Here is a 141,552-nt window from a genome sequence, read left to right on the forward strand (position 1 = left end):
ATCGTTTATTAGGGTTTATCATTTCAGAGGGTGAGGCTATGACCATCATGGCAGGGAGCATGGCGGCAGGCGGGCATGCGCTGGAGCAATAGTTGAGATCTTATATCTTGATCCAAAAGTTGGAGGTAGAAAGAGCTGCCTGGGAATAGCTTGGACTTTTGAAACTACAAAGCCCACCCCCATTGACACACTACCTCCAACAAGGCCACACCTCCTAATCCTTCCCAAACAGTTCCACCAACCAGGAACCAAGTATTCAAACAGACAAGCCAATGGGGGCCATTCTCATCTCAACTACCTCAGAGGTAGCGCTGGAGGTCAGCAGAGCCAAAGCAGAGAGGGTCCAGCAGGCAGAGAGCCATGAGAGAGCATCATGGAAAGAGAGCTCCATAGATCTGTAAGCGATCGGCCGGAGTCCTTGGCTACCTGTAAAGGATTCCTGAAGCTGAAAGACCAACTTGAGAAGACAGCTCAGCCCTCTGTGCCTCGACTCCCTCACCTCCACAGCCAGTAAGATGGGGGTAGTTGTGTCTGTATCATGAGAATCCCATGAAGATTACACGAGGCAGCATGTATGAAGCAACTTCAAATTAGAAGGTATCAGGGGAGCTGGCATGGGACCAGAAAAAGCTCATACACATTATCCACAACTAGAATGTGTGGGCATTCAGAGGAGACAAGGAGGAACACAGAAAGGCTGCTGCCTGGGCTCTGGCTATAAGATTGGTAAACCCAAAGGATACTAAATCCATAATGTATTCTGGCATAGAGCTGAGGGGATTTGCTAAAGGGGCAGGAGGAGCAATTAAGAAGTTAATGAGAGAAAAATGCGCGCCATGGTAGAGTTGGGTATTTTGTCCTAGAGGACTGGGTGAGTTGGGAACACCGGGGAACACCTCAGAACGAGGTAAGACCATGAGCTTGGTTTTGGACAACTGTCATAGCCACAGCAACCAACTTGTCACTTTCTGACATGAACCACTACTTTCCCAGCTCTGCCTCATACAGCTGACAGCCCCTCCTGACCAGGAGCAAGAGGTGTAAGTTCAGCCACTGCCTCATCTCCACTTGCCTCCCTCTGGCTGGCGTGGTCTCAACGGGACCTTAGCTTTAGGTTCTTGCTGGACACTTGTAGAGTTGTCCCCTGGCTCCAAAATTCCTTTGATTTTTATAGTCAACTCTTTGCAGTTTTTGAAGTGCTTCTTACAGGTTGCCCTGTTCATCATCTCACAGGCTTCTTACAAAATAACTCCTCCCTCTTGGCAGGCAAGGAAGCTGAGGCACAGAGAGCTGAGCTGGCTTATCCGGGACATCTCACTGGTGGTTGCCTGTGTTGCTCAGTTCTTGCTGCAGTAATAAAAATATTTGAGCCCATCAGCTTAAGGGAAGAAGGATTTCCTTTGGCTCAGGGTGCTGGGAGACTTCAGGCCATGACTGGCTGGTTCTCTTCCTCTTAGGCCCATGGCAAGGTAGAAACATCACCGTAGAAGGGCATGATAGGAAAGCTGCATACATCATGGCAGCCAGGAAGGGGGAGAACAGTCAAAGATGAGGTATGGCCTTCAAGGACACAGCCTCACTGGCCTGCCTTCTCTGGGCCTCACCTCCTGGTTTCCACCCCCTTCCAATAATTCCATTAAACCACGAATCTATAAAGGTACTAAAACCCACCGATTGGGTCAGAGCCCTCATGATCCAGTTCCTTCACAACTGCCGCCTCCAACATTGCACTTGATATATGTTTATGGTGACATTTTCTATCTAAACTGTAATAATTGTGACAGTTAATTTCTTTGCGTGGGGTGAAGCTTGAACATGGGCTTTGCACATACCAGACAGGTACTCTCATGATGGTTAATCCTGTGTGCATGCAGCATGCAGGTAAATACATGTGTGTGCAGATGCACATGTGTTTGTGGACGCAAGGACACATGTGGAGGCCAGAGGACAAACCTGTGTAGTTCCTCGGGTGCCATCCACCTGTTTTTTTTCTACACAGGGTCTCTCACTAGCCTAGAGCTCGCCAAGTAGACCACTTTGACTCAATAGTGAGCCCAGGGGTCTACTTGTCTCTAAATCTCGGGTGCTATGATTGTAAGAGCACACCGCTGCGCCTGGCGTCTTTTGTTGATGAGTGTTCCGGGACTCTAAGTGGGCTTCTTATGCTTGCAGGACCAACAAGTTAGCAACATCCCTTCTTCAGGATCTCCACTCCCGGTTTTGCTTTGTAGTCAGGTAAAAATCTCCTTCAGATGGATGCTATCTCGTGGCTCCAGAGTTGTTTCTAAGGGCATCAGCTCACACAGTCTAGCATTCATTCCTGTGTGAAAGGACCCGCTTTTCAAAAGGACCAGAATTAAAACAACACAAATGTCTCAGATGTGTCAGAAACCCTGAGGCGTTTGACATGTGCAATCTCACCTGAGCCAGTGACATTTTCAACACAAGTGGACAAAAGGTCAGAGAAGGTAAACTTGTCAGTGTGGGAAATGAAGCTGGAGCTCAACTCCCAAGCAACCCAAAGTAAAAAGCTCAAGTCCCAATTTATTAAAAAATAATTTTTATTTCATCCAAAGCGAAGCTAAATTCAATCCTACAGTGCAAAATGTGTTGTAGAGACAAGACAACGTAATCGCATTCAGTCTGTGCTTAAACACAAGTCAGTGGTGGGCGTGTGCACATCGGGGCCTCCCAGAGGCCCCGTGGACCTGAGGCTCCCACGGCCCATCACTCTCCTGTTTGATCTATAAAGGTATATAGGAAAACTGACTATGGGTACAGCCATCCAAGCCAGAGGAGTAAACCATGCATAAGATAGTCAAAGCACTGCATATCCGGTGGGAGGAGGGACAACAGGGACTCCAATCCAGAACAAAATAAAGTGCAGCAAGCTAGAGTATTTCCCCACAAATCCTTCTTCTTGGCATCCCTGCCCCAGCCCCTAAGTGGCCGTTGTCTGTCCATGGAGTCACCCAGTGGAATCGAGGAGTGTGGCTGTTCGTTTCCGTCCCTTACCCTTCCTCGGTCTCCAGCTCAGGCGGCTGAATAGTCAGAGCCCCCCCCCCCCCATCTCGCATTGCTCTTTGTGTGCACAGTGCACCCTCTTCAGGCACACCCTGCCACACTCACTTCACACCAGAGCACCTTGGAGTCCTGACTCTACAAAAGCTGGTCAGCCAGAGGTGTGACATTCTGCCCCCTTGTCCGTCCGTTCTGCTCTCGGGCCCTCCGGCACTGCAGGTTGGTTCCAGTTGCCTTCTGCTCAGTTTCTTCATAGAGGGATCTGGGCCTCCCAGGCAGATGTCTACTCAGATGACCTCGTCTACTCAGAGGTCAAGGATGAGGGACTTGTGCTTCATCTTTGGTCTCACTGACATCACTGTCAGCACAACTGCATGGGCCCAGGTTTCCAGAAGTCAACCGTATAAGAGGTTCTGTAGCCCAGTGGTGCGGGGAGCACCCTTAGCAACCCTGAGATCACTATTGAAAACTCGCCTGCAGGAGGGTCTGGCTGGGGCAAATGGCTTTGCGAGTATACATTGTAATGCAATCCGTGGCAATGTCTGCACAGGCATGAAGCTAGCACTAGGACCGGACATTCTCTGTTAAGAGGACTAAGTTTTGTGCTCTTAATCCCTATCCATTAAACGCCAATAGTATCATAGGCATTGGGATAACAACAATAAAAAACTACCCCCATAGTCCCAATCATCTTCATTTAAAAAAAAATGCCATGGACAAGATACTTTAAGCATCAGTCAGAGTTACGGTTCCTATGGTTACAAAGGGAAGAGGAAGAGTGTGAGGCGTATGTGGGTTACAGGGATGAGGATAGGACAGCCGTGGAACACTCTCTCCAGTTAAAAGCCTTGTTTCCCAATGCCTTTCCAAACCAAGCAAGAACAAAACAAAACCAATCGCCAAGCCTCACAACAGTCCTGTGAGGTAGGTACGACTTCACCCTCTGGGTAGACGGGAGAAGCGGCGAGGGTTGCCTGTAAGCCGACAGTGGCGGGAAGAGGAGTAGGGTGACACGCCTCAGCTTCCTCTCAAGAAAGCAAGAATTGCCCACAGCACTTGGCCTCTTCCTGTGTTGGGGAAGAAAGCAGTTTTACGAGAAGGCAGCTGGAAGTTTCCTGAATGGCTGGCTGCAGGCTCGGGGGCCATGTTTGCTCTCAGAGCCAGGTTGCTCTGAGCAGGGTGTGGAGTCATGCCCATCATCCCAGCACTGGGGTGGTGGAGGCAGAAGGTCGGGAGTTCAAGGCCAGCCTTGGCTATGTAGGAAGTTGGAGGCCTGCCTGGGCTACCTGAGACTCTGTCTCAAATGAAATAAAAAGCGGGAGAAGGGCAGCTTTTACCCCAGCCCACAATGGGTTCCATGTAAAGGACAGGAAGAGAGGAGGTAAGGACCTGTGAGCTCCTGGGCTTGGGCAAGAGACGGGAGCCATTGCCTCAGGCCCCCTACAGGCCCTATTGCTCCTTAGACCCCCACTTCCACTTTGGGGTAAGCCTTCAGCTACTCCTGGGCAGAGCCTGCAGCAGGCCTTATACTCCCTAGAAAGAGGAACGGTCTCCATCTTCTGAGGACCCAAGAGTATCATAAACCTGATGAGGGAGTTGGAGGTACCCCTGTTATCACACCTCATATCCCATAGCGACCATCTTCACGTCAAGGACAAGGACAAGACACCCCACAGGTGTCTTCCAGACTGCCACCAGCCAAAGGGCCATTGTTAACACAGCTCCAGCTGCATGGCCTTCCCCATGACCTTGGGGAGGGGAGCTGGGGAAGCCCACCATTGTCAAACCAAACTGTGGAATTAAGTCAGGGAGCGTGAGCCAAAGGAAAATGGGGTAAGAACCGGGACTCAGGGAGCTAAGGCACAATCTAGCCCCACACTCGAGGGGTGTGCAAACCGGCTCTGCAGGAAGGAGAGAGGGGGCATAAGAACCCGCTCTCTGCTCTTCCTCAACCTCAGGCTGGGAGAGGAGCTGACCCAGCTGGGCAGAAAGCAGCTGGAAGAGCCAAGGGCCTTCTCTGGAAACAAGGGTCCCTGAGGCAAAGGCAGACCCAGGGCTGGGGAAGGATGGATCTGGGGGCAGGGGAAGGCCAGACATGCTGGAGGAACATAGGAGGAACAAAGGGATAGGACAGAAGGTCCTAGGAAACCATTCCTCAAGTAAGGTGGCAACATCAGCTGTTTCAAGAGAAGAGCAGAAGTGGGGAAAACTGAGCTCCGGGAGTGCCAGGGTGGCATGGTCCCGCCATGCCAAGGATAAGGGTTGTCAGTCCTGTAGGGCTGGGATAGACATTCCAAAGGCTGGGAGGGTGGAGACGCTGTTCCCCCACCTCTGAAACCCGAAAAGCAAAGCGAGAAAAGATGCATATAGCATCCCAGTGCTCCAGGGAGGATGGAGGGAGGGCCTCCCCACAAGCCTCCTCAGCTGCTGTAGACTGGGACATTTGAAGTTCAGGGCATCCAGGCTGACCTGGGGGTGGGGGTCCTACAGATTCAGAGCAGAAGGCTGGACATGGAGCCAGGACAGTGTGTGCAGGTGTTTTGGGGTGGGGGAAGAGAAGTCTCCTCTGAAGGAATTTCTGGAAGCCTGACATCCTTCAAAGCCCAGCCAGCATCTCTGAACTGCCCCCCCCCCCAGCAGACTCCACCCTAGAGTTCTAGCACATTCCCAGCATCTCAAGTGCTCATCTTTCACCCATTTCTGAACTCCAGCTTTGGGAGCAGCCTTCTGGTCACCCCTATTTCCTGGTGAAGGATAAGTGGGAAAAGTGAGGGGAAAGTGAGGGTTCAGACAGGTGGGAAGTCTAAAGAGGACCCCATTTTCCCAGGTGCCAGGGACCAACCCTTCCACACAACTCCAGCCCTGCCTTTCCCTTTCTTCGACCTCCTATAGGCTTCCTCCCCTAGACAGCCCTTGCCCTGGGAAGCTCTGGCTAGGGGAAGAATGGTAGTGCAGGCTGGACAGGACAGGATCAGGTCCTTCTGCTCAGAGAGACTACAGTTTGGGCCAAGCAGCACACATCTCAGTGGGTGTCTACAGACAGAACCCAGGCATCCATGTCACCATTAGAAAGTGAGGCTCCCTGCACTGCTTGGCCCGAGCAGGGCCTCACACTTTTGTGGGTGGCTTCTCTTCTGCCTTGGAGCCAGGAAGCCCGTTCTCTGTGTTGTCATTCCCAGAGGAACTCACAAGACACTCCTTCCTGGAGAGAAGAGGGAGAGAGGGGACACTGGTGAGAGGCAGGCGGGATTAGGGGTGGGAGGGTGGCTCCCTGCACCCTGCTCCCCGCACCCAGCCCTGTGCCTTCCCCCTGGCCTTTTCTTTTTATTCTGTCCTAGCCCACCTCATCACCCATCTTCCCTAGAACAGCTTTCTAATGCCTTTTCCTTGCTCTGGTTTGCAAGATTCCTCACCTGCTGCTTTAAAGCTAACCTGACACTGTTTGAGAAAATTCTGGGCCTGGGCTCACAGCCTCTATACCTCCCCATCTTCCTCCTCCTTTCAGAAAAAAATATATTGAACCCAAGACCTCACACATATAGCAAGCACAACACTACTTAGCTACATCCCTGACCCTAATGTCTATGTTTATAACTGAAGTTACTCCAGGACTTCCTGGGAGGCCGTGTCACCATTTCAGATTTTAGCGGAGTTTAGTTTAATTTAGCTTTGGCTTTTGAAACAGGGCCTCACAGTATAGACTAGGCTGACCTTGAACTCAAAAGGCTCCTTCTAAGCCTGACTCTCAACTACTGGATTGCAGGCATGAGCTACTGTGTTCATGTGTCAGACCTTGTTCCTGCCTCTCCCATTTGAATTCTCCGAATTTTTCATCTCCCTAAAAAAGTCTTTCCATTCTAGGGTTTCTATACATGAATTCACATTCTCTCTGATAAAAGAGAGCCAAAATGAGAAGTATAACTCGGAAAAGAAGTAGACTTCCTAAATCTTATGGTGAGCTTTGGGGTAGGCAGTTCAAATGAGAAGAGAAAGACTGAAGGGATGCGGGGAGAGAGAAAGGCTAACGGGATGGAGGAGGGAGAGGGCTGAGAGGGAAGAGCAGGTGGAGAGAGGTTGAGAGAGAGTTGAGGCAAGGGCTGTAGGGACAGCAAAGGACAGCAGTGGCATCAGAAGCAGTGGAGCAGGGGTGGATGGAGGTGGAGGGCAAGGGCCACGGGAGAGGGCACCAGGCTGAGGGGGCACTGGAGTGATGGGGAGTCGGCTCACTTCTTTTCTCGGGTCTTCTTGAGGATGAAGGTGATGAGCTTTTTCAGCAGCAGAATGCAAACCAGGAGTCCAATGACCCCGCCCACCACAGCCAGGATGATGAGCGTCACTGTATTGTCCACCTCTTCCACTAGAAGAGGAAAGAGTGGGCGGAGGATCGTGTAAAGTCACCACACACAATCCAAAACCGGCAGCCCCACCTCCAGTCCTGGCCCTCTCTGGTCAACCAAGACAGGAGAGGCCTGAGCACACACACGGGAGGGCCTCTTCCCACACACCGACACACGAGTTAGGGGTTAAGTCAGACCCACAGATCCCAGTTACAAGTCACAAACTTACTTCTCAGCCATCTCTGCTTCCTCTCCCGCTGTCTTCAGACATCCCCGCTCTGTCACCTTTCCCAGAAGAGCCTCCCTAGCCACCCTGTGAACCCCTGTGGCTTCCCCTGTGGCTTTATCTTATCTACACAACACCCGCTCTTGGTTTGATTGCATTACTCCCTCAGGTAGGGGTCAGGGGAGCAAAGCTTCCATCCCTCGGCACTCTGAATCACCTCCACCATTTGAAAGGATGGCTGAAAAACTCTATACAGAGACAAGAGCCATAGAGCTAAAACTAAAACTCTAACTCAGAGCCTGGCACCCAGAAACACTCTATCAGTGCCGGGCCCCTTCCCTTCTCCTCCTGCAAAGGCCAAGCACAGAGCAGAGTGACAGGAACCAAAACCTATAGAAGAGGTGACATTATTTGCAGATATAACCCCAGACTCAGGAAAGACTGCCTCGATGACCTCAGGCTCTGCCCTTGGAAGAACCCAAGTTCAACTTCTGCTGTCCCATCTCCAGGGTTTCTTGATTTGGCCATGGCGGGAGGGCGTGCAGAAGGCATTGTCTTCCAGCATCCTCAGCTGCAAGGTGCCCAACCTAACTTCTCACCTATTTGTACCCTTTTGCTTCTCTGACCACCTCCATGAAGTAGAGGCATGTGGCTACCTAGCTCTTGTCTTCAATACCTTCACTGCTTAATATGCCTACCTGTACCCAGTTCCGTAGGGGAAGGACCACACCTCATTCTATCTCTTTGGGAAGCATCTGTACCACTGCTGTCTGCTTGGGGCTGTTGATCTGCTTGTCTTACTCTGAACTACACACTCCACAAAGAATTCTGTGTATCAGTCGCAGCATCTTTTACAACAACACCATCCAACACTTGCTATACACAAAGGAGCAAAGACCACCCACATGCAGAGAGCCTAATGCCACCAAACACTCCCAGCTAGCTCCCCTGGCCTTCACAGTCACCCTGACAGAAGGCAGCCATGTGTCCATTCTATGGACTAGGAAATCAAGGCTCAAAGGTACTCAGTGCTATTCCCAAGCCACTCTATGAGCTGACTTCTTCTACCTTCCATATGTAACTCCAGTAACTCTTGCAAGTGTAAAGAGAAAGAAATCGCCAGGATGGCCTACTTTGCTATTTCAATGCTATCCTGAGATGGGCACCCCAAGTCCTTCCTACCCTACTACCCCCACCCACCCCCACTACATACACTTATCAACCACTTGGAGGAAGATGGTGGCAGAGTTGTTCAGGTCCTTCTCTTTGGGGTTCCTCACAAAGCAGGTATATTTGCCGGTGTCACTGAACTCCAGGTCATTCAGCAGGATGGAGATGTTGTTCATCTTCTCCTTGGTGGAGCCCTCCAGGGTAATACGGTCATCGTCCTTCGTCCTCACCTTAGGGTCAGACTTCTCATTCTTCACAATGCCGTCTATGAGCTGGCGCAGGAAAAGAACAGAGTTGTCAAAAGTCACAGCGGCCTCCCTTGAGCGCCAACCCTGTCCGTGCCCAGAAAGACCCTTCATTTTCCTCCGCTCGCTCTGCCAGTGACTATAGCTCCGCCTGACCTGAATTCTGCCTGTTTCAAACTAAACCCGTGTCCTCAAGGACTCCCTGGAAAACAGCGCACCGGCTGCTGTTTTCATAAAAGTCCTTCCCCCCCCCACAGTGCCTCTGCAAACAGCTCACATGCGAGTGCGTGTGCACACACACACACTCATACACACACCCTCACATGCACACACACGCACACACACTCACACACACATACACACACTCTCACATGCACGCACACTCACACACACACATACACACCCTCACATGCACACACATGCATGCACACACACACCCTCACACGCACACACACGCACGCACACACACTCACACACATATACTCACACACACTCTCACACACGCAAACACACACATACATGCACACACACGCATATGCATGCACACGTGCACACACATACACATGCATGCACACGCACACACTCACACACATACACACACATATACTCACACACATTCACACATACGCATATGCACGGACACGCGCACACACATGCACATGCATGCACACGCACACACACTCACACACATACACACACATTCACACACACTCACTCACACACACACACATATACTCACATACACACTCTCACACATGCACACACACATGCATGCACACACACGCACACGCACACACACTCACTTCTCTCTGCACGTCTCACCCAGCCTTGACTTACACTGTACCCTCTACCTCACTGAATCTTCTCTTTCAATCAGGACCTGGATTGTTGCCACAGCTCTCTCCATCAGCACCCTCTAGGGCTGCACTCTTGGGGCTTCCCCATTTACTCTGGGAGAAGAACCCCTGCCAGGCTGTGAAGAACTCCATCCACATCTGTGATTGGCTCACCCTCTCTGGCTCCCTTTCCTGTCCTTCCAAACACTGCCCTCAGCCAACAGTTTCTTTCTCCTGATTGCTAAACTTTTAATTTCTCTGCAAATATACAAGTGGCAGGATTTCCTCAGGACAGAACAACAAAGTCTAGCCAAAATTACCAACAGATCCCAAATTCTTGCATCACCATGGGAACAGTTCTCCTGCATGGACTCTGAGAGAAAGGGCAACAAATGGTGGGTTCTTGGGATCGTCATGGTAGAGTTTATCCCAGAAGGGACTGGACCCTGGTCTTGAAGGCTTCCACCCGTGAGAAACAGGCAGGGGAGGACATGAGCACCCCACTTACGATCTTGTACGTATCGGTGCTATTGTAGGACCACCTGAAGTAGAGATTCTCAAAGCCAAAACAGCTGGAGAAGGTGCAAGGCAGCAGGATCGCTGAGCCATTGATAGCGTAGATGGTGGTGGCCTTTCCCACAGACACCTCCAACGACCAGGACATAGGGAGCAGGAAGAGACCTGTACAAGGGACACAGCCACCCTTAATACAAACTCACGGGAAGCTCTTTAAGGGCACTCTCAGGCAGGGTGGAATGGCTTTGCCAGGCAAAGAGGTCTTTGGCCTCCTCAGAAGGGAAGGTGGTTCTCTATAGAATATCTATACGGCCTGGGCCATGCATTTCAGTATCATCTTGGCCTGATTAGCACTGAATTCTGAATCTCTTTCTTGGTGGCCCTGTGGTACTCAAAATGACCACGAGGGGTCTCCCCAACCCAAGAAAAGGAGGGTCTGGTGGACTTGTTTTTCCTTCCCCTGTCCTGGAACCTGGGACTCCACCCCTTCACATGGGTCGGGAGGCAAGTAAGCACAGCTCTGGAACTCCCTTCGCCTGCAAGGTGTGGGCTGGAGGTTGGGTGGGGGCGATGGGAAGCCTTCTCTAGATCGGAGCGTACCCCTGGTGGCATTTGGGAGTTGCGGGTGAGGATCAGAACGTGGTCAGGTGGAAAGGCGTGACCGCCACAGTCCCCGCACTGGAACTAGGAGCCGAGAGACACTTTAGGGAAGGAGATTGCTTGGCTAGTGAGTCCAGCGCCTCCGACCACGCAAGGGGATCCCGAAGAGAGAAGGGCGATGAGCGGCCCGTTATGACGGAAATGTGGACGCCGGGTGGACACAGACTGCTAGCGCCCGGACGCAGGATGGAGCAGGCAGAGCGCAACTCTGCGGAGGTCATTCGAACCTATTGAGGGCATGCAGCAGGGGCACAGACCCCTCCTGATCCCGTGAAGCGCGGGTCCTCCCCATCACCCGGCAGCCGCTCTCCGCACCCTCACCCTAAGAACCACAATGACAACCCCGCGGCGTCCCAACACCCTCCACAGGACATTCCCCTAACTCTCACACACCCTCCACACTCTGCCACCCCCCAACACAGACACACGCACGCACGCACACACGCGTACATACACACGTTCCACAGGACATCCCTCTGTCCCCCACACCTCCTCCGCACTACAACGCTCTGCCCCTCCCACACCTCCACCGCAGGACATCCCTCTGCCCCACCCACACACCCCCAACGCAGGACACTCCTCTGCCCCACACCCCCACCGCAGAACACCCATCTGCCCCACCCCCTACCACCGCAGGACACCCCTCTGCCCCACCCCCTACCACCGCAGGACATCCCTCTGCCCCACACCCCCACCGTTGAACACCCCTCTACCCCACACACCCCACCTCAGGACATCCCTCTGCCCCCCACAGCCCCACCGCAGGACACCCCTCTGCCCCCCCACACCCCCACCGCAGGACACCCCTCTGCCCTCACACCCCCACCGCAGGACGTCCTTCTGCCCCAGAAGACATTGCCCTCCTTGGAGGGCTCTTAAAGAATCTTATCCTTCTTTCCACACTTTCCTCCAGGAAGCACTACTCCTTCAAGGTCGGTTCAGGGTAGAAGATCCACGACTGAACCTTCACCTTTCCTTGCCCCTAGGGGAAATGAGCGGTCACTCCTATCTTAATTCTCAGGAAAGCCCTGTTTTCTAACTTAATTCCCTCCTGCTGCATCCGAAGTCAGTTTCCTCTTGCTTTGCCCACAATAATGACCATGCTCCTAAATAACAGAGAAGCTCAGAGGAGTGCTGGTGACCCTGCTCCAGCTCTCAAGGGTCCCTTCCCCTTCCTTGTGTCCCCTTTGCTTCTGGCTGTGCCCCCCCACCCCGCCACACACACTCACCAAGTCAGAAATTGCACCCTATGGCCCAGTAACCAATCCTGACTCCTGCCATGGCCAGTGATGACAACAGAGCAGATATTCATGAAGCATTTACGGTGTGCCTGGCGCCTTTCAGCCTTCTGCTACCCCATCATGTCTAGGATTATAGATAGATCACACTGGAGAGGAAGCTAAGCCTAGAGAAGTCGGCGATTCCATTAAGGTCAGGGAGGAAAATGGTTCCAGCATCTCATGCTCCCAAAGCCAGGAAACCCCTCCACACATCCTAAAATAGGTGCATTTGCCCACTGCAGCTCCAACTCTTGCTAGATTACTTGGATCAGCAACTGTGTGTGTCTGTCTGTCTCTGTCTGTCTGCCTGTCTGTGTGTGTGCGCGCACACGTACACATACAATGCATCGAGAACTGAGAGGCATTAGAATCATCTGGGGACAGGCATAGGCTGCTGTGGGTTGGCCCCTGGAGCTGCTGACTATCTGAGTCTTCAGAGCTGGCCTCTCTCTGGAGCTCCCAGGAAACAGTGTAGGTGCGGACCACAAAGTGAAAATGACTGTGCTAGAGGGCTCCCACACAGTCACCCCCACTTCTAATAGGATACTAAATGGCAGGTACACTTGTTCTCATTGTACAAATGATGAAACTGAGGCTCAGCGAGGTGAAGTGATTTTCCCAGCGACCACACAGTGAAGGTCCTCTTTGGCGCTGGGGACCTACTGTGTGACAGGATGGGTGGACATTTCATCCTTGTCCTACGAAGTTGTCAGACCTCTTATTCCCAATAAACGCCTCAAAGAAATAAACCTATAAAAAGCCACATAACCAGAAAGTAAGTAGGCAGCTCAGAAACAGATCTGCTTTCCCCCATCTGAAAGAGCCATTCTGAAGGGGCTCAGTGCTCCCGAGGGAGGCTGGTTCTTGTTTTATCTCTGCTGTCCGCTACCCCAACTCTACCCCAAGATCTAGGGACAGGACAGTCATAGTTGTTCATTGTCCAGCCTAGAACCAGCACAAAAGGATGGGAGCCTGGAGCTCTGCTTTCAGGGCCTCCCAGAGCCCTCCAAACCCAGAACCAGGATGTAGAGCAGAAGACAAGGAAGCACTGAAGAAAGGCAGCTTCTGGGCTGGGGAGATGGCTCAGTAACAGTGATTGCCACGTAAGCATGAGGACCTGAGTTCAAATCCCCAGAACCCAAGTGAAAGCCGGTGTGTAGAATAAAGCATCAGTAATTCCAGTGTTAGCACAGGGAGATGGGTGACAGGAACAGGAGGAGTTCTGGAAGGTTGTGAGCCCGCTAGCCTGGTGTACACAGCCAGAAAACAACAGAGAGATCCTGTCTCAAATGAGGTGGAAGGCAAGGATCAGCGGTGTCCTCTGACCTCCATGTACGCACCGCTGCATGCCCTCAGTCACACATGAAAACATAAACACGTCCTCACAGTTGTAAAGAAAAAAGAAGCTTCCTAAACTGGATGTGATGGCTGGCACCGGGATTCCCAGCACTCACCAGAGGCAGGAGGGTCACTGGGGTTCCGAGAGCAGCTTCTGCTGCAGCTGAAGACTCTGTCTCAAAAAAAAATTAAAAGGAATGGAGAGTGGGAAGGAATTGTGGAAAAGAAAGGGAGGGAGGGAAGGAGGGAGGAGGCAAGCTCGCTGGAAATTCCTAGACTCTGGTTCTAAGCTAACACCTGAACCCAGGAATCAGGTCCTGATGATGACAAGGGACTCATCTCAAGGACCAGATTCCTCCCTCTAACTCCAGTTCAAATGAAAACTTGCAGAGCATAGGAACACATCAAAGGGACATGATCATCTGTTTGCTCTAGAGAAAGTGTCTTAAATAGGCCAGACTACCACTTGCTCTGCAACCAAGAATGACCTTGAACTTGTCATCCACCTCCACCTCCTGAGGTGCTGGGATTGCAAGCAAGTGCCCCCATGCTGGTTTAAGAAAATGCTTTAACTAGACAGAAGCAGAACAGAACAAACGAGAAGTTCAGAAGGAAGAACACTATTTCTTTAAGTTCTGGCTCACTGCATAGCACGCATTTCTGCCTGATGCGGATGACTTAACTCTATCTAATACACTCAGGACTCTGAGTGAAGCACTGTCATAGCCTCGCCAGTCTAGAGCAGATAAAAGAAACCGGGTAGACATGGTTTCCACAGAGGCATCCCTGCCAGGGTGGAAACCTGGGAAACACTGGGCAAACCTGGCTACTTCTGCAATACGCTGCCCACCCAGCCAGACGCCAGGAAGTCCTGCCAGCTGTGTCTAGGAGGTGGGTGCACGAACTCCCATGATGCTGAGCTTGGGGAGGAGCACGGGTCAGGATCCACCAACAGGCCCCTGGAGGGCTACTTAAGCAGGTTGGCCAAAGCTAGAATGGACTGGTCAGCAGTCCCGAGGCAGGCCCCAGTCTGCCTGCTGACCTTGACAAAGTCAGAGATGCCACACATCCTGCGTCCTGCAGGCGCAACCCCAGAGCAGTGCAGAGAGGGCTGTAAACCTGTCTACCTCCCAAGCTTGGTGGGAAGCCAAAATATGGGGCTGTAAAACACAAGGACCTCAGGAAGAGAGCATACCAGGTAGAAGACATTGCTTAAAAGGGGCAAGGGGGACAGGGCTGTCTCAGTACCAGCACTGGATATAACCAGGACGCCACTAGTTTGTTTTTTAAGACCACTATCATCAACCAAGACTGTCTCCAGGCTACTCATACATTGATTTATTTCTTTACCCTCTCCCACATCTTGGATAATTTCTATGTGGCTATTTCCCTAAATAAAGGACTTTCTTGCTTTGCCCAAAAGTTCCTTCTTTGGAATACCAGCACGGGTGTGTGGTTATGTCCGCCAGTTGGGCCTCTTTCTGGCCCTTCTGGCACTGTGGGACCAATGGCGTCTCCTCTGTCAGAGGCCTGTGGATTCTCACAGCCTGGTTTTTCCTAAGTCATTTAGCCCCTCTCAGGAGCCATCTTCAGAGGACCCTAGCTCCTGCCACCCCAACGGGACTTCTTCCAGGGAGACAAACAGACTCAGAATTCACAAGTTGTACCAAAGTTTTTGACAAATATCTAGGGCTGTGGGCATGACTCAGTAAGGAAAGTGCTTACTAGCAAACATGAGTTCAATTACCTGAAACCTTGTCAAAGAAAAAAAAAAAGGGTATGGTTTGTAATTCCAGAACCGAGAGGGCAGAGCCGGGAGTATGTCTTGGGCTCACTGGCCAGCCAGCTTTGCTATTCATCCAGAAGCTCCAGGTCAAATGATAGAACCTGTGTCACCTGATCGATCACACACACACACACACTCACACACACACACACATCCCTGCACACACATGTACATACACACGGCTATCCTATTGAATATTCACACCAGCAGGAACCTGACGGCTATTGCCACCCACTGTAAGGTCGAAGCCGGGCTGGAAATGTTCCATAAGCTTTGCCCATACCCAGAGATCAGTCACACCCAGGTAGGGTAGGGGGCAGAAGGAGAGCAGGATAGTGCCTGCTCTAAGTTTAGCTCCAAGGACTTGCGGGGCAGACAGCAAGCAGAAGCTCAGCGGAGACTCTCTGGCCCCAGGGAAGGAGAATGGCTCAGAGTCACAGCTTAAAGGAAGAAAGTGGGTCGGTGGAGGGCAGCGAGACAAGGACCCCTCCTGGGAGAGAGGCCTCCGGGGCCTGGGGAAGCAGGGCTGGGCCCCTGCAAGGCTCCTGGGCCCTATGGCAGAGGAAAGATTTCTGCTCCCTCACCCTAGGCAACCTACCTGCCTGCTTCCTGCCCACCCCCAGGAGCTTTGCCAGGATAGCAGCATGCCCCTGAGACAACGCTGGATCAGGGAAATCAGCTTCACAAACAAGTCCGTCCAAACAGTAGGTCTTTTCTTTTCCTTAGAGGCCATTGGGCAGTGAGGTCAGTCCACCAAATCCAGGGCTTATGGAGATGTACCTACCTCCCCTCAAGGAGCAGCCATAGGGCAAAGGCTTCCTCCAGGAGGTAGCCAGTCATAGGGTTTAGGGACCCAGCATTGCCTGCTCCCCAAAGCCTGCCTTCTGTTGATTCCAAGGGTTAATCATGTTTCCCAGATGCAGACCACCCCTGCCCCTCTTCTCCTCTTCTCCAGGATCGCCCAATTTAGCCTTGCTGGTTTCTCCCTCTGAATGGGACTAAACACCCTCTCTTTAATTGTGCGCTCATTAAACAAGCCTTAATAAATACATACCAGGGGAGAGAGGGTTGTGCAACACAGCGCCCTCACAAGTGATAATTAAACACAGATCATGGCAATTAAGCAAATCACGGAGCGAGGAAGGGGTGGGCAGAACAACACACTACCAGCTACATAGGAAAAGACCGGAACCCATATAAACCCAGTTGCAGCGATGAGGCCTTGGGAGCTACTTCTTGGGTTCAGAAAAGGCTAGCTTGTGTGTTATCAAAAACCACTGGGGGCTCAGTCCATGACACTGAGTTACCACGGAGAGACAGGGAGGACTCCTGGAACAGTCTCCCCAGCTGTGTCAACAAAGGTCTCAGCACTCCTCAAGCCCATAGCTTCCATGCCAGGACCCAGGGCTTCACTCATCCCCAAGCCCTACACAAGCCCCACTGACCTTCCCCCTCACCAGATGGCCTGGACTCTGTCCCACTTGACCATCAACTGGCCGTGTACCTTAGGCACGATACCATCCCTCTCTGGACCACACCTCCCTCACTTTTTGGAAAGCTCCATGCTGTGGTTTTCAAAGTCCCTGTCTGCTCATACCAGAGCTCTGCCCTGTTCTCCGCTCCTCACCCCACCCCCAGTTCCTAGAGCCCTCTTGGTTGTCTACAAAAGTCTGGTTCTAAGAATATTCTAGTAGCAGTGCAAGGCCTGGTACTCCATTGGCCAACCAGCCACAGGATAAGGAGATCTGTAACATACAGTGACTGGGTTAATGGCTGGAGTTTTGGTGCCACAGCAGGCCCTCACCCCTGCCATGGCCACAGGGGAGTCCTAGGATGATCCAAGTGGGAACTCCCACGGAATGACTCTATACCTATCCCACGAAGAGGAGCCCTAAACTTTAAGGAGTCACCGTGAAACCCTTATAACTTCTGTGCTGATGCTTACGGGACAAAGCACCAGTGTCTTACATCTGGCCTCAGGGAGGTGAGTAAACCAGAGCTGAAGAACAAAAGAATGCTGCCCCCCCACCCCTAACACCTGAGATGTACCCATAGGACAGGTCTGCATATGGCTGACAGGTGCAAGAGTGGCTTCTCTTAGAGGCCTCTGTCCCCTGCTTCCACCACAAATACCTCCACCATGCACCTGACCCAATGCGGGGCGCGGGGGGGGGGGGGGGGGGCTAGCTGTCCAAACCCAAATCTGACATATATAAACAAGAAGAGGCCCAGGTCCCAGAGATGGAGCCGGCTCACGTTGGAAGCCAGGCTGTGATTTACATTTTGAACTAATAAATACCATTGCCTAATCTCTTGGAGTTTGACACTCAGAACCATCATGTGAATATTAATAGATGGTCATAATAGTCTATACCCTCTGCGTCCTCTGGACCTGACTCCTCTCTCCACACAGGCTTCCCCCAAACAAAGAGCCAGAGGCAGGCCAAAGAGGTCTTCCTCATAGAATCCCTTTACAGGAAGAGGGACAAGGCCCTTCTGAAAAGGTGGCTTTTGAATGGTCCTCTAGTTCCTTCCAAGCCCTTCCAGCATTTAACACAGAGTTACAGTGACACCAGAGAAGACAGAAGATGGAAGACCCTTGTCCCCCAGGGGTGCATCCCTGCTGCCAGGAAAGCAAGCCAATAGCTCCAGGCGAGAGTGGCAAACCCCCTGGAACTCCCACAGTCCAGGCAGTAGACCCCTCGCCAGCATGCCTGAACTCTGGGACTTAGAAGGATTCCCCTGCTGCAACCCCAAGACCGGCTCCAAAAGGCACCGGAGGGAGCAGAAAACTCTGCTAGCATGACTGTGGGGGAGGGGGGTGCACAGGGTTCCCAGGGAACGTAGTATCAAAGCTAAGCGCCCAGCAGGAAGACGGCCATCCACTCATTTGGTGCCACCTTGTCTAAGGTACCCCTCTACTTCAGTGTCCTCTCCTTCGGGGTGGGGTGGGGGTAAGAAAGAGGCGAGAGAAAAGACAAAGCTGGAGCTGTCTTACCCAAAAGCCCAGTGCCCAGCCATCTCGCCAGGGTTTTTCCTCGGTCCCCAGCCCAGAACATGGTCCTGTTCTCTCCGGAGCGCTCCGAGGGCTTGGGATGAGATAGTGGGCACCCCCGCACTCTACACCCGAGGTCGGCTCTGGGCCCGGCAGCAGGCGGGGGTGCTCCGCGCAGCGGGTCGGGGCTCGGGAAAGTTAGCCGCGAGAGAGCGAGACGAGGGGGAGGACGAAGAGGGGGAGGCGCGCCCGACCGCCTCTTGGAGCCCGCTGCGGGCGCCGGGGCTGGAGGGGAGGAGGAGGAGCCGGAGCTGGAGGGAGGACGCCGGGGCGAGCGGCACTGCGATGCGCCTCTGCTCTGGAAGCGCTCCAGCCGCAGGAGGGGCGGCGTCCCCGCCGGTTTCTCACGGTGACGGATCAGGATCGTGGGGTCCAGCCCGGGCAGCCCTCTCCCTCTCCAGTCGGATAAGAATGTTGCGGTTTGGCACTGCAGGGCCGGCCCGCAGCCGCCCGCATCATCCCATGCGCCGAGCTGCCAATTAGGAGAAGAGTTCACGGGGGAGTAGAGGTGGAGCTTTTAGGTTTGTTGGAAGACTGTTTTGTTCCGCGCAAAGAACACGAGTAAGGGCAGCGGCTGCCTCTCCCGGGACCGCGGGGAGGACGTCCGCAGTGGGCGCTGCCGCAGCCGGTGGGCGTGTGCCGGCTTGCCCGCTGCGGACTACCGGGTGCAGACCTGGACCCGCACGCGTCGCCTCCCGCCACGCAGCTCATTCGCTCTGTGGGTGGCTTTTAGGCCGTGGGAAACCGAGTTTCACCTGTAAATTGCCCCTGCACACCTCCCACTAACCCATTTCTGCAGACTCTATGCATGTTAGAGGGCTAGTAACAGACATTTGGAGAGAGCGTACTTTCCCCCTAGTGCTGAGCAGGAGGAGGAGGGATGCCCCTGAAGACCCCCCCACCCCCCCGTCAGCTATCCAAACCTTCAGGACAAATCTTCTCTATTTGGAGATCAGTTAAACCTTGGAAACACATCCTCCTTCCCTTCTGCAAGCATAGCACCACACCCGCCACCCATCTTCAAAACGGGAGTCGCTGGTAGGCTTCAGTGCCATAAGAGACCCTTGAGGTTGTATGCAGAATGTTAAATGTCTGCGGGGAGAACCCTGCTGTTTTCTTCTTTAGCCTCGTCGTTGTCGTTGTCAAGGTAGTTAGTTGAACAACTCTGATGCCTGCATTTGCTGCTGGAGAACTCGGAACAAGGCCCACAACTTTCTGGAGAAGTCTCTGCTCCTCTGCCGGATGGTGACCTCATGATATTTATCTCCTGAGGTCATGAAAAACAGCATCATCCTCAACCCAGGATAACAGGGAGGACAGTCTCCTAGTTTTAGAGGACCTCATGCTGGTCCATGACTCCAGGGGACCGTAACAGGGAATGCACCTCCTCTCAGTTCTCAACAGTTTGGGGGCTGAATTGGGCTCCTCTCCAGTCTGTCCTCTGAAATGAGGAGTATATCCATAGACCCTCAGGCCAGCTTGATTGAGCAGGTTCCTGTGTATGCACTAGAGTTCCTGTTGATGAAGGACCAGCCACCAGAGCAAGACAACTAGGGGAAAGTCTGAAAATTCCCGTTTTGGACCAGACCTTCTAGATCATCCAGGAAAAGCAGTCAAAGGCAGAGGGCAGGAGATAAACTTACTGTCCTTATTTGCTGTTGTTGTTGTTTCTGTTGTTTTGTTTCTTGTTTGGGGTTTGATTTTTTTGTTTTTGTTTATTTTATTTGTTTGTTTATTTTGAGACAGGATTTCTCTGTGTAGCCCTATAGACCAGCAACATAGACTAGGCTGGGCTCCCAACTCAGAGAACCACCTGTCTCTGCCTCCTGAGTGCGGGGATTATAGGTGTGAGTCACCACGCCTAGCTGATTATCCTGATTTATAACCTACATTTAGCCCCATGTGCCTTTTGCTCTTGTATCTTGCCACAGGCCTTGCCAACATTAGAAGTGGGACTGGATGTGAAGTCCTGGAGAGATAAACACATGCTAACATGCTTAGCAGAGATCTAGGCACACAGGGTGAACACACAACACATCAAGTTCACAGAACACAACAAGTTCACAGAAGCCTGGGGCCTCAGGGGCAAAGCCACGTCCAGGAGAGGCTTGACCTTTTCTTACCCCAGGAGGTCCTTCCACCCTGCAGACAAGGCCAGGTTCCACAGTGCCCATGTTATTTTTACAGCAGAGTCATGTTTCTCAGAGCAGTAGGCTGAGGTGAGAGGAGGTAAAGCCAAAAGGAAAGAAAGTGACCCCTGCCTGGAAAATGGTGGCAGGGGGGGGGAGGGGGGCAGGAACTCCAGAGATATCTTTAGACCCTGGTGGCAAAGGAAGGTGACTAGTTCCCCTGAGTGCCCTCCCCCCACATCTCTTGCCGTTCCCTAGATTCTTTAGCTGAGAGGGCCCTTACCATGCCATTGCCCACTGCCACGCATAAAGATGTGGGCCAGAGAAGGAGTATGTGTGGGCCAAGGCCGCCTACAAAATCACAGGTTTCTTTCTACTCTTTGGTTTCTACACCCCACACACCTGACAGTTCTCTGAACACTAGCAGGGCCCCCGGCGGGACAGAACAAGGGCTTGGGAAACTCTAAGCTGTGGTGGCCTGTGAGGGTTTCACGTTTATAGAGCACCTCCCTCCAGACACTGCAGAAAAACATTGCAACAGAGCTAAGAGGTTCCTGAGGAGGCCAAGGGACACGGTGTGGAAGGCCCATTCCTTCTCCCCACCCTTGGGAAACTCTTAAGGAGGCCAACCCTAGCCACTCCTTTTTCTATCAGAAGCCCCCAGTCACGGGAGAGCAAATGAAATGTCAGCTCCTTCCAGGAAGCTGGGTGTCTGGTGCCACAGCCCCACTGGTGCCCCTGGCCATCCTGATTCTTGGGAATGGGTGACACACCCAGGTCTGGGTGGCTTGGCTCAGAAACCCCTTGAAGTTTGCAGGGACGGTGAGATGGGTTGGGTCAGAGACAAACAGCTGTCACGGAATCGTCCATTTCTCAAGCTGGCAGAGATGGCCCAGGCTGACGTGGAAGGAGAGGCTTTCTTGGGAATTCAGGTAGGTGAGCACCCCCAATCAGACCAGACAACTGACTCAGCAGAAAACCCATTTTCCTAAGCCTCTTGAGGGGCTAGAATAGAGTTAGGGATGGGGGTGCTATTTCTGGAACAGGGGAGCATCTAGAGTATTCACTGAAGAGGGAGGCAGGACCACAGAAATGGAGACCTCAGAGTGGTTCTGATACCAGGAGATGCTCACTTGTTCAACAGGATCACCTTCTACAGGTGACCCTGGCCAGTGGATAGAAGACATCCTCTGTCAGTTCCCAGCAAGTGGGCCAGGACTCTGTGCCAGAGGGAAGGAAATCAGGCACAGAATGAGGGCTCCAGAGCTGTTTCAAGAGGCATTCTTCCTAAACTGCAGAAGCCTGGCAGGGCACTTCTTCCCCCTTGGGCTCCCCATTGCCCCTTTCCACTGCCTACTGCCTCTCCTGCCTCCTCCCCCAGAGGCCTTTGCACGCTCTTCTCAGGACACTGCAGGTAACTGCAGGCACTGTGAGCACAGTACCACTGACTGAGGGTTCTGCAGAAGCTCGTCCTACACCCTCACCTTCTGGCTCCCTTCAGGCGCTGGATCCCTACCAAGAGCTGCCTCTGCGTCTTGCTTACCCTCAGTTCCTCTCAACTTGTAAACAGGGCCCCCATCTCAGCGCGACTACAACATCAGACTCTGCATTAAAGTTAAAAGCCCCGCAAGTTCTTCTGCCTCTTGGATGGGTGGGGGCTTTGCCTGATGCTGTCTGGACCAATGCTCTGGAACTTCTTTCTAGAGTATCTGAGTCTATCGTTCAGCCCCTCCCCACTCACCCCCTCCCTTGGCTCAGTGGCTGCCTCATTCAGCCACTCCCTCGGCATGCACGGAAGTTTGGCAGGTGCTGAGAGAGTTAACCAGACAGCATGCACCAAACCAGCCCGCAGGCACGTGGCTGATCGGTCCAGCAAAGGATGCTGCACGGCCACCTCAGTTCAGGGCTCCCGGGGCATCAGTGAGTTGGTAGAAAGCTAAACTCTCACAGTCTCCCCTCTTGAGGGGAGTTCTCTCTTTCTTTTCACTGCCTCCACTTCCTAGGGGCTCAGGGCATAGGCAGGTAAGCAGACACTCCCTCCATCCCTTCTTTTCTCACTTTCTGCCAGGTTCTGTCCAAACACCCTCTCGGGCAAAGGGGGATGGGGAGCCCCAGACGGATGAGCTCATTGGAAGGAGGAGGGCAAAGGGAGGAGGGAGGCGAACCATCCCGAGCTTGTCTCTCCTGGCCGGACAGTCCCAAGCTGGAGAGGGGTGTGTGCCCACTTCTAGGAGCAGCTCAGAGACGGGTGAGTCCTGGGCATCTCTTTCTTGGGAACTACACTGGGGTGGGAACTGAAGCCCCTGGGCAGAATCTTAGCCACCCTAACCAACACCCCAGAGCTATGTTTAACTCTGCTCCCTGGGTCACCAAGTACCCTGCTCTCTTATCCGTGGAGGACTAGGGCTCAAGAGGCATGCGATCCAGAGGTTTGGGGAAGGTTTGTTATCCATTACAGCTGCTGTCTGTCAGGAAACTGGCCTATTAGCTAAGTGGCTACACGTGCTTCTGATACAGGACCCGGTCCTGCCCCTCAAATGGGCACCAAATACCAAACTGTGTAGCGTGCCAGGCTGGACTCCCTAAATATTCCAATCCTGACATGTAAGGGGGGCGGGCAGCAAGGAGAGGAGGTATGCCAGGGAGGAAGAGAGGACAGTGTGGAGAGGAGGGAACGGGGAGAAGAGAAGTGAAAAGGACACATGGGAGGGTGGAAGGCAGCTTCAGGAAGTTAGTGTGACCGGCTGAGGAGAAGCCATAGGACTGAGAGAGCTCAGGCAGGGAGGGTAGGGAGGCTCACAGCTTGCAGTAGTGACAGGAGGAGCTAGTGGCCAAGGGGAGAAGGTGGGGAGAAGGTGGCCAGCAGAGGCCGCCACTGTACACAGAGAGCCAGGGAGTCAGAGCGCCAGCCCCAAATGGGACATCAGAGGGCTTTAGGAAAGCTTTGCCCCTGCTCCATTTGACCCCTACATCACCTGTGACCATTTTGGAGTCGGCTCCACTCACCCTTCCTCCACCTGCCCCTAAGTCTTTGGACTGCGGAAAGCCACTCCCCTCTCCTCATAGACGTAAAGTGATGGCGTTGGCTTCGCGTGGCCCTGGTTTTTCCTAGCCGTAGTTTGTACATATGCCTACTGCAGCAGAACTTTTCCTCACCTGCATGCAAGAGGAATGAGCATTTGGGATGCGCCTTTATGCTTAGCTAGACTGACACAAAACGCCTCGCTCAGTGCCAGACACGACAGCTACTTAATAAATAGTGGCTGCCCCTAAGGTCTAGCCCACTGTCATTCAAGCCCAGTCAGGTAGGACATGAACGCTATCCCTTGTCCTACCAACAGGGCCAGCTGCAGTGGAGAGGGACAGCAGGAGGGAAGTGGCAGACTGGCAGAGCCGGAGAGGTAAGAAGTAAAGAAAGGCCCCCAGGGGAGGGGCGAGGACTTTCATCTTTTATGAATGCTCTTATCTGTAAAGACAGGGGAATCCACAGCCCTGGCTGGCAGGCCAAAGGAAGCAAGTTAAACTTGGCTTGTCTTTGGAAAGACACTCTACAGGGCGCCGGGTCTCACATTTCTCCCCGTCTTCCAGCCTCTTTTCTCAGTCTACGTGGGCTGTGCCAACACTCCCACCCCCAGCACTTCGTGTGAAGAAGATGTGAGCAGGGAATATAGGTAGGGCGGGTGAGACGGCTCCGGGGGTGCCTGTGGCCAAGCCTGACAATCTGAGTTCAGTCCCCAGGACCCACATGGTGGAGGGAGAGAACCGACTCCTGCAGGTTACCCTCTGACCTCCACATGCACACACACACGTGCAAATGAACAAAAAATAAGTCAGTGTAAAAAGTGGGGTACAAAGGAGGCCCAGGGAAGACCATGACTAAATAGAATGACGAAGGGATCGACATCAGTCTTATTTATCTCCCAGCAAGCAAGGGTTAATCCTGCTTCTCTCCTGTGAGTCCTAAAATAAGGACTGGGAGGATTGTTGTCAGTAGTCCTAAAGGTTACCTAATGGTACTACCCAACACTTGAACCTTCTTGACAACACCTCCAAGCTGTGCTTGACTATCTTCCGGAGTGGAGATCTCATTACCTCGGGAAATTCGTCGCCTGCACAGCTGACCTCCACTGGATCGATAGCCGCCTCTGCCAGCCAGGCCTAGTGTTTTGCCTTGGGCGGAAGGAGAGCAGTCTGACCCATGTGACCACAACCTGCCCCGCTGGGTCTGCCAACAGCTGGGATGCACACTTCCCTTCCTGGCTAAGTGTCCCCTCTTCCCTCTGCCTTTGTGCCTTTGTGCCCATGTGGGGGGACCACCCAGCCTGTTGGGATAAATGGCTTATAGACACAATTAAGAAACAGAGGCAGCTGGAGTCAGGATAAAGGTGGCTTTGCCCCCTTCCATAGAATCCCAAGCAGCCAAACTCAGCGTCCAGGGTCTATTCAGTCCCTTTCAGTAGCACCCCTTGGACTTTTAAGGTCATCCTTGCCAGAGAAGGAGAAACTGCGTCAACACCCCATCTACTCCCTGCTTCCTGTTTATCTGCTCTCAGGCCCTCAGTTCTCCCTTCTCCACCCCCAGCCTTTCTCCCCCATCTTAGTCTGGGGTCTTTTCTGTCCTGTAGGAGAATAGGGTCCTTGGCTGATTCCTCTGTATGTCACGTTAGAATTCAAGATGTGGGTCCCAGGCTGGGCGCCCTGCTCCTGGGTCCCTGGAACTCTCACCCGCTGGCTGGAGCCTCCCTTGAGAAGTAGCTGACACCTTGGGTATGAGAAATGGCTAGAACCTGGCGTGATTCCAAATGAGACTCGGTGAGAAGAAGGAAAGCCACCAGGGCCCCTCCTGTAGAGGTCCCAACAGCGGGAATGTTCTGAGTCCCAGAGGTGTCAGTGATGAAGGTGTGAAGGTCAGGAGACCTCATTGGAGCTGGTCCAGCTGTCATACATCTAGATGTCCAGTGTGCACCCCACCAAGCTGTGTCCTACTCTCTTCTCAGCTAACTGTGTGTGTGGATGCCACCCTTCCCCTGTAAGATGGGTGGGAGACCCGTAACCTAAAAAGAACAGGCATGCAAACCAATGTAAAGCAAGCCAGGCAATGAGTGTGAAATGGGACTCAGAAGGAGAACCAAAGGAAAGTGGTCTTCTTGTCCATGGGTATCAGGTCAGCTTGGGGAGAAAGGCCTGGGCTCTAGTTCTGCCTCTGATGTCGGCCAACCATGTGACTTCTCATCTATGAACTTCATCATTGAAAACTGAGCCTTTAAGGAAGCATGTCGCTAGAAAGGGACAGAGCAGGAGCTGGGCTGTCATGGACTGCTGTGCTGAGCTAGGCCCCGCACTAGATGGGGGTTGTAGGAACGGAAGAGTGGTAATTTTTGAACCCACTACAAGTCCTCTCTGTTCTTGATTCAACATGCAGCCTTAAGCAAATTCTGGTCCTCAGTTTCCCCTTTAGGACACTGAGAAGACTTGGCTGTGAATTCTGTGGAGGCCCTCCCATCCCGGAGGATTGGAAATATCTATTTACTTGCTCCCTTCCTGTAGTTCCTATCCCACAAGTGGCTTCCCCTCAGGATAGTGAAGGAATAGCTTGGCTTGATCCTCTCAGCTGGCAGAGGAACTCAGGAAGCCAGTGGCCTGACCAATCAGAGCAGGAGGTAGGATGAGGGGAAGTCTTCTCCCCCAAGGCAAGGAGCTGCAGTCAAAACTATCCCATCTGAGATCAAGCAGGTCAAAGACATCACACTAAGGCCCTGAATCCCCACCTCCTAGAAGTCAGGCCCAGTCTGAACCTTCCAAATGTTATGAGAGAGAGAGAGAGAGAGAGAGAGAGAGAGAGAGAGAGAGAGAGAGAGAGAATGATTGATGGTGACATGGCCAAGCATCCGGTGCCTATGTCCACCCTGAGGGAACCAGATAGACTCCCTAGTGTCTCTTCTACTTAGTCTCTTGCCTCAGTTTCTCTTTCTGTTGAGTATGAAGACATCCTCTCTGACATACTGCTTTCAGGACTCAAGGGCTCCAGGGAATAGGTACCTTCCTAAACCAAGATCCTCTGGTTCTCCTAATGCTAGCCACACCAGCCACCGTTGCTTAACACTGCTGCTTCCTTCCTGATGTCTTACTCAGGTCACATCTGCGGCCATTACAAGTATTAGGGCTACTAGTCCTGAGATCTTCCTAGAGTATTCCTGATCACTAACCACTAAGGAGGGTCTCCAGGTAGCCAGAGAACAGGCAGAAATGTTAGAGAAAAATGACCAGTTACTTACACACTTTCCTTGACATTCAGAAAGTTTAAGTCCCTAGACAGAAGGATGATCTTTGTCTTGAACACTGTTTACACTTTCAGTGTGTGTGTGTGTGTGTGTGTGTGTGTGTGTGTGTGTGTGTGTTTATATGCAGGAGTTGGTTCTCTCCTTCTGTCATGTAAGTCCCAGGCATGGAAGATGTTGGACTTTGTAACAAAGTACCTTTAGCCTCTGAGCCTTCTCTCTGGTCCTTGAATGTCTGAAGGCTGAGTCAGCACTATGTGAATAGGATACCATGATACAAATGCAGATGAGACAGAGGCTGCCAGACGGAGGCTTCCCAGCAGCCACCCTCTCCACTGAAGCTGCACTGGGGCTCTCTGACCAGCTGCCATCCTCTCTTTCTGGATTCCAGAGCAAGCCCGAGAGCTGACTACCTAGTCAGACACTGCTAAGAAGCCAGGAGCAGGAAGGATGCTCCATCTGTCTATGGGAAGAGCAGGCGGCATCGGCAGAGCAGCCAGCCTTGGGTGCGTAAGGGTCATCTTCATCCCAGAAGTAACCATAAGCTCAGTCTCCTGTCTCAAAGTAAGCACTGTGGAGGACGGAGTCCTCTGGGGTCCAGGAGAGCAAGCAGATTGAAAAAAACAAGAGTGGGCAGGTAGACTTCTTTTTTTTTTTTTTTTTTGCAATGTGGGTGATTTTGAGGCCCTCAGATTCAGCAGGATGCATGGTGTCTGGGCAGTGAAAGGGCATCAGGGCTTCCCATCAGACTCCTAGAAAAACCTTCCCCTCCCCCAGTCTCCTCCTACCCCTACCCTGGAAAACAAACAAACAAACAAAACAAAACACGCCACACTAGAGAGATATTCAGGGGAGACAGTGTGTTTATTGCAGCCAACAGATCCAAGCAACCAGACAAACCGCTAAAGAAACTCAGCCTGCTCCCAGCAGTCAGGTCTCAGAAGACCATTTGTTTAAGCTTCTCTCCCCTCCCAACCACTCCTTCCAACCGCCAAACAGCATGTAGAACCTAGACATGCATAAGCGCTTGCTATGCAGCTGGGCTCTCCCCCAAAAGCATGAAGAACATTCCATAAGGAACCTTTGGTGAATCTACTAGGAAACACTGAGACGTGGTTATGCCCTGGCCCCAACAGTGTAACTTTTGGGGTGGGCATAGTGAGATGTTTTATATATGCATATATAATATATCTATACCTATATAGAAAGGCTATGTACAGTCGCATCAGCAAGCGTCAATAAAGGAAGACATCAGCAAGAGGCACAGCAAGGCCGTCTATCCTTAAGACATATGTAGGAAGAAAGTGTTCTTGGTTTATCACCCGTTCCAACTGCACCAAGCCATTCCTATGACCTGGGACTAACTTCTTTGGACCTGGCCGGTATTTCCACCTGTCTGCCTCCTTTACCTGATCTTGTAAATATTTAGCAGCCCAACTTTCCCAAGGAGACTCGCAGGCAAACGTGGACCCAATCAGCTTTTCCTTTTTTATAAACTGGGAATAACTGATGAGTTCATCGCTGGAGGGGCAGAGAGCTATTTCCAAAGCCAGTTCCAAGGCACCTCAAGGCATTTTCAGTCCTGAAAAATTGTGCTTTGTTCTCATAAGCTAAATCCCATGGGTTAGCCAGCCCATCTTTCTTTGCAGTGGCCCTTAATTAGGAGGAAGAGGCAGATGGGATGTGTGGCGGGGGTTCTGGGAGGGCAGGAAAGGCAGGAGTGATTGAGAACACAGTGGTGGGAGCATGCAGCCAGCAGTGGAGCCCAGAGCCCACGCAGCAGCGAGAGAGCAGTTTGCAGGCGTAAGCTGGGAAGCAAGGTTGAGTAAGGCTCCGGTGGAAACATCTCACGGTTTCCCACCTCACCTCACAGAAGCCTGGCTTTGTTCCCAACCTCACAGCCCAGAGGCCCTAGAGGAGGGTCTAAAGCCGCTCCAGAAGAAAATGAACAAGAGGGCAAGCACCTGGGGCAGAAACAGCTCCTGGCCCAGCCTGTGGGGTCCAGAGACAGCATTGTTCTCCCTTGCTCTCCCTGGACCCCACTCCATCAGGGCAGAAAAGAAAAAGACCCAAAGAGACTCCAGCTTCTTAAAGAGACAGAGCTTCTTTAAAACAACCCTCAGGGGATCTCACAAGTAGCCCACCTAGTGTGAGCAAAGTCAGTGCATCCTGAGAGAAGAGGGCATGTGCAAGGTGATGAGAACTCACTATTCCAAGCGGCCGAAGTATATACCACCACCTCTGGTTCCAGCTGCTTTGAAGTGCCCACCACTCATCTCTCCACCCTTAGCTGGCTGGCTTGAAGGATAAGCAGTGCCTACCTGCTCCAGGCATCCTGGTGGCTTAGCCTATTCCCTTTGGTGATATGTTGCCTGACAGTTAGGTACTGAGCCAAAGAGTGTAGAACTTTCAGAAGGGCTAGATTCATCTTACTGGGAGTTCTCTGGTTGGTTAACCATCCCCTACTCCATGCTCAACCTCCCTGGCCCCTCCCAGTGGTACCTTCCCTCTTCCCTTACCCTCTTACTTTCCCAAGCTCCGCATTTGAAAGCCTTCTTCCTTCTCCCCTGACTCTCTTGTGGAAGCAGTGGCTACGGAGGCGAAAGTAGATGCACCAAAATATTAATCTTGGTCCTACCGTGCAGATCTGGAAGTCCCTAACCCTGTTATGGCTTTGTAATTCTCCTGGCACCCAGCACAGTGCCTGGCATAGAGCAGACGCTCAAGAAATGGTTGTTGAATGGAAGTGAATTAAAGGGAACCTCCCATCTGCTCTCATTGTCTCTTCTAGTTGGCTATCTGATAAGCAGAGGCAAGGATTGGTCCCTGAGACTGTCATGGTCCTGTATCCACCACACTCACTCCTTACCCTGGACAGCTAACTCCCTGAGCTTATAGGGGCTGAATTCCTGGGAGGGGAGCAGGGCTAGATGAACCCCACCACCACCACACACAAACATCTTCTAGACTTGAGGTCCTCCCACCAGGAAGCTCTGTTTGTTCTAAGTGGGGACCAGGGAGCCAGAATTGGGCAAGACCTTCCTTCAGCTTCTGTTGGCCACTTCAGTCTCCTGATCTGTAGGAGGCTCTGGGCATCTCCCAACACCATGCTCTCCAGTGAGCGGTTTCTACCCCGCCTTTCTCCCCGGCTCTAGACTTAGACAAGTTCCTTATGATGATAGTAAAACGGCAGTGAAAGTTGGCTTCGCACAGAGCAGCTCTCTCCCCTGCAAAGGGAGTTCTGGGGCAGTGAGTGCTCAGAGGCTCTATCAAGTCCTCTCACATTGCCCTCCAGCCTTCTCTTTCTTCTTGCCAAAAACCAGATGGAAACCCTGCCAAAGGCAACTAGAAACCCCCAACTGAAGCCCTGAAGGAAGTTGCTCTCTATACACACACTACACACACACACACACACACACACACACACACACACACACACACACACGAGTTCTGAGCCTTGGCTGTTAGTGGCTGAGACCTAGGTGATCATCTTGTTTGAGAAGGCAGCTAAATGTGTTTGTAATGAAGCCAGCACCCCTTGGTCCCCTAGCAGATTCCAACAAAGGTCTCCTGCTGAGGGTCCCTAGGGTGGGGCGTGATTCTGCTGGGGGATCAGTAGGGGGGGTATGATCCTGATGGGGGGTCCCTAAGGTAGGGCATGATCCTGCTGGGGGGTCCCTAGGGTGGGGCATGATTCTTCTGTGGGGTCCCTAAGGTGGGGCATGATCCTGCTAAGGGGTCCCTAGGATGGGACATGATCCTGCTGGGGGGTCCTTAGGGTAGGGCATGATCCGGCTGGGGGTCCCTAGGGGTGGGGCATGATCCTGCTGGGGTCCGTAGGGTAAGGTATGATCCTGCTAGGGGGTCCCTATGGTGGAGCATGATCTTGCTGGGGGTCCCTAGGGTGGGGCATGATCCTGCTGGGGGTCCCTAGGGTGGAGCATGATCCTGCTGGGGGTCCCTAGGGTGGGGCATGATCCTGCCTGATGCTGCTTTTTCAGCAATGCTTCTGCAGCATCCCCAAGAGAGCGGTAGTCAACAGAGAACCAGAGTCTCCCTGGGAACAGCTAGTGATGGAAATGAGGCCAGAGCCAAGTTCTCTGGGCCAAGGCTCGTGTCCAGGAATGCCCCAGCCCCTGCTTTCCTGGAGCGCCCTCGAAATGCATTTGACTTTAAATACATTTTTTAAAATGCGCCCCACAAATGGCAGGACCCCACCTTCATCCTCAGCCTGATGGTTGTTCTGTGCTGGGAGTAGCCAGAGGAACACAGCAAAGCCACCATGAATCATTCCCATGGTGCCTCTGGTCAGCACAGGACACCCTCCCCGCATACATACACACTGCTACCCCCACAGTTTAAACCACCATCAGACCAAACCATAGACAAGATGGGCAACCAGCCTCTTCTCCCACTGCCCTCCCGCCCCTTCCCATCTTTGGGACCACACACATGGTCTTTCTTCCGCAAAGACTGACAGGCTAGAACCCTTCTCTGCTTCCCCAGGGCTCGCATATCTCAGACACCAAGGCAGTTTTCGGATGAAAGGGAGGGAGGTCACCCTTGGTATGGGTGGTGGGGGGATGGGAAGTGAGGCCCCAGGTCGATCTGGGGTCCTGTTTGAGAGAAGCACACCAAGAGAGAGCAGGCAGGGTCACACTGTACAGGACAGAGAGTGAGAGGACACAGGACACAGGGAGGGGCGTCGGGGCGGGCTGCGGTTACTTGGCACCGTCTTCCATGTTGCCCTCACCGTCCGTCTTGCCCTCCTCCTCAGTCTTCAGGTCATCCGTGCTCAGCTTCTGCTCCTTTTTCCTCCTCACGCACTTGACCACCATCAGCACCAAGATGACCACAGCCAAGAAGCCCCCCACTGAGGCACCCACAATGACCGCCACCGTGGAGTCCCGCTCTGGGGGCACTGAGGAAAAGAAGCAGAGCCGTAGAGCTGGGGAGAAGATGTCCTGTCTCCCCTGCTCCCCAAAATATGAGGGACTCTGATTTGACCCATCTTCACGGACAGGGCATTAATCAAAATCAAAGCAACCTAGACCACTGACGGCTAAACATCCCTACCACCAATCTTCCTCAATGAGCACCTCCAGCCCCAGAGTGGAGTATTCAGGATTGTGGACTTTGAGATCAGACCCAAATTTGATTGTAGGAGTTAGGGATTGTATGATATGCTCGAACCCCAGTTTCCTCGTCCATACAATGGGCTCCTGTCTCCATGGGTTTTGTGGAGGAAAAGAGGCCAAGCCTACGAAAGCTGTTGTTATTGCTAAGGGCTATGATTGTGGTTGGCTTGTTCCCTCAAGGCCAGAGAGAAGGCTTGGAGGCCTTCCACCAGCACAAGCACCTGGAGATGAGACGGGCTGCCAGTCTCTCCCTGAAGTGCCGAAGCTGGGGAGAAGGGTCAGTGTCTTTCAGCAGCCCAGCCCCCCTTACCTTCCAGAAGGACCTGCAGGTAGATCTTGCCATGGCCACGGTGGCGGTCCGGTGGGTTGGTGATATAGCAGTTGTAGATGCCTTCGTCTTCCAGCTGCACGTTTTTCAGGGTCACCGACACGTCATACTTACTTGGGTTCCCGGAGAACTCTACACGGTCTCCAAACCGCTCCAGCTTCAGGTTAATGATCTTCATTCGGAACTGGAGGAACTGGGGTGTCGGGGGGTGGGGTGGGGGGAATAGCAGGGGCAGATGATTGAGCAAGGGACTGTGAGGATCATAGGGACACATCCGACTCCCGTGAAGAAAGGGGGTTTAGCCTCAAAAGGGCCATTCAGTTGTGGTGACATCATGCCCTCTGTGTCAGACATCCTACCCAGAGTCCTCTGAGGCCCTGGTCTAGGGCAAATGTAGGGATGGGAGTGTTGGGCTTTATGCTTTCGGGGCTCTTGCTTCCCCCACACACACACACACACTTCCTCCTCCACTGGGACTTACCATCTCCTCTGAGCAATTGCTACATTCCTGGTAAGTCCAGTTTAGAGAGAACTGCTTGTGGTTCACGGTGTAGCAGGAGTTGAAGGTACAGGGCAGGCGGGTGTCGGACCCATTGAGGACACTGAGAGTGGTGGGGACTGTGACTTCCATACTCCGTCCTGGGGGTACTGCAGACAAAACCATAATCTCGTGAGGATGCTGGGAGACTGGGCTGGAGGGTTGCAGCCCCTCTATAATCCGTGGGGGGTAGATGGAGGGGGGCAGAACAGTGACATTAGGGGGCACTGGCTGGGCAGACAGCTGCTGTTGGGAAGGCAAAGCCCATGAGGGGCACCAGATGTGGTCATCAGGAGGAGGGGGGCAGAACACGGGCAGAGGAAAGCCATCGAATACTCTACCAGGTCATGGACAGCCAAATGGCCTCAACCTTTTCTAAGGCACTGTGAGCAGACTCCCTACTTGCCTCTACCTTCCCTAATGCCATTTCCCTGCCAAATAAGAGGCTTCACTGGGCTTGCCTTGGTTTCCCCTTGTTCTCCAGATACTTCTGGTCATCTTGACTGTGCTAGAGCCCCTCTGCCAGGGGAAGCATCATTGTCCCTGTGGGGCAGGCAGCTAAAGCGTGGTGAAGGCTGGGAAAGCCTCCCTCTCGCCTAGCCCAGCACAGGTGTCTGATCATCCCCAGGCTCTCTCAGACAAGGAAGAGGGCACACAGGAGGGACAAGGAGTCCCAGGAGAAGAGGTGTCACTCTAAGGACCTGCTGATTGGCCTAGGAGATGAGCTCGCCTTTGTAAAACGTCGGCCTGGACCCATGACAGCAAAAAGCCAGTTCAAGTTGGCAGGTGTCAGGGTAAAAACAGAAATTTCTTTGAGGTCCTGTCTGAGGCACCAGACTCAGGTCAGGGCCTGGGTGCTGCTAGTCAGAAATGTGCCACTAGGTAGGGTACTCTAAGCAGAGCAGAGCTTAAGGAAGACAGGTGAGCTGCCTAGGGCCCAGCAGTCACAGAGACTTGTATTTTCGCGGGCTGAAAATACCTCCTCAGGTGGACCCAGGCTGCCTCAGATTAGCCCTGACCTTAATTCCAAGATCCGTATCCAAGACTGTTAAAACTTCACTCTGAAAAGTTAATTTAGTATTAACAGGGCTGGGAGTTGCTCAGAGGCAGACCCAGCAGTGTCTGTCACCATCGCTCCCTCAGTCATGTTCATTTCTGATTTCGTCATTTTTTTGTTTTTGTGTTGGTTTTTTTGTTCTGGATTTGTTGTTATTGTTGTGCTGCTTTGCTTTTTTTGTTGTTGTTGGTTTTTTTTTGTTTTTGTGGGGTTTTTTGTGGTTTTTGTTTTGTTTTGTTTTGTTTTGTTTTGTTTTGTTTTGTTTTGCAGGGTTGGGGGGTGTGTGGCTCCTATTATAGTCCAGGCTGTCTTGGAACTAGCTCTGTAGCTAAGGATGGCATTGAACTTCTGACTTGCCTACCTCAGTTCCTGAGTGCTTGCATTCCAGGGGTGTGCCATCCCACCCAGTTTATTTCCTGCTGGAGATCAAATACAAGACTTCATGTGTGGTCGGCAGGCACTTTCCCGACTGAGCCACATTCCCAGCCTTCATTCGTGCTAGCAAATCTACTGTATGCCGGGTGTATAGTCTCAGGCCCTGGCAGTTGCTACTAGGAAACAGAGTCACTACACTGTGGGACTTGTATTCTGGTGAGGGGGCATATAACAACAACAAAAATAGGAATGTGATTGTCTGGAGCATTACATGACGTGGACTGCAAGGACTAACGTATGGCAGAGGGCAGTTGTTTTATTCAGGGAGGTCAGGGAACAAGGCCCGGAGAAAGTGACATTCAGGAAGCCTCTAATGCAAGAGAAGGAACGAGCCCTTTGGGACTATCAAGGGCCACATCCTCGTGGCGGGGATGGACCTTCTTCACACATCTGAGACAAAACAAGTCAGGGCATGGTAAAATCTGACATCAGAGTTGGGCGAGAACCCAGTCAGGGGGCCAGAACACAGGAGTTGGGATGATTCTGGGGAGTTTAAGGGTGGAGTATGGCCAGCTGAAATGCCAGCTGAGTGAAAATTACAGCTACAGATTCGGGCAGAAGCATGCCCCCCCCCCACACACACACCTTGGTCCCACTTGGATTCTATTCCAGCTCTAGCCTCAATCAACTGTAAGAAATGTAGGCAGACTCCTTCACCTCCCCATGCCTCAGCCCCCTCCTCCAGAAAACCTAACTCTGGACACTGTTGCCTGGTGGCTCAGCAAATGGCAGCTGCTATTAACCTCATTCTCCTTAAGTTCCGTTTGAGGGACAGAAAGAGAGCAGGGCATGGCGTGTGGGTGAGAGATCTCTAGACCTGAGTAACTTGGAGACAGATCCCCTTGGATTTCCTTCAGATCTTGCTAAGGAACCAGGCCTCATTCCCAGACACTAGTACCGCAGCCCTCAGGCTGTGAAGCTAAGCCTGCCCAGAGCATTCTTCTGCTTGCTCAGGCCAACCCCGCAAAGCTCAGAACTTAAGGACAGGAGGTTCTGGACTGCTGGCTAGGATGGTTCCTCCAAAGCCCGGATGAGGGTAGACCTATGGAACTCACCTGCAGGGCCAATGACTCTAGCTGAGCATGGAAGTGCTCACAAGGGGAACGGAAGCTGGGGAGGCTAATAGGGTCCCTCCCAGGAGGGACGGAGCCCAGCTCCCGAGGCTCTTGCACTTTCATATCCAGCCTAAAAGTATCTGGCTCGGTGCCAGGCAAGGAGGAGGTGTGCAGAAAATATTAACACCGCCCCGACTCTGCAGAGGCTGGGAAATCTGAGGGGAAGAACTGATAGAGGTTTGTCCTGAGTTTACCTCCAATGCTGGACATCCCAACCTCTCCGGTCCCTTCCTCGAAAAGGGCTTCCCGTCCCCCTCAAAGGCGCTGAAACGAACTAGCTCGGCAAAGTCCGCCCTCTCCAACCTGTCCCGCCCTAGCAGTTGAATTTAAATGTCTGATTGACATATCCCTTCATCGTCTCATCTAGAAGAAGCCACCATGCCACGATGGCAGTCGGCAAAGTTATAGGGAGTCAGAGGCGTTTTCCAGGCTGGTGCCAGGAGACAGAGAAAGGTGCAATGCGGATTCCCCCAGCATGTGCCCTGCAAGAGGCACGAGATGGAATTCGTGTGCCCTCTAGTGGCCGGAGAAGTCAATTATCGAGTCCCACCAGTAGAGAAGAAACCCCGGAGCCGGCCCCAAACTAAAGAAAGTCAGAACTAGGGGAACCTCCAAGGTTGTAGATCAACTGCAGTCCTTTTACTGTGAGGACAGGGGACAATGAGACACTCTGAGAACAGGGACAAGCTGAAGCTAGGAAGATGACTCTCACCTTCTGATCCAAGATTCAGCCCAAGACCTCATGAGACTCTCAGGGGTTCCAATCTCCCATCAGTTTAGGCTCTCACTATGTTCAGGAAAGCTTTGGGCAAGGTCAGAGCTCAGTAGAGCCCGGTGCTTCTGGAAAGTAGACGGATCCAGGCCCACTGAAAGGCCCTTCCATCATAAACGCCTTCAGCACTGCCGCCGGCTCGGCTTTCCGTAGCTACCTGGCCGAGTACGCCATAACTAGCAAGCGTTTATCTATCCCCGGTCGCTTTCAGATGAAGAAGTGGGGCACAGAGAAATCAAGCGGCTAGCCCTAGTTCACTGCCAGGAGGTTATGAAACTAGAACCTGAATCCACGCTACCTGGTTCCAGAAAGGGCTGAGGTGCGGAGTCGAGCTGGCTGGGGATGTTATTGTCATTCCAAGTCGTCCTAATGTGTAGCAGACGATGTTCGATTAAGGAACTCACTCCACAGTGGAAATCCAAGACTTTCCTAATTCCTATTTGGGACCAGGTCTAAGGTCTAGGTCTTGTGATTACCAACTCACAAAAATAAGGTGATGGGAAAAGGGACGTGGGACTTATAACGGTGTCTGACCCAGCTGGGTCCTTCAGGCCCTGACCATCAACTGTCCTCCCTGGCCCATCCTGCAGAGACCCTAAAACTGGGCTCTTCTGCCAAACACCGTCACTTCTGAAATCTGGAAGTAAATTCCCGTTACTCCTCCTAGCCCTAAAGCAGTCTATAAGTTTTATTCTTGAGGAGAAAAAAAGGAAAAGGGAAGGAAGGAGAATAGGAGAGGAGGGAGCAAAGAAGAAAGGAGAAGGAGGAGGAGGAGGAGGAGGAGGAGGAGGAGGAGGAGGAGGAGGAGGAGGAGGAGGAGGAATTGTTCTGTGGGGCAGCCCCTGCCTCCCAGACAAATGTGACATGAACCCCACGTCCTCTCCTGCCTTTGTGCTCACTCTCCTGCCCAGGTCCCCGGGCAGCCAGCATCAGCTGTACTCATGTTCCCTACCTCCTGCTGCTTTTAGGGCTGAGTTCTGGCATTGGGTGCAGCTTCCAGATGGCCCCAGCTGCACACTGCAGCTACCTCTCCTGCCAGATCCCCTCCCTCCACGTGACCCAGTGACCCCAACACTCTGATTTTCCTCTTCCTTCCCCTCCACAAGGCCCCTGTCCACATTTTTGCTTTAGGTTGGGAAGTTCGTCCATCCTCCTCCCTGAAGTTCTTCCACATAAACCCCAAGCCCCATTCATAAGGCCCAGCTTGGGTGACATCCTCCCCGGTGTCTGGTTCTCTCCCCAGCCATGTTCCTATTTCTTCCACTGCCTTAGAGGCCGAGCGGGAGAGTGATCCAGACTGGGACTCTAAAGATCTTGATATGAGCTTAGGCAAGACCATCAACCTTCCAGTGCTGCAATGTCCTCGTCTGTAATACAGGGGATACCAACACTACTGAAGCTACGGTGACAGTTCTGACGTGCTCTATGAGCAAAGCTCGGCACAGCGCCCGGTACACAGCCGTTAGCGAGAGGTGACTCCTGGCACTATCATTAGACCTGACACTCTTCCAACACATGCAATGCTGAGTTGCTGTTATTTGTGTGGCTGTGTCTCTCAAGAGGCCCTGGGCAACCCCTTACTCCTGTTGGCATCCCTGCACCGAGAAAGGCATATAGCACACAATGAGTGCTCAGTTAAATGTTGTTGCTGGGGCTGGGGGTAGGAAAGAGGAATTCGCCTCCACAACTAGGTCCCACCTTTAGCTGCAAATATGTGTGGTCAGACTGAGTAAGGACCACACTCCCCTCTCTATAATATAACCCAGACTTTTTGATGGCCAGGCCAGCGACTGATGAGAAACACTGTGAACTTCTGTCATGAGAAAGCTGCTTGCCACCTTTACAGTCATCCCCGCCTGTCCCTCCTCTGATGCACCGCCTTTCCTAACATCCGTGACATCCCTCCATCCTGGTAATCCGGTAATCTGTGCTACCACAGCCACCCAAGTTCCATTGCCCAGAGTACGATCTGGCAGAGGTAAGCCTCCCCGCAGCTTCAAGATCAAGGTCTCTACTCTCATAGGCCTGTTGAAATACCCACTCTTCCCACTGCCCCTTACAGCCCTGGTGCACAGACCCCTTCATCCATGCATTTCCCTCAAGCCCAGGTCAGCTGGTCCTGTTGCCAGGGCCCCTGGCCTCGTTGGCTTAGGTACGGCTATGGTAGACAGACTCCATCTAGCTGGAGGCGAACTCCTGAGAGGAGACCTTGGCCTCCAGCTGTGGCTGTGTGTGTGTGTGTGTGTGTGTGTGTGTGTGTGTGTGTGTGTACACTGCTCACTTCCCCACCTCTTTTAGCCTGCACTTGAGATTCTTCTACCAATTAATGCTAACAGAGCAGCATCGTTTCCTGAAGGTTGGGGGCAGTAGAACTCAGTGTTAAAGAGAATGTGCTAGGTCAGTCATGTGGGCGTTCAAATCTCAGCTCCCTTATGCCAGTCACATGACCTGATTGGATGAGTTACTTAACTTCCCCGTGCCTCTGTTTCCGCCTTGGAACATGACTAGAATCACAGCATCTACCTCAGATAACTGCTTGAGAGCTAAAGACGACACGTCATGCCATGGCTCAGGGGAAGCATCCAGAAAGATCCGTCACTGTGGGACCCTGCTATGTGTCAGGTCACAAGCTCACCAAGCATGAAACAGTCTTCGCAGGACAGTGATGTTCAGGGTGGGTAACATCTTGCCCATGGTTGTGAAGCAAAGAACAAAGATAACTTTAAACTTAGGTCCAGCTTCACAGGAAGGAAGATGTTAGATCTTTATCTTGCAGGCTACCAGAGAGACATTTGTGCTAGGGAAGATGTCCACTTACAATCTTTGGACTGGATCCTCAGGCACTGCTGAGGAAAATTTATAGGTGTTTTTTCTTTTTAATTTATTTATTATGTATACAGTGTTCTGTCTGAATGCCAGAAGAGGGAACCTAGTCGAATTACAGGTGGTTGTATGTAACCACCATGTGGTTGCTGGGAATTGAACTCCGAACCTCTGAAAGAGCAGTCAGTGCTCTTAACCTCTGAGCCACCTCTCCAGCCCCTTCTCATGGAATTTTAAGAATAAGAATAAAACTGTCTATAAGGCAGGTTTAAGTCAGGTGGTAGTGGTGCACACCTTTAATCCCAGCACTCAGGAGGCAGAGGCAGGCGGAACTTTGTAAGTACAAGGCCAGCCTGGTCTACCGAGCAAGTTTCAGAACGGCCAGGGCTGTACAGAGAAACCCTGCCTTAAAAAACAAAAAATAAAACGAAACAAAAACCTAAAAAAAAAAAAAGCAGGTTTAGAGCCCAGCATGGTGGCATTTGTCTATACTCCCAGCACCCAGGAGGAGACAGAAGCAGGAGAATCACCGAAAGATCAAGAGGAGGACAACCAGGGCTACATAATAAGAACTTTTCTCATGGGGGGGGGGTGGTTTACAAATAGCTTAGCCCACCTGCCTGCCTAGTATGAAGTCTCTGGGTGTTCAAATATGAAACTGACTTTAAGGCCATATGACAAGGGGTCTCTGTTCTGAGACTGGTGTTGAAGTACCAAACCTTGTTCATCCATAGGCTCCATTTCTATTAGTCTCCTTTTTCCTGGATCCTGGACACCTGACCTCTCCTCCGTTCCATCCCGTTCATGCCCGGGGTGCCTGCCCCAACAGCAGCTTTTCTGGCGTCTCTCCCCCCTCCTGAAGCCCATCCTCACGCCTCACCCTCAATTCCTCCCACACACATCCCAACAAACTGGTGGGACATACCCAACTTTCTGCCCCCAACTCTCCAGAAGACACTCTCCTAACCCCTTAAATCCACCGGACTCCAGGGAACAAGGCTCACAAAAGAGACGTTTTAAATAAACCGGCAACTCCTAAGAGCTCTCATCAGAAGTAGCTGAAAATGAAAATTATGCTAATAATGAATAATAATAACAAAACGAAGAGGAAAATCCCCAAATAGAATGCAGAACAGCCTAACTCTGCCCCACCCCCACACAGGTCCACTTAGGGGGAAATCCAAAGAGAAAAACACCTCCTGATTATTTTGACCATTTCCATCCCCAAGCAACAATCATCCGCTAGTCAACATTTCTGTGACCGAGTAGCCCAGCATCCTGAATCCCAGCTAAGTCCCAGGTCCCCAGCACGCCTGGTCCCAAGGACACAGAGGGAAACGCTCACACTCCTCCTTCCCTCCTGCCCCCTGCCCCCTCCTCTTTCAGCTGCAGCTGCTGCGCTTCTGACCCTTAGGAGCATGCAGATGTGGTTCTAACTTACCCAAAGTGAAAAACAGACTGAGCCCCGTGAGACTGAAGGCAGGGCGAGGTAGCCAGGCATCCCTGTGCATTTTCAGAGACTGTGATGTTAGGCGGGTGGGCTATGGGGGAGGGTGATTGAGGGACCAAGGACCACAAGGGAGGAATGGTTAGAAGCTAAGAAAGAAAATGCACGGATGTACTTCAAAGACATATACAACATTAAGGAAGCTTTATTTCCATCTCTCTAATATGGCCGACTTGTGTGTGGCTGCTAAAAAGAGAGGGGGGTGGTGTGTAAGGGAAAGGGAGAAAAAAGGGGACTGGAGTAAATATTGTGGTTGGTGGATTTCAAAACGCAGGTGGGAGGGCATAAAAAAGATATTCCTGGAAGAAATTCAGTCGCCAGAAATTTTTACCCTCCAAACTAAGAACTAAATCAGACCTTGCCTTTCTACAGCACTTGAAATGATTTTTAGGTTTTGAAATTTGTGAGAGAAATCTAGGCGAGATGGTACATGCCTGTAATCTTAGCAGCAGGGAAGCAGAGACAGGGTTGCCCTGAGTTCGAAGCTAGCCTAGGCTTCAGAGCAAGACTCTTTCAAGAGAAGGAGAGAAGGGAGGAAGGGAGGAAGGAAGAGAGGGAGGGAGGGAGGGAGGGAGGGAAGGAGGGAGGGAAGAGAATAAAATGAAAGGAAGGAAGACTGTTGGAACCATCCACCTATTTCAAAGGGCTGTAAGGAAGTCCTTTTTATCACTTAGAAACACCCCAAGGCCAGGGAGATGATTCAGAGGCTGAAGGTGCTTGCAGCCAGGCCAAGCCTGATGACCCAAACAGGCTCCTCTGGAATGCACCTGGTAGAAGGAGAGAGCTGCAAGTGCCCTCTGACCTCAATACACCTGCAGTGGCACCTGTGTGCTCACAAGCTCTCTCTCTCTCTCTCTCTCTCTCTCTCTCTCTCTCTCTCTCTCTCTCTCTCTGCCTCTCTCTCTCTCTCTCTCTCCCTCTCTGTCTCTCTCTCTCACACACACACGTACACACACACACACACACACACACACACACGTACACCCTCTAGGAAAGAACTGTTTTGTGTTATTTGGGCAGGGTTCAGGGAAGCGAGCAGGAGGCTCTCAAGAAGTAGAACTTTCTCGTTGCTCTAGCATTTCAGCAGCAAACAGAGCATATCAAAGAAGGCTCATGCACAGACACCTAAGAGATTGACAAGGGAACAGGACGTGAACCCTTGAGTGACCTTGACTCAAACTAATCGATGGGAAAGGGATATTTTTGAGACAACAAGGGCAGTAAATATAAATTGCACATTGATTGTATCAACAAATAATTTCTTTTTTAAAAAAATTTGTTATCTATCTTCATGCACACCTTTATAACAGAAGAGGGCATCAGATCTTACTATAGATGGTTTTCAGCCACTATGAGGTTGCATGAGAATTGAACTCAGGACCTCTGGAAGAGCAGCCAGTGCTCTTAACCACTGAGCCATCTCTCCAGCCCAACAAATGACTTCTAATGCTGTCAGGTGTCATAAAAATCACAGTATCGTGGTTTTGCCGGGCAGTGATGGCGCATGTCTTTAATCCCAGCACTCATGAGGCAGAGGCAGGTGGATCTCTGAGTTTGAGGCCAGCCTGTTCTGTAGAGTAAGTTCTAGGACAGTCTAGGCTACACAGATAAACCTTTCCTTGAACCTCCGCTCCCCTTTCAAAACAAAAGAAGATCATGGTTTCGTTTGTAACGTGCTTATCTGTTAGAGACACAGTTACAGGTGAAATGAGATAGTAGCTGGAATAGACTCTTAAATAGTCCATGAAGAGCACAGATGAGAGAACAGGTCTGGGCATCACCAGAGGCTGAAACATGTTTGGTGATGTCGGAGGGACATTATTTTGGCTTTGCTGTATGTTTGAAACTTGTTGTTTCAGAGGAGGGGAAAACTACAGGCTTTTCACAAGTAGGAGAACTTGGGGTAGAAGTGGCCCTAAGCAAAGAAGTGAACAGAGTCAAGCGTACTGCAGGTCCTGACCCAGCAATTGCATACATATATCTATACACAAGGAGGGATCACAAATCGATTGTCTGGTTTACGTGAGATTGTTCAGGGTGCTGATCCACCCCAATATTCCACATGGGTTTATCGTTGGGCAAAGGGACACCGAGCCCTCCTGAAGGTGATGCAGTCAAGGAGTAGGTAGGCTATGCTGGAGTAAGATGAGCTCTGAGCACAGCACCTGGCTGAAGTCTGATATTCACTAACCAGGAGATGACTGACCACCCAGGGACGGGACTGGAGGAATGAATGTATTTATAGAAGAACCAGAGAAAAGGGAGTGAAGCCCAGCCAGGTCTCTGAAGCTGTCCTAGGGTCATATGACCCAAAGCCAAATGTTGCTTCAAGCAGGGCTGTGAGATGGCAGAGGAATGGCAGGTGCTGATGGTGCACAGACCCTCTGTCCCCAGTTCTCCTCCAGTGCCCACCCTATCACCCTAGGGCCTCGAGGCCTCTCCATGGTGCACAGCTCACAGGTGTGTGCCCAGAGGGCTAGACTGGCACCACTCAGGTCTCCTGCTCTGCTCAGACCCATCCAGCCAAGTCCCGGTCTGCAGTACCAACCAGGGTGCTGCAGACACTTTTCAGCCTAGATCCTCTTGCCAGAAATTTTTAGTTTGACGTAACCGGCCTCCTCCTTTTTTCTTAATGCAGCCTATGGTGCCTTGTGAGGCCCAGAAACGGAAGGAAATTGCTTTCCTATCTCACTTGACCTCATGCTATGTCTGGAAGCTTCTATTTAATAGTCAACTGAAGCAAGAAATAATTCTAAATTTCTCTGCTTCTCCCTAGAATTTGGCTAAAAGTCACCAAGTATTCAGACTTCAAAGAGCTTTGGTCCAGCTCAGACCTCCAGGATCAAGGGCCAATAGCAGCCAAATCAGGGGCTGAGGAGAAGGAGATAGGGGCTAAGTGAGCCTCCCATAGCCCAGTGGGGCCCCAGGAAGCATCTGTTGCAAGGGGGACAAACCTCCCCTAGAAGCCAATGGGAGGCCAGGAAGCAGAAACTCAGAGGTGTTTTGCAGCCTGATGACACGGGTAATCAAAGGTGGACTTTTTTGGAAGTGAAGCCCTGTGGTTTTGGCATTCCTGCCAGGTGCCGTTTATCACTGAAGATTTGACTGGACAGCATTCAATTACCTGCCCTGCTGGGAGAAGTCGGGTTAGAAATAATCCGAACGAAGGCAATTTCCTTCTGCCTTTAAACTGCGTAGTCCAGGCTACAGGCTTTCACGTGAGAGGCTAATTTCTTAGCGTGTGGTCCCCCCCCCCCCGCTGGCCTCTCTGGCGCCACTTGGGAACTAGTTAGGAGAGAAGAGCCATAGCCTCATGCCACGCTCAGGAAGTTGAGAGCTGCATGCTCTTCAAGACCCTCAGGAGATTCTTAAAGGTATTAAGTTTTCACTTTGGCGGGTCTGCAAGCAGCAATGAGAAGCCAGATTTGGGGATTTAGCCAAAAGAGAAAGATGCACAAGAAGTGTCGGATCAATGCCATCTTTAGTCGACCTGCAGAACCCGTGGCAGCTTGTGCGGTCCAAGGCGGAGATTCATTTTACTCAATCTCCCCTTCACCCTATCCCTTCATAAGCCAGTCCATGTCAGACGGGGTTTTTGTTGTTGTTTTATTGTTTTTTACCCTGCACAGAGCTTCCATCTCTGCCTCCGTAGTTTAGAAATTCCCTTCCTCCCCCCAATACTCAGCAAGTCCAAAGACTCCAAAATCCGCTCCAAAGCTGGAGGTGAGGTTCAGTGACAGAGAACAGGCTTACATGCTCCATTCCCTGAGCTCAATCCACAGTGCGTGTGTATATTTATCTTCAAACACACTCACAAACACACACATACACACACACACACACACACACACACACACACACACACGCTCCTGCTCCAAAACCATCTACTCCCTGTTCTCCTCATTGCCTCTTCATTCTGTGTGTGCTCTTGTGACCCTGGACACATTCCCTCATTCCACACACTCAGGAATTATAATCCCTCATTGTCCACAGAAGATACAGCCTAAGACACACACGCACACCCCATCCCAGTGGATGCCTGACACAGTGGACAGTACCAAACCACTTCGGTACCCAGACAGAGAGTGCGACAACAGAGCTAGCAAGCGAGTCATGAAGGGATGTCTTACATAATGTGGATACATTGGACAAAGGAAAAGGGTACCTGTCCAGCCTGGGAAGACTCAGGAAGGCACAAGATTTCATCATGCAACTCAGCTTAAAATTTACTAAACGGAAAATTCCAGAAGTAACCAATTCAGATCTTCAGCTCACAGTTGACCACCGCTACCTGAAACCACAGACAACAAAGCACGGATGTTGTGGGGGCTGCTGCATGTATTTATTGGCCCCACGTGCTAGTTGCCAGGTGTGAAACCGGAGACCCAGAAATATATAAGATACGCATGCCTTTGCGAGCGCCCCTTCTAGAGAGGGAGATAAAGTTGCAAAGTCCCAGTTGAACATGATGCATGCAGCCCCGTCTGCTTGGGGGTACAGTAGCAAAAGCACCCCTAATATTGTTGCCGTCTCTGGGCTAACAGGAATATGGCCAGTGTATACCCACGCTGCCCTCCCAGCTAGACTGCAGCACTTTAGGGTGTGTGCGTTGTCTCTCTGAGTGCACCATGGGCCTCTGCTGACCCCTGGGCAGATGAGAAGTGGTAGATACCTATGGATATATTTTGGGAAATTATAGAAATTCCACCAGCCTGACTATCCAACCAGGTTCCCTGTGCAGTCTCCTCTACTTTCTGGGCATTCTCGTCAGCAAGGACTTGATCCATATAGAGTTAGAGGCATAACGCCATGGCAAAAGGCCTAAAGTAGGTGTCTAAGAGCTTCAGATCTCTGAGAGAAGAGAAAGCTTCACATGAAAGAGAGGACAAAAAAAGAATTCGATCAAGTATAAAACCATCTTAGAAGATTCGAGAACTAAATTGCTCAGGTGAGAGTCAAGCAGAGCTTGGAAGGAATGCGGATTTGAGCAGGAGGGACAGCAAGGAGCATCCCAGGCAAGGCTGTAAAGGGAGCCAGCTCAGAAGGCTCAGAAGCCAAGGGGGCAAAGATGAATGGAGCAGGAGCACATGTCTGCTTGTCGGGTTTTAAAGAGAGTGGCACGGTGGTACAGCACAGACAAGAACACGGGATAGAGGCAGAACACAGAAGATCACACATAGGCAACAGTGGTCTTCTGTTCCTATTCTGAAACAGGTACATCACCGTTATTCTTGACATCATGAGATACTGGCTTTGTGGGAAAATACTATCATTTCGTTTGCATTTTTTTTTCTCGAAGAAGAAAGGTTCTGTGACTCTGGTTTTACAGAAGTAGTCACAGATGGCCTGACCTCCCTTGAAGAAACTCTGACCACATCTGCAAATCAACTGGCCAGGTCAGCAGTCCTGAGAAACATCCTCTATGCTCAGGAAGAAGACTACCGGGCTGGGTTAGAATACAGTATGCTTAAACTCTCTTTGGTTCTAAGAAACTAGGGTGTCAGTGTCAGCATAAGACCCCAAATGCACATGCAAACAAACACACGCACGCACTCATGCATGCATGCATGCACGCACCTAGCATTTTGGGAAAGATAGTTGCACATATAAACACATATTCATACTAGCCTAGGCAAGGTCAGGGTAGCCAAGGAAGAACAAAAGAAAGGGGTGCTGAGCTTTTTTGCTTGTTTGTCTGTCTGTTTTTCTTGGCTATCCTGGAACTCACTCTGTAGACCAGGCTGGCCTCAAACTCCTGCCTCTGGCTCCCAAGTGCTGGGATTAAAGTTGTGTGCCACCACTGCCCAGCTAGGGCTGGATCCTTTCAAGGAGGCCCAGCAATTGCCTCCAATGCCAAGAGTGGCTTCTAGAATCGCTGGAGTTCCCACCCCCTCAACCCTTGGAACTGCTTTCTCTTGGCAAGGGCCTGCATGCTTCTGGAAGCCTTCGAGCATGGTAGCACCTGGTATTCTAGGGACCAAAACTACTGAAAATTCAAGTAGAAAAACTGCTGCTTGAAGGATAAGGAGGCCCGGCTCAGTTGGTCTCCAGCAGCCTCATGCCCTCCAAGATGGGCTCGTCTCAGTTCCCCTTGCCTGCCTACCCATGGCTCCCTTACATGCTCTTTCTTTGGTTGGGAAGAATTGAGGAGTCTGGTTAGATGGCTGTGCTCACAGAAATAAAAATTAACAAGAGATTGGGACCAGAAAACACTGTCATCTACACCAGTCAATTTTGCTACTCAGACTGAATGTTAGAGCCCTGGAGAGATGGCTTAGAAGATAAAAGTCCTAGCTGCTCTTCCAAAGGACATGAGTTCAATTCCCAGCACCCACGTGGCCACTCGCACTGTCTGTAACTCTAGTTCCGGGGGATCCAATGCCCTCTTCTGGCCTCCCTAGGTACAACACATATGTGGTAGTCAGGCAAAACATTAAAAAAAACATCACATAAAAAAACAAAAGAACCAGTGACTGAATGGCAGAAAGTGGAGAGAGGAATTGAACTGGGTAAACAAACTTGACCTGGCTAGCCGGCTCAGCCCAGGCGCAATTGCCTAAGTACTTCATTTGGTCATGGCGGGGGAATTCCTGGGCTGGAACCATGACTCCCTGGTCAAGGCACTTGTTACTCAGCCTGACAGCCTGAGACTCCTAGTTACATTTTACCAGCTGGACCCACTGGCGTTACTGGAGTAGAGAACACCTCAGCTGAGCAACCACTTCCATCAGACTGCCCACAGGCAGTCTGTAGGACATTTTCTTGATTAATGGTTGATATTGGAAAGTCCAGCCCACTGTGGGTAGTGCTACCCCTGGTCAGGTCATCCTGAGTTGTACACAAAAGCAAGCCGAGCAAACCAGCAAGCAGCTCTCCTCCATGGCCTCTGTTTCAGTTCCTGCTTCCAGGTTCCTGCATTGGCTTCCCTGGATGACCGACTGTGAGGTGGAAATCCAAGCCAAATAACCCCTTTCCTTCCCCAAGCTGCGTTTGGTCATGGTGCTTACCACAGTGACAGAAGGCTAAATAGGACACCAAAGGACCCGCACAGTAGTCAAAAACCAACTGCTACAAAAAGTCCTCTGACCTGTAGGAGCAACACAAATTCAACCCCGTGAGTCTCCACTGTTATGTAAGAAAGTTTTGATTTAGCATGGTTTGCCATATGATTTTTTTCCTGTTTGGTGCTGATGTGAAAGCCGCGTGCATTCACCAAGCTGTCCTGTGAGGTCGGAGATGTGTTATCAGCAGGCTGGTGACAGGTGATGCTATCTTCTCGCTCAGTCTGAGCAATGACACGTCACCTCTCCCAGGCAACCACATGATCAGAGCAACGAGGGACACCCAAACCTGTATAGCGAGCGCAGTGTTGGGATGTTGTGATGCTGTACAGGTTAGCTGTGTTAGGTGAAGTATAAACTCAGGATGTTTGTACTTCATGATGACCGCAATCCTTTCTAAGTTAAGAGGATTTACGTGGGAAAATAAATAAAATAAATGTTTTGGTGTAAAAAGGAAGAGGCAGGGGCAGGACTCGAACACAGCCACTTAACCCCAATCCATCTCCCTACGCTGTCTACCTGCATGCTGCTGGATTAACAGTCAACCCTCTGTAGAAGAAGGCTACAGGCGAGCAAACAGGCAGGTTTTCTGTGGTCTCCTAAAGTGCTGGTTTGGTTTTAGGCAATGTTGGTGTTTGCGAGCTGTGGATCTACCTGAATTTTGAAACTCTGTGTCTGTATATAAAGGAAGGTTTGTGGGGAGCTGGGGCTGGGATAGAGATGTGGGCTTGCCCTTCCTCCTCGGCTCCAGTTGCTGAGCCCAGAATGGAAGCCAAATGGAAGGGGTCAAGTTCAAGGCTGGATGTATCTATGCTTCTGCAGCGTGCTCTCCAAGGGTTAAGTGTACCACCCATTCTCAAGCTTCTTCTCCAGTTAGTCTCAGACCCAGAACAATAGATGTAAAATCACCTCACCATCCATCCATCTGATTCTGTGTCCTGAAGGCTGTTCTCCACTACACACACTGCTTAAGGAAGTAAAAGGGCACTCCTTAGCCCAAGAAAGAATTTAACTTAATAAGCCACAAACGAAACCCCTTTCTCTATGACTAATTCAGCTACGGAAAGTCCCAAATGCTGCTATGTCCCAGATAGGATGCTGCCTTCGACGTATGTTGACATAATCCTGTGTCATTAGCAGATTCTTTCTGTGGCCCCTGAGGAACAAGGAGAGAAATTTGGTGACTCTTCTCTATGGTTAACCAGAGTAGATGGTAAAACGGAATAAACTTATAGCAAGTATGTGGTGTTTTGAGAGTCTGGGGGATCATTTAAAAATGCAGCTGTACTTGAAAAAGAATCAGGAATCAGAGATTCAGGCTAGTAGAGTGGACTTATCCCAGCCCTCCAGGGGCTGAGGCAGAAGGACTCTCCATGGGTTTCAGGTTACCCTGGGCTACAGAGCCAAACCCTTCTCTTCATGTCCATTATATTTTATTTTATGTATACGTGTGCTTTGTTTCCGTGTATGTCTGTGCACCATGTGCAGGCCTGATGCTCACAGACGCCAGAAGGACCCCAGGAACTGCAGTGACAGACGTGTGAGCCACGTGTAGGTGCTGGGGATTGAACCCAGATCTTTTGGAAGAACAGCAAATGCTCTTAATCACTGAACTCTCTCTCCAGCCTGATTCTTTTTCTTTTTAAATTTTTTAATAGCTCACTGAGTCCAGCTACTGCTGTTCGTATGCACATATACACATGGGTGTGCAGTCATCTTATGGAGACATGGATGAAGAAAACTGACTCTCCGAACAGCCATCAACTCCCGCTAGTTCCTCAGACCAGGGTGGGACTTGATGAGTTTCTCCCCATGGTGCTGGGATGCTGGCTGACTAGATCTCCTGCAGGGAACCACGGCTGCTGTCAGGTCCAGAGGACACCCTACAGCACTCTTTCCCTTCCTCCAGCTCTTGGCAATGTTCTCTGAGCTTTGGTGGCCTTGGGACAGATGCTCCATTTAGAGCTCAGCACTCAGCAATCACTGATTTGAATCTCTGCATTAGCTGTTACCCACTTCTAAAAGGAGGTTCTCTGTACCAAAAAAAAATAGTAATAGGTCTCCCCCCCCCAGAACCTAGGACCTCCCGGCTATGGACTTTTGGCCAGGTTTACAGTATCAGGCATGAATTCCCTCCTGTGGAACAGACCTCAAATCTAATCAGAAAGTGGTTGGCTACCCCCACAGCAATCACGTAACTACTGTACCCATGAGTTCAATGTATCTCAGTGCATGGCCCAGCCCTGGGTAGGATCATTGCTGTCTCCCCGCTCCATGGTCTACACAGCACCTGCTGGCATAATGAAAGCTAGCCAACAAATTCACACTTCAAATTCCTGCGCTTAACCTTTATCCAGGACATAAAAAAAAGGATGGTTCCCACCAACCACATTTATTTGGGGATAATTCATCAAAATAATTGTTTTTGTTGGCTTGTATCTCTGGGAGTCTATTAGTAGCTCATTCACAAAAAACACTTTACAATCAAAGATCCGGTCCAAGGGAGGGCTTGAGACCTCGGGCAGACCAGCCAGCTCCCCAGCCCCAGCGGCCAGCACATAGCTTCTGGGAGAAGCCCGCTGTCCCCCTCTCCTCATCAGTGCCTGTTTGTCTGGAGCAGTTCTGTCTTCCTGCCAGATTCCTCCATCTTCAGGCCTCTGGTGGAGGCCGAGACCGGCTGGACACAGTGGCTCGGGGACCACCAAAAGCAGAGTCTTTGTCGCTGCCAAGATGAAGTGCCCTTTCTCTTCACCTCAGAAAGTTTGCGGTTCGGGGAATTTCCCAAGCTGACTTTTTTTTTCCCAACTGGATTATGTGGATCTGACTGAAGAGAGGGCCAAATTGGGTGCTTTGGAGGGAGAGGGCCAAACTGGGTGCTGTGAGGGAAGAGAAGAAACAAACACATCTGTAAGTAGTTAGGGGCTGAGGGCGTGACTCAGCAGGGGAGTGTTTGGTCAGTGTGTGCAAAGTCCTGGGCTCAAGCCCCATCAATGAAACAAAAGGAAGTCACTCACTGAAACTTTCCTCATAGGTTTGATACACTAATAAATTCTATATGCATTGCCTCCATTGGTCCTCAACCCCAGTGAGGCAGATATTTCTTCTCTCCTTTTTAAAAACAGGTTCTCACATGATCCAGGCTGGCTTCAAATTTTCTCTATAGCAGAGAATAATCCTAAACTCGAAGACAGGAAAACAAGCTCATAGAGGCTGTTTTTCTGCCTCTAAGTATCGTCTGTGAAGTTATGGAAGCAAGGTATGGACCCAACTATCTAACACCCAAGTCTGAGATCTGAACCAGCACGCGCAGAACCTGAAAATAGTGTTGTCGGTGGGAGACCGGGTCCAGAAATCCTACAGATATCAAAATCCATGCTCCAACATGTCTCCACTCCAAGCCTTTCCACCGTGTTCGTAGGGGACACTCCCACCAGCAGCATCACACGGCAACCATGGAAGAAGGTTGTAGAGGAAAATGACTCTATTCATCCACAGCTTCAGAAAGGCCAATGTTTCCCTTGGTGGAATGGGGCCAGATCTCTGATCTCACATTGCCTAAGCAGAACTTTCTCTACTGCCATCAGCTGGGAGTCATGTGTCTTCTGTCCAGTGTGACAGGAGCAAACAGCCCATCATTCCACATGCTCTGGAGACGGGCCTTCCCCAGCTCAACAGAATACAGCCCCATCCCAGGCTGGGGGCATTAATCAGTCGACAAAATAACATGGTGGCACTGTCAGCCAGTTCCTTTGTTCCTATCCCCACACGATGCATAGCAAGGAGCCCTTTCAGGGTGCTGTTCTCCCCTGAGTTGCCTCACTAGGACTCCAACTTATCTGCTGAAATGCAGCCTTCAGCCTGCATGTTGGTTAGATTGCGAGAAGGTGATAACCAGGTTATGAACAAAGCCAATGGCCAAAGGGACCCTACTTTTACCTTTTCAAAAACTCTGTGTGTTTATGATATGTGGGCACATATGTATGTGTGTATGTGCATTTATGTACATGAGGCAGGTACACGCATACCGTGGTGTGCACCTGGGGATCAGAAGCCTTCCTCCTCGTTTGAGACAGGGTCTCCTTGTTTGCTGTCACCTACACCAGGCTGTATTTTCACATCTCATCTTGCCATACGGACTGGGATTACAGATGGACATGCTAACAGCCCCCCCCCCGATTTATTTATTTATTATTTACACAGTGTTCTGCCTGCATGTATGTCTGCATGCCAGAAGAGGGCACCCAATCTCATTACAGACGGTTGTGAGCCACCATGTGGTTTGCTGGGAATTGAACTCAGGACCTCTAGGAGAGCAGCCAATGCTCTTAACCTCTGAGCCGTCTCTCCAGCCCATTAGCAGCTTTTTTATGGGTTCTGGAGACTCAAGCTCAGCCCCTCATGCTTGTGTAGCAAGCATTTTACCAAGCCATTTCCCCAGCGCCATAACTTGTCTGGAGACAGGGTCTCACATCAGCCAGCTTGACCCTAAACTTGAGTATGCAGCTGAGAATAATCCTGAACATTTTTTTTCAAGCTAGGGTTTCTTTGAGTAGCCCTGGCTGTCCTGGAACTCACTTTTGTAGACCAGCCTGGCCTCGAACTCAGAGATCTGCCTGCTTCTGCCTCCTGAGTGCTGGGATTAAAGGCATGAACCACCACTATCCAGTGACCCTGGACTTCTTATCTCCCTATATCTACCCCTTCAGTGCTGGGGATACAGACTTATACTACCACAGCCAGCGGACATCTTGCTGGGACTCAAGCCCAGGGCTTCACGCATGGGAGACCATGAGCCCACACACTGGACTGCAGCCCTAGCCTCTGCTTTCCCTCTTCTGCAGGCCTTGTCTGATGATCTAACATGCTTTATTACATCTAGTTAATCAGCGCTGGGCTAATGAGGGAAGGCCTCTCCCTACTTTCTCTGTTTGTACTCTCTATCAGTGACTTTAATCCTAAACAAAGTTTATCCTTCCTGCTTCCTACTGCTTGGGAAAACAAAACAAAAGAAAAACTCAAATCTGTCCTCTGCAAACAACCTCTCCAGGTGGCCTGCCCATTCCTGACTCCCAGAGCCTGAGCTCCCCTCCCCGACACCTGCTCCCTCTCCAGAAACCTGATCAGCTAGGGCCCCCGAACAGTCCTCACCATGGTCATGTAGGTGGCCTCTGGTTGTCCACGTGGTCCTTCCTCCGTCGTCTCCCACGTGCTTACTGAGGAGTAGATATGTTTCTGGGGTGGGTGGGAAAACAAAATTCTTAAGGGTCATCCGGGAAAGGGACCATCTACTCCTGTTCACAGGGTGACAGCTACCAAAGCCACCAAGTTCAGGGGGTCACGGAGAGCCAGAGAATTGTTATCAATGATGATAATTCTGACTTCAGTCTTCCTGAATTAACTCACAGGGAAGGACGCCAGCCTCAAAACCAAACACCTTTGCATCTCTAAGCATTGACTTGGTAGTGGGGAACCTCATCCTGCAGAATAGCCCTTCTGATTAGTCAGGGCGAGACGGCAGTCACTGTCAGCTATCGCTACTGTTATCGTAGCTCTGAGGTCTGAGGACCGTGATTCACCACTGAGTTACCCATAGGAAAGTGGCGTTTTTTTTTTCTGAGACAGGGTTTCTCTGTAGCTTTTGGTTCCTGTCCTGGAACTAGCTCTTGTAGACCAGTCTGGCCTCGAACTCACAGAGATCCGCCTGCCTCTGCCTCCCAAGTGCTGGGATTAAAGGCGTGTGCCACCACTGCCCGGCTTAGAAAAGTGGCTTTTAAGGACTGAAACGGGTTAAACAAAAATCCCTCTCTTGGGAGAAAAGCAACCCAAAACTCAGAAAGCTGATCACAGAGATGTGTCTAAAAGTTAAAAAGTGGAAGGGATTAGAAGAGAAAGGGGGAAGAGGGGTGAGAATATAGGAGCTCAGGAGAATCACTCTCTCAGTTCCTGTTTATAATTCCACTTCAAAGCACTATGGAGGGGAAGTCATTCTTGATCCCCTCTAAAGGCTCCTAAACACACTTCCTCTTCATCATTAACTCCTTAGCTCATGAAGGTAGCAGAGCTTTCTGATTCCAGGTTCAGGGTTTTTTCTGCTGCCCAGGGCTGATCTGGCCCAGGCGACTGCCCCAGCCCGTTCCTCCGCAGCAGTGATAAAGGCTTCCTGAGCCACTACTGTGCACAGAGCTGTAGTCTGGGAGCTGAGACTAATGAGCAAGACACCGTTCCCCAGTGATGGATGGCCTCCACGCTCCTTCCCAGTGTTTCCTGCTGGAGTGTGCGTACATTCGTGTCCTGTCCTCTCACCTCTAGGTTCGCCTTCTCTTGGCTCTCCAGGCTCTTCAAAGAGGCCATTGAACTCACTGAACTGTAAGAGATGAAAAGTACATAGAATTAACACTCTGAACCTCATGAGGTACACTGATTCAAGTATACCTAGAAAGGCCCCACACTAAATGGATCTTTTGCATCCGGTGGGACACCATGTCATCACAAAGGGCCTTTGCATCACTTTATGGAAAGACTCTTGGGAGGAACTAAATACACACAGAGCATCTCTTCTGGTAGGAACTGGGAAGCTGCTCTGGGCATAGCTAAGGCTGAAACGTGACGTCACCTCTGTTTTCATTCTCACCTCCATCCCAGAGTGGGAGGTAGAGGATAGCTGGGCGCAGTGGCATCTTGAAGCCCCAGCTACTCCTGAAGCATGGAACCAGGAGTTCAAGTCCAGCCTGGGCAGCATGTGAAGACCCCATTATAATTCATGATTACTATCATGAGTATCATCATCATCGCTAGTGTTTGTGTGGGAGTGAGTGTGAGCACGCTCAAGTTGCTACAGCATGTGTTATGGAGGTCAGAGGACAACTTTTAAAGCTCTATTCTCTCTTTCCACCTTGTTGAGACAGCCTCTCTTGCTGTTTCTACTCCCTTTGCCTATGCCAGGCAAACTGACCAGCTAGCTTCCAGATGCCTCTCCTGTCTCCACATCTCATCCCACCATGAGAGAGCTGGGATTACAAATGCAAGTCATGTATCTGACTTTTCATATGGATTCTGGGAGCTGATCTCAGGACATCTCACTGGCCCAAGAGACCTCATTTTAAAAAGAAGAGAGGGGAGAAGAAGAGTGGAGGGTAAGGGAGGGGAGGGGAGATGATGGGAGGGGAGGGGAGGAAGTGTGGACAAAGAAGGTAATATCATTTTAAATCACTGAATAGAGAGAGCCCACACATTTGACTTCACTATCTTGTTCTCAGTGCTGAGAACTGGAAGCCCCAGTGAGCAACACCCATCCAGGAAGACCACATTTCCCAGGTCTGTGGCCTCCCCAGTGACAACCAAGCTAACCCGCCCCAGCGCTCCCCAGGCTGTGTGTTATGACCCTTGCCTGATCAGGCCCTTTGACTTTGATCTCTAGGCCAGCTGTCTCACGTGCTTGTCACGAAATGTACCTTCTTATTTTTCTTGTTTTGATCTAAGGCAGCTATTTTTGAAGAAGGCTATAAACATAAAAATAAACCACGTTTGTCTCAAGTGGAGATGCTTTTATCATATGATTGTAAAGTTACATAGTCTCACTGTTAAATAAATCAAATGCTACAAAATCATACAGCTGGAAGTTGGGGTTCCAAGTGGTCCCCTTAGCAGACAGGATCATTATCGTCAATGTCTGATAATGCCTCAGACCTATCCTTCAGAACCCCTGTCAATAACAGGCTAAGGAGACTCCCAGACAAAACATATCCAGTGTTTAGGTTCCTGGCATGAGCACCGTATTGCTCCCTTTCTTTACAATCGAGATCACAGTGTGCATTTTTTTCCTTACAGCCTTCTTGGCTACCATCCCATGCCATTACACGCTGGCATGTGTGTGATGGTCTATTCAATGGAAGGCAATTCATTCATCCAATCCATGCTTTCCTGAAAGATACGATACTCACAATGACTCCAGATTTTTATGAGCAGCAAAGTTGTAGTGACAGTATTGAGGCGGGAATCTCAGGATAGCGGTAGTTCTTTGGAATGACTTTCCATGACACTGAGGCCCAGAGTATGGACAGAAACTGGGGGAGGAACTTACACTGTCTGGCTCTCAGTCTTACGCTCAAATGCATGCTTGATGCAACCTTAGAGGTGCCAAGCAAGTTCAATGCCAAATCAGACAGCTCTGAGAGCAGTGGTGCACCTGAGCAGACTCAGTTGCTCGCGTTAGAATCTACACATCCCTGAGAAAAGTCACTCTGACAACAGCGTTGTGAGGCCAGAGGCAGTGTGACTTGGTGGTAGAAAGTTTGTCTAGAACATACAATCCCCAGCACAGTAAGAGAGAAAAAAAGCCAACATTCCTTGGTCTTTATGGCTCTTTCCATGGCTGTGATTTCAGCTGGAGCGTTAGCCTAAACTGCCTACATGTTTCTTTAATATTCTGTAAACAGAGTAGCATGGAGCTGTCAGCAGTCAGAGAATCTTAGCATCCTGGAATTCGGGCATTTCTAAGAGTCTGGGAGAGCTAGCGATGAAATCCAGGCATAGTGGTACATGCCTGCAGTGCCTGCAAGTGAGAGGCTGAGAGAAGAGGACCATGAGTTCAAAGCCAACCTGGGCTACATAGGGACTTCCTGTCTCCCTCTCCTCCCCAGTTCATAACTTCTCTTAAGCAGTCCATAAGTACGATTACAGCTCTTGCATGAGGTCTACATCTGAATTGTGTTCCACTCAAAGCCCCATTTGTCAGAGTTGGTACTCTATATAACAGCAAGGAGAATGAGCATGGTATAGTGATGTCTAAGCCTTTCTGAAGTGTGCTGAGCAAAGGGGGCAGGGCCACCTACAATGACATCAAATATAACAATCAGTGTACGTCACAGGGCACTGGCACTCTCTTGCACTTTGGATTAGACAAGACCAGGCTCAAATTAGGGCCGTATGGCTACTCTTCCCCTTTTATTTAGAGGCAGACTACACACTTGGCCTTCCGACTGAAGGGGTGGGGGTGGTCATATACCTCTTACTCCACTGGGTTTTCTTCACAATGAGAATCAAAACGGGGAGCAGCAAAAGGGTGGCGCAGACGATCCCCACAATTATCACCAGCTGATTCCCATTCAGGGTCACCGGCTGATGGGTCTCAGGTCGAGGAGTTGTTGAAATTGATCCTTGGAAATGAAGAAAATATCAAGAGGGTCTCAGTATTCTAGAAGAGTGGAGAGCCCTAATAGCCCTATGCCAAATAGCGGCACCCAGGTCAGGAAGCAGAAAGAGAAGGCCAGGCTGCATCCCATATCAGGATACAGGGACATCATCCCTATTAGACTAAGAGCCAGTCCAACCCCCTTGTTTAGCCCTGAAGTGTGGGTTAAACTTGGCGGGAGAAGCAGCTGCCTTCACCTATGCTAGATCATCCTTTTAACATCAGTAATTCTCTGTTAAAACTTGGTTTAAACAGATGACTAGAAATAGCAGGCATTTTCAAAGCCACTGACGTTTTCATGGGCAAGTGATTGTTTCAGAAAGAGTATATGCTATAATACCCAGACGTATAGTCACAATGCTAACTAGGGCCTCCAGGGCGTTTCCACTGGTATGGTGCCCTTCACTCAGCTTGTCTATTCACTCTGAAGACATATATCAGTGTTTCTTTGGCATCAGAGATCTCTAGACATTGAGGTCGCCTACAAAGACAACTGATGGCCAGTTCCTGCCTCCAAGGAGGGAGACACACGCGACAACAGATAGATGTCTGTAGGTAGGGGTAAAGAGAAGGGCACGGAGAAAGGGGTGCGCAACTCTGTGAAGAGCATGGGAAGAGACCTTGGCCAGCAAGTGTTAAACTTTAATGTGAGTTTGAAAAGAAGCATTCAGTTTGTTGGGCTGCTGATAATATGGAGGGAGGCCAATAAGAGGTCTTCACAGAGTCTGGGGGCCCAACAGCTCAATGAGTGCAGTTCAAAGACTGAAGCCGAGGGTGTGTTAGGAACTGAGACTGGAGAAACAATAGCGACCAAGTCAGGAAAGAGCTTTATCGCCTCGGCAAAGTGGCTGGCTCTTTTTACTACAGGCCCCAGAGAGGTCAATGCTAGGTGTATCTATATGTGGAGGGATGGAATGCTCTAACCTGTGGCTTAGAAAAAGGCCCTAGCTAAGGATGAGAGCAGAGATTGGCTAGAGATCAAAGGTCTCAAACAGAGGAGAAGGCAGCCAGAGCTAAGGCTGGTGAAGGCCTGGAAGGAAGGCTGCCTCAAAATCAGTCATAGAAATGACATGACTTACTCATCTGCTAGATTAGGAAAGGGAAGAACCAAAGCCACTCCCTGGCATCAGTTACATAACCATAACCATATCACCAATGTCGGGAAGATGGGATGAGGGAGAGCCATGTATCTTTGAAGGATCTGTAGAAATCTGGTGTGGAGTTGAAATATATTCATGCATATAATAACCTCTGCTCTCCCCACACAAACACACACAATGTGTCCGCATGCTTGAAGTCAACCAACTGAAGAACTGTGTTGAATATGTGAAGACCTTTTCTCTTGCCACTCCCTAAGCAATATGGGGCAACAATTACTTATTATTAGGTAGTATCAGTAATCTAGAGGTGATTTTGAGTATACAGGAGGCTATGTGTCTTTAATAAACAAATACCATTTTTCAATATGGCATTTTTATAGGAGTTTAAGCACCCACAGATTTTGGTGTTTTCAAGGGAGGAGAAAGTCCTGGAACCAAACTTCCTCAGCTGTCAAGGGACACATACGGCTGTTTACAAACATTTGTGCCGATCTAATTGTGCCCAATCTAGAATGTAGAAAGGCAGCGTCTACTATCACTGTGCTGGGGAAGGCTGGGGATGGGGGACTTGCATGCCACTGGTGATGGAAGCTAGAGCAGACCTGGTTGCATGAGACTGCAGAGAAACAGAATCTTTGGTGGACAGTTGAAGTGGGGCACCGGCAGGAGAAGGAACAGAGCTGGACATGAGTGGGGAGAACGGCAGAAAGTATACGCTCAAAGACCCACGCCTAGAGACTCCCCAGCAGAGAGGCGGGTGATGCACAGGAAGGAGCCTGTCTGCCTCAGGATGGTGTGTGAGATAAGATGGGGGCAGGTGCAGACGTGTCTGTGGGTGGCGTGGTCTCAGAAGGAGGTGAGCCCTCACTCCCCACGTCGGTGCGTTTTTTTCTGTGGAGTGGAAGGAAAGCTCGTGAGAATGGAGCACACACAGGGGTGAAGAAACTTCTTGAAGAGCCTCTGGCCTGAGACACTGAGGTACTTCCCTTTCTAGTCATCTCCCCTCACCCTTAGCCAACCACAGCCAGCTGCTTCAGGCCCCAGTGAGAGGCAAAGTCCACAGGCCACATCCTGGCTGCTAACTGAGTTATGATTTAACCTTCACCTCGCACAATCTGCCTCACGATGAAATCTTTATTCTTGTCAGGGCACACTGCTTGCCTTTCATCAGAAACCCCTCCATTTCTCATTCTGGAACCTTCCTGTTTCTCCTCCGTTGCTTGCTGTCTCTCACAGCTTAGGACCCTTTCCCGTCACAAGTATGTGTGATTCCCTCAGAGTCAAGAAAACATGACTTGGGATCTCCACTCCACTCTGCTCCACCTCCGAGCTCCCATGCCTTTACAGCAGTGGACCATGCCGGCCACAAGTGAGGTTTGGCAGAGATTTGGTGTTCACCATGTTAGTGCCCTTTTTCATGCCTAATACCCGGCAGAACTAGGGCATGGTGAGCCCAGGCATCTGCTGAGCCGGGTTGGTGGAGGCATCACCTTCAGGGCTGTACAAGTCCAAGGCCGGCCCCTGGGAGCAACGCCTCCTTCCACTGGGCATGCCCAGGGCCTCCCTGACTCACTCCAGACATGATCCTGCTTTCACGCATCACCCTTCAGCCCCCTTTACCCAAATGTTGGCTCCTTCGAGGCTCTTTCTGGATCACACGCAACACGATGGTTTTCCTGGACTCCAGCTTCCCCAGATAGATGCGACAGGTGTAGGCCCCTTGGTCAGACAGCTTCACTGTTTGAAACATGATAGAGCCATCGTTGTTGGAGATGTCGCCCATCAGATTTACACGGTTTTGGAAGCGGCCTTGGCTCTGGGAATGCCCACGAGGCACATTGAAGTCATAGCGCAAGACAACTTCCTCCTAAAGGAAAGGTCAAAAACATGAGGTTGGAAGGCGGCAGGGTGTGTGGTGGGGGAGACCTCAGAGCTGACAAGGCCCTGCCATGTGAGGGCAGGAAAAGTGAGTGTTAGATAACACAAAGTCTTGTTCACATGCACGTGTGCGAACACATGTGCACTGGGGAGAGCGCCACCAAACCACAAACAACTGTTCCATCGGAAGAAGTGGCTTCGAAGGGGTTGGTGACTCTGGCCTGTAACCCTAGCTACTTAGGAGGCTGAGGCCAGAGGATAAACAGGTTCACGTGGGTAGTTTAGCAGGCTCTTGTCTCCAAATAGATAGTAAAAAGATGGAAAAGGTTATAATCCTGCAGCAAAATGCTTGCCTAGTATATGTGAAATCCTGAGTTCAACCCCCAGCATCAGAGATAAAGCTGAGAAAGAAGGAGATATAGAAACAGAAATAAACGGAGACAGACAGAGAGAGACAGAGACAGGGTGACGTATAAAGAGAGACAGAGACACAAAGAGAGGCACAGAGATAGAGAGAAACAGATACAGAGAGAGAGGGAGACAGAGAGAGATGGAGACAGAGACACAGAGAGAAACAGACAGAAATGGAGCAGAGAGAGAGAAACAGAGACACAGAGAGAAACAGATGAAGATAGAGACAGAGACAGAGAGATGGGGACAGAGAATAAGAATATAAAGTAAAATTATTTCACTCATCTCTTTTCCAGAAAAGAGAGAAAGAGAGATGGAGACAGAGAAGCAGAGACAGAGAGATACAAAGATATGGAGATATCAAACTTGTCAGAAAGTCCTGTGCTCTCTGCCTTCAAATCACACCCCAGCCCAGCCCTCTCAGCTCCCCTGCTGCTATCATGTCAGGCCCAAGCAAACTTCATCTCTTCTGCAAGGGGTTTCGCCCCTATCTGTCTCTCTACTCACACTTCCCTACAGTCTACCCTCAGTGGATGAGAACCAGCATGTCATTCCTCTGCTCTAAACCTCCCCGGGCCCCTTATTTCTCCTCCAGGCCCTATACGATCTGCCCCCATCTCTTTTCCCTCTCTCACACCTATTTTCAGTTCGTCTTCACTAGATCTAATCACACAGACACCCAGCTACTTCCTGAATACTGGTCTCAGAGCTATTGCTCTTGCTAGTCCTGTAACTGGAACCCTCCGCTTCTCTCCCCTCACTTTCTTCAGACCACTACCTAAATGCCACCTTGTTGCGGCTTCCCTTACTGTCTACATAGAATAACAACCACAGAGCTCTGCCTACTGCTTCTTCGGCTCTTTCTTGTTTTAGATAGTCTCTCACCATTGTCTCACGGTGAGTCCCCCTCCATCTTTACTGTTACTGTCCCATCGGGACAGGGTCTTTGTTTTGGTTTGGGTTTTTTTCAAGACAGGGTTTCTCTGTGTAGCCCTGTCTGTCCTGGAAGTCGCTCTGTAGACAGGATGGCCTTGAACTCACAGAGATCCACCTGCCTCTGCCTCCGGAAATGCTGGGATTAAAGGTGTGCACCACCACCAGGCCAGGAAAGGGTCTTTAAATTAATGAATGTTGAGATGTTTTACAGAGGTGTGTGGATATTTAGTGACGGGAAATCATGGTAAGGACTGAAACCATGGCCGTGTGCATACAAGGCAAGTCTTCTTTCTACCAATGCAAGTGTTCTCTCTAGCCCTAGATATTATTCTCCTAAAAGAAAGAGAAGGTAATGAGTTATGGACAGAAACACAAACAGAGAGACTTGCCCCCAGCTCTTCTTTCTGCTGTGTCTCATTTGCTGGATGATGTAGAAATGCAGGACAATGGGGCTGGAGAGATGGATTCAGTGCTGAGGGCTAAGCTGATCGAAGGCTTTCCCTGATGTACAGAGGAGGAACAGAGCTTCTCTACAACCAGGAACAAGCTTGGCAGAGCCCAGAATGGCCTGGGGCCAGGGCCTTGATGCTGTGGCTTCAGATCCTGAAAGCCCAACTCCTCCCACTTTAAAAGGCTATGTTCCCAGCCCCAGGGCTGATGTGTGCTCAGTCTATAATGTCCCCTTGGGCAACACTGCCTGATTAGCTTCCTGCTGACTTCAGCCCATTGCATTACAGTTTCTGAAGACTCTGTCCCGGTTCTCTCCGAAAAGGACGGTATATGGTGCTGCACTTCTTAGTAAACTTGCTGTGGGAGCCATGAGTTTGTGCGAGACATCCTAAGGCCAAACTTTCCTACCTTTCTTTGCCTTCCTCTCGAGGCCATCTCCCACTTAGGAACTTGCCAATAAGAACTATCTGCTGGTCCAGTCAGCTCAGTAGTTAACAGCACTGTTTCTTACAGAGGACCCAGGTTCAGTTCCCAGCACCCACACAATGACTCACAACCATCTGTTCTCCAGTTCCAGGGAGCGAGACGCCTTCTTCCCTTGCTCCATGGACACCAGGCGCGCACGTGGTACATATGCACCCGTGAAAGGAGAGTACTCATGCACAGAAAATAAAGCAGATAAATAAATAAAAACTTAAAAGCATGACAAGCCCTTAGGAGTGAACTTAGGACTACTTATCATCCCCACCATCCTCCACGACACCACCCTTTCATTTGTTTGTTTGCTTTTGTTTTTCAAGACAGGGTTTCTCTGTAGCTTCGGAACCTGTCCTGGAACTAGCTCTTGTAGACCAGGCTGGCCTCGAACTCACAGAGATCAGCCTGCTTCTGCCTCCCAAGTGCTGGGATTAAAGACGTGCGCCACCACTACCCGGCTTGATGCCGCCCTTTTTGATGCCCTCAGATAGCATCCAAGAATCAGGTAACTGTAAATAACTTCGTTACTGAGATTACCTGGAATACACTTTAATTTACAAAACTGAAATCATCTATAAAACTTTGCACTTTAATGTCTATCAATAAGTCAACTAAGGAGTCACTAATGATATGTTTTCATTACATTTATCTATTGAGGGGCAGCTGCATGGTGTGAATGTAAAAAGTCAGAGAACTGCCTGGAAAACTCTGTTCCCTCCTTATCTTATGGTACCCAGGGACTGAACTCAGGGCATATAGCTGGGTAGCCATCTTGCTAGCCCTCATTACACATTTTGATTCCTAAATACACCACCGTGTCATCGCAGAGATCGGTTAGTCCAGTGACTAACTTGCTATTTATGCTTTACAGTTCCTATGAATTATCTTGCACTCTGACTCCCAAGGGTCTACCAATACGAAGCCCTGGAAAGTTTATAAAGATGAAAAAAACCCTCTCCATCACACAAAGTGAGTGATGGAGCAGCAGGCAAAGCTTACAGAAATAGCACACAGTAGGACAAGAATGTAGCTGTGCTTTTATGCCTAGCCCATTGCTCTCGGGGTGAGGCCACGAAAAGCACCTCTCTTTGCTCTGACAAGGGTTGTACACAGAAGAGGAGGTGAAGGGAGTCTCAGATGCAGCAGCCACACCCTGTACAAAGTGCGTCCCTGTCCCATTGCACAGCAGTGTCTTAGAAACCTGAACATTTAGGCAATCACCTCTTCCTCCGCCTCCTCCTTCCCCTTTCCCTCCCACGCTTCCTCCTCCTCCTCTCTTCACCTTCCTCCTCTTTCTTACCTCCCGCCTCCTTCCCTCCCCACTCTTTTCCTCCTCCTGCCCCCTCCTCTTCCATCTTCTCCTCCCTCCTTCCTTCTCCCTCTCTTCAACAGAATCCTATTTCCCACCAAGAAGCCAAACTTGCCCAGACAAGTGCCTAGCTAAAGCAGGAGGCCAGATCTAAAAGACTACCATGCCCGGCCCTTTGCAATGTCACCCACCACATGCCCATAACATGGTACCTGATTCCTCTCTCCCTACCTCCACTGCCTCCAGCAAGGGCTCTCTACAGTGAGGCTTCCTCCCCCTTACCGTGGCATGTTCTGCGGAAGAGAACATCCATTCCACCTTGGTCACATGCTCCTTTTTTGTGCTCTGGAAAAAACATCCCATCTCAGTTGAATCGCCTACATGGACTGTGAGCTCTGGGAATAAAAGGGTAAACTGAGTCAGACTTATAATCAAATAGAGTTTCTAGACGATAAAGTTTGGGAGCTGGGAGATGACTCAGTGGGTAAGAATGCTTATTCTGCAAGCCAAAGAACCTGAGTGCAAATACCCATAACCCTTGTAAAAAGCCAGACATATAATCTTGGAATCCCAGCACTAGGGAGCAGAGACAGGTCTAGATGCTTTGCCTTGGAACACTAGTGTTTGGGAGCAGAGGTGGGTGCAGACACATCACCTTGGAACCCTAGCATTTGGAAGTAGAGACAGGTAAGCCTGAGTGCTCTCTGACCAGTCATCCTACCCCAAATGGAGCTTCCAGTTTAGTGAGAAACCCTGTCTCAAGACAAAATGGCAGAGATGGAGGAGGGCAACTATAACGGCACCCTTGTGTATATGAAGAATACACACACACAACACCCCACAAACAAAAAATAAATAGAAAATAAATAAAGTATAGCTAAAGATTCTTAACAGCAAAATGTCATTGTCACAATCAAATGTGGACAAAATATCCAAGAGCCTCTTCTCTCAAAGCCTCATGGTGTCCTAGCATAAGAGAGTGCACTATCCCCGCCCCCAGACACCAAGTCTTAGGTTCCCGTTTTGTTTTGACATGGCAGTAAACTCTTTCTGCTTGCCTTTAACTCCTTTATCTTTCCCCTTTTCCAGAATTTCTCTCATATTTGAAGTCCAGATGAAGTCCAGAAAGTCTCAAAACTCTGCTTTCTGTTTATGGATACAGAGACCCGCATCAGCACAGAACAAATGGGGGATAGTCAGAAAACCCACTCTCATATTTAACTTGCTGGTTCTTCGAACTGAGGGTGGGGGGGTAAAGTGAATCATGGGTAACTTTCTTCAAATTCTTCTACTCATTTTACGAGCTATTTTAGGATTTGTTTGGGGTGTAGTTCTGGCTTCAACACAGGTCATGGGACTCCTTGCAAATCAGGCTGAGGAAGCTGCTCTCCCCTTGACTATTCCCTCTCTGTTTCAATCCTGCCCTCTCCAGAAGCCTCCCTGCTTTCCCAACTGACACGCCTCCCATCCCCACTTCCAGTTCTCCAGGCCTTCCACCTCATAGGAGCTTCATTCTGCTGGCTTGTGCCACACTCTCTCTAAATAAGTCATTCTAAGAGGTCCCCGAAAAGAAAGGGAGTACAACCAGATTGCTAACTTTTCCACACCGCCCTCCACAAAGCAACCACAAAGTCAATTAAGAAAGCAAAGGCAGGATGGCGCAGAGGGAGGCACAAGCCTAAGTCTTAAGTAGAAGGAGTTCTCTGGAAAGAATGCTAAGCAAAGGTCCCGAGCAAACAAGCGGAACATAAGCAGAGCTTTCATCCAAGTGGCCTCCCTGGGAGAGCACGAACTTCCTGCCAAGTAAGAGAGCTGCACAGTGGGAAGAAAGCAAAAGAAAATAATATGAACTTAGACTCAGTGGAGAATGTTCCTGCAGACTGTGAAAAACCACTCCAAAGGACATCAGTAGAGGAAAGTCTCTTGCAATTACATCAGCCTGTTAAGAACTGAATGCTAGCTTTTAAGTCAATAATGACAACTGAACACTCTGAGTCTCTTTAAAGCACTGAGCATGTGCCAGGCACCTTATGTGCAGCACAGCAATTAGTCATGACAACATGTGTGTTCAGTCCCTACAGTATGAGCCCATCCAGTGCCTCACATATGTTCCTCGCCGAAGCCATTATAATGCTCTTAGGTTCTTACTGGACTGCTCTCTATTTTACTCAAAGAAAGGTACTCAAAGACACATGGTCAGTAAAGAGAAAAATCAGAATTCACACCTAAGTCTGAGTGAGAACAAACCTAGCCCAGGCTTTCTGGTGTAGTGTACCACATCACACCACGTGAGAAGAAAGAGGTCTGGTTCCAGACCGAAAGGATAATAAACAACTAGTGTTATTTTTACCTAAAATATTTAAGAACTATGGGCAGGGTCGCTGAAGTAGCAGAATTGTAGGATTATAACCTGGAGGGTAGACTTTGCAACAAAAAGTCACAGGCGACCATCAACATGGAGGTCCCACATGAGCAAGACAACGTCTACCAACAAGTGGAGCATGGACCACCCAGCAAGGAGGCAAAATGTTGGGGCTTAGATCCATTCCTGCTTTGGCTGGAGGGGGAAGGAGATATGCCTCTGACCACCCCTAATATGGTTCTAGTTGGTTTCCCTGGCTTCTCCCCCTTGTCATTGGCTCCTTCTTTGTATCTACAAAATGGGAAGGGGCAGCCATTTCGTGGGCTGAGTTTTGAGGAAGGTTTAGGTAAGACAGCAGAGAATGAAGGTCGGAAAGGGACTCACGTGGAGAGTCTAAGGAGAAAGCAAACATCGGACTTCCTCCCTTTACCTGGAGGACCACAGCTTTGGAATTAAGAAAAAAAAGATGGAGGGGAAATGAGGAGAGGTGCCAGGCCACTCCCGAATGTAATGAGTCCATGCTCACAAATTGGACTCACACAAGGGACACTAGTTTGAGAATCCCGTCCATTACACTAATGTGTATTGATTGCCTGCACTCCACCAAGTACTATGCCAAAGGTTGTCAGAGGCAAAGAGCCTAAGCCCAGACAAGAGGGGCAGACACACTGCATGGGAATGACTAGCGTCATGAGAGGGAAAGGCAAGGTGCTGGGGGAGTTTGTGTAGTCGCTAAGGACTGAAGCTAACGGGAAAATAGAGGCCCTAGATTATAGTCCTTGGCTAGCCGGCAAGCAGCCCTGAGGCCATTCACTCTTCCTTCATGCCATGCTCATTAAAGATTCATCTTTATTATCTTTTAATTATGAGTACATAGAGTAGGGGTGGTATGTGCACGTGAGTGCAGGTGCCAAAGAAGCCAGAGGAGCTGGATCCCCCCTAGAGCTAGAGTTGCAGCCATTGTAAGCTGGAAACCAGACTCCAGTCCTCTGCAAGAACAGTGTGTGCTCTCAACCACTGAACCATCTCTAAAGCCCCTGGCCCACACTCCTGTTTTTTAAATTGAAGAACATTTTTCTTAGGCAATACATTTTGATCCTGTTTTCCCTCTCCCCCAGTTTCTCTCAGATCTTTCCCACCTTTCAACATACCCTTATGTTCTTCCTTCCTCTCCCTCTCTTAAAACAAAATAAAACAGACAACAAAAACAAGAAACACCGCACACAAAACAACAAACTTCAGCCAGGCTGTGGTGGCACACGCCTGTAATCCCAGCACTCAAGAGGCAGTGGCAGGCAGATCTCTGTGTTTGGGGCCAACCTGGTTCACAAAGCAAGTTCCGGAACAGGGATGTTACACAGTGAAACCCTGTCTCGAAAAAAATAAACAAAAAACAACAACCAAAAAATTAAAATAGAAACAAACAAGCAGAAGATTGATAAGGAGAGAGAGAGAGAGAGAGAGAGAGAGAGAGAGAGAGAGAGAGAGCGCTCCAACAAAGAAAACCGAGACAAAAAGTCTACACAAATACCACGGAATTGGTTTTGTGTTGGTCAGCAGAGCAAGTGTGCTGTTCTGAGGTGTGGCTGGATATACCCAGTAAGACTCCATTGGAGAAAGCTGACTTTTCCTTGGTATCAATTGAAATAGCTTCTTGGCTAGGGGTGAAAGCCCATGGCCACCCTCGCCTCTGAGTGTGGGACCCTGTCTGGCTTGTGCTTGGGTGCTTCCACAGTCTTTGTGGGTTGGTGTGTGCATCGGCCCTGTTGGTCTGGAAGATACCGTTTCGTTGCTGTTATTCATCCCTCTGGCTGTTAGAATCTGTCTGCCTCCTCTTCCACAGGGCTCCCTGAGCCTTGAGACAAGGGCTGTGATGATGACTTCCCTTTTAGGACTGTGTGGTCCCCAGTCTCTCTCTCTGTGCTCTGTGCAGTTGTGGGTCTCTGTGTTAGCTCCCACTATCCCCACTCTTAAAGAATGCATGTATGCATGTTTATTATTTTCTTTGGGTTTTTTGTTTTGTTTTTCTTTTCTTTTTTTCTTTTTCCTTTTTTCTTTTTTATGAGACAGGCTAGTCTCAAACTTTCTATGCAGCTGTGAATAAACTTCAACCTTTCCAGTGCTGGGATTACAGGCATGTACCATAACACTTAGCTAGGAAGGAGAGAGTTATGTGATTTTCTAGTAGTTTTTATTTACCTATTTGTTTGGGAATATTTATATGGATATGATGGACAAATTTTAGGTGCTCTGGATGGGATTAGTTTGGATATCATCAATTTATTAGAAAAGAGATGTGGAAATTATTAATACAACAAAAGATTTCAGAATACCCTTGGAGTTGGCGGCTTCATGTGTGACTATTGAATGTCACCGTCTCTAAGGAAGGAGCAGTCTTTGCCATTTAAAATGACTTTAGTGCCCTCCATCTCTGGAGGGACTTCCCTTCCATCAGGTGGTTGGTCCTCCAACCCTCTGCCTTCGAGACCAATCCACCAGGTCCCGCCGCTGCATGTGAGGCTTGGTCTTGAGAGTTCTCTGGAGTGTAATGACTCTTTGGGTTACAGTCTTCGCTGCTAGCTTTTCAGTTTGGCCAGAGAGAAGAAAGAACTTCCTAATGTCTGTCCTGCCACAACTCCAAGCACCTCAATTCGAACTGTCGCTTGCAGACTGCTTGAAAGCAGCAGAATCTCGCCTTAAACAAAGCCTGGCTTGGCACCGCCATGAATAGATCAGCAACAAGGAAGACAACTTTGGTTGTAGGTAGAAAGCGGGTGGGGGGGTCCTCTGTGTGTGTGGGGGGTCTTCCGCTAGACCCTGCCCTGTCCTCACCTTCTGTCTAAGATTCCCCAGAAGTTCAGGTTTCCACCAAAGGGAAATCTTAAAACCACTAAGCAGGGCTGGGACTATCGCTCAGTGAGAGCACGTTTGCCTCACGTGACTGACACCCCAAGGTTCAATCCACAGGACTAAAGCTACCAGCCTGCTGATGTCACTCCCTCCACTTACAGACAGGAAAATGAGACGCAAAGAAGTAAGAGAAAGCTGCTCACCTCCTTCAGCCCCAGAACTCCTGACATAGGAGCCTATGAGACATGGACGAGGGCCCAATGCGCCTAACTGGCACATTGAAATGGCAGTCACAGCAAAGAAAACGCAGAGAAAGAAAAGGCTCAGGGCTCAAGGTTCAGTTCTGTGGGTCACAAACCGGTGTCCTTAGGCACACGGCTCAGCCTCATCAAGCCGAGGTGACCTCCTCCAAGACGGAAAGGACAAGACTAGCTTCCCAGGGGCTCTGCGAAGGGGGCATGCGCTCAAACTAATAGTTACTGCTTATTCAAGGGGAAGTATGTAGCGTAGCCTAAAGGCTGGCATTTGATCAGTTCCCCTCCCTCCCCCACAGGCCACCTGTCGCCCGCTGGCCCCTCTTTGAGTAGCTGACCCCATACCTTTAGGCTCCTCTGGCAGCACGAACAGTTCCACGGATTTTTTAAACACCCTGCTCTCACTCTCGAAGCGGATTTCGCAGGTGTAGGTGCCCTGATCAGCCTCTTGCACATTTTGGAGCAGGAGGGAGCCGTCATTTCGTAAGACATCCCCCACCAAAACGGAACGGTTCTGGAAGCGCCCCGTAGGCACGCTAAGGTTGGAGTAATAGTATAGCACGTATTCACTCTGAGAGGAATAAACATTGGAGAAAATCAAGAGAGGAGCCAGACCTGGCAGTCTAGATCGAAAAGACCATTATGTGGAGACAGTGACATCATCACCATAATAATGACCAAAAAGTACTCAGCTAATATATTATTATTAATATTAATATTGTTGTTAATATTAATAATGCTAATGTACCAGGCAGCTTTCTAGCTTGTACAAGGCTCCATGACTAATTTTCTATACAGACAAATGAAACATAGTATCCATATTTTCATAAGGAACAACATAAGGAAAAACGCAACACCTTCTCTGATAACCACTCTGGGATTAGAACTCATATCTTTTCCAAACCATTTCCTGTCTTATGACAGGGCAGGTGAGATGCCATTCAAATATATGACCTAATCCCTTGGTATCGTGAGCTGGTGTTCCTGGTGCTTGGGTTGCCACTCCCCTTAACCCTGCCCCCTCCAGACAGCAATGTTATAGCACAAAAGGAGTCATCAGTAGGTTCGGTTACAGGCTGGGAGGTGGGGGAGCTCTGGGGAATGAATTCTTAATTCTACTTCCCCCATAGCGCTGCTGCTTTTCACAACAGCAAATAGAAGTACAAGTCTGAGTGAACGTAGCATTGCAGGGATGGCAGCGAATCTGCTCTGAGCTCCAGAAGCAGCCGCTGATTTGCAAACACTGGCATTTCACTGCTAGCAGCAAACTACTCGGGCCACGTTTCACAGATGATCCAGACACCCACACATCTCCGTGGGCTTTGTGACAGAAGCTGAAGACAGTTTCCCAGTCAGAGGTCATGAGAGCAAGTCCCCTGCCTGGCTGCTAATCCCAGTGCTTCAAGCAAATGCAAAGAAGCAATGTATGATCACCCAAAGAACCTGTCCCCGACCCAGAAAGATGCCTACACCCATCATTCTTATGCCTAGCTCATCTGTCTAGACTACAGGAATTGCCTCTCACATCCATCCTTCCTACACTGTAGGGCAGAAGACAATGGAAGCAGAGAACTCCACGCGTGTCTCCCATTGGCCCTGAACCAGTTAAGGGCTGATACCATTATGGTCATGTTTCCTCTTCACAGTGGGGGTAGCTCTAAGTCATGCAAGGTTGAATAACCTGCCCTGCTGATGACACACAGCCGGAGAGCTACGCTAAGAGGAGGCCCAGTGATGATGCCTCCCAAAGCTCTTGCGACATCACCTGAAAGACTCAATGACTGATTCTCCCACTCCCATCCTGACACCAGCAGGCCGCCTCCTTACCACAGCATGTTCCCCTTTTGAGAGTATCCAGTCTACTTTGACCACGTGTTTCTCTTCTGTGCTCTGGACAACACATCCCATGAAAGCTGAATCACCCACACGCACTCTCAGCTTAGGGGACGAGACAGCCGTGTCAGACAGGCCCTGAGAATCACCTACCGGGGCTAAAGGGAAGAAGACATCACAAGAAAATTCAATATCTCTCTATATATACTGTATCCATTTCCCCTCCACCCACAATCCAGCACGGTCTAAGCATTTGGAGGCCCCTCACTCAACCCAGATAGCAAAGGAGATCTGTCCTCTGCTTATGGACATGATTCAAGTCGGAAAGATTCTGCAACCTTCAAACCGCAGGAAGAGCTAGCTGGTTCCCTTGGCCTCCTGGTTCCTTCCCATTTTCTACAATTCCTCCGCCCTGCCTTTCCAATGAAAGGAAATCTGAAATCCACATCCCCTTACTCACTTCTCTTAGCTCTGCAGACACTGTGCCTAACAGCGTTGAACAGGAAGTGGGCTCATTCTGGTGCGTGAGCTCGCGGGTTCCCTATCTGACTGACCCTCTCACTCCTTGTTTTCTTTTCCTCCTCTGTTCCCCTTTATTTAATCCCTCCCTGAAAAGCTTATCTCCGCATCTGCTGGCTGAGTCTTCCTACAGTGAAGTAGGCCAGAACGGAACACAGCTTTCCTTTTGAAAGTCCTTTGTGCTCGCCCTCTCCGGGCCGCTTTCCTCCAGCTTCGCCCTCAGCTCTGCCCTTTAAGAGGCATTTGCAGGCACGGATTCCCTCATTCCCTCATCTGCTTGTCACTCAGGGAATTTCACTACAAGAGAAAACCGTGGCAAGGACATTTCTGTTTTCACGAGATATCCTCTGGCAACAGAATCGAGAGGCAAATTTAGATGCTGCCCAGTTCGTATCAGAGAAGAGCCAAGTGAACCCATATGGGAATGAACAGGAATGGTGCCAGGCTTTCCATCCAAGCTGCCTCCCCTGCGAGAAGCGAGAAAGTCCTGGCCAACGGCAGGCTCACACAGTGGGGAGGACGGAAAAGAACATACAAACTCTCAGCCCTTTGGATAGAAATATTTTGCAAGAAATCATACCAGCTTCAGTGACTATTTGGAATTTTCCCGAGGAAAAACTGAGTATGCGTGTGCATGTGTGCGTGTGTGTGAGTGAGTGTGTGTGTGTGTGTGTGTGTGTGTGTGTGTGTGTGTGTGTGTGTATTCTATGTCACCTGGAATTGAGCAAAGGCAGCCCCTTTGTTTATTTTGTTGGGTCAAGTTCACTGTCTATAACTCAAAAATATGAAGAGGGTCAGTGAGATGCCACCAAGCCTGATGACCTCAGTTCAATCCCCCAGACCCACATGGTGCAAGAACCAATTCCTGCAAGCTGTCTTCTGACCCCCAGACTTGTGCCCCACTTAAATAAGTAAAATAATGAATAATAACAAAGAGTTGGGCATGGTGATGCATGGCCTGTGATCCCAACACTCAGGAGGCAGAGAAAAGAAGATGCTGCCTTCAAGCCCACCCTGGGCTACACAGTGTTAAGCCCCAAAGAATCCGGGGACAAATAGCTCACCGTGGTGCCTATTGAACACACTGAAGTGCACACTGACCACCAGGTCCTCTCAGCATCACAAGTACCTGTTACAGAGTCCTGGCTCCTCTCAGCACCTCTGACACACAACCTCACTGCCCGAAGCCTCTCCAGCCCCTGAGCTTCCCTTCTCTTCCCACAGCTTCTGATTCCTACAGAACCCAGGCACTTTGGCCACATGCTGTCTTTGTTCTCTGCTCGCTTGGCCTCTTGGTTCTTCTCTCTCTCTTGGTTCCTTGCTTGATTCTCTGCCCTTCGCTCCTGACCCCTTCTCTTGACTCTCTCTCTCTCTCTCTCTCTCTCTCTCTCTCTCTCTCTCTCTCTCCTCTTTCTCTCTCATTCTCTCCACCTCTCTCTTCTCTCATGGCCTGCTCTATTTTGCCAGCCATGTTTAGTCTGGACTCTTCCAGATGTCTCTGGCTGTACACTTCCTTGTATCTACAATAAAAACCTTCTCTTCAACACACCTGGGAGCAGTCATAGCCTCATGTTCATTCACATAGGAAGACCCTGGCTACAAATTAAATTAGTAAATAAGAGAGCAAAGCACCAAATTAATTTCTTCTCCCCACAGATCTATTTCCATGGAATAAGGAACAAGACATAGGCAGAAAAGTGAAAGAGAAAAGAAGGAAGTAGAGACAGCAGCAGGAAGCTGCCCTGGGCACCCAGGCAAGGTCTGAATAGGAGATTCCCACTTAGTCTAAGGAGGCCAAAGCAGGCTTCCCAGAAGGAAGTAAAACTCAGGGGAAGTTTGTGGAATCCGGAAGGCTTGAGCAAGACTGTTGGGGTGAGGGGCTGGGGAGGAGGTAAAAGTGGGGGAGCAGAAAGTTCCAGGCAAAGAAAACAACTACAATTTGGAAAGAGTTCCCTATGTTTAGAAACCACAGAAGCGTCTGCCAGGCTGAGGCACAGAGACAAAGCAAAGGGCCCCTCCATTTCTCTTTGGAGATGAGCTGTAACTGACAGACACCATGTAAACTGTAGGAATGCCATAGAGAAACTTCCTTTCATAGGAATACATTCTGGAACAGCCCGGAAGTGCCCAAAGGCATTCTGTGCCCAATAGAAACAGAAGAAGGCAAGAAGAACCAACCACCTGCTTCTAAAACAGTGGTTTCACCAAGAAGTTCCAGCTTGGTGTTTCTGTATCAGGCAAATCAAAAGAAATTAAACATACATAAAATTTGGCTTTTAAAAATGATGAGACTAGGGCTGGCAAGAGGGCTCAGAGGGTAAAGGCACTTGCCACAAAGTCTGAAGACCCGAGTTCAATTCCGGGAAACCACACAAAGGAAAGGACCATCTTCTGCAATTTGTCTCTGACAGCTGCATGCCCTTCCTCACAACACAGCACAAATAAATAAATGCCCCCCAAAAGTTGAGGGTGTGAGACAAACGAGCATTCAGATATTGTCTGTAGTCCCTGGCTTCCACTTACCCAGAATCACGGGGATCACAATCAGCTTCAGGAGGCGAAACATGCTGCTTCCAAGTTTTCAATCTTAAGGTAAAAGAAAAAGCAGAAAATTGTGTAGAGAGAACATTGCTAACTGAACAAACCAACAGGGAGCACCAATGGGGGCCAGGGCCAGTGTGGCCAGGTTCTGTCTGAGGCACTGACAGAGCACTGAGCATGGGCGACAAAGCTCTGGTGCATGTTACATATGAGGAACATGTTACATATGAGGAACACGTTACATATGAGGAACAGTGTGGGGAGGGATGAGCGAGAGTATGCATGAACAAGACAGCGTCGAGCTGCTGAGGATGGATACGGCAAAACCAAGTGATGTTTGGAGAGACACTTGGGCTCCGCTTCAGCTTGGCCGGAAGGGTAGGTCAAATGAAAGTCGCTTTTCCAAACGGAAAGGGTAAATGAGTCCTTTGAGACAACCACCCTAGATATTCCACAGCCTGGACGCTTCACACAGACCAAGCACCACAGGAACTGTAGCCTCAACTTTAACCTGTCCCTCCCGCTGAACGGGAACTGCTGCCGGGATACATGCAAAGACTGTTCAGTCCGTGTGGCTGATGTATGGTTTGTATTTGGTCATTACACCTGCCTAGCAATCACCCCACTAAGAGAGTCATTGCCTCGGTTCACAAAGGGCAAGCGTTAAACCTTCAAGGCACTACTTATCAAATTTAAAATGCAAAGACACCACAAGAAAGACTTTTTTTTCCAACCTTTTAAAGCAGGACAGTGCGGTTAGAATTAAGAACTGAGTTGAACATGTAAAAGCACGTCTAATGTCTTTGTTACATTTGCGCTATTAATCTCATGACATCCACCAGCTCTCGGAAAATGACTCACTGGGCTTCTATACAAAGTGCCCCCAAATGTTCTTAGCCAAACTGAAGGACCCTAACATTAAGAAGTTACAACTCAGTCCATCTTGGGGAATCAGACCTATCACTATAACCATCTCAGCTGTGCCCCCGCCCCAATGCCTAACGGCTCGGCCATTAGAACTATTCTACCTCAGAACTGCTACGACAGGTCCCTTACTGCATTAATAGCAGGGGACTCCAGTTAGCTCTGCTGGGATTTCTGGCCCTGGTCATTTCCTTTCTAAAATGCAGCCACCTGGAACTGGAGAGATGGCTCAGCAGTTTAAGAGCACGTACTGTTCTTATAAGGGATGAGTTTGCTTCTCAGTCCCACAATTGGTGGCTCACGATTGCCTGCAACTCTAGCTCCAGGAATGTCTGGTGCCTCTGACCTCCAAGGGTACCCACCTCATGTGCATATACCCACACACAAACATACACACATACATATAATTCTAAAAATAAAATTTTAAAAATGTATTTTTAAGTGGTTGTCAAAAAGATGCCTTACCTGTATTCCAATCAACAAAAGCCACTTGGAAAATGGAAGCTGCTCAAGGAGATTCCTTCCCTAGGTCTTCCTTGACTCACTATATCTTAGCTTCCTCACCTACAACACAGGATGACAACGCAAGAATCAGATATGATCACACAGATAATAGTGCTTTGAAAAAGAGGAAGCATCGCTAGACAAGATCCCATTTTCTAGAACTCAAGAGCCAGATAGAGAGCAGCCTGTGACTTTAGAGACTTCAGGCTCCGAGTTCCCACCTTTGTAGGAACGGTAAACCATCAATCACAATGAACCAGAAGCTCTGAGCAGTGGACAACACGTACACTGCCCCAGCTCTGTCAGGAGTCCAACCAAAGTCCCTCTACCGAAAACACAGACCTGCTCTGTGCCAACCACCTCGCCCGACACATACACAGCTGGTGGTCATAACAGGCTTTCTTTGTAGCGTGTTTTATCCTTAGCCCATCGCATTCAGACACCCAAGATCCCTGTCACCTTCTGGGGAGCTACTGAGTCCCGTTCTCTGCTGAGCAGAGGGCTTTCACAGGGCTCCCCCAAGAGAGCACCAGTCGTTCAGAGGAGCAATGGCTAATTTGCATGTCTGTCACCAAGGTCTATTGAACTCTCTACACTCTCAAGGACAGGGTCATGTATGTCTTGTTTGTATTTGTGCCCCAACACTGTTCTATGGGATCTATAAACAAAGTTTGTCACCAGCAATGTGACTATTACCTGGAAACCAGCTTCAAGGCATCCCGCAACCCCTTGACACTCCTCTACGAGGAAACAAGTAACTTGAAAAGGACCAACTTACTCGTTCAGAGCCACACCCTGCCTCCTTCAAACCAGTTCTAGGAAACGTATAGTGTGATGGATTAAAAAAAATACCCATTTTCAGTCTTAAATACTCCAGTGCAGGGATAGCATTCTGTGTGGACTGGAGAGAAAAGCAACGCTTCTAGAAGAAAGAGCATTGAATTTAATTTAAAAAAAAAAGTTATTTTCCAGGCTCAACCCCCTGGAACTCAACTTTAACATTATAGGCTCGGACTTTTTTTTTTCTTTTTTCTAGTTGATAAGCAACTACACTAAAAATTAAGAATCGATATGCAGAGAAAGCTGTGAGGCCAGGGACTGTCTGAGCAATTTATATACGAACTCAGTCTTCACCGCAACCATGAGACGTTTTGCAGATGGGGAAACTGAGGTACAGGCCAGTGGTAGGTTTTGCCTAAAAACACAGTAGATTGGTACAGTCTAACTTCAACCCTGCACATCCTGGATCTTTCGGCCCCAGCTTGTATCATCCATGTGGAAGTGTTTCTCCACACCTGTCAGAGCAGCTGACATTTTAGCGTGTTCGTTCCCTGTGCTGTATTTGGGGAGACAAGATTAATCTGCCCCACGCCCATTGTATGCTCTTCCAAAACTCAGTGTACGTACCATCGCATACATCGCACATGCCCTTAGCTCCTTTTGATTCATCTTCCAGATGTCAGGCTAAATTTCAGTTCCTCAGGGAAGCCTCTCCTCAGCCACCCATCCTAGCACAGACCACCTACTCACACCTTCATGGCGATCTTTATAATGCTTTTGGGGCGTTTGTCACAACTCGCAATCATCTATTTTTTGGGGTGCTCATCTGATTAAATATTTGCTCTTGCTCCCACTCCCCAAGACTCTAAGCTCCAAGAGGCTACAGGGTGCCTATGAACCACTACAGCTCCAGAACCGGGATGATGTGGGAGGCAGGAAACCCTCAGTTTACAGCCTCTCGAACACGCTCATGACACCTTAGGAACTTACCAAGAATCCTCCAGTCAAGTTTCAGTTTCCTGGGTAGGTGGCCAACATTCAGAAATTCTTTTTTTATACCCTCACACATCATCATCATCATCACTTAGTGAGGGGCAATGTATCATCAGGAAATTCCATTGTGTGAGCATCCGAGAGTGCGCTTATCAAACTAAGATGGCTATAATGCCACTAGGCTGTGTGATCATATAGGACGAATGCGTTGTCAACTCAAATGTTATTTAATACACAACACATACATATATACATACCCATATATATATACACACACATATATATTTGAAACTTATACGATTACCAAACTTCTAAATTCTAAACACACACCATTAATTTTGGTTTTTAAAATTCCAGCCAGCTAGCACACTGAGAAGCACCTTGCCAATCAATAGGCCTTGTTTAAACTCTCATCTCTCCCCTGTTCCCTTTCCAGCCATTGATGAAGCTCAGCAGTCGGTTTCAGGTAACACCACAGAGCCAGTTATTTCCCGTGCTGGTCCAGCATTCTGACCCAAGCTCGTGGCTTTTTCACAATAGCTCCTGGCAAATATCTCCTATCCGTCCTAGAGTGTGCGAAACCACCAGGGTTACAATATTTATTTACATATTACTACACTATGGCAGGACAGTGGAAGAGCAGGGTGCTGTCTCCTAGCCAGTTTGCCCCTGGTAGTAACAAAGACTACAGAAATACAGACAGCTGTGCAGCAGACTCACTCACGCCTCACCCCACCATGATGCTACGTCCCTCCAACCCCCATCTGCTCCTGTGCACCCTCACTCATGCCTCACCCCACCGTGATGCTACGCCCCCTCCAACCCCCGTCTGCTCCTGTGCACCCTCACTCACGCCTCACCCCACCGTGATGCTACACCCCCTCCAACCCCTCATCTGCTCCTGTGTACCTTTGGACCCTCAGAAACTCAGACATACATGAGTCTTCACGACCACTCTTGAGATACAAACCTCTTACTCCCTTGCTTCTCCTCCTGAGACCATGCAATACAGATGGGGCTCTCCGTGGCTTCTGAAACAGAACCTAGACTACATGCTACTCAGATGGGACCTTGGGAACCATCTCCCACTCCCTCCAGACCAGCATGTAGCTAGTCCTAACCCAGCTTGCGGCTGTCTTTCTGGAGGTCTGGGATAAGCCAGGGCAGTCCAGCTCTCTTGGGAAACTTGAACTGTTGCCTGGGTGACAAGCTGATGTATCTAGAACAGGGAGAAGACAGTGAGGGAGGAGTACTGCCAAGAACTCAAAGACAGCCAGTCACAACTCCGCTTAAAGCCATAGGATGACCTCGTTCATGGCAAAGCTTACTTCTCTTTTCTCTGAGAACCTTGACACAAAGCACATTAAGAAGACTAAAGTTGTACCTACTTGTCCACCTCATGGCAACTCCCCGCCTACGGAGACTGGCAACTCCCCCCTACGGAGACTGGCAACTCTATGCATGGCCACCTCAACCTACAGCAATGCCAATTTAACCAGCTTTCCTTTGACTGAAAACTAACCTTCTTCTCAGAACAGTTCAATCAATGGCTCACAGCACACAAAGTCACTGCTTACCCAAGATGACAGCGCCCAGGAAAAGCAATGCACCACGACCTCCTGCCACAGCATCCCCCACATCAACTGAGAGACATCTGCCAGCACGGTAGGTCAGGCTCAAAGCAAACCAGAAGCATGCATGCCTTCTGAGGTAGCTGCAGAAACCTAAACAGGAACCTTCAAATCAAGGTTCTCCTTTCAGCCGCCGGTCTCACTACCCAATTTGCATCTGCATTTTTATTTTTTTTTGAATGAATTTTTGTCAGCTTCACAAATGTTACCCAGTGTGTTGTAATGTCCATATTCACCCCATTGCCCTCTTATTCCCATCTCACCCCTGTTGATCCCCCTCCTCTTCCCAACTAGTCCTATCCTTGCTTTTGTGTGTGCGCACACATATGCGTGTCTGCATGTATATGAGCGCATGTGCACGCACATGTGCGTGTCTGTGTGTATATGAGTGTGTGTGCACGCACGCAAATCTTATGCTTCTGTGTATGCATGATTACAAGGGCTATGTCATAGCCAGAAGCATAGCACTCTATTATCTTCTGGTTTTTCCACTTTTTATGCCTTCTCTTCTGTGATGTTCCCTGAGCTTTAGAGGGCATGGTACTGATGTCCCATCCAGGACATTTATATTTCTATTCTAAAAGGAAGGACCATATGCAACTTAACAAAGTGAACATCACATTACAGGTCCCTGCAGGTGTCACTTCCCTTTTTGGATTACAAACTCTGCAAGCAAGATCGCAAATGGGCCAGCTGTAGTAGTGTTTGCCTGAAATCTCAGCACCCAGAAGGCTTAGGCAGGAGAAGACAGCCTGGGATATACAGCGAGCCCCTACTGAAACAAAACCAAACAACAACAAAAATCTTGAAAAGCATGAGGCGTTTGCTGAGAAATCAGCTTTATGTGAACAAGGCACAGTTAATTTAAAATGAATGAAAAGCATTTGACTGTGTTTCAGATACAACGGCTTCCCTTTCTTTCCTTCTCTTATAGAATGCAGCCAGGCCAAGCAATCATCCTTCAGCTGCTTCCAAAGCTCCACCTGCCAGGTGCTGCAGCCTAACATGTTGTGAAGGTTTCCTCCGACTGTAAGGGCTGCCAGCACACAGGGAGCAAGTCATTCTCCTAGCAAACACTTTGAGTAGCTATGCCATCCTGGAGAATAACTTGGGGCTTCCTGATGGTACTTCTCCAATTTTTGTTTGTTTGTTTGGTTTTTCTAGACAGGGTTTCTCTGTAGCTTTAGAGCCTGTCCTGGAACTTGCTCTTGTAGACCAGGATGGCCTCGAACTCACAGAGATCCGCCTGCCTCTGCCTCCCGAGTGCTGGGATCAAAGGCGTGCGCCACCATCGCCCAGCTGATACCTCTCCATTTTAAGTTACCTTCAAAGAAAGTGTTCTCACACACACTCACCCTTAGCTCTACTGAAGCCTGGGTATGCTCGTCATTTAGAATTTGTCCTGACACTAGTGCATGTTTTCTTGCCTCGAGGACAAGGCAATATTCCCACTACAGTCGGTGTCATGCCACCAACAGTTTGCCACTTGGCTCACAACATCTCCAGAGATTTCACAGGGACTCCGGCTGTGCGAGCTCTGTGAGTGTGAGCTGTGTGAGCCGTGTGAGTGTGAGCTGTGTGAGCTGTGTGAGTGTGAGCTGTGTGAGTGTGAGCTGTGTGAGCTGTGTGAGCTGTGTGAGCTGTGTGAGCCGTGTGAGTGTAAGCTGTGTGAGCCGTGTGAGCCGTGTGAGCTGTGTGAGCCGTGTGAGCCGTGTGAGTGTGAGCTGTGTGTGAGCTGTGTGAGCTGTGTGTGAGCTGTGTGAGCTGTGTGAGTGTGAGCTGTGTGAGCTGTGTGAGTGTGAGCTGTGTGAGCTGTGTGAGTGTGAGCTGTGTGAGCCGTGTGAGTGTGAGCTGTGTGAGCTGTGTGTGAGCTGTGCGAGCTGTGTGAGTGTGAGCTGTGTGAGCCGTGTGAGCTGTGTGAGTGTGAGTGTGAGCTGTGTGAGTGTGAGCTGTGTGAGTGTGAGCTGTGTGAGCTGTGTGAGTGTGAGCTGTGTGAGCTGTGCGAGCTGTGTGAGTGTGAGCTGTGTGAGCTGTGTGAGTGTGAGCTGTGTGAGCCGTGTGAGCCGTGTGAGTGTGAGCTGTGTGAGCTGTGGGTGAGCTGTGCGAGCTGTGTGAGTGTGAGCTGTGTGAGCTGTGTGAGTGTGAGCTGTGTGAGTGTGAGCTGTGTGAGCTGTGTGAGCTGTGTGAGCTGTGTGTGAGCTGTGTGAGCTGTGTGAGTGTGAGCTGTGTGAGCCGTGTGAGCTGTGTGAGCTGTGTGTGAGCTGTGTGAGCTGTGTGAGTGTGAGCTGTGTGAGCTGTGCGAGCTGTGTGAGTGTGAGCTGTGTGAGCTGTGTGAGTGTGAGCTGTGTGTGAGCTGTGCGAGCTGTGTGAGTGTGAGCTGTGTGAGCCGTGTGAGCTGTGTGAGTGTGAGCTGTGTGAGCCGTGTGAGCTGTGTGAGTGTGAGCTGTGTGAGTGTGAGCTGTGTGAGTGTGAGCTGTGTGAGTGTGAGCTGTGTGAGTGTGAGCTGTGTGAGTGTGAGCTGTGTGAGTGTGAGCTGTGTGAGCCGGCTCCATCAAGCCGTGGCGTCTATTCCGAGTCCTGCTGGCATACAACTCAGACAGTCTTCTCAAGGCTGAAAACCACAAACCCCCTCCTTCACATGACACTTCTCATTTTCATGTAGACAGACATGCAGAGGGTAGCCGCAAAGTGCAAAGAAGTTTATTAACTACAGCGGAGTAAAGATTCCATGAGTCACAAGGTCAATGTGCGCAGCCTTACAGCTCATTGCCTCCAGGAAACAAAAACTTTAATTTGATTTTATTTATTTATTTATTTATTTATTTTCGAGACAGGGTTTCTCTGTGGTTTTGGAGCCTGTCCTGGAACTAGCTCTTGTAGACCAGGCTGGTCTCGAACTCACAGAGATCCGCCTGCCTCTGCCTCCCAAGTGCTGGGATTAAAGGCGTGCGCCCAAAGTCAATGAGATACAGCCATGAAGAGTTCAACACTGGAGTGGACTCTTCCAAAAGGAAGGTTTTGAGTTGGGTAATTAAGAGTCTCTGGCCACTCCATGGATCTTCTTAGAGTCCCTCTTCAGAATGGGAGCTCAGTGATGATAGAACATTCTAGTTCAGGATTTGACCTCCGGGTTTTCTGTTGCTGTAAAACACACGCACGCACACATGCACGCACACACGCACGCACACACGCACACATGCACCTGCACACACGCACGCACACACGCACACACGCACGCACACACGCACGCACACACACACGCACACATGCACCTGCACACACACACATGCACATGGCAGGGAGGGGTAACTTTCCTTTCTGAAGCACCATTGCCTGACTTAGGAGCCGCAGACAGTTAAGATGTTCCCAAGTAGCCTGAAGCCACAGGTCACGGGGGAAAGAGTACTTTATAAAATCACATTTTGTAACATTTTTTTAAGAGTCCAAATCATAAAACTCAGAAGGTGATACAACCACAATGAAAGACTTAAATCTCTTTCCAGACAATGATATAATATCATGTGGTTTGAGCCCACGGAGCAGCAGAAAGGGAAAAACAAAGGTATAAGAATGGCACCTTAGAAGATATTAAAACAGTAAGTCAAACAAACAAAAACCCTTTGTCTTACATTCATTCTTAAAGGTAGGGTTCCATAGACCGCCTTATTGCCCTTAGGATCAAAAAGTTATAATGCAAACCTCAGTGTAAGGGTGAAGAAGGCAGCCTCGGCCTGGGATGCGACCACAAACCCATGGAGCAAATAAAATTACTAACTTACTCCCTTACAATGAAAGCCTTCATTGGTCTGTCATTTAAAGGAGGAAGAACCATTTCACAACAGTGTGTGTATTCAGTGTGTGTTTTCATCAGGCATCGATCACCTTACCTAACTCACCAATTTCTGAGCAAGACAAAGCCTCACAATACACTTGCAAAAAAATCCTAAAATACAAAACTGGTCCCCCGTTTTCACAGGATGATGGTTTAAATGGGTTCTTGTCACACCTCTGACAGAGCAGTGAGGTCCACATCATGTTCTCTCATAACTGGATCCCTCTCTTCAGATCTTCAGAAGCCCAATTGTCTATGCTTGGTGCCGCAAAGCTTTCTTCTCTCTGTTGATCTGTCAGAAAGGGTCTCACTGGAGCGGCCACAGACAACCACATCTCTAACAAGCAGCCCAAGACCCATGGAATCTAGCTACTAGAGGCATAAAATGCCAGGTCCTCCTCTGCTTCTTCTGGGGGCTCCCAGGACCAGAGGTAAATCACGGTGCTTATCAAAGAATCAGATTCATGACTCATCAGGCTAGATTAACAAATCTTTTAAGAGTTAAGATCCCAGTTTCAAGAATAAGATCTTGGTGGTAAGTAGAATGACTTTTATAAGCTACATAGTATATAACACTAATATGGAGCCCTCCTGAGCCATTTTAGGAAGAACCATGAAGAAAACTAGCATGTTGAAACCAGCAAGGCTGGGGGAGGGGTCATCTGTGACTCTCACAATCGAGCCATGAGCCCTGTCACTCTCTAGAGAGGGCTGTTTACACACATGCCGCCAGTCTTCCCTGATACGTCAGGGGCATCTTAATGGTTTATAGAAAACTTATTATAAATTAAAATTTATAAAGAGCAGAGGTGTGGGTTACAAGGCACAGAGGGAAGAGATGGGTGATGCCCTGCGCAACCTCACTTCCTCATCTCTGTACTGAGAAAACCAGCTTACAGATGCAGTAATGTGTCCATCACTGGTGCAACCTGGAGCTAGAAAAGGCTCTAAATAACAACAACACAAGAAAAGTGAAAAGACTTAAGGAAAGGACTACAAAAATATTTCATAAGTCGCCCCCAAAAAACATTCTTCAGAGGCATTTCTTGCTTCTGACTTGAAAAACGAAGAAGGAAACCACAAATTAGTCAGCCGCAGGAACACAAAATAACAAAGATTCTTTGGCCCACAGTGTACCTAGCAAGACACATGAGAAAGACTCTTCTACCTCAAAATCTGCTTCCTTAACTGTAAATTGATAACACTTTAATACTTAAAGGACCCCGTTAAAACTAGTCAACAACTTATGAGCCTACTGAATCTAAAAATATTGGGGTCAAATACTCCAGGTTCTGCAAACACAACTGATGACCATTAAATCACATAATGCACACTGAATACTTGCAACAGAAGACGTGCGTGAGGAAGCAAAGGCTACCCGTCCCAAACAAGCGTGTTGTTCATTGGCACGTCATCAGGAAGCTACATGCTCCACATCATTAAAAAGTACAATTTTGGCATCAGCAGAGTGACAGACGTTTAGTATCCTCCTTCAGGCAACTGGAAGAAAACACGAACTACATTCAAGAGCGAAGGTAAACCAAGGGGTGTGTTTCTGTTCAAGACAAGAATTTCTTTGTTCCATCCAAGTGTGTTAAAAAAGGGAAGGCCTGAGTACCTTCTGGAAGTTTCTGAACAGTTTATAAATATAAAATGAACACTTCTTCAATAAATAAATGGTCCTTAAAGTCTTCACCAATGACCTTCAGAATCTTCTGTCACTGCCGTCCCCACCAGTGGCACTCCTGGTCAGGGGAACCAGATATTTCCTGTTGTTAGGTAACCCTTCTTCCATCAGACACACTTCATCAGTAGGCCTCTTCATAGTCTGAATCCTAGAGGGGCAAGAATAGCAGATGTTTGTGCACTACAATGCCACAGTCAGATGGAGGCAAAGTTCATGTGTCTGGGTCTCCAAATGGAACCTAGCTTGGGTACCAATGGCGGGGTATCCCTGCTAGCACACCTAAGAGTTCCATGGAGCATCACAGGACCTCAACACAGTCTTGCAGGCTGATTACTGCTTTGAAGACCCAGTGGTTCTCCTTATGATTTTATTTTAGGACCTAAACACACCAGAAATGCTTGCCTCCAGCAGAATGTGCAGAGCTGAGGTTAGGAGCTCATTTACCTCGCTCCAAACTTCCTAGCTAAAGGACCCTGAGACACTTCTCTGTGACAACTTCAGCATCTCTGAAATGGAGATAATGCACTCTGTCTGTGTATCCCTGACTGTCCTGGGCCTTGCTCTGTAGACCAGGCTGTCCTCAAACCACAAAGGTCAGCCTGCCTCTGCCTCCTGAGTGCTGGGATTAAAGGCCTGGCTTTTCTCTACTGTCCTGCCTTTATCTCTAGCAACAATGTCCTCCTGTGACACCTCCTAGTGTAAACTCAGCAATTCTCCCTTCTCTGTCTTTCTTGCTGCATCAATTTTTCCTTCTCTGTTGGATCAGCCACAATGGCATAGAAATGTGCTTCACCCATCATAGACAGCAACTCAACACACAGTACCCTCTACCTACTGCCCCAGTTCTCTGCATCCTTTCTAAGAAAAGCTATTGGCACTCCCTTCCTCCAGTGTATCTTTGTGATGGTTCTTGCCCCTTCCCCGGTACCTTTTGTACTCTACTATCCCAATGGGGCTACTTTTGCCAAGGTCACCAGTAACCTCCACATCACCAAAACATCACCAGTGAACTCCCAGTTCCTGGAAAATTTTTCTTCCCCATCTTCCAAGATACCAAACTCTCTTGGTGGTCTTCAAACCAGGTCATCCCTTTTCATCATCTTTTGCTAATTCCTCTTTGTCTTTCCAATCTAGAAGCCTCCGAGAATTCCAGGCTCAGTCCTTTGACCTCTCCTACAAATATACACATCTATTTCCTCAGTGGACATATCTCCATCTGTCTCTATCTCCTAATGGCTCCCAGGTCATATCTTCAGACTAGGCCTTTGTTCTGAAAACATAAGTGCCCACCGTACATCTCAAACTTAATATGTTCAAACACAACTCCTGATTTCACTCTTACATCTTGTTCTGGGGTTGGAGAGATGACTAGGTAGTTAGGAACATTCTCTGCCCTTCCAGAAGACCAGGGTTTGACTCCTGGGGCTCAATAGTTAAAAGAACCTGGGTTCAAGTTCTAGCACTCACATCAGTAACTCAATTTTCAGGGAATCTGACGACCTCTTTTGGCCTCCATGGGCACTGCATCCACATGGTGCACAGACACACATGCAGACAAAAGACTTACATACATGCGATAAAAATTTCAAGTTTTAATCAAAACATTTTAAGACTTGCTCTATAAAATGTTGGTTCTAGTCTACTAGTGGCCTAAGACCTCTGGAGCAGTCCTTACTTCTCAGTTTTTTTTCCTTTAAAAACAAATGCCAGTAAATCCTTCTGATTTCACTCTAGAGCAGAATCCAGACTACAAGCACTTCTCGCATGTCTACTACGGACTTCTCTCACGTGGATTACGGCGAATGCCTCCTGACTAGGCTGTCTGATCCTGCCACAGTCTCTTCCTGCCACTCTCCACACACAAGCTAGACTGACACTCTGAAGGCACTCGTCGGTCCACAGTACTGCTCTTCAAGTCACCTCCAGTGGGTTCCACTCCACGCAGAGTCCAGGTGACTAAGCTCTCTATGAGATCTAGATGCTGCATTAATTGACTCCAACAGACTCATTCTTGTCCTCCTCTCTTGCTTTCCACACTGCCCCCTTGCTGTCCCTAGAAAATACAGATCTTGCCCTCTCCTCTCAGCCTTTATAAGCACAGTTTCTTCCGCATTCCCTTGTGAAAGCTGTGTGGCTAGCTGTTTACTTTTCTTAGGAAATTTCTCGAATGCCATCTTACTGAAGGTGCCTATAAGCATCCTATTTAACACCGGAGCTCTTCAGCCATCTTTCCTTTTTCTGCTTTGTTTCTGCAATATTTATTTGCATTAAATATTGCCTGACATGCTAAATATTTTAGTTATCTTCAAAAAATCATCAGTGTTTATGCCCCAATTTAAGAAAAGATGCTCTTTCAACTGCACGCTAGAGGATGTGCGAGAGGTTCTCAGGCAGAGAACGTTTCCCTAGAAGAGCTAGAAGTGTTTTCTTTTCACCTCTATGTTCTCAGCACCTAGAATGGTACAAACGGCACATGTCCGGTGCCAATAAACAATCATTAAATAAATTAATACAAGAAATGTGGCCAGGTGGTGGAACACGCCTTTAATCCCAGCACTCGAGAGGCAGAAGCAAGTGGATCTCTGTGAGTTCAAGGCCAGCCTGGTCTACAAGAACTAATTCCAGGACAGACTACGAAGCTACAGAGAAACCCTGTCTCAAAACAATAAGAAAGAAAGAAAGAAAGAAAGAAAGAAAGAAAGAAAGAAAGAAAGAAAGAAATGTGGATACTGTCTCTTACTCTGTGTTATCAAAGTATTCAAACCCTGGAGAGTTGAGACTAGATCCTTCTTCATAAACTAACAACTTTTTCTCAGCTCACATAGGAAATTCAAGCTCACAGAAGTCAAATAATGAGAAGCCCCGTGAGTGACGGGGCTGCACTCATCAGGCGAAAGGCTGAGCGGCTCAGGGACAGGTGTGCCCACATTAGATCACAGGCTGATTCTGAGGCGTCTCCAGCTGCACCACATCAGAGTCCTCCCTTCTCCTTAGATCCCAGGACAGCCACATAAGCCTGAGTCACTGCGTGTGCTCAGAGAGGGATGAGGACCTGCCAATAGGATGTCTCTTGGTGATAAAAGACATCAACCAAATCACATAAAGACTGTACACCCTGACTTCCTTTAAAATACCAGGGTTCATCAAAGAATTCAGTTCAGGGCTCTGAGTCCAGAAACTTGAAATCCTCCTGTAAAATTTCAATAGGGTTTTGTTGTTGTTGTTTGGTTTGGTTGGCTGGTTGTGTGTGTGTGTGTGTGATCTGTCAGTAGCTTACTTGCACAACCCCCTTTCTTAAGAACACAATGAACACAATTCTACACCCATGAGACAGAACATAAAATCACGGACCGGTGAGATGGCTCAGTGGGTAAAGGAGCTTGCTGTCAAGTCTAATGACCTGAGTCGATCCCTGGGACCCACATGGTAAAAGAACAGAACCAACTAACTCCAGCAAGAAGTCCTCTGACTCTGTGCACTCACTGTAGTATAAATAAACAAATATAGTTTTCAAAATGAGGGCTGGAGAGATGGCTTAGCAGTTAAGAGCACCTGTTACTCTTGCAGAGGACCTGGGGTTTGTTCCAAACCCCCATACGGAGGCTCACAACCATCTGTAACTCGAGTTGCAGGCAGTCACACACCCTCTTCTGACCTCTACAGACACCAGGCAGACTGGTGGTACATATCCATGCATGCACTCTTATACTTCCAAAAAAAAATCTAAATTTTATCTTTAAAAAAATCAAGTTGAAAATTGGTAGGAGTTCCCAGAAACCCTGGTTCCTACTTTCCTGAGACAGCTGGCATGTTTCTGTTTGTCTTGAGAGCAAAGGACACTTCAAATGGGCAGGAAGAGGAGAAGACACCAAACAGAAGAAACAGGGCACTTACCAGACACTCCGCACAGCGGACACAGAGCCTCGCCATGCAGTCATTGCTGTCCTCCTGGTCAGTGCTGTGGAAAGAATACATAGCAAAACTCAGCTGCCACCGTCCTTAGCACAGGGGACAGTTCCAAACTCAGGTATTGAATTCCCACGAGTGGTTTTATAGCTGACCCTTAAAGAGAGTCGTTAGGAATAAGTAAGAAATAAGTATGCAGGAGACAGGTAGCACAACACCCAGCAAACAGCTCATCACCATCATACACTCAGGAAAGTACTGAACACCAGCACCGCTGAGGCGCCATGCTAGGGTGGGAACAGCAGCAAAGAGAAAGACCCTGGCCTGTTGATGAGTTCCCAGACCCACGTGAGTGAGGACGATAAGAACTAATGTGCACTGTAATACCCTACGACAATATCCCAACAGTTAGGGTGGAACTGCCATGCGGCACAGCGCAGGGGAGACCCAGTCTCTGATCAGGACTCAAGGAGTAGGATGAGAAGTGGACATGCAGCTTGGTCCTGCAGGTAAGAAAGCTTCTAGACAAACAAGAGAGGGAAGGGGGCCATCCCAGGAATGCTGAGTCGGAAGAAAGCTGGACAAATGGACAGATTACAGGTAGAGACAGACAGACGCGTACACACACACACGAATGATTATAGAATATCTAGAGGAAAAAGACATGAGCTGACTATAGCCAGCCTACAGTGTGAGTGAGAGCAAATGATGGAAACATTTGACTTGGGAACAGACCACAGAGAGTTATATACTGCGCTTAGAAACAGACATCAGTATGTTTGCCAATAATTCGTGTGTGTGTGTGTGTGTGTGTGTGTGTGTGTGTGTTACATGTTCCTTGAAAAGGGAGGTCTTTCTCCAGCAAATAAATAAACACATGGACAGAAAGAAAACTTTAGAACTTCCCAAGGCTAAGACTCCCTCATCCTTAGGCTAAGAGTCCTTTCACAGACAACGGAAACATCACAAAACTTTCTTTTTTGGTTGCTTTGTTGAGATAGGGTCTCACTATGCATCCTTGGCTGGCCTGGAACTCATTATATAGACCAGGCTGGCCTTAAACTCAAAGAAACCTGCTGACCTTTGCCTTCTGAGTGCTGGGATTAAAGGTGTGTGTCTCGTGTCAGCTACAGGGCTTTAATGTACATTTCTGTTCCTTTTAAGAAGTAAATCTGTTTCTGTGAAACAACTGGATTGTGCCTGCCCACTGGCAGAATGGTGATTAATAGATGCTTTTGATAACCAGGTGATTTGAATGAGAATGACCTCCATCGGTTCATATATTTGAATACTTAGTTACCAGGAAATAGAACTCTTTGATAGGATTAAAAGGATTAGGGGATGTGGGCTTGTAGGTTTTAGGGTTATGTCATTGGGTTTTAGGGTTTCAAAAGCCCATGCTAGGCCCAGTCTCTCATTCTCATTCTCTCTCTCTCTCTCTTGATTAGGATGTAGCTCTCAGCGGCTTCTCTAGTATCATGTCTACTGCCATGTTTCCCACCATGATGATAATAATGGACTAAGCTCTGAAATGGTACGCCAGCCCCCAGTTAAATGATTTCTGTTATTAGAGTTGCCATGGTCATGGTGTCTCTTCATAGCTCTAGAGCAGGGACTAAGACAGTAGCCACACTCCTTTACCCCTTCAGAGCATCTGCTGACCAAGAACAGCACATGCTTCTTTAAATTTCCTCTGCCCATCAGGGCTCTTCTCAAAGCCTCCTTCACTGCTCATACATATTCTGTTAGGAGATGAGATATATGCTCAAAATGTAAATGAGGAGCCGCAGCCCTGTACAGTGTGGTTCCTGACAGAAGCTCCCTGTCAATCCCCCCCTCCGTGTCAATGCCCACAAATGGCACTCTAATCTTCCTCTGGTGCCCCTCACGGAACTACCCCATTGGGAAAGAAATTTCAGCACTGGAGCGGACCTCAGCCTGGGAGGGAAGTGTGTGGATATGGAACACGGGTGCTGCCCCCAGCGCAGGGCTATGAAAAGGACCCAGGCTCACTGTTGGGGTCTCAGCGGGACTTACTCGTCGGAAACTTCAATGGAAGACTTCTTATAGCCAGACCTGCTCCTCTTCTTCACCCCTGTTGCCTTCCTCCCCATCCTCACCAGCAGCAGAACGACCACCACTGCCGAGGGGATGAAGACAAGGATGGAGAGCAGGGCCACCGAGGACAGCATGGTGCCGAAACCTGCAGGGAGAACCGCGAGAGGGCTGGGCACGTGCAGCCTGACTTCAGATCAGGCTCGGGATTCTTCCGATCCCAGCTTTGCTCATGCTTCTCATTACAAAGGGAATAAATTCACCACAGACAATAGAAACAATACAAGAAGGATAAACATGTACACATAACTCCACCGCCTAGGAGTAACATACTGCTGTCTACCAGTTCATTCTTCTTTCCAGGGGCCTAAAAGCACATATGGGGCAGGATGCAGATTGTAAAAGCAGAAGTCCTATTTTTTACATTATTTTAGCTTAGCATATGATACATTTGCTTTCATGTGACTAAAAAGATCCCGATTATAAAGGTCTTTCAAGCCAGGCATGGTGGCACACACCTTCGATCCCATACTGGGAGGCAGAGGCAGGCAATCTCCAACCAAGGCCAGCCTGGTGGTTTACAGAGTAAGGCCTAGGACAGCCAAAGCTTACAGGGAATATACTTTTAAGGAAATATCATTTTTAGAAATCTGCCTTCTAGAAAAATGAAATCTATTCTTGCCAGGGGTCTGAGTATGTAAATGTGCAATGGGTTATCATCAAACCGGATGACAATTATGACAAAGAAAAAGGTGAGGAGGGAGAGAGGGAGAGGAGGAAGAAAGGACAGGGTAGGTAGGCAGTAGGAAACAAAGGAGGGAGGGAAGCCCCAAGAAATGGTGAAGAAATTATGACTCATAACGTGTCTCTATGTCTTTGGTTCAAACCCAGTTTCAAGTTCAAATAACCACATAATAGTCACCAGAGGAAAATTTTGAAAAGAGTCACTCGTAACCTCATCAGCACAGGAGAAGGAAAGTGCCGCTTCTGTAGCATAAAGAAATGTAGCGCTGCCCACTGTTAGAGGGAGCACCACTCACACAAGCAGCCTCTGAGCTGTAGAGGACCCCAACAGGACAACTGGAGTAAGTTCTACACCACACACAAGCACCCTTCATTAAATTGGGGGGATTGCTCAACATTCCACAAGACATTTGGTCACCTGAAGATAAAATGAAAAAGACAATGCAGAAACTATGACAACATTAAAAGAGCATATCCAGCTTTCAAAGTTAAAATTGAGACAGCTCGGCCAGTAAAGGCGGTTCCCAACTCCTGCACGCTGTCTTCTGACCTCTAGACACCATTGCAGCATGCATGCCCACACCGACACACATACAAAATAAATAACTTTGACACAGTGGTCCTCCAGAAAACACCCGAGGAGGCACAGCAGTGGAGGAGCCTGGCAGTGAGCAGCTTACCCCTTTCGGTGACCGTGAGCTCTGTCAGGGGGATATTGTGGTACACGTCTGGAGGATTCTTCACGGCACAGCTGAACGTCCCATTGTCCTTCAGAGTGGGGTTGCTGATGCTGATGGACGCATCCCCTTTGTACACATTTCCAACCCAGGAAATCCGGTCTCGGAACGTGCCCGCTGTCGTTGGGTACTGGAAAGACTGGTAATGAAAAATCTAAGAAAGCGAAGATCACGAGAGAAAAGGTTAACTTGGACAACGCAATGAAATGAAAAGCTGAGTAGATCCAAAGTTAGAAAGAATTGTAAAATAGGGTTTTCTTTCCCCCCAGTTAGCTTTTTTGTTTTGTTTTTAGTGCTTTTCTCGCCTCTCTCTTAGAAAGACAGGTCAATACAACTGATACGAAAGAAAGGTTGATGAGAGAGTCCTGAGAACTTGTCTACGGCTGGAGAGATGACTCAGTGGCTAAGTGTCCTTCCAGAGGACCTGAGGTCAGTTCCCAGCACCCACATCAGGGAGTTCCCAAGCACACAGAACTTCAGCTCTAGGGGATTCCACACTTCTGGGCTCTAAGGGCACCTTCACATGTTACCACACACACACACCCATACACATATACAACAGAGACCTACACACAGACACACACACCCATACACATATACACACAGACACACACACACACACCCATACACATATACACACAGACACACACACACACCCATACACATATACACACAGACACACACACACCCACACACACCCATACACATATACACACAAACACACACACACACACCCATACACATATACACACAGACACACACACCCACACACCCATACACATATACACATAGACACACACACAGAGCGATCTAAGCAAGAACTTTCTTCTAAATTCTTCATAAAGTCCCCAGGTAAATGACCCTCAAGCAGAGGCAGCTTCACTCTCCACAAAACATTTGACAATGTGGGCAGATTCTTTTTTTTTCCCCACCAGGTTTTAAATTGTATTTATTTTATTTCTTTATAATTGACAAATAATAACTGTGTATATTTATGGAGCACAATGCGGCTTTTTTGTGTGGTGTTGAGACTTGACCCCTGGGCCTTGTGCATGCTAAGTTCTACCTCTGAGCTACACTCGAAGCTATTTTTGCTTTTGAGGAACTGCCAGGCCATTTTCTAAATTAGCTGTATTATTTACATTAGCAAATTTCCCTTTTCTCCAACCTGCACCAATCCTTACTGTAATCTGCCTTTCTAAGACTTATTTTTATTATTTTTCATCGTGTGTGCATGTATGCACATGTGTTTGTGCATGAGTGCAGGTGCCCACAGGCCACTGTGAGCCATCTCAGGTCCTCAGCAAGAGCGGTGTACACGCCCAACCTCTGAGCCATCCCCAGCCCCATGACTCGCCTACTCTATAACAGCTCTGTTTGGTTGTCTGAGGTGAGGTCTCATTACAGTTTTATTTTTAGTCCCTTTATAATTGGAGGCACTGAGTTTTTTCATATATCTGAACACTGATATTGCTTCTTTTGGGAAACGTCTGCTCAGATCTTCTGCCTTCTGCTTAACCAAGCTATTCATTTCCTTGGCACACTGGGTTGTGAGCTTCAGGCACCTAGTGGGTAGAAGTCAAGGGCACTGCTAAACTTCCCACAGGCGTAAATGTCAATAACACTGAAGAAGGGAAACTGTATCTGAAGAAACACCCGATGTTTGTTTATCACGGTTTGCAAATGGCCGCCACTGCTTCCTCCCCTGGCCCTCAGAACCTCACCGCAGCATGGGAGGCAGGTTACTCCCAGGCACACAGCTAGCTAGAGACAAAGGGAGGTCTTCGTTTTCCAGATCCTGTCTCTCTCTGGTCTCTCCCATGGCCGTTAACACAAGCCCATGTCAAATGCCTGATAAGCGTGCAATGACTCTCTACCGTATTAAGGTGACACTGCTTTGGACTTGGTGGCTGGACACTTGGTCACCAAAAGCACATATTTACGCCTGAAGGTGTGACAGGCAGGTATGATAATCAACACGACTCTTATGCAAGACAGGAGGCTTCCTTCTTTCTTTGTTTACTTGGTACCTTCCACTTAGGACACCAGGCGTTTCCAACCACCGAATTGCCTAACTTTGAAGAGCAATTCCTCAGAGAAGATGCTGAATCACTCCCTGGTCAGTTTCATCAAGAATTTTCTTCACAGATACTTAGCACACCTCCCATGTTCCAGGGATGTGAAGGAACAGGATACAATGGGTGCCACACAATCATGGCTCCTGTTCTCATGGAACTTACATTTTGGTAGAAACAGTAAGAACCAACATATATTTGACAAGTGTTCCAGGTGGGGGGGATAAAGGAGGCCTACCAAGCCAACATGATGGTGTGTGCCTGTACTCCCAGTACTCAGGAGGCTGAGGCAGGAGTGCTGTGTCTGTGAGCCCAGCCTGAGTTATACACTCAAGAACAGACTGGGGTACAGAGCAAACCTGTCTCCAGAAACCAAGTCCTATCATCAATCATCAGAACAAAAAACCTAAACATTCCTCACTGACAAAACAAGGTCTGCTGTGTTCCTTCCAGGTTAACCTAACTCATGAATTACATTTAAATTCGTTACCCGCAATCCTCACTCCTTGGTAAGCCTGACAAACTAACCACTTCTCTGCACCTGAGCGACAAGACTCTTGAATGCTGCTGATTCCAGCTCAGATGAGCTGCGGCTTTCTGACTGGGCTCACAGACCGCACTCTAGAAGAAGCATTGTCTGCACATGGGGTTCTGACTCAAGAAGGTCCCTACTGCTTGCTCACTCTGTCCTACTTTTGGACAAGGAGGCAGAGCCAAATAAGGTCAGCCACGGCCTCCTGACAAGTCAGAATAAAGGGAACTATTTTAAATCTAAAGCAACAGGAACCTTGACACCCGCCGTGTCTCCTTTGCCAGTTACCCATATTCAAAAACCACGGCACTCCACACCATGGCACTCAGAAACAGCTCCTAACGCACAATTCAAAGCGTATTCACTGAGATAAAAGGCAATTTTTTTCCAATGGAGGAAAATAGGATAAAGAAGACTTTGTAAAATCCAGTCTAGGAAGGACGGCGAGATGGCTCAGGGAGTAAAGGCGCCTTGCCTCTGAGATGAAGGTCTGCGTGCATCCCCAGGATCCAAGGGGTGGAAGGAGAGACCTGGATTCTGCAAGTTGTCCTCTGACCTTCATATGCTCACAGTGGCACACATACGCAAATAAATAAATAAATAAAAATGCAAACCCAGTTTACAAGTGGCTATGGTATTGACATTTTTCAAGAATTATTTCATGTGTATGGGGGTTTCCCTGCATGTACATCTGTGTGTTAGTGCATGTCTGCTACCCAGGGAGGCCAGAGCATCTGATTCCCTTGGAACTGGAGTTACAGGAGGTTGTAAGCTAGCATGTGGGTGCTGGGAATTGAACCCAGGGTTTCTCTGGAAGAACAGTCAGTGCTCTTAACTGCGAAGCCATCTCTCCAGCCCCAACATTCAGATATATTCTTAAATAGCACCCATTTTGAACCAAGGCAACTGAAAGAAAGAGAAAGGGTTTTTACAGCATTGTAATCTCTAATTAAACACCCATAATGGGACTTGAACCATAAATGTGTTTTATATGTGTGACTAAAGTATATTGCTTCTAATATTGTATGACCATCTGTCACCAATGTCATCTGTCACCAGTACAAAGTTCCACAACTTCCTTCAAAGGCAGCTATATAAATCACTGCAGATGTTTACATGGCCAGAGGAGAAGCCAAGATAAATCTACAGAGTGCAGGACTGTCAGACAGACACGCCCACAGAGACAGCGGATGGGAGCAGCTATCACAGAAAGGATGTCAGTGACGTGAGCAGGGAGTTTCTGGAGCCCACGTCCTGGAGATGCCCTTCTTACTGTATCAGATCTAAAACAAAGCTGTGATGACACGCAGAAGGAAGCAACAAGGCAACCAAATTAAGCCACATTTCCTCGTGGTTTCTGACCATCTTTTTCCTTGAAGATAATGTGCAGGAGACTTACATGGCAGAGTAAAAGGCTCTGTGTGATTAAACAGGTATCATAAGGGGCAGAAGACTAGCTTTCTCCAAAGCCCTATCTATTTTTATTTCACTTTCTAATTATTTTTTGTTTGTTTGTCTTTTGAGTCGGGGTTTCTCTGTGAAACAATCCTGGCTGTCCTGGAACTCACTCTGTAAACCAGGCTGGCCTCGAACTCCCAGAGATCTGCCTGCCTCTGCTTCCCAAGGGCTAAGATTAAAGGCATGCGCCACCATCGCCTGGCCATTTTCTAAATTTCACTGTAGTGTGTATGTCTATATGTGTGTGTGTGTCTGTCTGGAGGTGTGGTGTGTGTGTGTGTGTGTGTGTGTGTGTGTGTGTGTGTGTGTGTGTGTGTCTGGAGGTATGTGTGGTGTGTGTGTAGATGTGTGTCTGGAGGTGTGTGTGTGTCTGGAGGTGTGTGTGTGTCTGGAGGTGTGTGTGTATGTCTGGAGGTATGTATGTGTGTGTGGTGTGTGTGTGTAGGTATATGGTGTGTGTATACATGTCTGGAGGTGTGTGTGTGTGGAGGTATGTGTGGTGTGGGTGTGTGTGTCTGGAGGTGTGTGTGTGTGTGTGTGTATGTGTCTGGAGGTGTGTAGTATGTGTGTGTTTGGAGGTATTGTGGTGTGTGTGGGGTGTGTGTGTGTGTGTGTCTGGAGGTATGTGGTGTGTGTGTCTCTGGAGGTATGTGTGCCGTGTGTGTGTGTGTGTGTGTGTGTGTGTGTGTAGGTGTAGGTGTGTAGGAAGTCATGAAGGAACATTAGGGCTAGCCTTTACACATAGAAATCAGAGGACAACTTCTGACAACTTTTGAGTGTGCGCTCTCTCCGTCCCCCATGAGTTTCAGGACTTGAACTTAGGTCATCAGGCTTGCGAAGCAGGAGTCTTTATTCACTGAACTAGGGCACAGGCCTTCTTTCTTTTTTTAAGTGTAGATCAAGTTGGCTTCAAGACTGCTGTGTTGCTGAGAATGGCCTTCAACTCCTGATCTTCCTACCTCACCAATGCTGAAATTATAGACATGTGCTGCCATGCCAGGCACTCAGAGGAACGTTCTAAAAAGTCCACACTTACAGATTCTGTGCGACTGCTGCTGGGGGGCCGGTATGTCCAGTCTATGGTCAGTTTGTCAGTGACATCCGAAGACGACTTGAAGGTGCATTTCAACTTGATCTTCTCTCCAACATATCCCCGGACATGGGCATCTGCACTGATCTCCAGAGAGAGGGTGGGAGGCACACCTAGTGAGGCAAGGCCAAACACTTATGATGCATTTGCTTTGTTGGGTTATGCAAATGTGAGTGAACTCTACAGATGCTTTGCATAATTTTTAGGGACCTCCCCCAAAAGCCAGAGCCACCAATGTACTTTCAGACAAATCTATGAGGAGCAAGGAGCTAAGATCCATTAATCTTTAATAACATTTTTATCATTTTATGGTCTTAAATCATAGCAAATAGTTGAGTAAAAGTTAAAAACCTAATCCCACTAGCATTTTTCCAAACGCAGGCTTGTAGTTGTTAAATACAAACAAGAGAGGGTTGCCATGACAACTATAAGACAACAACATCTACTCCTTCTCATTCTGTGACCTCCCTAACAACCCCTCAACACACACACACACACACACACGCGCGCGCTCCAGGAATTCAGCAGCTTTTATGAGGTCTAAGAGACTCAAGCAGTGGTGGCACATACCTTTAATCCCAGCACTTGGGGGCAGAGGCAGGCAGATCTTTGTGAGTTCAAGGCCAACCTGGTATATAGCAGCAGCGATAGTTCCAGGAAAACCAAGAACAACTAAGGCTATACAGAGACACCTTGCTCAAAAGAGACAGAGTTTAGCCAGGCGGTGGTGGTGCAAGCCTTTAGTCCCAGCACTCGGGAGGCAGAGGAAGGCGGATCTCTGTGAATTTGAGGCCAGCCTGGTCTACAAGAGCTAGTTCCAGGACAAGCTCCAAAAGCTACAGAGAAACCCTGTCTCGAAAAAAAACAAAACAAAAAGAAAAAGAAAAGAAACTACTAGTGTTTCAACCAGTAGCAAAATGAAGACAGAAACTACAAATAGGAAATTTATGCTCTAAACTGTCCTGAAGGGTTATGCCTAGTCTTCTCCCTCCTCTCCTCTTCTTTTTCTTTTTAAAATTATCTTTATTTTTTAATTATGTGTATATATGTATATGGGCACATCCACAAGTGCTGGTGCCAATGGAGGCAGGAGGCGTTATCCCTAGAGCTTGAGTTACATGTGTTTATGAGCCATGTGATGTGGGTGCTGGAAACTGAACTTGGATCCTCTGGAAGAACTCTAAGTGTTCTAAACTGCTGATCCTTCCCTCTAACACCTCTTCTTCCTCCTCTTTTCCCTCTGCTGCCTCGCCTCCTCTTCTTGAGAGAGGGCTTTGCTATGTAGCCAAGTCTGGCCTAAATTCACAGTCCTCCTGACTCAGGCTTCAAGACCTAGGATTACCGGCATGTAGCACCACACCCAGCTAGGCTTCCTCTCAAAGCTGGTTAGTGAATCACACAGCTATTAAAAGTAAATTATGGAGGGCAGGCTGGAGGTGTAGTTCAAGGCAGAGCACCTGCCTTAACTTGGAAGGGCCCAGGTTCTATTCTTAGTATCAAAAAAAAGTAAAGAAAGAAAAAAAGAAAGGAAGGGTAAAAAGTAAATTATGGATAAGAAAAAATAAAATTGAATGTGTTTTACAATGTAAAAGTAAGATATCATTTTTAAAGCCTGCAGTGTGGTTTTTCTAAAACCATTCATTCCAACTTTAACACTCCACCTTTCTGAAAGAAAGAAAGAAAGAAAGAAAGAAAGAAAGAAAGAAAGAAAGAAAGAAAGAAAGAAAGAAAGAAAGAGGGAGGGAAGGAGGGAGGGAGGGAGACAAAAAACACCCAGCACTTTGTCTCTTCTAGCTGACTTCTAGTGACTAGAAACACATCTCCCCCTGGAGAGCACTGTTCTGGAAAATGAAAACACAATGCTTCAGTTCTTCAACTTCCTTCTCTACCTCACTAATCCAAGATTCTTCTGGTAGTCAAGGTTTTAGAAAAGAGCAAATCCACACCCTGCTGCAAAATCCAGTGGTCTTTCTGGCACAGGCAGGATGGTGTAATGATTGAACACAAAGATGCCTAAGCCAGAAGATCTGAGTTCAAGCCCTAGCCCTATCGCTGGCTCTGAGCAGCTCAGCAAGTTACCTTCCTCCTTCAGTTTGCTCATCCCGGCAGAAATGGGGCTTACCTCTAGGCCACTGTGGGGATTAAATGAGTTAAAACATACACAACACCCAGAAAGCCTACCTACCTGGAGCAAACGCCCCACGCCTGCTGATACCGCCTGCTCTTTCTCCTACAGACTCTCAGCTTTGCCTACCGCTGGCATATCTGAGTCATTGTCCCAGTACCTTCACCTCTGCCAGCTTTGACTCATTTTCTCACTCCTCTCTGGACGATCTAGTCCGGTCACATTCCTCCCAAAAGGAGGAGATCAAGACAGAGCTCGCTATTAAGGCCTTTAATAAGAATCTGACCCATCTCAAAGATGATGGCCCTTGGGTTCCCTGCAGAGTATCCTTTCTGACTGCCACGCTAAATTGGCCATTTCTTCTCTGTGTAACTGCCCTGGATGTCCCAGAACTTGCTTTGTAGACCAGGCTGGCCTGGAAATCACCAAGATCTGCCTGCCTCTGCCTCCCGAGTACTGGGATTAAAGGCACATACCACCACCACCCAGCTATTTGCCATTTCTTGTTTGCCTTTGTAAATGTTCATTCCTCTGCCAGAAAAAGGCTTTGTTCTCATGCCCTCAACCACTCCTGACCCGTCAACATGGAGAAAACCCCAATTCAGCACTGGAGATTCAGGTCTAAAACCTGAAAGGTAGAATGAACCCACAAATTACACAGGCTCCTTATTCTATGTTTTCAGCCTAAAACATACATACAATATAGAGCTTGAAGTAGAAGATTTGAACTTAGAACTGCGCCAAGCTCTAGCTCATCTGACTTCCAGTTGTGAGAGCTAGGTGAATGGAAAGAATAGCCCTCCTGTGGTCACTGGGAGCATCCAATACACTTTAAACATATACAGGCCTGGAATGTGTGAGGCTCTGTGTTCTCTCCCTAGTACCACAATAAATAAGCAAACAAACAAAGAAATAGTCATAGAAGACTTAGTAGATCCCTCAAGATAAAAACTTTTAACAAATAGCAACTATTATTATTAAAGTGGACACTACACATACTAAAGAGTCTGAACTAATTCCCTGCTGGGCTGTGAATTAACACCTAAACACGAATAGTCTGTCTCAGACACTGTCATCTACCCATTCTACCCCCTTCCCTATGCCTGGATTGTCCAGTCATTTCCCAAAGATACTGTGTCTTTTCATGTCTCTATGCTTTCCTCTGAATACATCTTTATCTAGAAGGACCCTCTTCGCTCCTACCATCCTGCCAGAGTTGCTCCCCACCAGCTCAAAACCCCAGCCTGCTTTGTGATACCCAAATTCCCTGAAGTTCTTTGCTCTTCCTCTGAAGTTCCCTACACAATACTACCCAAACACATTGCCATGACTACACCTGACTTACAAAGGTCCTTTCCTTCACAAAATACAAGTACCGTCTGGGCAAAAATTCCGAGAGAAGGCAAGCAGGGGGAAACTGGGAGGATCACCACGATTACTAGTGTAAGAACAACATATGCTCACTGCTCATTCCTTCTCTCCCTATCAACCTTCCTTATGGAATTTTCAACATCTCTCTCAGTGCTCTGTCTGTACCCATTTGGGAAAATATCAGTTCTTGATAATCACTTCTAGTCTGGGCTGGTGTACTAAAGGAGGAAAAATAAACACCCAAATGTACAGACAGTTCCCATAAGAAATTAACCGCTAGAAGGAAGAAAGAAAGGTGTCAAGAATGACTCTCAGTTTCACTCAAGGAGGAAAACCAGGCTTGTGGGGGAGGGGCATGAGTCTGATTCTGAGTAAGTTTGGATGTCTTTGATACCTAAGGGATGTCAAAAAAGAACCACACATCAGGGGTCCGCAATGACTCAAGTGGAAGCAAATGGCTCTCACAAGAAAGAGAACTCATAGTAATAAGCAGTGACCCTGCTCTCAGCCCTGCAGGGAACCCAGATTATCCAAACCCATCAATCTCTCCAGTAGTTTTCCAGCAAACAGCTAAAACATTTCAACATCTTTATGCAAATGAAGTTTTAATAAAATGCAACCACACTGGTTTGTTTGTGGCTACTTTTGCACACTTGGCAGAGACTGAGAAGATGCAGCAGAGAACAGGTGCTCACAAAGTCTAAAATGTTCACTCACATCCCACTATTGGAAATTGCCGATACCTGCTTTAGAGCTAAGACAAAATCTAGGTTAGAGTTAGAAATCAGAACCGCTGTAGTTGCTCCAGTTCTCCAGAGTCCCAGTCTCTCTCTGTCTCTCTCTGTCTCTCTCTGTCTCTCTCTGTCTCTCTCTCTCTCTCTCTCCTCTCTCTTCCCTTCCCTCTATCTCTTTTCCCTCTTTCTCCATCTCCGCCTCTCTCTCTCTTCCTCTCTCCCTCCCTCCCTCCATCTCTCTTTTCCCTCTTCCTCCATCTCTCTCTCTACCCCTTTCTCTTCAGTCCATATTCCCTCTCCATATTTCTATCAACTCCCTTCTTAAAAACCTTTCTTATCCTATGCTACATTCATTCAAATTTTCCATATTTTAGAATATCTTTTCAGATACTTAATTTTTAATTTATTTGTTTTGTTTCTTGAGACAGGATCATGTTATGTAGACAAGGCTAGGCTGGCCAATCCTCCTGCCTCAGCATCTCAAGTGATAGGATCACCATGCTCTGGTTTGAGATTTATCCTGGCCAAATAAAAACATCTGATCATAAAAATTTTTAAAAAACCAATTAATGGATGTTAGAAAATAAAACCTCATTCTAACACAAATCATTTTAGAGATGGTAGAAATTAAACATGACAAAACAAAGTCCCTAATTTTATACATCCCATTTTCCAAAACGTAAATCTCCCCAGCTTGAATGTCCATAGTACTTGAGCACTTATAGGAAAAAGAGAAAAGTGTAATTCAGGCTGGTTCTCTGTCATTATTGCTTCCTCTTCTCTTGTCCTTGGAAGTCAAAAAGGGCATCTGATTCCCTGGTATTAGAGTTACAAACCATTGTGAGCCCCCATCTGGATGCTGGGAATCAAATCTAGCAGACCAAATGGTTCAAACGAAGTTAATTTGGGGGACTGGTACGATATGGAAGAGCACCAAGTGCCCTTAACTGCTAAACCATCTCTCTAGCCCCCTTGGTTGGATGGTTGGTTGGTTGATTGATTTTTAAGGCAAAATATAAATCTATTAAAGAAGACTTAGAGGAGTAGCTGAGGAATACAAATTATTCAGGAAGTACCCAGAGATCAACAACTTCAAAACTATTATTAGAAGTACCCAGAGATCAGTAACTTCAGAACTATTACTAGAATGTGTGCACACATGTAGAGGTCCGTTGAGTGAGTTCTCTCCTTCTCCTGGTAATGTATGATCTGGAGATGGAACCACATCATCAGGCTTACATGGCAAGCACCTTGGCCCACTGATCCATCGCACCAGTCCCCCAAATTAACTTACGTTTGAACCATTTGTTCTGCTAGATTTGACACCTGCTCTTCAATGAGAAGTAACTCTGGGTTTACAAAAAGACCACTATTTCTAGAATTTTTTTCAATGGGACAGGATTTGAACATTTCTCCCCCAACACCCATGCTGTGTATATACAAAAAGGAAAAAGATATGTTTATATAAAGTGACAGTGGGCCTAACTCCATTGCAAAAAGAACTCAGATGAAAAACTGGACACTTCTGATGACACAGGTAGTTGGGAGGGATCAGGGAGTGTGCTAGCAGCATGCAGATTAGTCACCAGATAAATGAAAACCTCCTCCCTTACCGGGTGAGACTCGGCCACCTAAATGTGTTCATCTTTATACAGTATTAAAGACCCCTTTCAGAAACATCCATTATTTACAGGGAAACATTACAATTCGTTCTAATTCTAGCTATATTCGTATTGTATTTCTTAGGAAAACACACACAGAGAAAATAATCCGGAAATAATTTAGACCTCAAAATGAAGTTAATTAGTTTGAATTGAAATTTAGAAACTTGGAATAACAAGAAAGCAAAATTATCCAAATCTTACAATATTGTCATTATGTCAACACTGTACTTCTTCTTTATTTTTTCTCCCCGAGACAGGGTTTCTCTGTAGATTTGGAACCTGTCCTGGAACTAGCTCTTGTTGACCCCACTGGCCTGGAACTCACAAAGATCCGCCTGCCTCTGCTTCCTGGGTGCTGGGATTAAAGGTGTGCTCCACCACCGCCCGGCTAACACTGTATTTCTGACGACAGCTAAAAGATCAAGTTTCAAAAGAACGCCTGTGACTTTTCTCACACTTTAGAATGTTTATAAAGTATGCCTGCTCTAAGAAAAATCACACTATAATCCTTCCCGAAAGTGTTTTATTTCATAGCCCCTGAAATAAAATTACCAAATCAAGATTTTCCTTCCCTCCCGCCACCCACCCCTTTATCCCTTTCTTTCTCTCTTTTTTTTTTCCAGTCCTTATAATCATTATTGTGTCTCTCAAAATAACTGCGGCGGACAGAATAGTCCATTCCTGGCCAGGGTGTAACAGCAATACAGAACCCTGGCAGACAGTGGCTGATAACCTCAGACGAGAACAGTGAGCGTCCGCAAAGCCCGTGCTTGCTGTGGTTTCGTCAGGTCGCGGCATCACCAAGGCAAGGTCAAGTCACACCAGGGAGAGCTCCGGCGACGGGAGACCAACTCTCCGTAGTGGGTGGTGACAGCCGGGAAAGAACGTCCTCCCACATCCCCTTCCTTCCCAGAAACCGAGCTGGGGGTTTCCTGAGACCCCCAACCCGGAACCGGAAGAGCGACCATCTTTCCTGACCCCCCCCCAAGCCGGAAGTGGAGCCCAGCCAGCTGGCGCACTCACCCTGGACAAATAGAATGCTCAGCAGTGGAAAGAGAGCGCAACCACAGCCTCCTGCTGCTCCTCTTGGCAGCTGCATCCCGACAGCTCTTCCGACACTTGCACACCTTGTTTACAGCTCCCGGGGACCACGCAGGTGGTACCGGAAGTGACGTAATCGTGGGAGCCACCTTGAAATGGCCATCCGGCTTTACCTCAGGGACATGGCTTGTTAGCAGACTCCTACCTGGTTTCCCTCATCAGCAATTCTTTGGCTCTCAAGAAGGATCTGATTGCTCTCTTCTGCTTCAAATTAGCCACAGACTTTGGGGAAACAATTTTACTTTTATGGAATTCTGCAGGACCAGGCTTGATCCTCTGACTGTAATCTAGAAGTTTTATCTCCAGAGTGTCTAAGTTGAGCTTCACAGTAGATTCTCATACATTTGAAGTTCAGAGAGACCTAGGCGAGTGTACAAGGTCAAATAAATAAACCTTTATTGGGCCCTGTGAAAATACACACAAGCCTCGACATTCCTGTTCCTTTTAATGTAGCCATTACATCATCCAGAATTGGATGCTTATTAAATTACAGTAGTGATAGTGATGTTGAAATCACTACAGCGTGTATTTGAGGAGAAGGGAGCCTAGGATATGTATCAATACAAAAGTATTATTATCATAGTCCATGATATTCTTAGACATGAAATAAGATGGTCTGGAAAAAGATGGTACAGGACCCTGCTTGGTTCATGTAGTCACCCATTCTCCTGGACTCGCTATGGTCAAAGAAAGGACAAGGGAAACAGAAAACCTCAGCTTTTGGAAATATTTCCTAACTGTGATGTTTTCAACCGGCACACTTTACTAGACTTGAAAGTTGGTGGTTTTCTCTATGAAGAGAATAACTATAAAGTCCTCAAACTAAGCCAGGCAGGGTCGCAAAAGCCTGTAGGATCTGCAACACTGAGGCCGGAGGACCACAATCAGCCTGTATTTCTTAGTAAGACCCTAGTAAAGGTTAGGCTTAGACTCCAGAAATGAGTCTTCCGAATATGTAGTATCATTTTGCCCATTTCCCAGCTCTACAAAGCAATGTGAGAAAACTAGAAAAAAAATAGAAATTAATTCTGTCCATTACTGAGTCTATTGTCTCTAAGAAAACTGGAGCAAATATAAAATATATCCCCTTGCTTGCTTTTAACTGCTATATGAATTTGGCAGAATTGTATGTAAGCAAATAACAAAATCCATAATTCTTTATTACTAAGGGTTTATTTACACAATGCTTCAGGCATAATAAAAAATAAGTTACAGTACAAAAGTGCTCTTAGGAAGGAGACACTGAACAAGGCTGTGATACCCCATGAGTATTCAGATAAGACACACTTTGCAAGTTTGCTGGAGACATTTTTAACCACTTCATTACACATAAAACATACATGAGGCATCATTTAAAGAAATATCCAGTTGTTATATTCAGAATTATGAAGAGTGGGAGAAAATACAGGTCTAACTTGTGGCTTCAGAAAGTTTTTAGGTCAGGATGTGGTAGCTCACACCTTAAACCCCAGCACTAGAGAGGCAGAGGCAGTGGGATCTCTATGAGTTCAAGGTCAGCTTGGTCTATAGAGTGAGTTCCAGAACAGCCAAGGTTACAAACAGAACAGATCCTGTCTTAATTAACAGAGAAAGAGAGAGAGAGAGAGAACAAAAACTTTTAAAGGCAGTATAAAACACAGAATGAGAGAAATGGAATGAATTTCAAGGACCGAGATTCAAATGTAAATTGTGCCAACTTACTTTAAGACTAGGTAAAATGTCAAGGTCCTGGATCTAGGAATACAGTCTATTGGAAATTCCAGTTTGTTAAAAGAAATAATCTGTGCAGCCCAGCCTAATAAGGACTAAAACATCACATTGTACAGATTCACCCAGGCCTAAACTTTTAAATGTTCTGTGTTCTCCGAACAATGCTGTTGTGACTTGTGTGCACATACCAAGTAACTAGATGCAAAGGAGAAATCCATCCCCCTTTTTCCCATAGCCCATTTTAAAAGTTTTCTTTATACTAAAATAAGGGGAAAAATAAAATTGGTTCATTACATTTAAGTAGTTTGGGTATTTCTTTGGTCCCTGCCAAATTCTCCTTAAAATAAGGTGAATTAAAACCAAAAGAACTTCAAATAATCTCTTCCAGTTCTCACACTTATGTTAGACTGTACAGAATGGTCATTTGCTTTGAGTTGGCCTTCTTCACAAGTCTAAATTTTTTTTAAGTTATAATACGATGATATCACAAAGTCTTCTGATTAACTGCTTAGGACTCCAGTCTGCAAAGAGCATGGGTTCTGCTGAGAGAGGCAGACACAGGAAGTAAGCAGAGCTGTCTGTACCCAGTACAAACCTGCTGTGTGGCTGGATATGGAGGTCCACCTTCAATCCCAGCACTTGAGAGCTGAGGGAGGGCTCTCTGACTCTAAGGCCAGCTTTACATAACTAGTTCTAGACCAGCCAGTGACACATAGTAAGAACTTGCCTAAAAACAGATAAATATAAAAATGGTGATAAGTGATTTTTCCTGGTATCATTTGCTGGTATACTGGGGTCCTCATGACCTTTTGTAGTTACTGTGCTTAGACTTGCACTGTCACCTCTAAACCTGGGATTAATTGTTCAATAAACCTAGCATAGTGAAACAATTCAGTTAAACAAGATGTGTCTATTACTTAAGGACAGCCATGAAAATCAGACTTCCAGTGTGAATTTGGGTTTTGCTGTTAATCAAAAATGGCTGGGAGGTTTAGCTCATCATTTTATGATTTTATTTATTTTCATTTTACGTATGGGGGTTTTGCCTGCATGTATGTACATGTACCACGTGCATGCAGTACCTGTAGACACTAGAAGAGGGTGTCACACCCCCTAGAACTGGAATTACTGATGGTTGTGAATGCTAAGAACGGAACTGGAGTCCCCTGTAAGAGCCACAAGTGCTCCTAAAGGTTCAGCCATCTCTCTAGACCCCTTAGCATACCTCTGTGTTGTTCTAAAGAAACTAAAATGTGAGAAGAAATATCCTGGCATGCAGGCCAGCTGAATTTTCTGTCCTTTGATGCCAATACACACAGGAGTTCAGGAGTCATACCCCATAAGGCATGTGGAAAGACAAAAATGTAACTTCCAGTTCACAGAAGCAGATACACATTTGCACTCTGGAACTAGGTAAGACCCTAGTAACGAAGGTATACATGAGTCTAGTGGCGTTTGCTCAGGATGAATCCTGAGTTGCTCGGCAGGGGCGTTGCTCAACTAGGCAGGTTTGTGCTGCAGAACTTGTAGGGTGACAGGTCATCACTGGCGAAGATTCCATTGACTTCAAGGGGTACTAATGTTGTCCTTGAAAATCGTCGGCTTCCTGGAATACAGAAGTTTAAAAGGATAAGGTCCTTGAGAAGAGTATAAGAGGAATACCTGTGTCCATCACGTGCCCATGACATCCATAACCCACTCTTAATGGAAATACTCTTAAGCCTACTCTCCCACTATAATTTCAACGGGCTTTACTTCCTTCTCTTTATTACATAGTTTTCAGATCCAGTGTCTTTTTTGTGCGCTGTGCTTTTTCTTGAGAAAGGACCTTACTGTGCAGTTCTGGCTGGCCTGGCACTCACCGGTGTAGCCAGGATTAGCCTAGAACTCACAACATTCCTCCTGCCTCAGCCTCCCAAGTGCTGAGATTACAGGCATGTACCACCACACTGGCAGTGTCTTTTCTAAGAGCCTCGCATGGACACTTGGGTGATTGATAGATCACTCACATGCTTACGTCCCAAGCCCCCTGCCCATCGATTAAATCAACAGAAAGGAAAGTAGAGAAGTCAGTAGGATTCGTACATTGCCTACTTTGAAAGTGTTTCCTTTCTTTTTGACATTATTTGTTGTTTTGTTTTATGACTGAACTTTTTAATTATAGACTTACCTGTACATATTATAACATTAATTTTTAAAAACCTGTTTTCTTTTGTAACCATAATACCACTACACACCTAATAAAACCTAATAACTCCCTAATATCCACACTCATGTTCATATTTGAAATCTTAATTACAACCTCCATTTTTAGGTTTTTCAGACAGGGTCTCACTATGTAGCCCTGGCTGTCCTGGAACTCACTCTGTAGACCAGACTGGCCTTGAACTCACAGATATCCTCCTGCCTCTTCCTCTTGAGTGCTGGAATTAGAATTGAGTACTACCTCCATGCCAAGCCCAACCTCCTAGTTTTTTGTAATTTGTTTAAAGATTTATCTTCTATCAGAGACCGCAGGCTATAATTGATGACATTAGTTTGTTAAATTTTCTTTAATCTTTATTCAAATTTATTTATTTTATTCTGTGAATGTTTTGCCTGCATATTTATATGTGCACCACATATGTGCTGTGTTCAAAGAGCCCAGAAGAGGGTGTTGGATCCCTTGGAACCGATTGTGGATGGTTGTGGGCACCATGTGGGTGCTAAGAGTTGAATTCAAGACCTCTGCAAGAGAAGGAAGCATTCTTAACCACTGAGCCATCTATCTGATCCTTGGGTCACTTACCAAAATGTTTTGTTGCCAGAAATGTTTTAAAATAAAAACCAAATCATCAGATATTAATCTTTTCATTAAAAATGATTTACTAGGCTGGAGAGAGAGCTCAGTTGATAAAGCATTTGCCGTACAGGAATAAACACTTGAGTTCAATCGCCAGAACCCATGTAAATGGCTGGGCCTGGTAGTGCATCCTTAGAAGCCAAGCACTGGTGAGACAGAGAGAAGCTTTGGTGGCCATATGCCTAGCTCAAACAGCAAGTCCCAGGCCAGTGAGAGACTGCCACAAACACAGCCTAGCTCAAACAGCAAGTCCCAGGCCAGTGAGAGACTGTCACAAAACAAAATAAAACAAAGCAAAACACAAGGTATATGGCACCTGAAGTTGTCATCTGGTCTCCACATGTATGTACACCCACAAGCACACACGCACGCACACACACATACATGAATGATTTATTCACATGATGGAAGTTCATTACTGGTGATGATTAATATAACCCCCAAACCTCAAAAAGTAGAATTCTCTCAGCTTTCAAGGAAATAGTCTGGTTTCTTAATCATATGCACAAGTCTCTATGAAGTCATCTATGAAGCTAATAGGAAACAAATCTGCCTGGCCTCTGCTTTTGAAAAGGAATGTCATTGCGCTAAACAGCCAGACAAGCTGAAGGCAGAAATCACCCACACGGGACCTTACCTCACAGTGTTAGTCTGTATCTTCCAAATAAATGGAGACCTTGTGAGTGTCTTGTTTGAGTTTTTCCTCTTCTTTTCTGTAACAAAGGAACAGAAGCCAAATGTCAGATGAGCAAGGCAAGAAGCAAAGGCAGCAGGTCCCAGAGCGGCATCAGGTAAGGTACCCGGCCCCGCCCCCATGCTTTAGGAAAAGGTACATACACCTGTAAGTCCATTCTAGCTATAGCTGAACTGCCAGTGTCATGTGAGTGGTTATACCTACGCCCCACGTGACCTACGAGTCCAAACACAGACACTTCAGAATCCGAGAGGTTCCAAAGGGGCTTCATGGTCAATTACACAAATTTCAATAATTTTTTTACTAATTAAAAATAAACAAATGGTTCTGGGGTACTTATAAATCCATGTGCAAAAAAAATGAATAGAGACTCTTAATTATGTACAAAACTTTGCTCAACATACACCAAATATATAAATGTAAGGATGTAACTGAGGGAAGCTGGCGAGATGGCTCAGTGATTAATAGCGCTGCCTGCTCTTCCAAAGGTCCTGAGTTCAATTCCCAGCAACCACATGGTGGCTCACAACCATCTGTAGTGAGATCTGGTGCCCACTTCTGACCTGTAGGCATATATGCATGCAGGCAGAACATTGTATGTATAATAAATAAATAAATAAATCTTTTAAAAAAAAGAATGTAACTGAGAATATGTTCTTAGAAGAAATGAACTTCATCAAAACTGAAAACTTTTGTGTCTTAATTGCAGGTAATGTAACTGAAAGGGGACAGGTGTCCTTACAGCTTAAGGATAAGAAGACATCCACCTCTATTCGAGGGTGGGCAGACTATCTGAACAGATACATTTCCAGAGATGCTCTATAAAAGACTACTAAACACGTGGAGGAGGAGGATCTTTCGTACTAAGATGCCAATCAAACTCTCACTGCGACAACCCCATGTCCACTAGAGGGCAGTAATTAAGAGTGAATGCTGGAGAGAATGTGGAGAAATTCTAATGCCCTTATATTGCTGATAGGAATGTATTGACTGTTACGGAAAAACAGTTTGTCAATTCCTCCAAAAATTCAACTGTTACCAACCACTTGGCAATATCCCTTCATTATTGGGAGAATTGAAAGTAACTGTACACAAAATTTGTGTAGGTTCATAGTGATTGATATTAGTTATGAGAGCCAAAAAGGAGAAAAAAATAACAACTGTATGTCCATCAGCTGAATAGACAAACAATATGTGGTGTGTCCACTGTAGTGGAACATCATACAGCTGTTAAGAAGAATGGAGTAGGATCGGGGGCCAGATGACTGGGTAAACTGACCGCTGCTGCAAGAATCTAAGTTCAGATCTCCCGGTGCCCTGTAAAAGCCTCAGGTGTGGTAGTGAACCCTTAGCCTTAGGTGGAGACAAGAGGATCGCAGAGGTTTGCTAGTCAGCCAGTCTAGCCAATCAGTGAGCACCAAGTCTCAAAGATCAGTGACAGCAACAGAGGAAGACCCCCCAGTGTGTACCTCTGACCTCCAACTGGCACCCACATGCACACAGCACACACAAAGAAAGTATGAAGTAGTAAATATTTTACACCATTGGCAGCTTTTGAACACATCCTGCATGAAAGAGCCTAGATACAAAAGGTCTGGTATTTTATGGCTCTACTTACATTACACGCTCAAGACCCACACACCCCACAGACAGAAAGCAGGTGAGTAGCTGTTGCGCTGGTGGGAGGGAATGATGGCTAGAAGATTCGGGGTTCCTTCCAGGCAAATACTTAAAAGGTTCTAGAATTGGTGATTATCGCACAGTTATGTGTATATTTAAAAGGGTGCATTTTCTTTCAAAGGTTTGTTTATTTTTATTTTATTCGAATGTTTTGTCTCTGAATATGTAAGTGCAGAGCCCACAGAAGCCAAAAGAGAGTATCAGATCTCCTGGATCTGGGGGTACAGGCAGCTGTGAGCCATTGTATGGATGCTGGGAACGAAACCCAGGTCCTCTGCAAGAGCAGGCAGCTTTCTTAACTGCTGAGACAGCTCACTGTCCCAAGGGCGAATTTTATAGCTTATAAATTTTATCTCAATTTCCAAATGTTTACTGAGCACTTACGGTCACACTGAGCAGAGCAAACATCCAGCACTGATTGGTTCAGTGACTGCTGAGTGCCCCTCGCCCTGCTGTGCTTACAAGTGTCCCTCTCTCCACAGAGGACTTCCTTAAGGCCTCACCTGTGCACCCCTCATGCCTCTAAAATCCCACACAAGAGCAAAATGCTTTGGTGAGATCTCTTGTAAAATTAAGAAACCCTTTGGATTTTGTTATTGTTGCTGTTTAAAGATTTATTTCGTTGTTACGTATGCATATGTGTCTATCTGGATGCAGGTTTGTGCACATAAGTCACAGAGGTCAGAGGCATTGCATTCCCCTGGAGCTGGGGTCCCAAGCTGCTGCAAGCCACCAGACATGGGTGCTGGGAACCGAACTCAGGCCCTCTGCAAGAGCATCTAAGCTCTTAGCCACCTCTTAAGTCCCGTTAAGAAGTCTTTTGTAAAGTTACTACCCATGTCCTAATTTATCGGTCCTGTGAAATGGAGCCTCTCACACAGCTGGTCAGAAATAAAAACACTGTTCAACAGTTATTTGGCCCCCCTGAAAAAGCCCAAGAGCCACCCCAAGAGGGTGAGCAGAAATTCCCGCCAGTGCTCACTCAGCCTTACGATTTTATCCCCTCATCTTTATCAGCCCTTTTCGCCCATCGCTTTTTCCGGAAGTGCTGGAAGAGGACCACCACGATCACTATTATGATCATCACGGCACAGGCAGAGCCAATGGCCACAGCCAGGAAGAAGATCTCAGAGAAGGGCACTGTGAGGAGAAAAAGACAAGGCAGGGCTGTTAGGTAGGGGAAATCTAAAGGCAACGACAATGCATCTCAACATTAACCAGACTCTTCCTTCCTTCCTCCCACTGTAGCCTTTGGCAGCAGTGGGAAACCTACTCAGACTATATCAGAGCTCCTCCAGTGTGACTCTCTTAGAAGCAGTGACATCACCACTGGAGAGCTTTGAAGTGAAATTCTCAGGCCCCACCCCAAACATGCTGGACTAGAAGCACTAGGGGCTAAATCCAGCCATCTGCGTTTGGACATGTCTTCTAGGCGATGGTGATGACACCCAAATGCTGAGAACCACTGAGTCAGTTAAACTGCCCAGCAATTCCAAGTTACTGCTATCCTAGGGAGAACGATGTCCAGCTCAGTCCTGCATAGCCTAATCCCCACTTTGTCCAGTCAGGCTTCAAAGCGCCTACTGTGTCCCTGTCGTTATGATGGAAAAGAAAGATCACAAGCATTATTTCCGGCGCTGTACCATGTGTGTGTGTGTGTGTGTGTGTGTATGTCCAGGAAGACAGGCAAGTAAAGCAATAAGCCCTAAGAGCCAGGAGAGAATGTCTATGCCAGGAACTCCCAACCTAGAATCCATCAGGAAAGATAAAGAAGTTTCAGGGGATCCAGTGCCTTCTGGCCTCTGCAGGCACCAGGCACACAAGTGGTGCACAGATAAATGTGCAAAACACCAATACACATAGAGAATGGGGAGTCTCTTTAAGTGTGCCTCCATTTCTTAAACTAGGGGAACAGAGCCACGACTTTCTATAGGCTCTCAATAAAACAGTGATCCTGCTGTTAAACCACTGCTGGCTTTTGTGTTGTTTTCTCTATTACTTTCTGCTGGTTTTGTTTGGTTAGTTGGTTGGTTTTTGTGGTTGTGGGTTTTTTGCTTCACCTATCAGAAAAGAAAAAACACAAACAACTGAGGTCTGAATATATCACATGACTTTAGTACTCGGATGATGAGTGTGGACCACACAGCTGTCTCTTGGTAGAGTCTAGAAAGCTGGCTTTAAACTGATCAAGGTAATAGTGATGGGAGCTATCACACCACCTGACACACTAAGATGTTTTAAACAATGCTTAACTCTTAAGAAGCTAAGGCATGGGGATCTTAAGTTTGAGGCCAGCCTGTACTACATAGAGAGATCTTTTCCCAAATAGCAAAACTTTATCTCAAACATACACACACACACACACACACACACACACACACACACACGAGAGCTAGCTCTATCTTATTAACTGTGTGACCTGGGTTATTTATTTATTTTTATTGAATCTCAGTTTCCTCTTATGTTAAGACATAACAATTTCCATTTCTTGAGTTCTTATAAAAAATAAAACAATTCCTGTAAATTGTGTCTGCCCATAATAAGTGCTGGGTACATGTGGCTATTAAAATTTTCAGGACAGTTCAGAGTTTGGAAGACTCTCACCAATTTACATCATTTTGTCCTCACCAAAATCTCTTCTTATTCTCACTGTACACACAACAAAAGTAACATTTGTGAGTACTGTCTTCTCTGTCACCTGGCATCATCTTTCAGGTTGTCCCTGTAGTGCAGGTAACCCAATCTACTAGTTAGAGAGCAGTCTGAGGGTCTGAGATGGCTGGGCTTGAGTCTCAAGTGACTGCATTTACTAACTATATGAATTTGGGGAAGTGACTTGCACTTGGTGAGCCCCGGTTTCCTTGTTAGTAAAATGGGAGACACTAAATATACAACAGACTCATGAAATGTATAAAGAACAAATAAGGTAAATCTGGAGAGAGGGCTCAGCAGTTAAGAGCACTGGCTTCTTTTTCAAAGGACCTGGGTTCGATTCCCAGCACTCACATGGTGACTCACAACTCTCTGTAACTCCAGTTCCAGGGGGCCTGACACCCTCTTCTGGCCTCCATGGGCAGCAGTCACTGAGGCGGTGCATAGACATATATGCAAGCAAACCACCCACGCACATAAAATAATAATTTTGAAAGGATAAATGTATCGCGTAAACTCCTGACAGCCGGGGCACTGAGTAAACACTGGTACCGTGATTGATACTGTACCCGGATTAAATGAGATGGTGTGGACCAAGCACTTTAGATTGTGCCCGGCACACCAGGTACTCAGTGCGCATCTGGAATAAGCGAGAGAATGAACTGACCTATTGTGAGTCTTTTTATCAGAGTGGCTTCCTGTCCCTTTCACGAACTCAAGGCCATTCTTGTCACAGATCCCTCAGATCTCTTTGCGTTACTTTGTTTCTTTCCAGCAGCAAACAAAGCCTTTATTTTTTTTTCACCCAGGACTCCTCAGTCTCTGAAGTTCCCAGCCCTGAAGCCCTAGGCCCTCCCTCCCTTCCAACAACATTACAAAAGATGCCCCCCCCTTTTTTGTCAGCTCTCACTTCCCAAAACCTACCAGTATGCACCACGCTGAGCCGGATGGACCCTACCAGACCATCAACGTCAGGTGGGTTCTTCACCTGGCAGGTATACGTCCCATTGTCATCGAATTGCAGCTTCCAGAGGATGATGGAGACATCATAGCGCTCAGGGTTCCCATCCCAGACCACCCTGTCCTTGAACCGTCCACTCATGGGTCTGAAGGGATCCACGTGGTAGTAGAATACCTATAGAGGAGAAAGGATGATCTCTCCCACTTTGTATGGGGCAGGAGGCTGGAACGGTGGGGGTGGAAGAGAAGCCTCAGCAAATCTGACTAAAGGTCTAGCTAGCTCCTCAGAACACTCTCTTGCTTCCCTTTTCTCAGATCTAGCACTCTCTATCCCAAGAACTGGTTCCCAGCTTAACCCTGCGCATCTGGTCAACACAGAAAGGCAAGAAAAAAGACCTTAATATGGTGGTTCTCAATCTTCCTAATGCTGTGACCCTTTAATACAGTTTCTCATATTGTGGTGATCCCCCCACCATAAAAATTATTTAATTGCTACATTGTAATTATTATTTTGGTACTGTTACAAATCATAATGTAAATATCTGTTTTCCGAAGGTCTTAGACAATCCCTGTGAAAGGGTCGTTTGACCCCGAAGTTGAGAATTGCTGCCTGAATACATCCTAGTCAAGGGTCTGCTGGAAGGTGACAAGAATCCACTTACAAACTGCTCACGCCCCCCATCTCGAGGCCGGAAGTTCCACGTCACTGTCAGGGCATCACCCACAGGGGCAAAGCTGGAGAAAGTGCATTTTAATCGAATGTCTGTTCCATTGACTGCCTCCAGAGCCCCGGAGGTGTAAATTTCCACCGCTATTGTAGGACAAAGGGCTGCAAGGAAGGGAAAGAAAGGGGTTAACAGCAATCAGAGCGCGCATACTCGGTGAGCACTGACACTTTCCAAATAAGCCAGCCTCCAAATTCACTTCGCCTGAAGTCTGCAACACTCCTACCTACACACCACCTTGACCCTCCCATCCCGAGGGCCAATTAAAAGTTCTGCCCAACAAACTACCTGGTGTTCTCACTTCTTCACAGCCACGCTACCAACTTTGGAACTATAGCCAGAAACTACAAACTTCAGCCAATAAGATGGAAATCAGAAACAAAATTCCAAACGTTGGTCAGACATGGAGTACTAAGATCAAGCAATAAAATATATGTAAAAAATAATAATAATAAAGTCTCTAAGCAGGTACATTTTCCAGCATGTAGACTTGGGATTGCTACTAGCCTGCAGGTTAATCCACCCCAGCAGCTGGGCTGGCCTGCACCCCTGGAACCTTACACCACGTGGCGTATTTACAAGTTCAGTGTGTGCATTGGGGCAGCTTCAAAACCACAGCGGGGTTCTCGCTTCCTAGGTTTGCTCCATGGTGCTGCAGGGAGTCAGCAGACAAAATCCTCCCACAGAAATCCAAGGGCCAAATCGAGGCAGCAGCCCGAGGCTGAGAGCAGCCACACAAAGATGGTGTGTAACCTGAGATCAGAAAGCCCTGTCTGTGCCTGAATCACGAGCGGCCAAACACACCTAAACCTGTTTGCCCAAAGCACTGCCGCAAAGCAACCCACCGAACTGAAGTTTCCGTGAAGTCTGGACTAGAACGAACTGAAGCCGGGTCTCGAGCTCCCAACAGAGCCCTTAAGACTTCTTCGAGCCACGAATTCTGTCTTTACATAGAGTGGGTGGTGAAGGTACAAACTTTTAGAAGCCCGCCAGTTCTTACCTGTGAGCTGTAAGCCCAGGAGAAGTGGAAGCACACGCGCAGGGCTCTTACCATACATCAGGGAAAGCCAGTCGTGGCCCCAGAGGCCAGACCCGGCAGACCCAGGACTCCAGCACCCTGCCAAGGACAGAACGAGCAGGCACCGCAGTTTTTCCCCAGAGAGGTCCGAGTCCTCACTATGGGAGGGGGAAACAGCAGAGCCAGCCAGTGACTCACCCCGCCCCAGCCGGTGCAGCAGCGCAGGAATGAAAGGTGGGGCCTCCGCACCCAGCTCCCTCCTCCCTCTTCTCTCTTCCCGCCCTCCTCAACACTCCAGCCCTCTCCGCAAAGGTCTCAGACTCTGAGGTCCTCTCTTTACTTTTCCGGCCTGGCCTCCGGATGGCCTCAGAAGCAGCCAGAAGAGGTGGTGCCAGTTTGAAATGTCCCTGGCTACTCTGGGTTTAGCCACACGCACCCTTTTAAAATAGGGTATATAGTCTTGCCTTGGAAGTGAACGCTGAAAGCAGCTTGCTGTGATTCCAGTCCCTGGAGTGCCCTATAACCCCCAGAAAGAATGGGAGTTCCTTAGGCCCCTCTGGGAACCCAGTCCCACCCCGATGCAGCAGGCCATTCTTCCTGAGACTCAGCGGAGAGAAACCAAACCAATCTCGGGGCCAGATCCTTTCCCAAGTCGGGACAGCTCCCCAGCTCTTTTCCCCCACCTCAGCAGTTTGCAAAGTACTTTCCTGGCTATCCTTCCATCTCCACAACCCTCGGGGAAGGGCTACTGCTTTAAGAGTGAAGAGAGTAACAGCCCAGGAGGTAAGCAATTGCCCTGAATCTTTTTGAGTTTTATTTTACAGTTTGAAGCAGTCTCATGTTGTAGCCCAGGCTGGGCCTTGAACTTGTGATATCATCACCCAGCTTTGGCAAGACTTGGGATTAAACTCATGACCTTGCGCTTACTAGGCAAGTGCTCTGGCATTGGGCTACACCCACAGCCTATGGGAGTCTTTCTGACTTGTATGTGTTCTCTGACCACAAAACAAAGGCGGACACGGGTAATTTAGTCAGTGAACTCTCAAGGAATTAGTCATTCGGAAGGAGAACTTTCCCTGTGCCCTGGGTTTTGACTGCCATTTTTAGGACAGCCACCTATGTGAGAAGTCTCAAATGTTGAGATAAAGGCTTCATCGGGTAAGAGTTACAGATTAACAACACAGTAGCAAGCAGACAAAAACAGGAGACCAAAGAAGGCAGCTACAAAGTGGGCGGAGACCACTCTCTAAGTCTTGGTGCCACCAAGCCAACAAGCCTGGCCTCCTGAGTCCTGTCTCTGGAACCCACGTGGTGGAAGGAGAAAATCAATACCTGAAAGCTGTCCTCCGACCTCCTCCACATGTATGCTGTGGTACTCATGTGCACACACACACACACACACACACACACACTAGTTAAAATGTAATTAATTTAAAAAAAAAGTAGGCCAGACGGGACATAGTACCCTGAACACACTCAAGTTGCCCTTATCCTTGGATTAGCTATCTAGAAACTTTTTAGTGACTCATGGTCTTCTGGCTGAGCCCTGGAACAAAGGGTGCTAGGAAAAGAAGCAAGGGCCAAGTTGGGTAGAAAAATAAAGAAACATCAGGCTAGAAGTACAGGCAGCTCGAGGACAAAGCTCACGCACAAAGCTCATGCCCAAGACCTATCGAGTAGGTGATAAAACAAAAGAGACAAAATTCCACCCGAAGAGAGGTAAATTATAGAACTGAGGAAAAGAGAAAAGCATGGGAGAGAGGTGGGGCAAGAATGGGTGGACAAACCTACTCATTAAACCGGGGAGCCCAGGGGCTGCCCCCGAGGGAGGTCAGCTGCAAGCCAGCACCCGATGTGTTACTGAGGTGTTTCTGGAAGAGTGTCTGGCTCTTTCACAAGCCTCTAGGTCTTTCTGAGCAGCCCAAACAGAAAACTCTGGGCTGCTGAAGAGGCATTTACACGGTGGTAAAATGCAGCCTTTCCCGTAGGTATGTCAGAAAAAGTCGGCTCTGAGAACGCGGCTGCAAAAAAAGTTAAAGGAAACTTCATCTTGGTCAGCTTCAGCTTGGCTAGGTAATGCAGTTCCAGGAGAGAGAGGGGCATGAGGAGGTTAAGCTGACAGCAGATTGCAAAATTCAGTAAGAGGGTGGAGTTCGCTGAAGGACTAAAGGACACTAAACTCAGCAGGTGAGGAACCAGGGCAGGAGCCACTGAGCAGAATAGAGAGCCTGTTGTCCGCGCAGAGGAATCCCTCCCCAGTCACCAGATGCCCCTAGAGCTGGCAGTCAGCCCTGCTCTGAGGGGCACAGCTGCCCGGATCCCATTCCTCAGTTCAGGTCAAGTTCTTGGCGTTGTGCTTGCCAATGCCAGTTCCCTCCAGTCAACAGGAGAGGGAGGCTTCCAGTCACTCACTGCTCCCCGCCCTGGGTGAGGAAGGAGGCTGAGAGCTGTACCAGTTAGGAGAAAACGACATAAAAATGACAGTGTGCAGGGCTTCAATCAGAACTGGAGGCATAAGGAATACGTGTGCCTTGGTAAATGAAACAAAAAAAAAAACAAAAAGAACGAAGGAAATTTTGAGGATTACAAGGAAATGTTCAATGACTCTGGTTTTCCTTTAAACTTTTCCAGAGAAGAGCCTTGATTGCCGTTAAGTGTGTACCATGACCTCGGAGTTCAAGGCGCCACCTGTCCCAACTGTCTACGTAGGTAGCTGGAGGATATTCAGACCTCTGCAGGCAGGAAATTCAGTGGTGGAGCAGGAGACATAGAGACGTGACCTGCACTGACTACCCATAAAACATAGTTTCCAGTATCCCTAGGCAAAGGAAAAAAAAACAAACACAAGCAAAATCACCTACTATTTTCAACATTAGATCAAGTCAGCATACTGTGAAGCAAGGAAGAACGTATAATTTAGCTTTTAGGGTTATTCGAACAAAGCATTTGTTTACTCAAAAGTTTCTGTCAGGGTCCTACTAAGGGGAAAATGTATTAAATGCTTCCTTCCTATGGGCTAGGGATGCAGTTGGGTTGGTAGAGGGCTTGCCTAGCGTGCAGGAGGCCCTGGGTTCCATCCTCAGCGCTGCTGTAACCCCAGCTCTCAGGAGGTGGGGGCAGGAGGAGCAGGCCAAAGTCAGTCTCAGCGCTGTGTTTGGGGCTAAGCATTTGAAGAGCGCCTAGACTGTGGGAGATCCTGACTAACACAGAGAGGGAGGGCAAAGGAAGGGGGAAAGGGAAGAGGGGATCTTAAAACGCTTCTCATGTGCTATTCTAGATATGCAAAGTAGAATAAGGCCCTTGAGTCTGGACCATCTAAAGAGTATTTGGCGGAGCAGCTCGGTAATCAATTACATTTGTGACTTTTGAATTTGGTCCTTAAAAAAAATAGGTAGAATTCTGGAAAGAAAAAGAAGGAACAGATGGATGGGATGTGGCAGCTGCAGGGGTCGGGGGCCACCACCTCTCAAATCTTGACTGCTGGGAGGAGCAGAAGACCAGGTGAGAAGCTAGACTGCCTTGGGCAGCATCCTCACTGGTCATCCAAGGAGTGTGAACTTGGCTTTCACAATTGTTCCAATGGAAGGCGGCTTTACTTAGGTCAGATGCTGAGAATCTATTCCACATGGCCTCTTTGGGGAAACACCTAACACTGTCTTGTATAAACCTACAACCGCTCTAGCAATTCTACCCCAAGGAATTTACCCAAGAGAAATGGAATCTTATACCAGAAGGAGATCTCCCAGGAAATATTAATAGCAGCTTTGTTCATTGATATCCCTAACCAGAAACACCCAGGGGACCGTCAACACAAGATAGATGAGTATGCTATCAAATATCCTTACAATAAACAGTATTCAGCAATAAAAACAGACAGACTGATGATACCATTTGGGTGAACCTCAAAAATATGCTTAGAAAAATTAGCAAAATACAAATCAAAGTGTGTAACTCTTTGATTCCATTTATATGAGGTTATAGAATAGGTTCTAGAATCTTGAATAAAATTGGAGTTTCATCCAGAGTTGGAGGTAAGAGGCCTGTAATACCAGCACGTGGAAAACAGGGTGGAGGATTACAAGTTGGTGGTCTGCTTGGACTATAGAGAGGTCAAGGCCAACCTGGGTACATAGGAAGTTCAAGGCACAGAAGAAGAAAATGAAAAGAACGTTTTTGGTGGGGAAAATCATGTGTTGAATGTTTGTTCACGGAGGATTGGGAGGGTTAGAGAGGCAGGGGAGGTTTGAGAACTTTCTGGAATGATATTAGTCTTCTGCATTTTGATAAGCATTTGATTTACTATACTGGTCACTTTTTATCACTTGTAGAGAACATCTGAGGAGAGCTAGGCAGATGGCTCAGCCAGTAAAAGCACTTGCCACACAATCCAGAAGATCTAAGTTTGAGCCCCAGAGCCCACATAAGAAGCAAATTCCAGCAAGCCTGCGGTGAGGTCAAAAGCAGAGACAGGGCCAGAAGTTCCCAGGTAGTCTGGGATATGCTATAGAGTATAGAAAGAGAGACCTTGCCTCCAAAGAGACAGACAATAGGAACTGACTCCCAAAATTTGTCCTCTAACTTCCACATGCGCAAATACATTAATTGATTAACTAATTAATTAAGAAATATTTTTTTAACTGAGGAACCAAAAGAGAGTTTTATTGGGCTCGCAATTTAAGAAGTTTCAATCCACGGTCATCTAGGTCCATTGCGTTCAGGCTGGTAACAGGCTGATACAAGGCAGTGAAGAGGCAGGGAAAGCTGCTCACCTCATAGCCCAGGAAGCTGTCTGCTCTCCCAGAGCATGCCCCCTTTCCTCTAACTAAATCTACCTCCCGTTTTCTACCACCTCCCAACAACAGTATCCAGTTACTAATGCATCTGTGGGGTTAAACCACCAAGTAGGCCAGAAGCTCTATGAACCAGTTATCTCTCATGGTACCACACACATATGCCTTCATGGGTCAAGGGAGTGCTTCTCATCAAACCCATGACGGCTATATAGCATTATACCCTTGTTGAAACTCTTTAAAAAACACCCATTGGATGAAAGTAATACGGTTTACTAACATTCAAAAACAGATTATAGCTGGGCATGGTGGCACATACCTTTAGTTCCAGCATTCAGAAGGAAGAAGTAGATGGTCTCGAACTGGTCTACACAGTAAGTTCCAGGACAGCTAAGGCTACATAGTAAGACCCTTATTTTAAAAAAGGATTATATCCACCTGTTCTGGGTGCTGGAAACTGAGCTCAGCTCCTCAGGAAGGACAGCATGTGCTCTTAACTACTGAGCCATCTCCCCAGCCACTTCTACTTTTGTTTTGTTTTGCATTTGTTCTTAGGGTTTCTCTGTGTAGCCCTGGCTGTCCTGGAACTCTGTAGACCAGGCTGGCCTCTAACTCACAGAGATCCAGCTGCCTCTGCCTTCCAAGTGCTGGGATTAGAGGCGTGCACCACCAATGCCTGGCTGCCCCCTTACTCTTATTTCTTAATCCTATCATACATATTCCCTTAGCAGGTCTTGACATATGGTTATGAGTTTAAATCTTTACTCTCATCCATTTATGTGTGCACGTGTGTATGTGTGTTATAATAAAGAGGAGGAGGACTAAGAAAAAGAGAGAGGATTATAAACAAACACCGAGTTCTCATTCATTCTGAATTATCGAGGGGAAGGCATGTTTATTTCTGTGAGTTAAGTGTTCAAAATACATCAAAAAAAAAAAAAAGCCCAAGCTAGATGGGTAATCGATTTGTGGTAGCAAACACAACAGAATGTTGTTTGGAGAGCCTAGGTGGGATGAGCAGCTGTCCACTGGAAAATTCTTTCTTCTGTGTTTGTCTCAAGTTTTTTCCACAGTAAAATATCCTTCATTCACTACATTTTTTTAGCATTAAGTAAATGTTTGAGGTTCATTATCTTACATCATTCTAATTAGAATGCTGGTCTTTTTTTTTTTTTTTTTTTTTTAGCAAAAATTACCACTCATGGTTGAAAACTACCAGTTAGAAAGCACTTACTACGCAGCTAGCACTGCAGGACACATTTTTAAACATTGGGTCTTATGCCCTCAACTGTGAGGCGAGCAGGTCCTCTACATTTTACAGATGAGAAAGCAGAGGCTCCAGGAGACTTATTCATTCAAGTTCCCACTGTCGTCTATCGCCAGGCACTGTGTTTGGTATTGAACGAGAAGTTTGGTTTGTCCTCGAGTTGATACCTGCTGGGAAACATGGTCAAATAAATGGATGACGTCAACACAATGAACCTAGTGAGCTGTGATGAGAGAATAGAAGTCCTTGGGCCGCAGAGGCTCCCCAGTGGAGGAAGCACCCCGCATAGTGGGCTAGAAGCCATGAGGTCTAGAGTTGGGTCAACATGGGGGTGAACTACAAGCTTATACTATTCATTCATTCATTCATTCATTCATTCAACAATCACTTTCTGATCACTATGACAGGTCAGGCATTCTTGGTGCAAGGAACACAGCAACAGACAAAGGAGCCTGGGATGGCTGGGATGGTCATGAAAGGCCCATCAAACATAATGACACGTGAGAAACGTCTGGATAAAATGAGGAGGAAATATTCTGGGAAGAGGAGCTCATAAGCTTGGAAGTCCTGAAATCGGAGGATGCGTAGAGTTTTGACAAAAAATAAGGAGGTCGCTGTGGCTGTGGCAGAGAAGAGCAGTGGCTAGGAAATCCAGACAGAGAACAAGGGAAGAGCAGACCACACGGGGCCTTGTGGACCTCGCAGAAGACTGCTTTAGTCTTTGATCCCAGCATTTAAGGAGCAGAACCAGGAAGATCTTTGTGAGTTTGATGCCAGCCTGGTCTACAGAGCGAGTTAGTTCCGGGCCAACAAGAGCTACAAAGTGAGAACCTGTTCAAAACAAAGAAAGGAAAGAAAAAGACTTTGCCTTTATCTTAAGCAGTGACTAAAAGGCCATGAGAATAGGTACAAGCCATGCTAAATAAATTACAAACCGCAAAGAAAGTTTATCCAAAATATAAGAAAATATAATTTGCAACAAAAGTGATTTTAAAATGGTCATATGACTCTAATAGACATTTCTCCAAATAAAATACAAAATAGCTAGTAAGTGTAGGAAATAATCAGAAAAATGCAAACCAAAGACTCAGTTAAAGGCCAAATAATAGATGGCTATTATTTTAAAAACAAAAAAGTACTTTTAACAGAAAGTGAATACAATGGAATCCTTGTCCATCTCTGATGCTCTGTCACTATGGAAAGCAGGCTGGCAGGTCCTCAAAAAAAAAAAAACAGTCGCACAGAGGTCTAGAGGGCTGGTTCACTTGGTGAGAACCTGCCATGCCGACAGGAAGACCTGGGTTTCAGTTCTCAGTACCTGTATACAAAGCGAGGTCCTGTAGAGTTTGCCTGTGACTGTGCTCTGGGCAGAAACAGTCAGATCCCTAGAGTTCACTGGCCAGCCAGCCTGACTCGGTTGTGAACGCCAAGCTTAGTGAGAGTCCCTATCTAAAAACAACAAAGGCAGAGAGTATCTGAGGGAGCACCCAGTGCTGACCTCGGGTTTCCACACGCATGAACAGACCCCTGCAAGCCTGGCTCACAGGAACAAGACTTGTCGGGGAGGCACACCATGAATGATCAAATCCTTGAGTAGACTGAGGCCACCAGGAGCTGTGGGGAGAGGAAAGTGCACAGTGAGTGTTCAGAGCTTCCAGAGATTCCCTTTGGGAATGGGAGGCAGCCCAGGAAAGGTCCAAGAGTCCAGATGACCATGGTTGCCAAGCAATGTACTGTTTACTAGCATTTAAATACCATGCTATTGATAGATACTGTTGTTGTTTCTATCTGTTTACTTATTTGGGGGCTATGAGGGTGAGGACATACACATGTCGTGATGCTTATGTGGGGGTCAGAGGACAACTCGCAGGAGTCCGTTCTCTCTGCCTACCTTGTGGGTCCCAGGTCATCAGACTTGGTGGCAAGCACTTTTACCTGCTGAGCCATGCTACAGAATTTTTACTACCTGTCTCACTACCAGAAAGAGAAAAAAAGAAAAAGGAAGGAAGGAAAACAAGCAGGCAAGGCAGTTATAAGGCAGGGAGAAAACAATCAAACACATGTATACAGCAATGGCTCTGGCTGCTACCTGGGTCTCTGTGTTTTATCAAGTGAGAGAAATAAAGGCTCCCCGTGGAGTAAAGACCAAAGAAGGCTCATCATTAAGAACTTAACACATAATATCACAAATCAGTCAGTTGTCATGTGTCCAGTTCTGAAGACGTGCACAAGGTAAGCAGAGGAAGTGGGTATTTGAGAAGTGATCCCAGGTAGGGAATAGAATAGTTACAGAGCTGGGAAAGAAAGGCAGCAGTTGAATGGGGTTGAATATGGGTGGAAGAAAGGAGATAAAACGAGTAGATGAAAATGTAATCAGGACTTGATTCTAAAGGCCTCTGGTAAGGTTCAGGAACCCGCACTTTATCCAAGGGCAGTGGGATGAACAGAAAATGTCTAAGGGGTCAGATTTGTGCAGTAGAAAGATCACTTGGCTGTGGCTGGAGAAAGGCATCAGGAAAAGGTAAGGCAAGGCAAGAGGCTGTTTCCAGCATGCGGGGGATGATTCCACCTGAGCCAAGGAAGCTAAGAAACTGCAAGATACTAGGGAGCCAGGGTGGAAGTGATGGGTACAATTAGTCTGTGAGTACAGAAGAGCACTTTGGAGAGCAAATACTGAGGCCGATCCCTCAGTTTCCAGCACAGGCACAAGGTAGCTGCTGCCTTCTGAAACAAAGAATCTGATGTTCTCGAGGGACAGCCGGGCAGAGATGGTCAAACCAAGCTTACAGGAGGCCATTGCTTGGACTAGTCTCCTCCACCAGGCCTGGTAGACCAGCAGACTAGACCAGGCCGGAGTGGAACACGTACTAAAGCAGCTATTTAGCCAGCCTCAGGTCTACAAGGGGCCAGTTTAAACCACTGCAAACAGCCAGGAGTCATCAAACCAATCAGAAGAAATGTGATTGGCCTGAGTCACACACCGGGACATCTCCTTCATCCCTGCCCTAGAAGGAAAGTACCTTTGAGCTGGACAGGTCTGGCTTCCCTTTCCCTTTTCTAGGTCCCTGGGCCACTTTCTGCCTGTAAAGCCCCCCTTTTCTCTTTCATGTGTGAAAACTTCCAAAAGTTAACCTCCCCATTGTAGACTAGCGATTACTGGGGTACAGAGGATGTTCAGTAGATATTAAAGCTGGTGAGCTAGGGAGAAGCCATTTCATTAGAAAGCCAGGCTGTCCAGGCCATCTACAGGCAGACTGGGAGGGACTGATTGCTAAGGAGATACGTTTTGGTTCAAAGGACCAGTCTCACTGAGCAGCTCAGAGAAGGAGGTAGCTGGAAGGGGGCATGGGCTAGAAAAGCCTCCTAGTTTTGGGTTTATTTGTTAATTTTGAGACTGAAAGACCTTAAGGTAGGTGGTGACACACACCTGTAAGAACTCAAGAAACTGGGGATAGGAGGATGGCTGGGGATAGACAGAAAGAAGGGGGGAGGGGAGGAGGGGAGAGGAGGGGAGGGGAAGACTGAGATTTAGCTTGTCCAAATGCTCACGGGGATAATCCAGCAGCAAGAGAAAGAGTAATCCTTTCATTGAAAGCAGTACAGACTGATCCGGTCTCTTAGGCTGCCCCTGGTTTATACCCGTGATCCCACTGTGATGACTGCCAGTCACAGGGCAGAAAGTAATTCAGATGGTCAATGCAGAAGAAAGAAGACCTCAGCGTGGCTGTATTTGAATATGGAGAACTTAGAAAGCAAGAAAGCCGGGAGGTAGTGGCAGATGGTTTTAATCCCAGCCCTTGGGAAACAGAGGCAGGTGAATCTTTGTGATTTTGAGGCCAGTCTGGGCTACAAAATGAGTTCCCGGATGACCAGGGCTGTTACACAGAGAAATCCTGTCTCGGGGGTTAAGGGGGGAGAGAAAGAAGGAAGAAAGAAAGGAAGAAGGGAGGGAGGGAGGGAGAGAGGAAGAGAGAGAGAGGAGAGAGAGAGAGAGAGAGAGAGAGAGAGAGAGAGAGAGAGAGAGAGAGAGAGAGAGAGAGAGAGAGAAAGTCGGGCAAAAAACTCAAAAACTACATGCACTCACGTGTGTGTGTGTGTGTGAGGGGAGATGTCCTCCTAATTAAGAAGTTCTCGTTTGATGGTTTCTATTCTATTTGTTCTGTTTGTATCATGGGCAGGAAAGGTTACTGTTCCCGAGTGAGAGAAGGGGATAGGGGACAGAAAAACGTCTTCAGGACAGAAAGTCTAATACAGTTGCTAACTGGAAGGTGAGCAGAAGCTGGCCAAAGTAGAAAACTTGGAGATCAAGTAGTGTAACCATGGTAACATAACTAATGACCCAGTCAGATTCAAAACCAGGTCTGCCTGACTGGCAAGTCAGCTCCTGAGCCAACTTCGCTGTCTACCACACCAATCTCCCTTTTCCTTAGAGTCTACCAATCCTGTGTGCCATGGAATTCCCCTCACCCCACCCCCATCTCCTCTGCTCGCTGGGGGACTCTTGATACAGAGGTACATGAAATAACCATTCAACCCCTGCTCCTCAACACCTCTCCTGGAAGAAAAAAAAAAGGTTGATGAGGAAACTCTTGGAAATTTTTGTTCATTCCTCTTCCTATCACAAGAAACAAACAGCAACCACAAAAACAGCTTCAAGCAGCTGCCAGGTATCCTGAACTCTCCTAGGAATTCAAGGAGGAAAATGATAAGATCTTAGCCCCCAAGGAGCTCTCCAGAAAAAAAAAAAAGGTGCACAGCTCAAGAAGACTGAGAGACTCCCTGAAAAGGTTAGGCTAGGAATCCTGGGAAATACGGACCAATTAACAAAAGAGCAGAGCCCACGGGTCAGGCCCTGGATTAGGTGAAGGCAGCCAGAGCCGGTGAGGGATCCCTGTCACGAAGATCATGAGATCTTCTGTAACTACCCATGTCACAGAAACTCCTTCCACTATCTTCATATCTCCCAACCTTCATAAGCTAAAGGCCTTATCGGTCTCCTCCTTTCATGGGGAAGGAAGAGAAATGAGGAGATCTAAGGATGGACCTGGGGCCACCTTGCAGCAGCGGTGTCCAACAGAGGAGCTTTAAGTCTGAGTTCCGAGATCCTTCCTCTAGAAAGGAAGCTCAGGCTAGGGGTGTAGCTTAGCGGTATAGCACTAGCCTAGCATGAGCAAACCCCGGGTTCAGCCCCAGCACTGCAAACAAACACATAAACTAAAACAAAACTTGACAAATTTAAGGTACAAGAGGCAGGACAGCAAGGACATTTCGAAGCAAGTCTTTGGCCCCATTGTGGTCAAAGCTTTGTCATCAAGTTCTAGTAATTTCGGGGGCAGTCTGCTAAGTAAAGGAAATTTTAGGTGAGAGTGGCTTATCAGTGGTACTAAGAGAGGTAACGGACCATGATGCCTTGCACACATGGAAGGATTCCAGCAGAGCCAAGCAAATACAACTTCACAGGGCACGCACTGAACCCAAACAGTGGGCAAGGTGGAGGATGTGTGGGTGAATTAAAAGACGTACTCTCCTTAAGCCTCTCCACGCTAGGCAAAGTGGAAGAAGAGATTTGCCTTCAAGCCTCTTGTCCCATAAACACCACTGAGCCAGCGCATTTCCCTTTGAAAACAGACATCAGCTTTTGGAAGAAAGCTGAACTTGAAATTAGAGGGCTTACCGGATCCCAGCAAGAGCAAGCGAACTGAAGAAGCTCCCGGCAAGTCGGGTCTTGCCCATCTCATCAGCAAGTTGATGTCAAGGTCAGCATCATCCTCCCCACCCCGCCTCAGCCTCAGCCTCAGCAACTTTCTGCCCAGGTCCCTAACCTGTAGAAACTTATCTGAGGAATATTTATATGTGTATGTATGTGTGTGTAATATGTATGTATGTATGCATGTATGTATGTATGTATATGTACCACATGCATGCTTGGTGCCCACAGGGGCTAGAAGAGCCACCACATGGGTGCTGGGAATTGAAGAGCGACAAGTGCTCTTAACCATCTTTTCAGCCATACCCCCTCCCCCCCACTTCATGTAGTCATTTCTGGAGAGAAGGGGTTGCAGACACACTGGGTCACAAGCATCATGGGCAGGTAGATCATGGGTAGGAGAAGTAGGTTTTTGTAACTCAGATGATAGGAAGAAGTCTGTTCCCAGGACAGAGTCAGTGGTCACTGCTATGAACTGCAGGACCCCTAGGAGACGTACTCCACACTGTAAGGCAAGAGTAGAGATTACAGGGACTGAAGAGCTAAGGCACCTTCGCTGCACTGTGCTACCAGGAACCAGGAACCAGTTTTCTCACACCTTGCTGGAACTGGCCTGGCAGGAAAGAAGACATTCTGAAGAGACCCTTGGGCTAGCCAGCTATCTCATTACCGAAACAATGGTCTCCAAGAATTGGAATTTCCCCAGGAATGTCAAGCTGGGAGAAGGAAGGCTGCTGTCTGGAGCCAGCCAGAGTGGGAACTTGTCACAGGGAAAGAGATTGCACGTATTTCCACCGCTTGTCAGTGCAGTTTACAGGAGAGACGGGAGCCGAGGAACTGCTGGGTCAGCTGGGCAGTGGTAGCTCACTGCAGAACTTTAATCCCAGCAGAGGCAGAGGCAGGTGAGTTCAAGGCCAGCCTGGTCTATGGGACAAGTTCCAGAACAGCCAGGAGTACACAGAGAAACCCTGTCTGGAGAAACAAAACAAGCAAAGAGGCTGGGAGAAGGCTCAGTGGCTCCCGTGGCTCCCCCTCCTGAGCACTGGGAATATAGGCGAGCCATGCAGCATCCACGTAAGCTTCATATGTGTCACGTGTACAGCAAGTGCTTTACCTACTCCTAGTTGTTGTAGTTTCTAATCTGGGTTTCTATTTTATTTCATTTTTTAATGAGTGTGTTGCCTTCTTGAATGTCTATGTACCACATGCGTGTCTGGTGCCCACAGGGGCCAAAGGAGCTGGGAATTGAAACTGGATCCTCTGGAAGAGTAACCAGGACTCTTAACCATCTCTTCAACCCTTCAAATATGAATTGTTTTAGGTGAAACACCCTCCACTACAAGCATTGGCAATGAAGTCACATGGTGTAAAATTCTTTATTACATTATTTATTTCTTTGGAGGTGGAGAGTGGGGAATGCCGCGGGACACACATGGAGGTCAGAGCACAACTTTCACAAGTTGCTTCTTTCCCACCATGTGGGTCCTGAGGATGGAACTCAGGTTGCCAAACCTGATGGGAAGAGTCTTTACCCACTGAGCCATCTTGTCACCCCTATTCGGGTTTTTAAAACCCTATTAACTGTGTGATGCCAATTACATTGCAATTAGTGCAGGCAAAACTTACCAATAGTGGCAGAAGATAAGAGCTATCCTTGATGAAAACAACGACTTACGGGAACACACAGGAAGCTGCTGGATTCTGGAACTGTGCATGCTGATCTCAGCGCCTCCCACACGGTAGACTCCCTTGTGAAAACGTGTTAGGTCACACATCTCTGTTACCTGTGTGCGTTCCTGAAACAAATGAGCCAAACTGTGACTGAGAAGAAAACAAACAAAACACAGAAGCCAGCTCTAAAATAAAGACCACTTAAAGGAAAAGATTTATTTTTGTTATTTAATTTTAATTTTATTTACTTATTTGGGTTTCTCGAGATAGGGTTTCTCTGTCTAACAGCCCTGGCTGTCCTGGAACTCACTCTGTAGACCAGGCTGGACTTGAACTCACAGAGATTCGCTTGCATTTGCTTCCCTAGTGTAGCAAGTCTTTTTCTATTCTGCCAGCCAGCCACCAAATAATGACAAGATTTCTTATTAATTATGAAAGGTCAGCCTATCGCTTACGCTTGCTCCTAACTAGCCTTATAACTTAAATTAACCCGTTTATATTAATCTACGTTCTATCACTTGGTAATACCTGGCTCTGGCGGCTGGCTCCAGCCTACAGGAAATGTCCATGTCTCTGTACACCAAGCTCCAGCCTGCCTGAGAGACTGCAAGACTAGGAAGCCACATCTGCCTCCTGTCCAGAACTGTTCTCAGCTTTCTCAGGCCCTGTGTTTGGATATTTGAGTCTCCATGTTGGACGCCATATGTAGTTGTATTTTTCTTTGTGCCACCAGCTCACAAATAACAGCAGGGAGAGTTAATATTATTTATGGAAGCTCAGCCTATAGCTTAGGCTTGTTCCTAATTATCTTTTGTAACGTAAATTAACCCATTTACATTAATCTACATATCACGTGGTTTACTTCTCTTCCTTCTTCACCTCCTGTTACCTCTCCACGGCTCTTGGCATCTCCTGTGCACCTAGATCCTCCCTCCCCTTCCTTTCTCTTCCCAGAAATCCCGTCTCTACCTCCTGCCTAGCTGTTGGCCATTTAGCTTTTTATTACACCAATCACAGCAATATAACTTCATGCAGAACACAAATCTCCCACAGCACTGTAGTGCTGGAATCAAAGGTGTGCGCCACCACGGCCCAGCTATTTTGATTATTTTAAATTACATATGTGTGGGTGTCGAGGGGGGGCGGGCTATGTGCACAGGAGTGCAGGTGTCCCAGGAGGACAGAAGCATCTGATTCCCCTGCAGCAGGAGTTATAGGTGGTTACGAGCTGTTGATGTGGTGTTGGGAGCCAAACTCAGGTCCTCCACAGCAAGAGCAGTAGGTGGTGTATGTGTATGGGTGTTATATTTGCATGTCTGCCTGTGCCCCGCATGCATTCCTGGTGCCCACAGAGATCAGCAGAGGGCATCAGGTCCCCTAGGACTGGAGTTACAGATGCTTGTGAGCCTGGATACTCTGCAAGGGAGGCCAGAGCTCTTAACCATCTCTCCAAGCCCAGAATGTGACTTTCTTACAATATATTTTAACCCATTCATGGAAGCAGTCCCTTCCTCGGGGTCAGAAATCGATACGTGACAGTGGTGAGGTCGGTGAGTGAGGAAATTGAGTTCCAGCCGGCAACAGTGACAACTTTCAGGGTCAGGGGATGAGCAAGCACTCAGCCTGAACATCCCTTCCTCTGACAGCCCAAAGTCAAACAGCTTCACTGACAAACCGCCGCCATATTGCCCTTTCCCGCTGCACCTTCTCAGCATCTCCACGGAAGTGATCTGGGACCATCTGTTCACGACAGGCAGACAGAATTGAAGCGTAGCACCACAAATTGATGAAAACCCTTTTCGTTTTGATCGACCAAGATTTTAAAATGGATTGCTTTCTACAACAAAAACATGTGAACCAAACATGGAATTTAGCAACAGAATCCTCAAAACGGAAGTGTGGTGCGGGAGAGCCGCTCTGGTTGGTGTCATTTTCCGACGTTTCTTTCGCCCCTCTGCTCTCCCCTTCTCACTCTTCCGTTGCTTTTACTCCTTTTCCCTAAGATCGTGTGACTGGCCATACAGTGTACTGTCCAGCCCAGGACGCTTCGAAAAGTAAGGTGGCGTTTCTGGTGTTTACACTGGAAATACAAGTGTGTCCCGGGCTGTGGCTGACACACTGGGGTGCAAGTCAACCTCATTTAAACCCTTAGGTCCTCGGTTCCATTTCTGTGATATAATGGGGTCGAACCAAGTGACTTTTCTTTTCTTTTTTTTTTTAAAGTATTTATTTATTTATTATGTATACAATATTCTGTCTGTATGCCTGAAGGCCGGAAGAGGGCGCCAGACCTCTTTACAGATGGTTGTGAGCCACCATATGGTTGCTGGGAATTGAACTCAGGACCTTTGGAAGAGCAGGCAATGCTGTTAACCACTGAGCCATCTCTCCAGCCCGTGACTTTTCTTTTCTAAGAGTCCATTGGTCTAATTAAAAGTGTGCCATAGACTAGAAACCCCTAAATCCTTATCATCCTTTTAAAAATTATTTTAAAATATTTATTTATTGTATATTTATGTTTTGGGGGCTGCCCACGTGACACTGCACACGTGTGGAGGTCAGAAGACCACTTGTGGGGGTTGGTTCTCTCCTTTTTTCATGTGGCTCCTAGGTGTTGAACACAGGTCTTTAGTTTGGCAACAGGCCCCTTTACCCTCTGAGCCATCTGGCCGGCCCTCCACTACCCTTAAAAGCCAATCTTACCTGATGAGTACTGGGCTTCACTGTGGATCCGCTGAAGGCAGCAGGAAGAACTGGCGCTGCCTCAGCCAAAGGCATTCTGGCCTGGCAGGCTCCCATCCACTTCCCTTAGGGGCCTGATGACTTCCGGGGAGCTAGTTGGACTGGTCAGCTCAGAAGTGCTTCTGCTTGGAAAGGGAGCCATATGTTTGTCCAAGTGGAGGGGGATGAGGCTTCCAGGGTGAATCAGGGCAGAGTGAAATCCCTCCTGCCAGCTGGAAGTCACCCAGAGTTTCAGGTCAGCTCAGCGGCTTTGCTCCTTTCTTCCCATCGATTCTGGTGACATATGCCCTGGAGACCAAGTATCTGCCAAGCTCTGCCGATGGTAACCAAGGGGGCTCAGAGTTAGGTAAAGATCCTACTACCAAGCCTAAGGACCCGAGTTTGATTCCCAGAGCCCTCCTAGTGGAGGGCAAAACCCAGCTCTCCAAAGTTGTTCTCTGACCTCCACACTCATGAGGTCATGCACACACACACAATAAATACAAATTAATATTTTGTAAAGAGTCAGGGCTAAAAAATATTATTTAAAGTGGCCACCTTGGGTCCACACTTTCATTCTTTCTTACCTCTGAGTCATCTCATCTGCCCCCCACTACCCTTAAAAGCCAATCTTACCTGATGAGAACTGGGCTTCACTGTGGATCTGCTGAAGGCAGCAGGAAGAACTGGTGTTGCCTTTTTTTTTTGTTTTGTTTTGTTTTGTTTTTCTTTGAGACCAAGTTTCTCTGTGTAGCCCTTGCTGTTCTGCAACTCCCTATATAGACCAGGCTGGCCCTGAACTCGGAGAGATCCGCCTGCCTCTGCCTCCACGTGCTGGGATTAAAGGCGTGCACCATCCCCACCCCTACCCCAGCTCCATGCTTTCATTCTAACCATGCTGAAATTATTTTAGACATTTCTAAAGTTACTCTGTTAGAATTGACTTAGACGCTTGAATCATATTTTCCTTTCTTTTTAATCTTTCACACAAGCAAACACTCATGTTTATGTGGGAAGAGCTTGATTTGTAGACACTAAGTTACACAACTCAAATCCAAAAGAGACAGAAAATAAATGCTGAAACTGTTATGCCCAAATCTGCAAAGTCCCCCAAAAACCAACAAGGAAACTGAGTCTTGTATGTAAAAGCAAAGAGCCTTCATTTTATGCAAGTTTGCAAACTCAGTCTCTCCGCATGTCCAATATATTGGAATAAACGGAGAGCCCCGAGCTCAGTTAGAGTTGGGTTTTTATACTAGTAAAGGTGGGGGTGAAAAGTTTCTGAGGTTCAGGACCCCTGATTGGCTGACATTTGTCAGGGGTGTCCTGGTGAGTGTGTGCTGGCAGGTGGTCCTATCTACAGCAGTTGGAACGTTAGGCCTTTCCTTTGGATGGTCTGTTTTTGGGTTGTGCTCATGTAATCTTAGTTTGTGGTTCTTCCTGCAACCAGGTATTGCTTCAGGGTAAACTACTGAGACCCAGGCCTCCATTAAACTTATTGATGGCTCAGTCCTACTCTGGCAGGTGAAAATGGTAGGAAGTAAAAAACTTCCTTTGAGTGATCTGTTCATATTTAGCTTATCATGGCTGGCTCCTACAGAAACCAGGCAAGGCACTGAAAACAGTATCAAGACGAAGATGACTTTGAAGTGAATAAATGGTCCCCAGAGAACCCTATGAAAGATAAAGTCCCTTAAAGCCTAGCTAGACACCATGACACTTACCTATAAACCCAGCACCTGAAATACTGAGCCCGAAGGATTGCCATGAGTTTAAAGGCAGCTTGAGATCCTGCTTCAGAAGAACACACAAGCGCACACGCACACGTGCACACACACACACACCTACCTACCTGGATATGTGGGCAGCTATAAAGGCGCCCTCCACCCCAGAGTGATTTGAAGTCCTCTCACTGCAGTAAGTTGGACTCTCCAGCTCTTTTCACTAAAAGACTAAAGCCTTTCTTGCTGTGGCGCCCTTGGAAGCTGTGGCTCCGCCCACTATCCAGCCCCTCTCCCATGTTCTGGGCTCTTTAAGGCTTCTTTTTCACAAAACCAAACTACTTTCTTGTGCTTACCTCCATGTGTTTGCCCTTACCGTTCTGCTTTGTCTGTCTGATAAACCTTTATTCTCTTTCACAGTGACACTCACATTCACTGCCATCTTCCCTGACCCCTGGAGCCAGAGTTAATAGTCCCTTAGCACCCTGTGACACTTTATTACAGCCTTGCTGCCACTATACGATCATTATTGTTTATATGTCTGTCTGCGAGCTAGGCTGAGATGCTTAAGGACAGAGACCATGTCGCATCCAGTTCTATAGTACCAGCACCAAAAATTGTCAGGCACGGAGTAGGTATTATGTCTAGGTTCTGGTCCCCACCAAACACCCACGGTGTAGAGCTCCCTCTACCGGAACTTGGAGGATCTACAGGGTGACGACCTCAGCGTCTGATTTTCACTGGCTCTGTCTCAAGGGCTGAGTGCCCCATGTTGGACAAAAGCGCCCCATGACCCACTGTTTTCTGCCTAGGAGAAACCACTAAAGTAAGGACTAAGTAAAATATATAAATTATATATATCTCATAAATAATTTCTGAACATATTAACTAATTAATGTTAATGATATAGTGTGTATTATTAATTAGATAACTGTTAGCACACATCTCTTTCATTCATTTATTATTAATTTTAGTTATTGAATGAATAATCAATAAACCTCGAATCTGGGCCACGCCCATTCATCTGTTGAGTAAATACTGTTTTAATTAGATAAGAAAACTGTGACTGAACACTTAGAGAACCCCTTTACATGCTCAATGCTAGACCAACTATTCCTTTAAGGGGATTTATCCATTTATTGCTTACAGATCGCAAGAGAACATCTGAATTTCTGGAGCACAAATTAAATTCTTTATTATTTCAATAAGCAGAGTATAATAGAAAAAAAACAAATTCGTTTCCAGTCATATCTATAACTCTATCAGAATTAAGTCTTCCACAGACATGTTACCTGGAAATAAAACCCTGTTGCAATATGCAAAGCTCCAACCAGAGCGGCTACTTTTCATGCCAGGAAGAAGTTCTCCTGTAGGAGGAATGATGTGCTGTGTAAAGTGGCCACAGGTCACAGCCTTGCGGCCCTGGACGTCGATTATCCTTTCCCACAGTTCAGTGGGTTTTGAAAATCAGTTCACCTGTAACCATGCTGGCCGGCAACCTTTAACTGATATTCATTCAGTTTAAAAATTAAATTAAGAAATCCCTTAACTGTTTTCCTCGATTTACATCCCTAAATCTACACAGTTCGTTACAGTTCTGCTTCAGAATGACACATGCCACTCCTTGCTTAGGTTTTAACTAGGAGTAAGAATCACAATTCAGGTTCTTAGTTATCAATAACTTGTCAGCTAAGGTACCTTCAGGCCACAGTTGAGGCTGCAGACTGACTAGGTGCGCTGCCTGGTGCTTCGGAAAGACGTAATCCAGAGCGCTAACAGACAAAACCGGTCTGTGCTGGCGTCTGAGTGCAGGGGAGCAGCACTGAGTCCTGCGGCCGCCTGTTTAAGCCTCAAGCCCTCTACCCTTCTGTTGAAATGCAACTGTCCTTTCTCACCAAGAACTCAGCTCCAGGAGGGCAAATGAATGCCTGACTTGTCCTCTAAACAAGGAGTGACACAAATTCACCACTACCAAGGCCGAGTCCATAAACATGGAGACTAAATTCAGAACATATACACTAACCCAGTCTGAAAAACAGCTGCCTGTATAGGGACGGTCCTTTCGGAGCTTTTCCTCGCAATCTGTCAGTGAGCTGTATTTAATGTACAGAAAGAACTGCAACTTACTAATCAAACATTTGGATATTTATACCTACCTGGGATTTCATTTCTGCTGAAAGAAATAGGAAGAACAGGACTCGCTTTAAAAAATGTTGGAAAGGAAAATACAAATCTCATCACACACGATCACTTTTGGAAGCAGCATAGGAGGGGCAGTCAAGGCCGTAAACACTGGTGATTAGGGGAAAATTAGGCAAAAGATCTACATTATTATCAATAACGGCACCACAACTGTTCACGATTAATATTCCCGTGGAGTAGCAGCTTCTTATCTCTTGTCTCTCCCTAGCATACAGGAGGCAAGTCTGGCTGTGCTGTTCTATTATTGTTATATGCCATCTGCAACTTGGTGCTGTACAGATAAGCACAAAGCATGATATCTAGTTGCCTTTCCCCCAGAAGGTTGAGGATCAGGTACAGGGGAAATTCTCCTGTGCGCAGTCTTTATAGGGCTTAATCGTGTGGTCAGGTTTGTGGCGGGCTGCACAACGCACTCACATCTGCAGATTGAGCTGCTCTGATTCCATGGTGTACTGTTTGGTGTTGAAGAGAGGGCCAGATATTCTCTGTTTCCAGACCCTGCCATGAATTTTCTTCAGGTATTCTAGATCGGTTCCCAGTTTCACTGCAGTGTCTTCATATTCTAGTCTGCTTTCAGCAATGAGCTCAAGCATCCTAGGCAAGTGAGCTGAGAAGCTGCAGCTGGACAGGCAAGAGTCTCTCCTGGCATACACCATGGATGTTCCTGCCCAGAGAACATCCATCCCTGCCGTGTGCCCATTACATAAGCAAGTGTCTAGGCAGGCAGCAGTCAGCTGACCTTGCTAGCTTCTTTTTTAAAAACCAAATGTGATTTCAAGAAACTCAAGTCTGAAAGTCAGAACATTCTAATTGCTGCAAAGAATCTGAATGCACAGTGTTTTTTAGTTCTTCCTGTCTTGCAGAAGGGGAGAACACGGGTGGCAGAGACAGAACAATTTACACAGCCACCCTGCTGATTTCTGCCCAGCCCCTCAATTCTGCTTCTAAACCCAAAGCTCTCTGCACGAGTTCACACAGGCCGCACCAAGTGAAAGGCAGCCCGTTTTCAACGTTTTACTATGGAAAATTATGAACATGTACAAAGATAAAATAGATATTGCTTTGCTCTGGTCCTCCCTGACCTCTGACCCTTAACAATCTTTCTGTGCCCCCCCTTCTCCTCTCTGCATTGATCCCTGAGCTTTGTGGAGGCAACATACACATACATTTATTATATATACAATGAATATGGTTATTATTCTAGGCTGTGTCATCTACTGGCTGGGACAATTTGGTTCTGGAAGGACAAGGGCTCGAGCTGGCAGGAGGCCTGGGAATAGAAATTTGAAAGATAGAAAAAGCGAGAGCAGTGTGTCTATATGTACATGCTCAAATGCGTGTGAATTAGGTTTATACTTACTCGAAAATTAGCATCAGTTACCCTTTCCTTTGAAATACTTGCTCTTATTTATATAAGTAATACATATTCATTGTGGAAATTTTGAAACATGTAGAAAAATATAGGATGAAAATTCAGATTGCTCTGTTTATACCCAGGGGCCATCTTTGGAGGCATTGTGGTGGCTATTCTTCAATCATTTTTCCTAAATATGCGCTCATATTTCACATGGTAAAGATTAGACTGTGAAGCTCAGCCTTTAATATGTTTATTTTTTTAACTTGTGAGGCCTGTCTATGTCTTGACTTCCACTAGGTAATGTTTTTTCCAGGATTGCATTTTCAAAGAATCAACCCTTAAAAACTTATAGATTTTTCAAAAAGGTAAAATCCAGCAACTAGGTTCTGAAAAGTGAATACTGTTTGGAACTATCTATAAGTCAGCAAACTCTCTTTCATTGTCAAACTGAACTGGTTTGGGCATTTTGTTTAGATTTAACTTGTAAATTCCCTTTGGATTTGTAATCATATAAAAGGATAAACATGATAAACTCACCCCTGGTTTTGTGTGTTTATCATTTTAAAAAGAATCCCCACGATGTCTAGTCCCTTCCAGCTGACCTCTGATCTCCTTTCTGCCATAATTCCTCGGAAGAGCACCTTCCTCCTAACTCTTACCTCTTTAGTAAAGAAACAGAAAGACAACACTTTCTTTAGACTTACATATTTTTATTTTATGTGTATGAGTGTTTGCATTCATAAACATGCAAGCAGAGCCCACAGAGACCAGAAGAAGGTATTAGTTAGATCTCCTGGAACTAGAGTTACATACAACAGTTAACAACTATTTGGGGAGCTGGGAACCAAACCTAGGTCATCTGCAAAAGCATCAAGTGCCCTTAAGAGCTCTTCCTTCCAGCCCCCAAACCTCATGTTGTGTGTGCATGAGTGTGTGTGTATGTGTGTCACTTTGCATCTCTGTCAGGACTGGAATTAACTTTTTAAACTAGGTTGGGCTCGAACTCACAGAGATCTGCCTACCTCTGCCTCCCAAATTCTGGGATTAAAGATTTGTGCCACCACATCTGACTTTTTTTTTCTTTTTTAATGTGTATGTGTGTGCTTGAGTGTATGTATGTGAGCCATATGCAGGTGCCCAAGGAAAATGGAAGTGGGTGTCAGATCCCCCAGAACTGGAGTTACAGGTGATTGTAAGCTGTCTGATATAGGTGCTGGGAACTGAGTGCAGGGCTTTCTTATAAGTAGTATGTGCTCTTAACTGCTGAGCCATGTTTCCAGCCCAAAGGCAGCTTTTAAAAAACAACTGAGATCCTGAGTAAATTGGGAGCATGGGGAACTTGGGAAAGGGTTGAAGGAGAGGGGAGAGGCAGGGAGGGGAGCATAGAAAAAATGTAGAGCTCAACAAAAATCAATTTTAAAATAACCTGATGAAAGAAGCATGAAAAACACAAAATAAATGAAAACCTGCTCCTCTTTGTTCATTCCTCACTTCAGTATTGTGGGATAGTTTTATAGTCAGCTTCCTGTGTATTTGTCTATGTTTGTTGCTTTCTTTCATGGGGTATATATTTTACATAGAAGAAAATGCACCCATTTCAACTCTATTGTTTCTGGAATGTTGGCAAATATGTACACTGCCACAATTAAGATGTTAGACATTCCGTTACCTGTAAAGATCCCACAAGACCCTTTGGAACCAGCCTTCCACCTTGCTCCAGCTCCAAGTGACTGATAATCTCCTGTCTGCTGCCTTAAGTTCAATCAGTGTTGCAGAATTCCACCAACAAGGAACCACATAGCACATAGTCTCATGTCTGGCTTCTTGTGCCTAAAGCAGTCTTTGAGACTGACTCTTGTTGCATGCATTCATAGTTTCTTGTATTTTATTGCTTTGTGGTACTTTTTGTATGAGTGTGCTATAATTTATTTATTTCTTAGTCTATTATTGGACGGTTGGGTTATTTTCAGGTTTAGGAAATTATGATAAATGCAGAGTCAACTTTTCAACTGTGTTAGGGGTTCTATTGCTGTGAAGAGACACCGTGACCACAGCAACTCTTTTTCTTTTTTTTTAAATATTTATTTATTTATTATGTATATAATATTCTGTCTGCATGTATTCCTGCAGGCCAGAAGAGGGCACCAGACCTAATTACAGATGGTTGTGAGCCACCATGTGGTTGCCAGGAATTGAACTCAGGACCTTTAAAAGAACAGGCAATGCTCTTAACCACTGAGCCATCTCTCCAGCCCAACAGCAACTCTTATAAAGGAAAACATTAACTGGGGCTGGCTTACAGTTTCAGAAGTTTAGCCCCTTATCTTCATGGTAGGAGCTATGCAGGCAGATAAGGTGCTGGAGAAAGAGCTGAGAGTTCTACTTCTTCATCCCCAGGCAGCAGGGAGAGACTATCCCAGTGGGCATGACTAGAGTACATATGAGACCTCACAGCCTGCCTCCTTAGTGACACATTTCCCCCAACAAGGTCACACCTCCTAATAGAGCCACTTCCTATGGGTTGAATATTCAAGCACATGAGTCTATGGGGGCCATACCTAATGAAATCACCACATCAGCCCTTCTATTAAGCTTTTAAAAGTTCTGTATTTAGGATATAAGTCCTTTGTCACTTTTGTGTGCTATAAATCCTTTCTCCCATTTTGTTGAGATGTTATCTTATATTTTGTTCTGAAAACTTCATAACTTTAGCTTCCATTGTTATGTTTGAGTCATCTCAAGTTCATTTTTGCATATGATTTGAGAGATATATTTAGTGTTTTTAAAAAGACTTTTTTATTTTTGTTTTATGTCTAAGAGTAGTTTCCCTACGTGTATGTCTGTGCATTACTTGCTATCAGAAGCCTGCAGGAGTCATAAGATGGCATGAATCTCTTGGGATTGGAATTAAGAGAGTTGTAAGCTGCCAGGCAGGTGCTGGGAACTGAACCTAAGTCCTCTGCAAAAGGCAAGTGCTGCATTTAAAGGCGTGCACCACTGTGTCCAGCTTCTGTGAGTGTCTCCGAGGCCCTTTGTCCTTCTTCTGCATTGTCCTGACTCCTTCACTGAAAACCAACTGACTCTGTGTTGGGGTGTGTTTCTGAACCCTGCATTCAGTTCTACTGAATTAGACATCTTTTCTCATGCTAACTCCAGCAATACATTTCAAAATATCCCATAGGTCAAAGATAAATTGGCAGAAATGGCAGTATATGGTAACTGATAGATAAAATATGGCATGTTAAAATGCATGGGATGCAGCCAAAGGAGTATTTATTTATAGGTACAAATGCACATATAGATACTGCTCCACTTATGGCCCCATGACTCACTCTAATTTACAATACTATTCATTAAACCCACGTGCAGCATGAAGGATAAAAACCCAGAGACAGATTTGGGGTTCAAGCTGCAGATCAGAAAAGCAAAACAGCCAGCCACTGTCTCTTACCTCTACCTCTCCTGTCTCCATAAATCCCCAGACTGAGACTGGGCTGAGACTTGTCTCCTCCTGTTTTATATTCCTCTGTAGTGCTGGGATTAAAGGGGATGCCACCACTGACTGGCAGGTATGGCTGACTAGTGTGGCTGCTTTACACTCTGTATTTATTACAACAATAGCTGTATTTATTAAAACACAAATAATACACCACCATACACACGTTTAAAATACCTGAGCCACCAAATGTGCCGGCTTGCCCCCACTTACCTTAAACGTGTTCAACACATTTACCCTTCCCCGCATACATTGGTCATAATCATGTAAGGCAAAGTCTCTGCTAAAATGGTGTGTTGGACATCCCGTATGCATGCACAGATGGGCGTGTTGGATGCATGATGGGCTGTGAAAACAGCCCAGTCCACCGTAGACTACCAGTTCTTTACTTTGTTATCACGGGGCTGGCACTGCCCACTGCTAGCTCAGGGAAAGATTAAAACTGAGAACTAAAGTATGGTTTCTACTAAATATGTATGACTCGTGTTCCCAGAAGATTTCTTCGTGATGATTCTCTTCCCAAGTGAAAGAGACGCCAACAGTTCAAGCAGAAGTTGTTTCTTAGCGTGACAAAACAAAGCAGGGGATAGAAAACTCCCGAGCATAACTGCAGCGTGCTGATCAGAGGGGGCATG

General features: G+C 47.7%; 5 protein-coding genes and 1 long non-coding RNA gene across 12 annotated transcripts; 1 reads left to right on the forward strand and 5 right to left on the reverse strand.

The window, feature by feature from the left end:
- Positions 1-2,543: 2,543 nt before the first annotated feature.
- On the reverse strand, positions 2,544-19,410 carry Scn4b (sodium voltage-gated channel beta subunit 4). 2 transcript variants are annotated; one of them, XM_075966098.1, is made up of 5 exons: positions 19,394-19,410; positions 10,344-10,516; positions 8,798-9,026; positions 7,249-7,378; positions 2,544-6,223 (listed from the first exon to the last, which is right to left on the reverse strand). In XM_075966098.1, the coding sequence occupies exons 2-5, from the start codon at positions 10,497-10,499 to the stop codon at positions 6,130-6,132; spliced, it is 609 nt and encodes a 202-aa protein (XP_075822213.1). In that variant the 5' UTR covers positions 10,500-10,516; positions 19,394-19,410; the 3' UTR covers positions 2,544-6,129. The 2 variants fall into 2 exon arrangements, with proteins under 2 accessions (XP_075822213.1, XP_075822212.1); XM_075966097.1 differs by lacking the exon at positions 19,394-19,410 and adding an exon at positions 18,414-19,350.
- A 3,304-nt stretch (positions 19,411-22,714) lies between these two features.
- LOC142846138 (uncharacterized) lies at positions 22,715-31,741 on the forward strand. 2 transcript variants are annotated; one of them, XR_012910033.1, is made up of 4 exons: positions 22,715-22,847; positions 23,941-24,000; positions 27,269-27,441; positions 31,655-31,741. It is a non-coding gene; the product is annotated as an uncharacterized LOC142846138 (long non-coding RNA). The 2 variants fall into 2 exon arrangements; XR_012910032.1 differs by having other exon boundaries at positions 27,269-27,383.
- Positions 27,723-40,792, reverse strand: Scn2b (sodium voltage-gated channel beta subunit 2). Its single transcript, XM_075966100.1, has 4 exons — positions 40,525-40,792; positions 32,825-32,991; positions 32,326-32,536; positions 27,723-31,798 (listed from the first exon to the last, which is right to left on the reverse strand). Exons 1-4 carry the CDS (start codon positions 40,592-40,594, stop codon positions 31,599-31,601), a joined length of 648 nt encoding a protein of 215 aa, XP_075822215.1. The 5' UTR covers positions 40,595-40,792; the 3' UTR covers positions 27,723-31,598.
- Positions 40,793-50,027: 9,235 nt separating this feature from the next.
- Jaml (junction adhesion molecule like) lies at positions 50,028-78,638 on the reverse strand. 4 transcript variants are annotated; one of them, XM_075966101.1, is made up of 11 exons: positions 78,540-78,638; positions 75,151-75,249; positions 73,744-73,806; positions 70,696-70,859; positions 69,214-69,439; positions 63,685-63,797; positions 59,562-59,808; positions 56,656-56,806; positions 53,955-54,015; positions 52,800-52,883; positions 50,028-50,527 (listed from the first exon to the last, which is right to left on the reverse strand). In XM_075966101.1, the coding sequence occupies exons 3-11, from the start codon at positions 73,784-73,786 to the stop codon at positions 50,462-50,464; spliced, it is 1,155 nt and encodes a 384-aa protein (XP_075822216.1). In that variant the 5' UTR covers positions 73,787-73,806; positions 75,151-75,249; positions 78,540-78,638; the 3' UTR covers positions 50,028-50,461. The 4 variants fall into 4 exon arrangements, with proteins under 4 accessions (XP_075822216.1, XP_075822218.1, XP_075822217.1 ...); XM_075966103.1 differs by lacking the exon at positions 78,540-78,638 and adding an exon at positions 78,351-78,497; XM_075966102.1 differs by lacking the exon at positions 78,540-78,638 and adding an exon at positions 77,933-78,325.
- Positions 78,639-81,277: 2,639 nt separating this feature from the next.
- Positions 81,278-103,755, reverse strand: Mpzl3 (myelin protein zero like 3). Of its 2 annotated transcripts, XM_075966105.1 has the most exons (7): positions 103,627-103,742; positions 102,929-103,015; positions 96,656-96,822; positions 91,498-91,708; positions 90,056-90,221; positions 88,007-88,070; positions 81,278-84,260 (listed from the first exon to the last, which is right to left on the reverse strand). In XM_075966105.1, the coding sequence occupies exons 1-7, from the start codon at positions 103,700-103,702 to the stop codon at positions 84,234-84,236; spliced, it is 798 nt and encodes a 265-aa protein (XP_075822220.1). In that variant the 5' UTR covers positions 103,703-103,742; the 3' UTR covers positions 81,278-84,233. The 2 variants fall into 2 exon arrangements, with proteins under 2 accessions (XP_075822220.1, XP_075822221.1); XM_075966106.1 differs by lacking the exon at positions 102,929-103,015 and having other exon boundaries at positions 103,627-103,755.
- Positions 103,756-104,858: 1,103 nt separating this feature from the next.
- Mpzl2 (myelin protein zero like 2) lies at positions 104,859-116,180 on the reverse strand. The gene is made up of 6 exons (XM_075966108.1): positions 115,968-116,180; positions 114,905-115,071; positions 114,207-114,417; positions 111,623-111,770; positions 108,894-108,969; positions 104,859-107,020 (listed from the first exon to the last, which is right to left on the reverse strand). The coding sequence occupies exons 1-5, from the start codon at positions 116,023-116,025 to the stop codon at positions 108,903-108,905; spliced, it is 651 nt and encodes a 216-aa protein (XP_075822223.1). The 5' UTR covers positions 116,026-116,180; the 3' UTR covers positions 104,859-107,020; positions 108,894-108,902.
- Positions 116,181-141,552: the final 25,372 nt, after the last annotated feature.

The sequence above is a fragment of the Microtus pennsylvanicus genome, chromosome 3, assembly GCF_037038515.1.
Source record: "Microtus pennsylvanicus isolate mMicPen1 chromosome 3, mMicPen1.hap1, whole genome shotgun sequence".
In the NCBI taxonomy this organism is placed as follows: Eukaryota; Metazoa; Chordata; class Mammalia; order Rodentia; family Cricetidae; genus Microtus; species Microtus pennsylvanicus.

Coding starts and splice junctions, on each gene's coding strand:
- Jaml (XM_075966101.1), bottom strand. CDS start 73,786: ATGTTTCGCCTCCTGAAGCTGATTGTGATCCCCGTGATTCTGG. Junction 56,807..59,561: donor TCGAAGGAGCCAACATTTGG/GTAAAGGGGGCT, acceptor TTCATTTCCAAG/GATCAATTTCAACAACTCCT. Junction 54,016..56,655: donor AAAACCCAGTGGAGTAAGAG/GTATATGACCAC, acceptor CATCTCTTACAG/TTCAGTGAGTTCAATGGCCT.
- Mpzl2 (XM_075966108.1), bottom strand. CDS start 116,025: ATGTATGGTAAGAGCCCTGCGCGTGTGCTTCCACTTCTCCTGGGCTTA. Junction 114,418..114,904: donor ATGGGGGGCGTGAGCAGTTT/GTAAGTGGATTC, acceptor TCTCCTCTATAG/GTATTCTACTACCACGTGGA. Junction 111,771..114,206: donor GCTCAGCGTGGTGCATACTG/GTAGGTTTTGGG, acceptor TTCTCCTCACAG/TGCCCTTCTCTGAGATCTTC.
- Scn2b (XM_075966100.1), bottom strand. CDS start 40,594: ATGCACAGGGATGCCTGGCTACCTCGCCCTGCCTTCAGTCTCACGGGG. Junction 32,992..40,524: donor CAGTCTGTTTTTCACTTTGG/GTAAGTTAGAAC, acceptor TTTTGTCTGCAG/TACCCCCAGGACGGAGTATG. Junction 32,537..32,824: donor GCAATTGCTCAGAGGAGATG/GTAAGTCCCAGT, acceptor CCGACACCCCAG/TTCCTCCAGTTCCGAATGAA.
- Mpzl3 (XM_075966105.1), bottom strand. CDS start 103,702: ATGCAGCTGCCAAGAGGAGCAGCAGGAGGCTGTGGTTGCGCTCTCTTT. Junction 103,016..103,626: donor GAGCATTCTATTTGTCCAGG/GTGAGTGCGCCA, acceptor TTGATCTTTTAG/CTGTCGTCAGAAATACAGTG. Junction 90,222..91,497: donor GCTCACGGTCACCGAAAGGG/GTAAGCTGCTCA, acceptor TTCTCCCTGCAG/GTTTCGGCACCATGCTGTCC.
- Scn4b (XM_075966097.1), bottom strand. CDS start 18,474: ATGTTCTGGGCTGGGGACCGAGGAAAAACCCTGGCGAGATGGCTGGGC. Junction 10,517..18,413: donor GCTGGGCACTGGGCTTTTGG/GTAAGACAGCTC, acceptor TCCCTTGTACAG/GTCTCTTCCTGCTCCCTATG. Junction 9,027..10,343: donor GCACCGATACGTACAAGATC/GTAAGTGGGGTG, acceptor TTCCTGCGCCAG/CTCATAGACGGCATTGTGAA.